This window comes from Glossina fuscipes, unplaced genomic scaffold (genome assembly GCF_014805625.2).
Source record: "Glossina fuscipes isolate IAEA_lab_2018 unplaced genomic scaffold, Yale_Gfus_2 116, whole genome shotgun sequence".
NCBI classification, from domain to species: domain Eukaryota; kingdom Metazoa; phylum Arthropoda; class Insecta; order Diptera; family Glossinidae; genus Glossina; species Glossina fuscipes.
In genome coordinates, this window is record NW_023998459.1 from 2,930,998 (window position 1) to 3,075,176 (window position 144,179).

General features: G+C 34.5%; 3 protein-coding genes across 18 annotated transcripts in view; all 3 read left to right on the forward strand.

The window, feature by feature from the left end:
- Positions 1–1,214: 1,214 nt before the first annotated feature.
- Positions 1,215–70,573, forward strand: LOC119640228 (serine/threonine-protein kinase MARK2). Of its 16 annotated transcripts, none has more exons than XM_038038109.1 (17): positions 1,215–1,327; positions 6,526–6,849; positions 6,949–7,827; positions 21,571–21,786; positions 26,285–26,505; positions 26,575–26,856; positions 26,915–27,108; positions 27,817–27,929; positions 28,008–28,191; positions 28,250–28,367; positions 28,432–28,559; positions 29,315–29,474; positions 31,081–31,169; positions 42,549–42,672; positions 60,552–60,704; positions 60,877–60,995; positions 70,234–70,573. In XM_038038109.1, exons 3-17 carry the CDS (start codon positions 7,087–7,089, stop codon positions 70,290–70,292), a joined length of 2,901 nt encoding a protein of 966 aa, XP_037894037.1. In that variant the 5' UTR covers positions 1,215–1,327; positions 6,526–6,849; positions 6,949–7,086; the 3' UTR covers positions 70,293–70,573. The 16 variants fall into 16 exon arrangements, with proteins under 16 accessions (XP_037894037.1, XP_037894038.1, XP_037894036.1 ...); XM_038038110.1 differs by having other exon boundaries at positions 6,953–7,827; XM_038038108.1 differs by having other exon boundaries at positions 6,526–7,827.
- Positions 5,250–6,515, forward strand: LOC119640201 (meiotic recombination protein W68; the record flags this gene model as incomplete). Its single annotated transcript, XM_038038042.1, has 2 exons — positions 5,250–5,550; positions 5,606–6,515. Coding segments are annotated over 2 exons (933 nt in total), but the record flags the coding sequence as incomplete, so codon positions are not given.
- A 68,086-nt stretch (positions 70,574–138,659) lies between the features above and the next one.
- LOC119640245 (benign gonial cell neoplasm protein) overlaps positions 138,660–144,179 on the forward strand; it is a 7,857-nt gene continuing 2,337 nt past the window's right edge. Inside the window, exons 1-3 of the mRNA XM_038038138.1 lie at positions 138,660–140,247; positions 140,303–140,659; positions 140,717–141,700. Coding sequence (XP_037894066.1) covers positions 138,732–140,247; positions 140,303–140,659; positions 140,717–141,700 — 2,857 coding nt within the window. The 5' untranslated portion in view covers positions 138,660–138,731. The remainder of the gene's footprint in view (positions 140,248–140,302; positions 140,660–140,716; positions 141,701–144,179) is intronic.

The window sequence follows — 144,179 nt, forward strand, 5'->3', positions numbered from 1 at the left end:
TCCTGTACCGGTTGTAAGTGTGCTCCTAAGCTGATAGTGTACATGCTTTTTTTTCTTTTTCTTTTTTTTCTTCTTCTTATTTGTTTTATTATGCTTATACTCAATTTCATTGTTAATTAATATAAGTTTTGCATTAAGAGCCAATTGAACTCGACTGTTATCTGTTTAGTTGTGTTCCTAGTATAAGTGGAATAAATAAAATAAATAAATAAAATAAATAAATATATTGTTTTGGAAAATCTGTAAAAAAGAATATATAATAATTGAGTTTTCTGCAATAAGGGCCACTGGATTTAACTTAACTGTTTTTTTCATTTCTCTAATTCTACACAATTTTCTATTCGTTTGAATGCTTAAATTTTTTACCGTATGTAGTTAGTTCACACAAAACAAATAAACGTCAGTGTGACTTTCATTTCTTACGCCTCCCTCAGTTATTAGTACGTTGTAATGGAAAACCTTAGGACACGTATTGAAACGTTCGCGACAATGGTACATGATTAACCTCTTGGCGATAATCAATTATTCTCCCCAAAAAAAAGGCGATAACCGTGGCGACAGTCGCCTTATATTATTATATTACCCCACAGGTTAAATTCTCGGCCACTATTGAAAAGTATAGTTTCTTTCACTACGTGCTTTAAAATTTGAAAATTACGTCTTAAAGTAATACAATATAATAATGAAATTTAAGGAATAGCGTTTAAATTTGCAGAAGATCATTTATATTCTTTCTTCTGGACCTTGTATAAAATAATACTTTCAAATTTTAAATCACGTGATATATCAATATAAAAGTACATTTAACACAAAGAAAAATAATAGAATTTAAAAACGAAAATTGAAATATAACCCTTAAACATGAAAAAAATGGTCTTTATTTCTTTTTCCCTTATTTTTCTGTCTGTAAACTATGTGATAAACCCGGCAAATTTTGAACAATTATTCAGGCCTTAAATACCTAAAAATTTGTGTATGATCGTATTCAATGCTATCGATGTATTCATCCTCGATTTTAATACCTGATACGTAAGTACGACTTCATTGCCTCTTCTTTCATTCAATAATACAAAATCTTTGCAACGCTAATAAAATTTGCTACTGTCATTTTAGTACAACAACTCTTTATTTGCTTTTAAAAGATACGGCAACACCCTTTTCTAACAATACCTACTTTTTTAACGAACATAAGAAATCGAATATGGCGGACGTCTTTCTGTATAAGTGAACAGATTTTCAGTGTGTCTAAAAAAGGTCGTGATTATAAAATAAAATAGTTAAATTACTTAAGAACGTTTAACATTTTGTTTTGTGCTGACGTTTTGTCGTAAGTGTAGTGGGCCAAATTAAAAACTTTGGAAGATAGAGAAACAGTAAATATAAATGAGAAAGAGAGTTATCAGAACTTTGCGACAACCAAGGTTTTTTATACACATACTATTGGAAAAGGGATACATATAGCTGCTGTGGCTGATTTCTCTAGGCGTCAAATAAATTATATGTATTATATTATACTGGACTATAACCATTACCTATAAGAATAAAATAAGAATTCGACAAGTGTTGTAATAAAACATATTAAAAAACCCGTACAATTTTAGCCAAAGCAAAAAAAAGGCTTGTGTGTGAAGTGTCACAACGGAATTATAATGTGATGTTAAGTTAATGTGTTTAATCGATTTTTTTTAGTACGAATTAACTATTTCTAAATGTAAAGAAGCTGTTCTTGTCTTTGTACCTTCCTGTTTACATACATGTCTTTGAGCTATTTTACTCCATCTTTTGTGGATTACTATCAAAAACTACGCCTCATTTTCTTCTTCTACGTCAACGTTGAAAGATTTTATGGTTATGTGGCCGTTTGTGTGTGTATGACGACCAAACGTTGTTCGAAAAACTTTACTTAAATTTTAGTAGAAAAAGTAAAAAAGTGAATATATAATAGCAAAAACTTCAGTACAATAAAAAATCGGGTAACAAAAAACCAGATATTAGCTTAATAAAGTTTTATTTATTTCAAATGGGAAAAGGAAGATGTTAGAAAGGTGTTTGAAACGAGAAAATCCAGGAGAAAAATATTTTGTGATGGTATATTAATTGATCGTTTTCATTTTATTTGTTACCAGGATTTTTTAGATCGATCATTTTTCTTTAAATTGTCAAACAATACGTCATGAAGTATAAATTTAAATCTGATATTTACATCATATGTTTGGCAGGAAACAACAAAATTCCTGAATCCAGTTACAGTTAATGGTTATAAAGCGTTTTTTTTTTTTAAATTTATCTTGCATTGGTTCAATCCTACATTCAAAAACTGTTGGGATAACATCTGACACCATTATTATGTGTAATTTATTGTTACCGACTTTAATCAATGCAATTGATTATTCGCAAGCCCCAATTAAAAATGGAGTATAGACGTTAGGCTCAATGATGACGGGATTATTAAAAGCATAACTTTTCTGGGGCGCAGAATAATGTCAGATTGTGCGTTAAATTGTGCTGGTTTTAGAACAAGGGATAAAAGCTCCTTTAGAATTCCGTGAATTATCTGCACTGCTCCACTTCGGAAAAGCTGCAAACAACATAAAATAACCATTTTACGCCTCTTTGCTTGTTTCTCGTTTGCTTTTGATATGTTCGAAATAGTTTTTTTAGAAATTGAAATGGTGCATCACGCCCGCTTACAATGACTGACTGAAAATTCGAAGATCTTCAAAGAACTGACGTTTGTAAGAAGTAAATGTGTACGAATTGCTTACCATTTACTTCTTGCGCAAAGGTAGAAGAGCGTTTTTTTATCAGCCTGAAAATTTTTTTGCCACCTTATTTAGAAGTAAATTATATTTTCCGTGCCTATAACTGGTTTATATGAAGAAAATTTTTATGTAAATATATGTGGACATGAAAATGAATGTATCAAGTAATTTTCCCGTGCACCGCAAACTAGTTCCAAACCTTTGTTTCTGCCTTTTTAGTACATTTAAGAAAAACAAGTAAGAAGTCATTTCGCCTATTAGAGTTTTTCGTTTGTTTTGGTACTAATACACCAAATATTACACATTATTTTCATGCAAAGCCTGAATATTAAAGAATTTAGAAAATTTAATTAACTTCCTAAAAATTTTATTATAGTGGCCTGCTTTCCATGATAATCCCTATACATCTTAGGCCTTAAAAAACAGGCCTAGTTGACCCAAATTCCCCACCAGCAAAAATTTTTGCGTTAAAATGCTACGGATCGATTTTCAACCTATGTGGTTCGTATTTGTTCTATTCAATTTGTATGTAAGATCATTACCATGAACAAAATTTCATCAAAAGAGATTGACAATTAGTTCTTTTTTGCATATCCCGGGAGTATGTATAAGCGATGATATCCAAAAATGGACTTATGTGGTCCAAATTCGGTAAGGTTGATTTCTATGTCAATTTACTATTATGAACTAATTTCCACAGTTAAGAATTATACAGCTTTACCTTATATTTCGCTTTCGTAGGACCGGTTGTATAAGAGGGGGAACAAAAAACGGCCCTTGCCGAATCAAATTTTTTAATACCAATTCAAAACGTCGAAGTAGTATTGCTCAGCGACTTTGGACTACCCTTTTTCAACGAATGTGATCAAAATATCTTCAAAATTGCGATCTGTGGGTTGAACACAAAAATACATGGGCTGACATTGCACGGACATACAAGTTTAGATCGATGTAGAAAATGACATAACATAACCTTAAGCCCCTCTGAGTGTTACGCGCGCCCGCATAAACTTGATATGCCCTATACCACAGGTGGTGTAGAACATAACAGTTATCGATTCTGATTTAGATCCTGACTAAAAATTTTTTCAATTATGTCATATTCGATATTAACTATCTTTTATTTACCTTCGCAACTGTATTTCATATTAACAATCTTCGCGATATTCAGAAATTTATGGATATCTGTATAGTTATAGGCTTTGACTACGTACTCTTGAGACATTGCAAATATTTGTTTTCCATCCCTTTCATACATAGAGAGCATGTGTTATGGGAGTTCTAAAGAAAGTTCGAATAAACCTGACAAAAGTTGTTATTACTATTTGTATATTATTTTGAATCTATTCTTAGACCAAAGAAAAAACAGGCACTATAGGAAAACTTAATTAATATAACAGATGGAGAGTAAGAAAGCTGAGTTCACATACAAGGCTATTCCAAAATATTTAAATAATGAGCAATCTAAAATATGTGCAAAATTTTTAGTGCATGTTAATCATATAAAAATATAACATTGAAATTTGTCACTGATATTTTGATGCCTCGATCGCTTAAAGAGTTATGGGGAAAAAATGTTATTTACCTTCTCAAAACAATGCTTATGAGTACATGAAATAGGTTCTGGCGAATATCTATACACATCCTTCTCGACAATGTCTTGACGGAACTAAAACTTGCAAACAAAAATATAAAAAAACTGCCGTTTTTACGAGGTTTTCTCAGTTGCTAATATGCGGTAGGCCCATAGACAGGTCACAATTGTTTTTTAACCTTAGTTTCTTGTCCCAAGCAACGCCTGGGTCAAATGTTAGTTTGCTGCCTTGAATTTTGCGGTTGTTGCTATTGTACAAAGATGCAAAACTGACCCATCTTTTACATATGAATGTTGTGCTTTCATTAAATATAACAGTCTTCAACTTATTTTTTCGTCTTTATATATATGTATTACGATGCATTTGGCAATTTTTTAGTTTCTCTATACTTACAGCGATTACTCAATTTCGAAAGTTAAGCTCGACATAGATGAAATTGATTTTTTGTGAATGGGTTTCAGAGTGATAATCAGTCATCACGCTCTAGTGGGATTAACTTCAAAGCCAAAAAATCCCGATAGCATTCTACTAGACAATTACTGCTTTACCTTTTTTTTTATGTTTAATCATCGTTGGTTTAAGAACTAACGGGCTTAGTCTTTAGTGTCACACATTTAGAACTAAAGTCTGACCTACTTAGTACACACATTTGCTTAAAACAAGTCTGTCAGTGTCAAATAATATAAGCATAAAGCGAAGAAATTTCCGTTTCCTCACCGTTCATGGTTAACGCATTGCTATTAACATTTTACTAAATTTGATTTTTTACCGAATAAACGTCATGCTCAATCGTTTGGAGAAAATAATAATCAATGCTTTAAACGATTTTTTGGTTTTTGGTGGTTATACAAAAATATACTTAAAAAGAAATCCATCGTGGTATAAAATATATGTTGATCTTGAACTAGTCCTGCGTAACGACTTGATTTTCACGAATAGCGAAATTCAGATTATTTCTTACCGATGTGCAGCCAGTCGCGAAAGGTTTACACTCTTTATTTGTATTCTGGCGGAAATACATAATCTTTTGTTGGCCCATTCTTATTGCACATATCGTGAACTTTTCTACAGGAATTCTGAATTAGCTGATAGTCAATCGAAGATTCAACGAGCGGTGAATGATTTGTGTTACGTACTTAACACAACGTTTTGGAATTTGGGTGTGTTTGCCAGCAGTAAAGGACTAATGGCAGGTTAATTTTTCTTTCAACTTCTGTTTGCGAGACTTTTTACAATGTATTTCAATAGGTTCTCTTCTTATTTATATGAGTAATGGCGATGTTATTAACTACAAAGCACCCTCCTTTGTGCCAACAAATTTTACCTATATTGATCGCCTTCAAACTACAGCGTCTTATATACTGTTAGTGGAAAAAGATACAGTATTTGAAAAAATGCTATCAACACGAATTTTTTCACTAATACACGAAAATATCATATTAGTAACCGGTCGTGGTTATCCCGATATTGCAAGCCGATGGATATTGCAACGTCTGCATACGGAACATAGATTAGCCATCTATATGTTAGCTGATGCTGATCCATGCGGCATTGAAATCATGCTTATCTATCGTCACGGTTCTCTGACGCAAGCTGCAAATGCGCTGCAATTAACCTGCCCTCATTTAAAATGGCTGGGCATTCATCCATCAGATCTTAAACATTTACGAATACCTACCGAACCTTTAGTATTAAACGATTGCAGGAAAATTGAGTTTCTCTTACGTAGAGAATATGTAGACAATGGCGTTCGTCAGGAATTGAATATTCTTAAATACTTTTGTCGTAAGGCAAAACTAGATAACATGTCTATTAACAAATTTCAAATGTTCGTGTGCGACTACATCATTAATAAAATCAAAAGGCAGATTGTAATATAATTAGGAGTAAAAGAATTAAGCTACTAAAACTAAGCGATTTTAAGTATGCTTACAGTGAATAAATAGCAAAACAATAACTTATTTATAGCTTTCATGTTGATATGAAGTGTCCTTCCATGTTCCCTTTCCATTTGTTTATTTCATTGCTACATTTTACATTTTACGTCTTTTATGGTGCCCTAAACACCGCAATGGAGTAGTTTATTCTCATTTCGGCGCAAACTTTATTGATGTTTCACTTCATATATATGTAAGTCTATGTACTCATCGCCACTTTTTCTTTTGCAGATAAGTTTTCGTTTTATTTGGCTTTTGTATATTTTTGGGGATGTCTACCTATTTATGGTGATGCGAATTTAACATGACAGGATAACAAACAGAAGAATAAGCAAAATTGAAATGCATACATGACCACTTAAACTACGAGGAAAATCAACAAAAACAACAGAGTTGTAAGCGTACCGATCTGGACTAAATCAGCATTACCATTGCAATCATTAGTTGAATGATTAAAAACAATATAAATATAACACAGATGTGTTTTTTGAACGAAAAAGTAGTTATTAACCTCTCCAAAAAATTTAATGAGGGTAATAGTAATAATCAGAAATTGTAAGTGGAACTTAACGTGTTAAGAGCCAATCATAACGCACATTTTAATTAACAATACCCCCGATTTCACTTTTATCCATTCGCGGCATTATTAAAAAGCCAGTAAATTCTTGAGACATACATCTTACGTACTTGAAGAAAGCATACTAAAATCCATCTTTAATATTTAACGCAATTTTTACAACGAAGTTGTGTGATACTGAAAAAGATAAGTTGTAAACGAATGCGTTAAAAATTATGTCAACAACAATGCGTACGACATTGCAAACAGTTCCTGAGTCCTTACCCTCCGACACTGTATCCAATGATGGTAATGCCACGTCAAAGCATACGTCTTCAGTCACTTTATCTGGACAGCACAGTACGGCGACAACTGTTACAAATGGCGCCTTAACTTCTACAACAACGAATGTTGTCTCTGCACAGCAGCAAATTATACAGCAGCAGGGTATGACAGCTTCACAAACCGCTCAGCAACAGCTTCTTCTTCATCAACACAATGTGAACAGCTCAGTACAGTCGGTACAGGATACACACCAGCAGCAGCAGCAACAACAACACGACTCTGCTAACGCTAACACCATTGTACTGCCTTCGTCTACTACCATTGTTAACACGGTAACCACAACCAATAATGCGACCAGCTGCATTTCGGCAATTCCCACTTCGTTAGCTAATGCCAACCAAACAACAGCAAATAATAGTCCGTCGTATTCACATCAACTTGCGATAGCAGCACCGCACCAACTTCAAGCTCAGTCGCATCACTGTCATGTTACTGGTAATTCCACAACAGATGTTCCGCGACCATCTGCTGTCAGTAATTCCAGTTCGGCCTCGTCAAATCATCACCATCATCATCATCACGGCGGTGGCGTTGTTGGTGCTCCAATTATTGGTAAAAATCTTGTTACTGGCCACACGAATTCGTCCACGGCGACAGCGGCTTTGAAGCAAAGAACTTCATCGTCAACTAAGGTATGTAAAATGGATTTATAATTTGCAATTATGATGATTGTATTCGAAAAACTAAAAAGACAGAGTTTGAATTTTTGTTATAATTTAGCGAGCGTATTCTTACACGTTAGTAGATGTAAATGTTAAAGGTATGTGCATAATGAATTTCTACACTTTAAAATTTGATATATTTTCTTGCTATTTCAAAAAGAAAAAAAGAAATTTTTCTGCGATTAGAAGACCTGTTTAAAGTCTATAATCTTTTTCCTGGTGGGCATATTCATCTTAATAATGTACAATTTGAATCCTCCTTTATTTCGTTTTCTTCGTGATAAAAGCGGTATTGGAAATTTCTTTCTTGTCTGGCAATAGCTTTGACAAATAATTTATTATACCCAAATAATAAATGATGATGGCTACACCATCCTTTTGCTGCATCAGCCTAAGAATATTTTAAGCGGATTTAACCAAATTTTTGTCTTTTTATAATATTTAAAACGCTATTGTCTTACCTATCACCGACCAGAGACCCCATAAAGTATACATATATTATATTTCTTTTGACTGCTGTAAAACTGAAACTATGTGCTCAAGTTTGACAGAAGCATTGGAAGTTCTTTCACTCAGGTGGCACAAGCATTGAGAATAGACTAAATCGGCGTAAGGTACCATGTAAGCTGAAAACACCTGTCTTCCGTAGGGGAAAAATTGGATTTTTACTCACTTCTCATAATCTATAGTAGATAAATCTATTAATGTGTTATTCTATCGGCGATGCTATCTTGCACAAAAATGAAAAAAGTCGACCTGGTCTATCTAAAATTTTTTTTTATTTGCGAAAATCTTTGGAGTGCCCAGTAGCAGAAAAGTAGATACATTTTTGACCGCTGTTAAGTTAGGGATGCTACCAAACATTTCAGTCTGTTCGTTTGCCCATTTATGTAGTATCTGTGTTAAATATTGTTACATTCGCAAAAATGAAAATATAACCTTCAAATTTGCATAGGAAGTTGAAAACTAAACCGGACATGTAGGATATTTCTACAATGCAACAAAAACTGGGAACAGTTTTGCTCTGCGTGCTTTTTGCTTCACAAAACTAGAAAAAAGCAGTTATGAACATCCAAAATTATAGAACATTGATTTTTTCGTCTGTTTGGTTTCTTTTTTTAGGATAAGGGCGATGGGTATTAAAGATTCGGCCATAGCAAACCACAATTTTCTTACTTCTAATAAGGGCTCCTTCAAAATATCACATTATTGTTTGTTTCCACGCTAAACTTTTTCGTTTGTAAACTCTTATTCGTGTTTGCAAATCCTACCAATTGTGGTACAGCACTTGTTAAGTTTACATGGCTGTAACGTTTAGAAAAACTTAAGACAAATTCGCCTTTTATTATACCGATGGAGTCGAGACGAATGGAGACGAATTATATTTTAACCCACTTTAAACCCATACAGCCATCCGTCCATGTATCTTTTTGCAACTTGCAGGTTGCTATTTGTCAGATATTTTGATAAAGTTCGCAACATTAACCTATTTTGGTTCATGGACGATCCTACCTAGTTTCCATTAAAACTAAGTTGGATCAACCCATTTTTACCATCACTCTCTAAATGAGGCATTCTTACTAAAAACAAGCGTTTTTATTGCTCTGTATAAGTAATTTGATACGAAAGTTAACTGTACTAAACTTGAAACATTATTTAAGGTTTTCTTGAAAACCGTATTTTTATATGGCAACGAAGTCAGGTTGTTAATACTTTACGACGAAAATAGTAGGGGAATAGGGCCAAAGGCTTCAATGAATATTATGCCTTCACATTGTCATAATTTTAATAATCGGCTTTGTCGGGCCATATCGCCTGCTTGCTTTTTTGATTAACGTTTTAACGCTATTTTTTGAAGCAAAAGGTAGCTTTGTTGCAAAGACTTAAAATAATCGTCCATATTTACTCTAACTTTTTTATTCTCACTACATATCTATGTATTGATAATGCACATGGTCTCTGTCTGTCCTCTGCTCCTCTACTTAAACTAACTTAAAAATGCAGAAATCAAATAAATGGAGACTACAGTTGCCATAATTGCAAAAAGGAAGTAATGAAATAAGTGGCGTTATCCGCAATGGGTAGTTTTAAAAACGTTTAACTTCCGCAATTCTAATTGCGTCAGAACATACTCTATATATATGTCACATTCGACACTCCATAACTTAGACAAAACTACTTGATAAAGAGTCATCATTCAAAAGGAAATGAAGTTTAGTTTGCATCATAAGACCCTTTCTTTATATGCATATAAAATCCAGCTCCAATAAAAGAAAGAAGCATAAAGAATGCGTTTTACTGGTGATTTTTTTTTAGATGGAAACAAAGGCAATAGAACAATAATATTCTAGGACGTTACTAAATATATAATTGCGGCGTTAAAAAAATCAGCTAATTTATGTTTTTGTGGAATTTGAGCGTAAAAAGTTCAAATTTTGACCAAAAAAATCTTAGTGGTAAAAATATTTTAAATTAACTTATCGAAAATTCCATGCGTATTGCGTTAAATTCTAATGATGTTGTTTAAGATTCGAATGGAAAGTATGGAAATTATAAGGGGTTGTGTTGCAGGCCACACTCGAATACTTTTCTCCTAATGAATCTTTGAAAAAACTTTCAAATGGACGCAAATATTTTCTAAAAAATTATTTTAGTATAGTAAAATAAAATTGGAGAAACAATAAACAAGTAAGAAAGTTATATTCGACAGGGGCCAAGTCTTATATACCCACTAACCTTTTATTACCTTTCAATGAGTGATGGGCGTGTTCGTTTATTTCCATTATCCGGATAACAAATCGTTACGGTGTGTAATAATGCTTTTTTGCTTAGAACAATAGAGTTGGCGTGCTCTTTGCCAACTTGGCCCATTTTTAATACCAACAACAAGAAATTCCAATGTTTCTGTCAAATTTTAAATCAATAGCTGTCGCGACCGGAGCTAGGAAAACATAGCAAAGAGACAGATAGGTATGGTTGGATCTATTCAGAATTTGACGCGGATCGCGAACATTACAGGGCCTCTGAAGCTTGGTTTTGGATGTTGGAAAAATGATGATAAAGTAAATTTACTTCCATTTCTCGCAATTAGGTATAAAAAGACAAAACTATATAGAAACTGACAAGAGGACAAAAGGAAAGAAAATCATGTGCCTAATACAGAGGCACATTTGCAACCGACGTGGATTCTGCCTAGGAGTGTACCACTAAACCAATGCAAACATACGGCAAGTTAGGAACCGAAACGAATACACTTTTTTTATGGGAATCATTGAGATACTCAATAGTAAATGAGTTCTACATTGAGATTGAGAACTTCTTGCATTTTTGAAGGTTCAACAACACAAGATTATATGAGCATCCTGTGATCAAGTTATGCCAATCCAACGTAATGAAGGCGAACAATAACATCCTAAGCCCAAAAGAGATCGCTGATGATTGTGTTACATAATGGAAATATCGGCTGATTTGGTAGATTTAAAAAAAAAAGTTAATTATCTATTACATAGGAAAACTCTGTAACTTGTGATTCATTGAGTCAAAAGCCTTAGTAATATCAGTGCAGACATGCTGTAGAATGAACAAGGCTAGGGGATTTTGAATTAAGGAATGTGCAAATGTAGTACCTCTGTTTGGATATGTAACTCGGAGATATTTTAGTTTCTTGGCGATTTGGGCGGAATATATCCAATAGCAGCAGCAGCATAGCGATGACCACTCTGGACATTGGCTAACAAGCCAACGAGAAAAACAAGGGTAGGCAAGAGTTTCATGTGAAGCCAGATGAGAAGGACTGCAAGTAGTCACCCGTCAAGTGTTTTATATTTTTCAAGTTTACAAGTTACTCATGAACATCTTGTTTGTCTCCGAAGAAACTCTTTTCGCCTTTGCAGTCTATGTAAAAGAGTATGTGCCGTTTTCTGCAGTCATAACATGACTAACGTAAATCCAATCGCAGGCGTTAATACCAGCGAATTTCGGGCAGCAGCATTGCTCACATAACCAACTAGTTGTGAAGCCAGTACAACGTTGAGCTGTCAGCTGTACCTTAGCAGGTGGACAAAAAGGAATCAAATGAATCAAAATGACTGCGGTATCGACAAATAAAGATAAGTTAATTCAAAAGCTATAACTGGGAACGTAAAAATTAGCGCTTGTAAACTATAAGTAAAGAGATAACTAACTAAGAACAAGAACAGAGTAGAGTGAACGTAGGGTATACGTGGGTCACTATGTGTATTTTATCTTTAATAACGGAAAAACAGCTATTTATCATCAAAAATTGATGTATTGTTTTACGAAACATTTTCCTTTTTGACTTATACAGTTTTGCTTACACTCGAACAAGTTTTCAAAGCATTTTTTGATTTCCTTTGATATTTTATTTTTCTTAATACGGTAAAAGTTTCTTATTCGCGGAGGATACGTTCCATAAAAGTGCCGCGAATACAGAAACCGTGAATATGGAATGGTAATTTATAGGGGATACGTTCCTAGGTGACAAAATAAAAAAAAAAATCAATTTAATTGAAGTTTTTTAACATTTTGATTAATTATCTTAAGGCTTAGGCAATGGTTTGAAGAATTTTGTAAGTTTCTTTTGCTTTGCAGTTTTTAAAAGCTCCTTCAATTCAGACTGATACGCAGCACTCGCATTAGCAATTTGCAAATGAATGAATGAAAAAATCCCCATTAAAAGAATGAAAATTGTAACAGTTGCGATACAAGCCTTTTTGAAAAATTGTATTTCGGCGTTAAATGATATTACAAAAAATTTATCATTAATTTTTAGCATTAGCTTACAATTCCAGAACGGCGAAAATACGTATATCGTTATTCTTGCCAAATATTCTTCTCAGCCCTCTGCTCCGAGATTTTACATTGGAATAAGCCCCTTTTGGGCCACCCCTTAAATGCGGGGTTGCGTTTTCACACTTTACATATTACGAATTACAAAAAAAATTTCGAAAACGTATAACACTATTAGTCAATTTATAATCAATTCGAAAGCTTTTATTTCTTGGCTGGAGTGTTGATACTTCTAAAGCCATTTCTTAGTGTATTGGAGAGACTAGAAATCTACTCGTCAGACATTAGGCTCTAACTTCCTAGACAACATTCACTAAAATTTTCAAAGAAAATTAGTTGCCTGAAAAATTTGCAACGTAATTACCTCTGAAATATTGTTTCCAAGCCCAAGTTACCTATAAAAGTTCCCTCCCAAAGTCACGTTGAGAGGGATTGACTGTTGCAGAACAGCAAGCTTGAAAATAATAGACAACCACAAATATTTATTTAATATGGCGTCATGAATGTCCATGAACATTTAGGTGTTGACATTACCAAGGTTGGATAGAGTTATGGAAGTGCTGATTTCTCAACCCGTGTTTCATAACTTTCCATTTCTGTTCACAGCAATAGAAATAAAAATTTAAAACACATCAACAATACCGCGAAGAAGCAAGTTTATCGGGCTAAATAAACTACCCGCGCTTGCTTGAGTAGGATTATTTTTAGAGAGTATTGCAGCTCCTTTCCCAACTGCTCTAATCGCTCACAACAACATCAATTTTCTCCTAATTAAATGAACATCGTTTTTCATTTACGCTAAAACCACTTCAGACTAGACTTGTATCAAACCGTTAGAAAGCGAACATGAAAAATATGGATATACCTTGGTAATGTATTATTAGCTTTTTTTTCTTGTTTCTTATATGATTTATCTCCTTGATGGCTGCCGTTCAACATCTCTTGCTTGAAGAGTAAACGATTTGACTCTTCGAGTCTTCTTGTAGTTACTCTTCTCTTCTTTTTTTTGCAAACAACTTTACGCCCCTCGCTTTCTTCATAAAACACACACACATAAAAAGCATATAAAAAGTACTGGCAACCTTTTTTGTTATGTATTTAAATATCTTACTTCATTTTTTATTTTTCTTCTTTCTTACTCAAAAGAAAATTGTTCCTCTTTTTTTAAAACAAAAATTTTCTGCTTCCTTTTCTCAATTTCAAATCCCGAATATCGTCTTTCTTTTTTTCCCGGCATCTCCAAGAGTGCCATTGTTTCGTTTTTTTATTTCTTATTTCACTATTGTTTTTAAAACGTGGGGAATTCCCAAAATACTAAAAAATTGAACTTTCTTCATTATCAAATGTATTATTCCATCGGTTAACTTAATCTCTTTGAGCATCTAAATGTTTTAAATAACTTGGATGTGATGTGAAAGTTAACCAATATACCAGTGTTTCTTCAAGCGCAGCAAGATGAACACCTGCAAAGCAGGTGTAAATGTCAGGCATTGATTATATGTATGGAACAGCATTCCGTCGTGGTGAAAGGTTCGGAGCTTTTAATAATAATAACGACAACAGCCCTAAGTTTGTCATGTCAAATGCTTTGGAGAGTCGTGGCCGATTCTTAGTGCAAATTCATACCCTATTTTATAACCCTCGGCTCTATTCTCTACTCTATTTTCTTACCCTCAGCACGACTCTAAACAGGCTGTACAGTGCGTTCAACATCCTTATAAAGTCTTTTAGCCTGCAGGCTAACGGAAACCCATCATTCTAACTTGGTATAGCATTTTGAATGCAATGAATGACATTGTACACAATTTCATTTGAACGCGTGGAGTTCCAAGAAAATTCGGTATTACTCACAACGGGTGCGCTCGTTAATAGCGACATTTGCAAGCATCATATTGAAACAGAAAACTAAAACCTCCCACAAATGACGAGGGCTTGGCTCGCAAACTTACTTTTTCCATTGCTATTAACTTTGCTATGCGGATACAAATCATTTAATATCTCCACCAATGCCCAAAATTATTATACGAGGTCCACATAGGCCTTTTGCAATACCATATAATATCTATTGGAAAACGGCGAAAGCAAAATTATGGACCGATTAAAACAATGCCGACCGCGACAAGATATATCGCAAGGAGGAAAACTTTCAGGCATGTATTTTCGAGCGTTTTCACAAACTTCCACACAGCTTTTTAATCCCAATGTCAATGGAAATTTTTTTTCGCTTTTGTATATTAAAAATGGCAGTCCTTACAAAGTGGTTGATTATCTTTTTTTCTTCTGATACGGATATCAAATAAGACGGTGTAAAAAGCAGAATCCGTTAAGTGTCGTCATTTTCACATTAAAAGTGGCGGATTATCATTTTATAAAATAAAAAGACTGCAACTAAGAATGTTAATTTCGCATCGAGTAAAATGACACAATATTGCAAATTAACCCTTTGTTAACAATCCTCTTAACAAGGATATCGAACAAAAGGGCTGAGAGGCTAAAATGTGTGATATGAATTTATAAATTTTGCTTTAAGAGTGCCGAACTAGAAAAGTAGAATATTTGGATTAAAAAAAAAATTAAAAAAGTATTCTAAAAAACCAAATAAAGAATCGCCTTAGTTGTCTAGGTATATTAAGCTTATAAAAAGCAAATTACGTACATGAGATAATGGGGACGATACATTCATTGATATTTTAAATGCAGTGGGCAGGACAATTGAAAGAGATCGTCACTATTAACAAATCTATGCAATTTTTATAACCTACACTATTTGTGGTGCAAGCGTACATTAAGTCTTTGCAAATGTGGACGATACCCAGAAAGACTTGGGATAGACCCATCTTTTATTATACCGGCCGATTCCGAATCACTTTTGGAATCAATCTAAGATTGCTCTTATGTTCGATCTATAGGTGACAATTTTTGGTATATATTGATGATTCGGTATACGGACATGCTTTGGCCTCAAGGCGAAAGGTTTGGACTACGTTCTTTGATCAGTTTCCATATAAAACACTATTTTAAAAAGTCGTTATAAGACCAACCGCAGGATGACCTAAAGTAATTAATGGTGAGCCATGGGCCACTATAGTGTTTTTATTTGTTTATTAGTACCAACCTTCAAACGAATTGCTTAAAAGTTGTGGGACTTTCTGACCATTAGTTTAGAAGATACAGCAGTAGAGGTGACGTTACTTTTGTTTTTGTAAAACAAGGGAAGCACGTGAATTTCTTTTGTAGCATCAATAAACTAATTGTGACGTCACAATGCCATAAAATTTTAACAAGCTGCTTGATAGTGTCTACAAATTATAGGGATTCCTCAATAGTCATCCTGCATCTTTATGTCGTCCTACGAACTTATTGAGTGATGTGTTATATATCGTGGTCTTAATGAATCTGAATTGAAAGGTATGCTGATGAATTCTTCTTTTCTGGTTATATATCCAACAAATGAACAAATATTTTCACAAAATCGTAGGAAACTAGATCACTTCAGATTCAAATGAATGTTTGTACAAGATATATGCAAAATTTGCAATGACGCTACGATCTACCACACTCCACGCTTGTTTAATCACATAAGTAAGCATAGACTTCCCTTAAGATGATATCGATATAATAAATACCGTTTGAAGGCGATTATTAGTAAAAACCAAGTAGGGTGCGGCGAAGCGCGGACTATCATGAAGCGTATTGTTTTGGGGTCTATAGCGCACATTATGCAAGGCAATGCGCCAGGTCATGGCGCAATGTGCCTAGGACCCAAGATATTTACAAGCGGTCGAGGCTATGTCGCGCTGAGTCAAGTAAGGTTATTAAAAGGCTTACAAATACTAGAATTGCGCTTTACAATGTTAAATGAGCACGTAGAAATCAAAAGAATGAGACTCTTAGAAGAGAAATAAGTTGAATTGTAATAGATTAAAATGGTAAAAATAAATTATATAAAAAACTCTTTTAAATAAGCTTTTACTTAAGTGAGCAGTTACTGCTCTTATGTGAACATATATGAAACAACTTGTGGCGGTTAGAGAAGGTGCAATTTTTTACACATTAAAATCTTCAGCAGCCAAGGTTTTACCTATAGCCGCATAAAAAAGAAATCGGGATACACAATGAATAAATCGAAACGTACGAGCCAAGCTTTTTGAATTTTTACCCAGCAGTTAAAAATGTGGTGGGTGTGGCATTTTCGTGATGAAAGATTTACGCTTATCCCATTGATCAGTCTAGGATGCCTTATTTTAAGCCAGTGCTTTGTGTTAATCCATCATTTGCGCAGCTTGATCCTTCTTAAACAATGAGTTTTTACGCAGGTTATTTTAGAACGTGCCCAATGCTCACTGCCCATTTCCGATTCCGTCAATTGCTCGTTTTCCGTTAATGTGAACTTCAAATACTGAAATTCTTTTTGTAACGCCATTATGCTTTTGCTTCTTCTTTTTTTATATATATCCGCAAGTCGTCAAGATTGCGTTTTGTCAATTTTTATTGCTACGATGATGATGTCACACGATGGAACGTGCAGGCCTTCAACTTTTTGACGAGTTAAACCGATTTCGTCAACTAAATTTGTAGAACAGAGCGCGATGTATTTTTGATGGAAAAATTTTTATACGCTTTCTGTTAATTTCGATAAAGACTTTCACTGGTCAGTTTCGTCATCGCGTTACTAAAAGTAATAATGCAGAATAGACAATTTTTCAAAGTTTTGATTTATTTGCTTTCTTCTTTTGCTTTACTTTCAACTGAGTTGGCAAATGTCACAAAGTTCTTTTCTTTTAATTAGTTATGGATCTTCAGTTTCTACATGCTCTAGAGTTGATAGATTTATTATTACCAAAATTTCGCGGTTGCAAAATCTTTTATTAGCAAAAATGTCACTGAGCTTCTCTTACCCAATATTCATGTTAGCTGAAGTTGTATTCCAATTAAATAGATCACATTTCTAAAACCTTGATGTTTTGTATAGAATTATAAGTAAAGAGAAAAACAATTGCTTCAATATTAAGACATGAAAATATTTCAAATGAGCACTGTTGAAAAGATTCTTTTTAATTTCTGACTGCAGATGTATACACATTCGTATTCTCTCCGAATTCCTGATTCGGTGAGTGAGTAGCTAACTGCCTGGCATGTGTAAATGACTTGTTTTTATTAGTCAGGCAATACGAAAACTTACTGCTGCACACCTCAACTGAATGTAGAGAATTAAGCTATGCCCTCATCGAACGCACACTACATTATGGAAAGCTTAAGAGTTTGTGAGTTCATTGTCACACATATTTAAATACGCACACATAAACAGTATATTTATATCTACATTTATAAATGTACATATCTATGTACATGCAAATGTTTATATGTGTGACTATGTTTTTTATAAGTGTAAACAAAGTTTAGCGCTCTGTGCTGCTGCTGTCACTGCTGCTGAAACACTTGACTGGTTTCGCGGATTGGGACATGTTTTCAACAATTGAAATTTTTTTAAATGTTTCAGTGCAAGCTTAACAATTTCCGAAACACTATCATCAGCGGTAATTGCGAAAATAATTCATTGGCAATTGTTGTCAGATCATCTCATTACATATCTCATTTTGCGAAAATCGTAATTTCTTACAAACACAGAAAAATGTGAATTACTGTTGATCTCTAAATAAAGAAAACACAATTTTAAGTCACTGTGTGAAATGATATCGCCAAGTGTTGATTTTACTAGTTTTCTTTGTAATATTGCCTCGTTTATACGTATCTTCCAAGTGTGTGTTTATGTATAATTTACATCGTAAAAAAAGGGAAACATGTCACAGTTATGTAGTGCGTGTGCAAAAATTCAAATGCGTTTTCATACTTGCAGTTTGATTTTATTCGCTTATGCATAGATTATACATCACATAATAGGAAAATCTACCTATTGCAATGGAAAATACCTATTTGCAAAAGAATGTTTACGCGTTGTTGCTTTTAGTGCTGCAATCGTTATTGTTGTACATTATATATATAAATTTTAAGCTCATTTCTTGATAATGTTAGATAACAAGTAGAGACAAATGAGAAAAACACAAGAAAATAAGATAAAAGCAGAGAAAAGAAAAGGAAAGAAAAAAACGTAATCGACAATAATAGGTATATATCGTTGTGACTGCTTTTGCTTTTTACTATTCAGCTAATTCAATACCTAATCGTGAAAAAGCGCGCATTCTCCGCGATATCATTTAAAATAATTTCCGACGCCGAAAAGTTCTTAATACACTTCAAAGGCCAATGATGAAATTTTTTTTCCATCAAAAAGCAGGGTTTTTAATCAACACACGAAATTCACATTTCCCCATTGGTGTGGAACCAGCTAAAATAACGTCGTTAAAACCATGTAGCTCGTAAACGAATTATCAAATTTGCGTGGAATTGTGACAACCATTGTTTCCAACATTTTGTTTGACATTTATTCAGTCCAATGAATTATTGATAGATGGATTCAAAATTTATCTTTCGGATGACTGAGTTCGTATATCAATTTAACTCTGATTTTGTTTATTATTTGGGGAATTTTCTGAGCGTTTTTACATGTTACAAATGGAATGACAAAACTCACCCATCAATATTCCCTACTGTCGGATTTGTTATAAAACGTTTGCTGCATTTTGAATCAAAATAAACACCAGCCGCACGATAAATTTTCTTATGAGAAGAGAGAGAAGAGAGAGAAAGAGCAAAAATGCAAAAAAAAACTGTATAATGTTATTTAAGCTCGAATTTATGTTTGTTTAAGCTTTAGCTTAAAATACTCTAATAAGATGATAAAAATAAATTATTATTTTTCATCGGCTTGGCCTTTTAGTATGAAAAGTTTGGTTCTTTCCTCACATTAAACTGTATGAATTGAATGAATTTAGAGCGTGATAAAAAGTACTGTAAAATGAAATCCAAGCTAACTAGAAAATTGCCTAAAAGATATCGAATTTTTTTGACCTTTATGAAAAGAGTTTTCATATTTAACTATTTTTCTTCGAATTGCTTTGTTACGTAAACATTAATGATGTCGTTGTTTATATCTGCTATTGGAATAGAGGAGAATGGAATGTATTAAGTTCATCACATCAGGGATTTTATAACCTACTCTTCATACCTTACTTTTGTTTGCTTGCCAACAAAATTTTTCTTAATAGTCTTTATCTATTCATTTTTAGTGTCAAATTTCAAATTACTTTAAAAAAATTGCATAATTTTTTGACTTTTCCTATGTAATAAGATTCTCAATTATGAGTAATTTTTATTGAGGACATTTCATGTGTTCTTAAACATAATTAATGTTGAGCGTGTGGTATAAAATTGCCCCATTTTTAATTCCTTCTCATCCTTTTTAGTACGGTGAAATTTTTCAAGTTATTTTCGACGTGTATCGAAAATAAGATTTAAGAAAACGACAATTATCTATTTTTCCCACAATATTAGGAATGGTAGCCCGAATCATAAAAGAGGGATTAAAATTGTAGCGCCTTTTAAATATTATAACCCAGCGTAATCTTAACCTATCCAGGAACATCACATTCCTTTTATTTTCTTTGTTGTACAATATATAGGAATGTCAATATATTTACTACACATGTGTTTAAGTTAATAGCCAAGAACACGAAAATAATTGAAAAAGGATAATTAAAATAACCAGCGCTAAAAATATAAAACTGTAAAAAAAAAACACAGATGAACCTAATATGCATTTAGAAGATGTTTAAGGGAGTGAGTGAATCTTACAGTGAATTAGTTCATTTTACAAATCATAAAGCAAATAAACGGAAATAGTCATAAGAATATGGGACAGACGACAAGTATTGCAGCTCCTTGTCAACCGATAAGTAGTAATAAAAACAGTAACTATAATAACAAACGCTACAATGATAATTTAGATGGAAATGCTAACGATAACAACCATTTAGTAATTTGTGACGAAAGCCAGAATACCATATTCTCACCTAAAGCAACAATTCCCGCAATTGAGGCATACGAATGTAAATGCCATGACAGCAGTAGCAAACGTCCAAGCGATTGCAAAGGAACAACATCGTCGAAAGGCAGTCGTTCCCGTCCTATTACTTTAGGAACTTTTAACGCTGAGCGCGAACTAAAACGTTTAGAGATAGTTGCCAAAAATGAAAAGCAACATCAAAATACATCAGCGATTGAGAATGGATATCATAAAACCGACTATTGTTATTACCGCACCCCGCAAGGTAACTTTCACAAACTGCCTTTTGATTCATACCACAAAATGTCTGAAGGCTGCTATGTAAGATTAGGTGACGGCAACTTTCGTCGTTTACAACTCAATAATAACAACGGATGCAATATCATGGGTGCCAAAAAGTCTGAGGAACGTACACCTTTGGTTATTGACACCATAATGAATAGTACTAATAGTAGTGTTAACAATTGCAATAACGACAAGCCAGCCAAAACGAAAAATTCTATTATACGCTTTTTAAAGAGATCAAAGAGTCATACACCTGCTACCATCAAACAATTTCAAAATTGTAAAGATTGCCTTTATTTAGAGAAAAAACAACCGTTGCTAAATATGAACACAAATTCGAATCATGATACAAGGACATTGCCAATAGCCAAAGAGGTGCAAGGGCCGATCAGTGCTAACAATAAAGTAGTAGTGACAATGATAGAGAATGGTGGTTTGCCAATTGTGGCTACTAGTAAAGCAGATAGACTTCGTCACAAAGAAATCGAAAGCAATTATAAATCAAAATCAAAAAAGGTAATTATTAATTTAAAGAAATTATGCAACCATAGCAAGAACGAAACTTCTAAACTCTGTCTCTTTTGTGTTGTATCTATATATATATAATCTTTCTTGTCTTGAAATATGTTAATTAATTTTACTGTATACGGCTAAAGGGATCTCCTAATATGGCATTGCGCAGCAGTGCGCCTATGAGATGGCGTGCCACAGAGGAACACATAGGCAAATATAAACTTATTAAAACGATTGGCAAGGGAAATTTTGCTAAAGTTAAATTGGCTAAACATTTGCCCACTGGCAAGGAAGTTGCTATTAAAATTATTGACAAAACTCAATTGAATCCGGGTTCGCTCCAAAAACTCTTCAGAGAAGTAAGTATATAAGCATACATATTTATATCATATACAATGTATTTAAAATTCAACTAAAAATTTAAAATTGAGCCATTTGAAATTTTTCCTACGCTAGCGACTAAAAAAAGGTTGATGAGTTTAAACGTGGGAGATCCAGGTGGGACATAAGGTTTACGTTAAGGCAATAGTGTCGTTTGTAATGAAATGCCTAATATTTACGTTTCTGGTTTATATAATTTTACAGCACTGTAAAGTTCCCAATTTCTCAGAGTCACCACCAATTAGTATGAGAAATTGAAACTTAGCGTCGTTCCATATTTATTATCCAAAATTTTATCTGTCTCTAATTCGGTGCATTATATCTCCACAAATTACTCACTGAGGACTTCTTCATAAGTACTTATTGATATGTTACTCGTACAGGAATTTAGGTTTTTTATGTATATTCGGCGCAAAAAACATTGTCTTATTATTTATGAAAGCATAACTTTTACGTAATGTATGTATCGCAGTACACACACTCATGAATCGAATCAGTGAATTCCTATTCTTAATTAATCTTATTTTGCGAGATAATTAATTACAATGATTTTAACGGTCAGATGGTTGTGGGTAACCAAATTTCGGAATTTAGATGTGCGTTTTGTGATTAAGTTTAATTAGAATCGTGCAATGCTTTAAAGGTTAAAAGTCAATGTAAGTACGACATAAGCAACATGTGCATATTAAAAACGATCGTTTTAATGTCTAAAGAGTCAGACATTTTGGAAAAAACTCTAACCGAGTTCTGTTTTGTTTACCTCCCTCAATACAACCGGTAAGCCAATAACACCATTTACTAGCTCAAAAAGGCGATAGGTTACACATTCGTTTCTCTGGCGGAGATAAGGATACAATCTATCTTCGTAGAATGACAAAGAGACTAACGTCACCAACCCTATTCCCTAAGCGTATAGCTTTTTTGGAGCATATGAATCATCAAACTATCTGATCTAGCCTTGATCGAGTAAAACCCGGAAATCAATAAACAAATCTTCATTTTCCAATATATGTGAATCAATGAAATACTTACGAATAAACCCATCCCCTTGAGAATTAAAGTTTCTCGTAGTTTTGTAAGTTTAAGAACATCAGCTTATAGGAGCATCATATAATTATCTAAATTAGATTTTAAATTGAAGGCTAAAAACATTTTAACATAATGCGAATAAAATTTATCAAAATATATATAATAAGTAATTTAAATAAAAATAAATTAATCCTACAACTTCTTCATAAAATATTAATATTCGAGCCGTTTTCTTTGAAAGTGGTGTAAGTGCATTTTATTTTATATGCAGACATTTAAGGTTTTCCACTTGACTAATTTGAAAAATATGCATATATGTTGTTACACCAGTTTTGTATTTTTTAAATATTAAATTGATTTATATTTATCATGCAATCAATTTTTAAATGTGATTAACAAAAATTTATACTTTTAATGACTTCAAAAGGACTTAAACCTCTTTCAAAGTTAGCGAAAAGTAGAAATCTTACATTTACAAAAGGTTAACTACGGGATCTCAATTTAAGCAAACATGTTTCTTTTTATGAAATTTTTATTAAATATTTTTAAAATTTTTGGCTAGAACTATGTTACTTATATTTGTGTAATATTTTTGTCGGCTATTGTGCTTCATTTTTCTGTTCTTTTGCGTGTTAATATTATTGTTCGTTTTCGTAGAATATTCACAATAATAAAAATGCACTAAAGAAATAATGTTCAATTTTGAACTAAATAGTAGCGTGTCTTTGGGGGAAATGGACATACCCAATTTTCAAAGTAATTATATTTGTAACTTCATTAACTATGATTTTGAAGGATAAAAATGTATTCATTTTTATCATGAAATAATTTTTTGTCAAAATAGACTTACACCGCTTTCAAAGAAAACGGCTCATTTATTGAAACAGTTGACGAACACGAAATTTAGAATTCTTCAATATAAAGTAAACGGTGATATTTATTTTCATCGTTTATTCTTTCCACTTTTTTGAATTTTTCGTACATACACACTTACATCTAGCCTATATTCACTTAAAAATAGAGAAATCCATTTGCATTTGGTATGTAAACTTTTGAAACAATGTAACAGTCTAACAGTTCGCACCCACACAAATAGGGGCAATGAAGAGAGCAAGCAGTTAAATCGCTGCTACCGTTATTGATAATTACTACTGCTAATTTTGTGCAAAGTGTTGCGATATCTTGTCATTTAGCTGTTTCTACTGATGCGTATATGAAAATAAAATGAAATCATATGGTTGATATTTTCAGCAATATTTTGCGCTTTGTTAATGTTTTTGTATAAAAATGTAATCTTGCGGCGTTTTTTTCAAGCCATACTCTTTTGCGGTGTACGAAAAGATAAATTTAGACGGAAACCACACCTTGGACGCATATTCCAATTAAGCTGTTACTGAAGTTGTTTAGCCTTTGGGATCATCAATTGCTCGAGATCGGACAATCGGAGATTGCTTCGTTTAGGGAAAATCCAATATGCCAAATCGTGTGTTGTCCAATTTATTTGTGTCTATAAGGTGTTCCGTTAAGAATGTGTTCCTTTTCGAAAAAATAATTTCTTACATTTTTTCAAGCTAACTATTAAAAAACTAATTGAACTAAATAACTATCTAAACAGATACCATCGGCGTAAGCAACAGAAGAATTGGAATTAGCACTAGAGAAATTCTTATTGTAAATATTTTCATTAACAACAAACGAATGGAATGGAAACTTCAAAGATGAAGAATAACATTCGCCATAGAATGAGATAAATATATTTCTTTGAAAATATTTCAGCTCACTTGCTTTTTATACCCGTCCGAAAACGTGTATATGATTTTCTTAATGTTTTTAGATATTCCCATGGAATATTCCATAAAGCATATGGCAGAGATGGGCAGAAATTATGTCGACAGGAGTAAGATATATATTCTATGAATCTTGTAAGAACCAAAAATTGTTTAAAACTAGGGAAATGTTGTGAAATGTAACCTGATCGGAGATGCGTTTATACAGAGAGGAGCGATCTTATATATATTGTCTTGCTCGTCGTAGAAAGAGGGACCAATTTTAACAGGTCTGTCTTTGATTTCTCGATTTGGTAAAATCACCATAACGATCTGAAAACAGCAGAACGAAGTTTGGCTTTTATTCACTTTTGTGTCACAGTATCTCGCTCAAATTTTTAAAAAAACTACCGTCTAAAAATTATAACGCTGTTTTTTTGTTATTAAAATTCTGTCACGAAAAAGGGTTTTTGCTTAATTTTTTAATCAATGCTTCGCTCATAGTTATCAGAAAACTATAAATACATGTGACTGAATATATGGTATGGTATTAGCTTGAGTGGTTACCCATGAGACGCTGGCAAATTGTACAAATGTACGTGATCACAAAATATATTGAATCAAGCGCATGGTGGACATTAAGAAATCCAATTGGGTACCGTTTCTATCTTTTTTCAGGAATTAATAAAATAAAAATTAAATTTAGTTGAATTATGAACTCATTCGTTATCGACAGCTAGACATACAACAAGTTATAATCGAACGTTGGTTATATAACTGCGCAGTCATAATTCTCATTTTAAAAGATGCTATACAGAGGAAGGATAAGTTTTTATATTAACAACGTATTTGCAAAAAGTTTGTTTGAAATTTAATATTCTATTCGCAATTATCGTTATTGAAAGAACAATCTAATTATTATTTATTATTATTATGCAAGTATAGCCTCGGCTGTCTTTTAAAGCATTTAAAATGAGAGAGGAAAGCAAAACTAATATATCAAATGGACTACTTCTTGAAATTATTCATCTTTTTGTATATCCTATATTGTTTATTCTTAATTTTATTTCTTACAAATATAAAGTATTCATTATCTATACGATTATGAAAGGGAAACGTAAGTTGAGAACACAATGAAAGGGAAGAAGTACAGAAATTTATAAATGCCCATTAAGTAGAAATAAATGCAATGATTATGTAACTATAATCCTTTGAATGTTTACGTAAAAAGTCAAATGTAAATGGATTAGTGTGCGTCTTATAGTATTAAACAATGCAATTGTTATGGAAAAATTTTCATAAAAACCTAAAATTGTTATTCAGTATAAGCCGAAACTGTTATGAGTTTGTTAAAATGTCCACTTCTTAGATTAAGATATGGTATGAAGTGCGACTTTGAACTTTGTGGATACCATGGTGATTACGCTAAATTTTTGCTTTTTATCTAGGCTTTTCGATCATTAACATACCAGCAAAGCCCTACAGACAGATAAACCGACAGACATCGGACCACAAACTATATTGAATATACGTATCTATTATTGGCGGGAAAACGGAAATAGAGTGTCTAGTTGTCGGCAATCAGTATAGCAACGAAGGATTCTTTTATATAAATTATAGCTAAAATGATTAACTGTGATTACATGCATTCTATCAGAAACCAATGTTACTTCTTTTCTAGGTTAGAATAATGAAAATGCTTGATCATCCCAATATTGTGAAACTATTTCAAGTAATTGAAACAGAAAAGACCTTATATCTGGTAATGGAATATGCTTCCGGTGGTGAAGTATTCGATTATTTAGTATTACATGGTCGTATGAAAGAAAAGGAGGCAAGAGTTAAATTTCGCCAAATTGTTTCGGCGGTACAATATTGCCATCAAAAACGTATAATACACAGGTAAAGATAGATGAACGCTACACTTGTTAGAAATTTGATAACGTATTATTTCATTCTTTTGCCTTTTAGAGATCTAAAGGCGGAGAACCTGCTGCTAGACAGCGAATTGAACATAAAGATCGCAGACTTTGGTTTTTCAAATGAGTTCACTCCTGGCTCCAAGTTAGATACATTTTGTGGTAGTCCACCGTATGCTGCACCAGAATTGTTCCAGGGCAAAAAATATGATGGTCCTGAAGTCGACGTTTGGTCTCTGGGAGTGATTTTGTACACTCTGGTGAGCGGCTCCCTGCCATTCGATGGTTCAACGTTACGTGAACTGCGCGAACGTGTGCTAAGAGGCAAATATAGGTTAATACTTATTGTTTTATGCAGTTTGTTTTTCCTGTCTCAATTGCGTTTTTAACAGGATTCCCTTCTACATGTCTACTGACTGTGAAAATCTTTTGCGTAAATTTTTGGTATTAAATCCTGCAAAACGGGCCAGCCTGGAGACTATAATGAGTGATAAATGGATGAATATGGGGTTTGAAGATGACGAACTTAAACCGTATATGGAACCTAAACAAGATTTAGCTGATCCGAAACGGATAGGTAAGACGGGTACTGTATACCAAGCTCAATTGTATTAATCTGTCTATAACAAAACTCCTCTCTATTTTCGTGTATATACATGTGATGATGTCGCAAACTTTGATGCGCTATGTGTAGCTACAAATTTCATCATAATCACCATTCCTGCAGCGTGAAACACATGTAACAGATTAATATTTGACAATTAAACTTGAACAGGATGTACTGACTACCAAAAATAGATCAGTTAATTAAACGTCCAATCTTAGCATATGGTTCGCCAAACGTTAACTGAATTAATTTTCTCAACAAATTTCATTGCGCCACGCAATCTGTCTAGGCTACATATGTATTTTAACATAAAGTGTGAGCGAGTGTGGGTGCGTCCGTGTTTGGATTTTTTTTTATTTATGGGAAGCATTCGATTACATTGGGATTTTTTAATTTAAAAACGAAAAATAATAGCAAACCAAGTATATATGCCCTAGAAAAAAAATTTCGGACTGTCGGGTACATTTTTTCTAAATAAATATGGACTTCGCTATCACCTATTATTTAAATTTATCATAATTGTGAAGAAATTATGGTAATTTGTCTCAGTACCTAATTTAGAGTAGATTTAATAGCAAACTCTTATAAACATCATTTTTATCTTTTGAATGAAAAACTTCTAACTCGCATTTTTATTGCTTTCTTTTTTGATAATCTGCTAATTAAAAACTTAATAAAATAACGCAGAAGCTCTAGTGGCAATGGGCTACAATAGACAAGAAATTGAGGCCTCTTTAACACAAGTACGTTATGATGACGTATTTGCCACCTATTTGTTGTTAGGAAGGAAAAGTACTGATGTAAGCTATTGCGTCTGTAATTTTAAAATAAATTATAATACTAATAAATATTGACATTATCCTCTTACTGTTTTTCAGCCTGAAAGTGATGGCTCTCGTTCTGGCTCTTCTTTGTCCTTGCGCAATATTTCTGGAAACGATGGCACTACTATATCTACTAATACCACTTTACAAAGCCCGACGCATCGTGGTGTTCACAGAAGTATTTCAGCTTCTAGTACAAAACCAAGTCGTAGAGCGTCTTCCGGTGCTGATACGTTACGTAAGTCTCGATAGACAAACGAATAATGGGAAATTAAAATTTATTTCACCGAGAATAGGTTTGGCCCCGGGTAACACTGCTGTCCAAGTATCCACTATTGGAACAGCCAGCACCGTTCCGGCTAGCAATAATTATACTATTGCTGGTACTGCGTCTTCCGCTGAAAGGTCATCAATGTAAGAGTTTCTTTCGTGCCAATGCGCTTATTTGTATAACGTGTATTGAAATTTTCATTTACAGTAGCAGTAACTTTAAACGCCAAAATACAATTGACGCGGCCACTATCAAAGAAAATACGGCTCGATTATCAGCCCAAAGCCAAAGGCCTGCCTCTGCTACTCATAAGTTATTAACAACAGCAGATACATGTCAGTATTGGTCTTTATAAACGTAATTTGTGTTTTTTTAAGATCTTACAAGACTTGAGTAGAACTTCAGCTTCAACAATTATACAAATCTAAAACGAAAGTGCTTAAACACAGAAACATTCTTGGACAATTAAAGTTTGACAAGGAGTGGCAGGATAGTTGATATGGTTGTGTACCTTTGAAATTGTTTGAAATCGAATAGAGAATATTCAAGTTAGTGATTATATACAAGAAATATCATTTACTTCTGTTGTTATTGCATCGAGGAACGCAGTATATTTAATCTTTCACTCCGCCATTTTTGAAGATTTTCAAATCGAAAATTTTGTCAACTGTTGTCCGCAGATTAAGCTTCAAAATGTATTTCATCTACGACCATACACAAATACTTTTTTAGGTGTTTCTAAAAGGCCAATATAAAGACGTCTGGTCAACTAATACTCACAAGTTAATGAAATACTTCGCATTTTATATAGTAGCCAGGTGTTGGAAGATGAACTTCAAAACGAATGTAATTTTGCTACTTTTTATTTAAAATGCTAGTATGTTGTTTTAAATAATACGTAGTTAATCCGAAAAGAAAGTTAGTTTTTACGCGGTTAACACTTATATTCTTACAAGCTGTACATTTATGTGAAACTTTCTTTGACGAAATTGCACGAGTAACAAACTTAAGCCAGTGTTTTTTTTTTTTACTTCATTTTAATCAAAAGTAAAATAGGCTTATTTCCATTGCCTTTCATTTTTATCAACAGCTACTATAAGCAGCGCTAAACCACGCTCTACACCTAAATATGAAGCGCCGAATAGTAACCGAACTGCAGCTACTGTTAGCATGATGCCTCGACGTTCTACGACTCTGTATGAGAAGACATCTTCAACAGAAAAAACAAATGCTATTTCTACAGACTCAAAGTATGTACAATTCGTATGTGATTGTTGACATTTTTATATTTCAAATAATAGCTTACCCCAGAAAATTTTATACAGCCTTTTAAAAAAGTTTTTTACTAACATCAAAATCAATACCTTTTAATACATGTGTTGAGCAAACTAACAAAACAAAATCACCAAAAGAGTAAAGTTTTAAAACCGTGTCGATATAGTGAACTTGATCAGCATCAACTCCATGAACAGTTTTAGAGTAGAAACAAAATATAAATTAAAATCATTATAAGAATATTTTTGATTTCAATTAAGCTTTTTTGTCCGTTCATTTAACCTGAAAGTTGAACTTAATATTACAATTAAAATTAAGTCAATATTAAATAAAAAGCATTGTAAATGATATTAACCACGTTTTGTATATGTAAAAACTTACTTGCTTTTCTTAAAATCCTATCTCTAGCCATATAAAAAATAATTTTTTCAAATTCCATCAAAGCGCTAATTTCTTTTTATATTTTTTGTCTTACTTTCCTTTTTGAAACGAAATCGTTAAAATCTATTTGTATAAATATGTTCCAAAAAAAATTCTACAACTGGCAACCTAACACAAATACCATTGTATCTATCCTTCGCAAAAAATCAATAAATATTTAAAATATAAAATTAATGGTGAGTATCAAATAATAATTCCTAAGCTTAATAATAAAATTATGACATGTGCTAAGAATTGAATAATTAACTAAAACAAGGCATCGTGTAAGATAGGGTTGGTGATGATCAAGAGAAAAATTATCTCTTATTTTCAAAAAAGAAATAAAAATTTTTTTTTTAAATACAATAATTTCATGAATTCTCTTTCCAAAAATTGCTTACTCGTTCGTAATTCTTTCATTCTTCTGTACTTTGTACTGTTATTTATTTTTTTTTTTTTAATAAGATTTCGGGTTTTCATCAAATTTCTCTGAGCTTTGTGATCTTTGTGGTACGGTCTGTCACAAATATTTGAATCTTTTTTCCCCTATCAAAAAGACGAACCACTATTTTCTTTTAATAAGGGTTTCTATGTTTGTTTAGCAAATAAGAAGTATATAATTAATTTTCTTTATTTTTTGTTCCAAAATTTATTTCATTTTGTATTTTTCTCATATTTTTTGCATGTTACAACCACCGCCACCAACTATCACAAACTAATTAATCGACCAAACAATAAATTCAACAACCACCCGACCTCTGTTCAACAATGCGGAATATTTCAAATAAATCATTGTGCTTATTGGTTTACCGCTCTCTACTTGCATGAACATTCCTCTAATTCTACTTTTTGTTTGCCAATTTTGTGTACAACAATTCTAACAAAATATAAAAAAAAAAAAATTTAAATCAATTCAAACTCTTTCCTTCGACAAACGTGATTAAATAAATTCGGTTTTTTAAACATTACTTTTAAAAACGGTAAAAAACTGAACTGCTTACATTGTTTACACATGCGCCGATAACTAATTAATTCTTTTATGCCTGCCAATGTTTTGTACCAATTTTGAAACAATAACTCAATAACGAAAACTAATGCTTTCCAATGATCGAACGATTCCATGAATATGCACCACGCATTTCAATAAACGTACAAAAATAGTGTGTTCAACGATCTTAGAGTGACATCAGCTGTTAAGTCTGGCAGACATTTTCCGAGGAATGTTCCATCACGTTCAACTTTTCATTCGGGTGAGTTTTGTTTTTATGTAAGAAACTTTCTAAACCTAATATGTTCGTGTTCATAAATAACGATAGAAATTGAAAAAAGGCACGGAAACCACATTTATCTCCGCATACAGGAGGTGAGATTTTAATTTGGGGCGTGTTGTATGGCCCATCGAAACATTTTATATCGAAATATTTTAAAAAGATTTTATAAACAGTTTCGATAATATGTTTAAAGTTGATATGGTGGAATTCAACTAAAAACGCGTTTGCAAACTTAAGAATATGCGTAATTTGACTTAACATCATGTGTATATATATTATGTGAAATTTCTGTATTTGTGGATATTGCAAATGAGATAAAACAATTTGTGTTCTTCCCGTAATTATGACAGGACTTTGCAGCTCATATGTTCTTATAAACGTTAGTTTTGTTTCTATTTTAAGTTTGGTATATTTGTTCATCTTTGTAAATTATATCGATGCGTTCATATGTATACAAACAACATTGTAGGAATAAACAAGTAGATGATACAATAGAATATATCTCAACCTCTTCATTCCTTCGTCGTTACATTAAAAACTTGCACTAGTTACGCTGTTACATTGATTAGAACATTTATACATTATAATATATGGAATTCGTTTTTTAGTACCTATGACTATATATGTTTACCTTTTTGACGAGATCTCTTCTTCTTCAAAATTTACTCCGTATAAGAAATTTATCTGAAAGAAATTGTTAAATCATTTAAAGTTTTATATAAATGCATTCTAAAATTTTGAACACACTTCTGATCATTTTGTTTTCTATGCATATCATTTATATATATATTGTGTTTTAAGCCGCCTTTTTACTTTTTTTTTGGATTTTTTCATATATAATTACGTTTTATGTTTCATGTTAGGTATTTACACGTTGTCTGATGTTAGCAACAATTGCACTTTAATAATAATTGTGTTGGTATCACAATCGAATTACAATAATTACTTTTCCAATCTTGATATTTGTACCATTTAGAACTTGTGTGAAGCTTTTAAGAAACTTATGATCTAAAATATTTGTTTATTCAAAAGTAAGAACATTTCAACTGTACCACAAATATTTTCAGAACTCTCTATCGCCTGGATTTAGGAAAGGGTATAACTTATTTATATTAACGAATTTGCTTTGTTTATTGTTAAAATCATGAGGACTGCTCGGAGCTGTAACTTGGTAGATTAAGTTCGCGAACTAAAACTGAGAACTTTTCTTGCAAATTTATATTTTTCCCTTGAAAAAAAGATTAAAAAATGATGTATAGGATAACGGTAATGGATATGAAAGATTCGGTCGCAATCGAATAGATTTCTCCGGCTTGGTATAATTGATGCTGATTATTGTACCGTTCGGTTTAGCACGAACTTAGCTGTACGATAGTATCACATGCGCTAGTTCCTTTAGGAAGGAGGTTTTAAAATGTTCCACCATCGATAATTTGAAATTTTTCTTTTGTATATCTCACATTTTCATCGAAGTGTTAGGGATATCAAAGACAGCATCATTAGCAATTGCGATGGAACCATTTTCCGGCTAAGGCAGGTAGCGTCAAGGTGGACACATTCTATAATCTAGCAAGTAAGACAACTATATTCGGTCGTGACCAAATCTTTTATACCCATAGCACCCTGATTCCAAAAAAAAAAAAAAACGGAAATTATCATACTCTACTGTCTATATTCTACTCTATAATATCCGGCGCTCGCGTCTGGTTTTTTCTATTTTCAGAATGAAAGTGGAAATTTATATGGTTTATGTGTTGTATTTTACGAGTGACAAACAAATAAAACAGCGAAAGTGTTCTTTTGCAAGTTTGTAGGCGATATCTTTATTTTTACGAGCGGGGGAATGTTGATGGGCGTACGGACACAAGTTTGCTTCTGTGCGTTACAAATGTTTGGGAAAAAAACATGAAATTGTGAGATACTATAAAATAGGGTGAGAGCGACCGATTTTTTCCATTTTTGTAGAGGCAGTAGGATCACTCATACAATGCGGTCGTTGTTACTATGCTAGCTTATGAGTAATAAACAAACAACCGGACAGCAGAAGTGTTCTCAGTTTATGTTGTTTCGCAGGCGTGTGCTTTGATTAATTTAGTAAGTTCCTTGCAATCGGCAAAAAGTCACCAAGTTTTTGTCAAACTTGAAGGCGATATCTTAATTGTCGCATCCGGAAAATTGTCCACCACAAACAGTGCACGAAAGGCCAAGTGGACACACACAGGCGAACATGTCTAGATTTTATTTCGTACTAATTAAGAATACGTTTTTTCTGCTTTATAAACGTTGAAAATGTTTTGACAAAATTAATATAACACATCACTTAATAAGCCTTCGGTCTGAGGCTTGCATGGCAATACTGTTGACAAGCCCACTTGGTTTGTGGATAGTACCAAACGTCAAACGATATGTGTCAAAATTTGGTGACGTTCTGAAAATTATTTTACAGATACAGAGAAAAACTATTGTTGAAGCCAAGCAGTGGTTTGATAAGTGTTATGGAAATCTTGCACCAGCGAAATCAACTATTATTGATTGGTATGGTGATGTATTTTAATAGATCTTCTAGATCATGGTAGGTTTGCTCAAGCAATTAATAATGATGTTACGGTCGTATAAGCATCGATGACGCTGAACGATCTGGACGCCCGAAATCGACAGTTATTCCACAGCACACTAAAAAAAAAGCACAAAATTGTTTTGGAAGACCGCAAAAGAAGGTAGCTGACACTATAAGCATATCAAAAGACAGTGCATTTACTATTTTCTGTGAAAATTTGTCCATGAGAAAGCTCTTTTTGAAAGTGGTTGCGGCGTTTGCTCCCAACGAACCAAACACAACAACGGGTTAACCCTTCAGACCTCTGGTCGAGAGAATTTCATGTGTACATGAAAAGGGATCATACCTACATCCATTACCATACAAGTGATACAAAAATATCAGCAGCGGAATGGGAAACAACATATGAAATTCGTCTAAAGCGATTAAAAAAGTCGGTCTGCAAAGTGTGGCATCCGTATTTTGTGACGCACATGGTAAATTGTTAATCGACTATCTTGGAAAAGGACAACGGATCAATAGCGACCATTTCACGATTTTATTGGACCGATTAAGTGTGGGAATAAAGAAAAAATTGCCTTAGAGGGAGAAAGTACTGTTTCATCAATTCCCCGTGTTACAAGTCGATGAAAACCAGGGTGAATTGCTTTCCCACTCGCCGTATTCACTGCCGCCAGCGACTATTGGTTTTATGATATAGGTCGTCTTATTTTTTTTTGTTTTTATGTTCTTGTCATGATTTGAACATCGACCATTTCGGTCCATAACAAATCCCACCATTCTGGCAATCATCTCTTACGATCGGTGTGCATGGTGCGTATTGACCTACGCATGACTTTTCGCGCTCAAAATTCGCAAAGTAAATCCATTTTACTAACTGTCCTGCATTTCATATCTACATGTCCGGTAAATTATGGATATCATATAGATAATTGGAGGGACCTTAAACGGGCTGAATATATTGGCTGACTTCTATAAAAAGAACGTTCGTAGGAGAAAAGGCAGGAATATTGAAGTTTATACCATATATAATAATACAGTACTTTAAGTAAACAAGAAACATCTTGGATAAAACATCAACCTGTCAATATTTCATTACAAGTAAAAATATGGTAGCGTCGAAGAAAGCCCAAATAAAGTGCTTTATTAAAGGACTGTATGGCCTGAGTTATCGTTGAGATAGGAAGAGACGTTTCGGTAAATTAAAATCAACCGTCAGCACTATGGCGGAAGTCTTTCGGTTTAAAAGAATCGATAAAGTCGTCGATACGAGCAGGATGTGTCCTATAAATGGGAACATGAACGTTAGTGGTAGGGTTGCAAAAATTTTAAAATAAATTTTTTTATTGTCAACATCCACAGAATCATCCACAGTTCGATTTAATTTATCATGTCTAAAAACGAGACAAGTGCCTTCCTTGTGCTTGTGCTGGCTGAGAGGAAATTCTACTTTTCAATGAACGGTTATAAGCCATGTTGTATGCTGGTTTTTTTTTTTTTGAAACATATGCAAAAGAGATCACACATGATAAACAAATTATATGAAAACAAAAATCCATTCGCTCAGGCTAAAATTGGACAAAAAGACGGGAATTATTACAGATTTTTTATAGAGTATGGTTAAAATGTTCTGCTAAACAATTTTGTATAACCGCAAAATTTTGTTCTGCTCGGCCTGCGGATTAATTTTTCTCAAAGTTGGTTGAAACTATTTCCTTTAACGATAAAATAAGCATAAAAATTAATATCATATATCTGATTTTTTAGAATGATGTTGTGTCCAAACAGTGTTCTAATATTCGCAAATCCTGCGCTGCGTTGTGTCGGAACCGCGCATTATAGGTTCCGTGTTAAACAGCGGGCGCACATATCGAAAAGTTCATCACAAAATCCTTTTGGTCAGGCCTTTAGACCATGTGCAGATCGTCACTTAATTCACTATTTAGATAAGTCGTTATTCTACATCCACCTAATGCACGTATATGAGAGGTGGTTTAAAATCGTCCCAGCGCCCCCAAAATTTTCATACCAATTTAGAATTACGAAATACTACTACTTGGCTATTTTTGAAAAGAAATTTTGAAAATTACAATATTTTTCCATATTACGACTTTTCAGAATCGCACGTCATATGAGGAGGATCAAAATTGTGGACCGATACGAACCATTTCGACTAACGTTCGTCCTTGGGTCAAAACACGTCATTGTACCAAATTTCATCAAAATATTTCGGAAATTTGTACCTGCAGCGTGAACACAGTTTTACATGGACAGCCATCAGACGGACATGCGGACTTAGGTCAATTCAGATCCTGATTTTGAATCGAACGCTATAATAAAAGCTGAGTAGGTCTTAAGCCGTTCTGTATGTTACATACGTCCGCACTAACTTAATATACCCTGGTGTAGGGTATAACAATTGGTCAGGTGCCTGCGGGTATAACCTATTAAAATGGATTGTTGTTATTATTATTATTATTATAATGTAGACTATCCGCCTGAGTAGCCGAAGGCGACAAATCTCGACTAGCAAGTCAATGGTCGTGGGTTCGAATCTCAAGTGCGGTAGAGTTTTTAATAAAAGCCGATAGCCTTAGATGCTAGTGCTTTTAAGAGTTTAGTCTTAGAATTTATTTCTCTGCGAAATTAATAATAATAATAATAATATAATGTAGACTAATGACATAAATTCTTAGAATAAGAAAAAAAGACATTGAGCGCTAGCAACACAGGCCATCGGCTCTAATTTATATAAACGTACATTAGATATTGAGCCTAGTAATTTTAATAAAGTAATATATTGAATTGATATTCTGTTCTGAAGCTGATTTTAGATATTTATTGGGAAACGTGAACCCCGAGAATATGCAGCATCTGCACGTTTAATACTGGTAGATCATTAAGAAGTATCTGTAGATTTCCTGCACCGCATGTCTGCTTTCGAAAAATGTGCATTTTTTTAAATTTTTGATTGAAATTTTAGCTCCCGACGAGTTTGCCCTTGCGGAGATCTCTCCTCCAATAGATTCCAGGATGTTGATTGCCTTCGTTCTATCTTTTTCTTTTGTAAAAATGTAAACATCGTCCGCGTAAAGACAAGATTCGATTCTAGGTATTCGGCAAAGAATTTTGCCAACTTCGTTGAAGGCGATTTGAAAAAGCGCGGCAGAAAGAGGAGATCCTTGCGGAATGCTATTCATTAGCGGAAAGGAATCAGATAGATGATTGTTGATTCTAACTGGGAACCGCCGATGCGACATGAATGGTTTGATGCAGTTGAAGAATCTGTGTCCAACATTCCATAATATCAAGAGTCTTAAAATAACATGAAGACCAACTCTGTCAAATGCTTTTTCGAAATCAATTGAGAGAATTGTTACATGATTCCGTTCGGAAATGGCTTTGCTTGTAAAATAATCAATATGTAAAAGAGCGTCGACGCACCCTCTACCCCGCTTAAAACCAACTTGTTGCTTTGTTATCAGGTTCTTGGACTCCAGAAACCAGGATAATCTAGATGCCATAATCTTTTCCAATACCTTTGAGAGGCAAGATAAAAAAGAGATTGGCCGATAATCCGATGCGATGGAGACATTGTTTGACTTTGGAATTGGAACAACTCCTGCCAGTTTCCGCGTGTAGGGTATACGGTCAGTCAAAAATACCGCTTTATATAGATCCAGTAGTTTATTTTTACTTCAATTAGACAGAGCTCTGATCTGTTGCTAGGAGATGCGGTCAAGACCAGGTGTCCTCCCCTCCGATATGAAGAGACAACTTTCAAGTTCTAAGGTAGATATGCAATATTCCAGGAAGATGGCCCATCTGTCAATACCGTCAGTTAAAGTTCCATTGGGAGTGCAGATGGCAGAAATTTCGTTCAGATTTGAAGTCCCTTTGAGTCTGTTGATTTTGTTCCAGACAACTTTTATTGATGTATTTCTGTGAATTCTTTTCGAAAAAAGTTCAAAACTAAGTGGCTTTTGGGACTTTTTGTATAATTACAAATGATCATGATCAAGAAATTTCTTAAAGCCATAGATCCATTTTGTTTTTCCTCAATAACGAAAGGGTGTTGTTCCAGCAAGGAAGCCTAGCTCGTTTGAAAAAGCTGTTGGATTGTGGAATAGATGAGCAGCCGTGCGAATCGCTTTAGACATAATAGCAGCATCATGGTTGCAATTCAAAAATGACTCCACCTGTTTGGAGTAGTTGATCCTATCCGCTTTATTTAGGAGGAATTTGGCCTGTTTTACTGGAGTAACAGTGGACGTTGAAAGTTTAAGAACGATTATGATTGGAAAGTGATCGCTATTATCGCTATGATCAGAAATAGACCAGGAAATCAAAGGAAGAAGTGAGGGAGAGCAACAAGTTAAATCAATATGTGAAAATGTGTGACAAGTTGAGATTGCTTTGACTGAAGGCCTTTTCTAAAACAGTACCACGAGTATTGTTCGCTGTTGAGCCCCAGATGGTATTCCAACTATTAAAGTCGCCGCATATAATTATTTTGGGGGGAATACGGAGAACAAATTGTAGAGTTCTTACCGAGAAAACGATTGTGAAGGTGGGATGTAGAGCGAAAGCACTGTAAATTTTATGTTTAACATTATTTGTATCGCTACGGCTTGTATTTTTTAGCATAAATTTATGCGTTTGTGAGGTATATTTTACTGACTTTATAAAAACATCAACTGCTTATTTGGAATATAAATTTTGATCAGCATACGTGAAGTATCCAGTTTACGATTTGGGTGGAACAGGATTAAAAGAGCTTTTACAATGGGTCTCTTGAAGCGATATAAACGTTGGATTAAAATCACTTATGAGTATTCGGAGTTCAACAAAATTATTAATAAGTCCCTTAATGTTCCATTGTGAAATTTTAAAAACTTTATTGAATTGTGGTGACATGTAAACGGAGTGGTAGGTGGGTTAAGTTGACATGTCAGCGTGTCCGTCGAAAAGGTCGCTGTAGGAATTTTGCGTGAATGATTTAATTTTACCAGCAGAATAATCTGTACTTAGGTGGTTGCGTACATTTGAAGTGTCAGGAGTGGGCGCACGTCAATAATTTGAAATTGAAGGTTGATTAAGGGATGAAAGATTGGATTCATTACAACTTGTAATTTGTTTACTAGAGTTGATAGCTGGTGATTCTGGGGGATTTAGTTTATTAGATTTTAACATACTTGTTGTTGCTTTAATTTTTGCAATATTTGCTGTAGTTTTGATTTTTTCAATATTATCTTTGGCGGGTAATGCAAATGGTTTCGCAATGTAATTTTTGGTTGATGGAAGAGCAGGTCTTTGGAAGGAGTTGGAGTTAAAGGGTTATTAGGCTCGATTTCCACTGCGACAGCAGCGAAGGTATTACTTTTATTAACTCTTTGGGTTCCAGATAGATTGATTTCCCGCGTTTTCAATTTTTTATTTTCCTCTTTTGTTTTTTTTATATTTTTTTTTATTATATTTAGAGGAAGCAAAAGAACGTACGATATCCGCGATAATCAGAAAAAAACAATTAAAACTCGGCAGACGAAAAAGAAAAGACCACAACACAAAGACCAGAACACAAGTCGATAATGATAATGTGTTAAAATGTAATATTTTATTATAGAATAGAAAAGTGAACTACAATTGGATAAAGCGAGGACAATTGGTTCAAGGCTAACATAATTAATAATTTTTTCGCAAATCATAAATATAACTATTATTGTAGAGAGCCTGTGTTCTTTGTGTAGCACGTAGACAATCTAAAGTATGTAAATAAATAAGTAGGCTTGCTTGCAGCGCAAAGTTCACATTCAGATTGGTGAACTCCCGTTTGCTTCAGATTTTGTTCCCTTTAACCAGGCCAGATTACATTAATCCAAAAGCTTTTTGAACAATTTTAAAATGCGGTTATGGAGGAAACTCTGTCGACAAGCGATTTGGCTGGCTGATGTATCCGCCTTTAATTAATTCACGACATGATTATATGTTTGTGACATCCATCTCATAGGCACATTCTACGGCAATTGCGAGCAGCGTTCTCGCGGTTTCATGAGTAGGTTTAACAACTGGTGAAAATATTTCTGCCCCATATATTTAGGAGCATAGCTTAGCGACTAACCTTATTTTTCCAACGCTCTACATTTTCACCTTTTTTCCTCTTCAAAGCAAAGACGCACATGTAATGAACAAATCCTTGCTGTTAAAGAAGTTCCGACAGTTTGCAATTTTTCAGTAATATCTTGTATTCCTTTCGTAGGGCTTTCCAACATTGATCGCCAGATAAAAATTTTTCTACTGTGAAGTGTGTTGGGATATTTTTGATCACATCAAACTTACAATATTGTATTGTTTTTGATGCCTTCCAGTCCAATTTGAAGTGCCTGGGTCTCTTAATACTATTGTTACTTATCCTTTCGTTGGCTCGAATTCATTATCCAGCTCGTAGTAAATTAATCACCACTCGTTACCAATTTTATATTAATTTTCAATGTAAAATACGTTATTTACGTGTGATGACATTCTTCGCATATAATTATTATATATTTATATATATGTATTTATTATTTTATAATATAACTATATAGTTACTATTTTATAGTATATACAAGACATATAAATTATTAGAATATGCACAGTTTATTTTGAGTATGAATAGTATAATAGAATATACTTAGCATACATGTAAACATATTACCTTGGGTTCACCCTTAGGCCGATTCATTCGGTTAACAAATTTCATCAAAAAATCTCTTACGACCTGCCGGTTAAATACAAGAAAAAAAGACGAACGGTCAGACTTAGGTATGAGATGAGTTTATCTCAAGTTCTTCTGGTTGTTGCATATATCCGTACTAACTTAATAAATTCCTGTACCGCAGGGTATAATGAAAAAATTAAATATTTGATCGCTTATAACTCTATTAGGGCGTAGCCGAAATTTTCTATTTTTAAACATGGATGACAGGATTCCCCACGAAATAAGTTTAGAAAATTTCAAATTTCCATTTTTCACAAGTATGAGTAATAAGCAAGAACACACAAATTTTTACTTGGAGGAAAGGAGGAGGTGCTTTTATTTTACATTTTACTGTGGTATATGTTTTGGCAGATTTAGCACATTTTCAATATCAATCTGCGTGTAAAAACTTCCAATGTTTCTGCTAAATTTGAAACCGATATTTTAAAATGGCTAGATCGAGTTAGAATTTGACGCTGATGAAGAGATGTATTACATACGATCTCTGAGGCTTCCGTTTGGATGTTGTAAACATTATTTATATGTATATCTATGTCGATGTTTTCTTATATATGTATACACAAATGTTATATAACGACGAAGTTTATAAACGAGTTAGCACACACAGGTCTCCCTTGTGTATAATGGTAAATTCGTATCACGCTGTATCGAAACAGTGTTGCACGAAACTTCTTTATTTATTTAAGCCCAGAATATAATTTGACTTGAGTATAATATAAATCAGGCAATGTGCATTGGCTTGTATCGAAACATGTTTTTATTAAAACCGCCTTTGAAATAATCTAATTCAAGGCATCATGTACCGTGTTATATCGGGGCCCACGTTCAATGCGTAAAATTTTAGAATTGATAGCTTAAATTTCATTCCAAATATATACATATATTACAACGTACATCGGATTTTGTGAATTTTTCGTTTCTATTCAAGTCCATTTGGGATTAAGTTCGCCCTGGTGAATTGTGATTTTTGAGTAGTATAGGTTTTATTTACAATTCTTAGAACTATTTGCAAATTATTTTCAAGAATTTATACCTGTAGTGATTGTGGTTTCGTTCGCTTTGAATATTACAATTTAACTCTCTTGAGTCAATAAAATTTGCTCTCAGCAAATATCCTTCTTATATACCCTTTTACAACCAAGTTGCCAATACCTAACTTTATTTTATGTAATCACTCTTTCCACCAAATGTTTTACTGATCTCTGTGAATCAGTTCGACAGTCAGCAGCTGCATGAAGTTGGTGAAACGTTATGAATGTGTATTTTTTCATGAAAACTTAGATCAAAAAATGTTTTTCTAAACAAAAAAATATGAAATACAAGGGTTAAAAATGTATTCAAAAAATAGGAAACGATCGTAAAATAATTTTTTATTGAAATAAATTTTTATTGAAAATTATACTTGCATTTTTTTCTTCTCAAAGTTATTTGAAACTCCTCTTGTTGGCGATAATATAAAAATAAAGGCAAACAGCAATTGAAGAAAAATTCGATATATCGGCGTTTTGAGATCATGTTTTGTCAGAAGCGTGTTATGATATTCCCAAGTTTATGTTGTATTGTATCGAAATAGTGTTTGCTAAGTAACGCGTTATACGAAGAACGCCTTCATATATTCGAATATATATATTCATAATACCGATTCATTATATTTAAAAATTGTTTTGCTTTAATGCTCTAAAGTAAAAATTGTCTGTACTTCACCGTCCAATATATTGGCTTTTTGTGTTTAACACATTGGTGCACAGTTGAATTCAATTGTCAATTGTTTGTTGATGTCAATTGAATCGCCAAAGTTATACATATTCATAGATAGTTTTGTAGGTGTTTTCAATTAAATGACATAAGAAAGTGATTAACGTTTGATCTGCTTGTGATAGAAGTAAATGTAATTCATTATAAGAAAATTTAAAGAGTTGAGAATAGCTATGCATTGCCGCCCCTCAATTAATAATATACAAAATATACAAAAATTTCTGTTTATATCAATAATACGTCTTTTGGTGCTTTTTTTCTTTTTATTACATGCTTATGTTGAATCAAGGCCAAACTAGACCCCGCAACAATCCAGCTTTGGACTATTCGGCTACGGGTGGCGTATCAGGAGAGTCACCACATCCTGGCCGTATGAGCTTCTTTTCAAAATTGTCGTCAAGATTCAGTAAACGGTAAGTACGAAATATTTATAAGAAAAGAATGCAAAATGTTCTCCCCTTCCCTCACTGTAAAATTGCAAACCACTAAAACTTATTTAAACAACAGTAAGAAAAACACACATGTAGAGTATTATATAATTTTTTAGAGTAGGAACAAAAAAACTAAAATATGCGTATGGTACATTTTTTACATAGGAAGTTCCAAATAGAATATGTTTTAACCGTTTGTACGCTATATCTGAGCTGTCTTCAATTTCTAAATTAAAGCATATCACGTAGTTCGAAATATCCTTGTTTTGATATCAGATCTTGACCTAGAATATCTTTCGAACTATTATAAATATTGAATTTTAGACTACCCGAAAACACATAAATTCGTAAAAATATATAAAACGCTATAAACTTGGCAATAATCGTACACACGCTTTTTGGTTTTAACATCGATAATATCTGTATTAACTATGATCCAAATACTAGCTGTATTGAATTCTCTGGAGCGTGTCATGCGTTTGTCATGTGCAGTTTTCGACAGCACGAAAAAGGGGGCATCAACTACGTTCGTTAGTTTTTTAGTTTACCTGTATACAAATGATTTAATTAGCGTTTAGCTGTGGCAATCTTCAATTGCAATTTTCTATTTCTCTGCATTGAAATTGAGAATTATCTTATATACATGACCTAATGGAGGAAAGTAGGCTACTGCAAGCACCGAAATGATCTTATATCGCTGACAAACTTAGTGTTGTGTTTGCCACTTTAGAAGGCAAGTAAATGCTGAAAATTCATCTTAGCCTTCTGTTTAGTCGTTAACGCTTTCACAAAATTCTTCGTTGCTGAGCGTTGGGAAATTAATACTTCCAAAATCTATGTGATTTAAGAAGTCTTTTTGGTGACTGGGGGCCGAACATATGTATATTTTAGTTTCAAAACATTCTCCCAAGATATAATATCATTCACTTAATCAGTAATAGATTGACTAACATAGAGATTTCTCGAGTGTACTCTTCCTATTAGTCCATTCCACCTTTATGAGTTTTCTATGAAGTTTGCTATGAACTCTTTGCATGTTCTACGGTTTCTCTTGGAATAATTCGATTTATTCTCGCCGACTGGTTTCTTATTATAGACTATCAAAATATAGATAAGGATTCGTTTGCTTTTATTTAGGTTATTCTGTTTGATCTGTTTAATCTGGAAGCCGTCTAAAAGAGGCACGGTTGAAGAGTCCATAAGCTTTCAATAGGGACGATTTTGAATAACAGTCAATCTTTCCACGTGGTTTATTAAAGGATAATGTGCTACTTATGACTTTTTTCTTGTATTTTCTTACAATATCCACTTCTTATTCGCCTAGAACCGTATTATAGGCCTTTTCAATATAGGGGATAACATGCAAATGTCGAAAATCAAATGCTTTAAAACAACATACTTTAAATATGTGTTCGAGTCTTGAGCTAACTAAACTATTAACTCTTTCAATTACCATTGTATAGTCGTAGAATAAGATAAAATAAGATTCTCCGAAACGCTAACGACTAACGCTAAACGACTGACAACGCGATACGGTAAGAGGAACGAATCATAAAAAAATCACAGATTTCGATTTTTGTCTTGCTAGCAATACAATACCGTAATTTGCAAACTAACCAACCAAATAAACTTTAAAAAACTTCTGTCATATATTAATCACAGTTCCAGTAACGTAAAAATGTGGTCGTGTTTGACGTGCACATATTTTTAAAATGAAAATTCTCCTGATATTTTCTTAGACACATTATTATGTCGAAAATATGGAAAAATACTGATTCTTCGCAGCAGTTTTCTTCTCCAAAGCAAAGAAATCTTGACATAAAGTCAAATATAACTTCTCTCTTGCTCTTTTACAGTTGTAAATAAAAGAAACCGCTCTTATAGTTTAGGTTCTCTGCTTGTAATTTCCAAGCGTCTTTTAACAATATGGCTATAGTTTTATATCAACTGCATATAACAGGCATCATTTTGGAATTTTTGCATAGCATAAAGCGTTGATTCTAAATTTACTGGTGGCCTTTTTGAAACGGGTTAATTAATCGATCTTGTTTGGCCTCTGTGTGTGACTGCTAAAGTGAAAGGGAAACTTGGAAGTAATATGAATAAGTTTACTGACGTTTCAGATTTTTCGAAAAAAATACAAGAGACGCATAACTTTAAAAATAATGGTCGGAATGTCATAAAAGTTACATACATATATTTGATTTAAAAATTGGTGCTATGTAAAAACAATATGGATTCGTCAGCTAGTAGCAACACATTTGTATGCTATCCTACTAATTTATTAAGCGGTGTATTATATGCTAGAACTAATACAGTAGCTATTGGTATGGACCACGTGTAAATGGAAATAGTGCGCTTTAGCATTTTATCAGCGATTGTAGACAAAAAAATTTCGCTTGAAATCCAAATAATTCCGCGACATTTTCAATTATTTTACTCTTCACAAAATCGATATATCTGTTTTTCTTTCCTTTAAGGCGTGTAAATTTGTTACCAGTACTCTATTTACCTAAAAGGCGTACCGACAGTCGCCGCCTATTCCATTATCCATTCTATATAAAGTTGTACCGCAAATTCGATCTCTACTATCAATATAGCTCGTGCTTAGCAAGCAAACAATTTCGTTAATCGTTGAGCACATAAACGCTTTTTTTACATCGTCATTTTTTATGTACTTTATATGGAGTTTATAATTAATCAAGTGAAATGTAAATTTGCACTATATAAATATATGCATACGTATGTAAGCACACTTTTTTTTGCTCCTATTCCGTGCCAACTACACAAGTTGCGAAGGTAAGCCTATACTTTGTACTTTATGTATACGCGTCAACCTGTAATACCTGACCGAAAAAACTTTTCCTTATGGATTGTAGACCAAATACTACTTGGTAAATTAGATTTCGTGCAGCTGTTAAGTTACTTTGCTTTCCCTTTTTGTAATTGCAACTAATTTTCGTTTTACGTGTGTTTTTCCAAACTAATTAAGTGGTGGTCATGATTTTGATCGCTTTTACGAATATTATGGCAGTGCGACATAAAAACAAATAGAAACACATCACCTCGCATATGATCACTTTTGTTGCTCTCTCGCTCTTATACACATGAACATGCGGAATGATGGATAGACTTCTTGTAGATGAACTGATTTGCACTATTCCTCAAATTCGCCAATTATTGTGATATAGCGCGTGAAAGAAATATTTGTGGAAAGAAAAGAATTTACTTAAATGATGGATTATTTTGTTAACGTTGTATTATAAAAGATGTTTCTGCTTCTTGTACGCTTGTGGAATGGTGTAAATCAACGCTAATTTAATTGAAATTAATGAAATAAGGTTCTTTTTTTATATAACAGCTATCCACCCATTTTTTTCTTATACAATCTAGATTTCAAAAGCTCAAACATTAGGCAGGCAAAGCAAATAAAATCAATACAACTCTCCTTCTCTCTCAAACAAAATGATATAAATGAATGATGGAATATAGAAGATGTTATAAAACAGTAAGGACGACATGTGTAATGATTTGAACGCTTAATATCTTGGACGATTTGACTGCAATCAAGCTATGGCTTAGCTATTCGAAAGTGTATTTTAAAAAGTCAGATTAAGTAAACAAATAAGAGAATTCCAAAAAATAATTGAAAAATTGGAAAGTCGTTCGCTTTTGTTTATGCAAGTGTACACATACATATATATATGTATATATATCTATATATATCAGTTATATGTATATTAATTGTATATATATCTATATATAAGTGTATGTGTTTGCGCTTTTGCTTGCGTATACACGTAGTTATATGTAATAAAAATTTTATTTATCAGCAAATGATTATGATTCATATTTTGTGAAATCAAACAAAGCTACTAAAGGAAGATAAAATAAAAATTTCAATCACTAAGGTTAATTTAGTATTATGTATTGTTTCATTTTAAAATTCAAGTGGACGCATTTTTAATATTAAAATAGACGTTTTGAATAAGAGACTTCATGTTAGGACTTGAATAAAAAATTTCGAAGTTAACGGACGCGTTTTGCAAACATGAGTAATTGCTCTTATTTTAATTTCCTTTCTGATATTTGCAGTTAACGAGAAAATTGTTTGCATTCAGCATAGCTTTTACTTTAAGTAACTTTTACCTGTAAGTGCACTAGTGTTTACGGTTGTTCTGGTTTAGAAAAACAATAAAAGATAAGTATAACTATAATAACAGGCATTTTTGTTCTTTAAACAATGGGTCCGATTGTGGTAAGTAGAAATCTGCTGTCACTGTAACATGCAAGAAAATTTAATTAGTAGCAGATTTCGAATTTTGGAGAAAAGCACCGAAACTTGCAATTAAGAATAATCCTTGTTCTTCTTTAATAATTATGTACATTGTATATATAATTATATCATTTCTACTGCAATAAAAATTGAATGCAAGGTGATTCAATTTCAATTTCTTATATTTATTTCTTCGGTTAGGAACTACATTTGTAAGTCCATGCACGAACACGTGTATTAAGCGAACCTAATGCGAATTATACCCTACACCACATATCAAAACCCAGAAGGACTTGAGACAGACCCAACTTTTATTATACCGAAATATTTCTAAATCAACCTAAGCTCGTGCGCCCGTTTATCCCTCTAATGTCGAGTAGCGAAATAGCAAAGAATCACGACCAACAAGTGAGTGTTCGCGGGTTCAAATCTCAAGTCCGTTAGAGTTTTCTTTGGTCGTAGATATATTGAGTGCTCATTGCAATGGGCTGCGTCAAGCAAGTCCCTGTTTCTTTCTCTTTCCTCTCTTTTTTATGACAGAGACCGCGTAACACGAAAAGGTCACATCCCTAGAGTGATTGGTCATGTTTTAACTCGAGGGCGAGGGATATTGAAAAAGGGTTGGAATTACTTTGAAAAGCCTTTCTATAAATAATAATTGTATTAAGCAAACGGGTGTCCAATATTTAATGGCGGGACCGACTATAATGTTTTTATCCTTTCCGCTTTATAAAACTTTTACCTTATTAAACATAAATGTTATGCCTATCTTATATATATATAATGCAAATAAATATGGTGAAACAAAATGTATCCGATATATTGCTGGTTAAACGTTCCAACGAAAGCTTTGCTAATTATTGTCCTCCTAAGAGAAATCGGCTACAACTTCTTATTTATTTATTAATACTTCGTTATTTGAAAGATTTTATGCGTAATTTTTGGTAACATTATCCCTTAAAACAAGTTCCAAAATTACCACGTTTAATTACTTAACCTTAGTAGGATTTATTTATGTGGATAATTCAATAGTAGCAGCAGACAATCAAAATAGTATTTTATACGATTAACTAAGCTACATCAACACCTACTTAAAGGCGCATTGCATTTTCAAGCTCTACTCACAGAATTAAATCAAGAATATATATATATACATACGTACATATATATATATACGTCGCTTGACACATTACAAAAGTTGAGGCGCACAATTTTGAAAAGGATTGTTGACTCAAATTTAAAGTAATATGATAACTGATCTAGCTAGAATAAATTTCGATTTGTTGCCTTTATCAATCTTATCTATATTGTTTTTTACACAATGGTATAAAAAATGAAATTAAATGTTCATTATTTTACAAATCCAATAAAATTAATTTCTCTTTGATGATGATTTAATTACATTTGTTCATGCGTACTCGTAGGATTACGTAGGATTAATTTTGGTTTGCTTAATATTTTCGAAGTCTTGTAAAAAATATAGTTTACGAGCGGAGTGGGAAATGTCTTCTCTCCGTACACCTGTTTCGATAGGATATGATAAAGCGGGGAGCATTCCAGCTGTTTTATTCCATAAAAACAACTATTTTTCAGAAGTGTTTGTTTTATTAAAAGTGCAACGCTATATCTAGAGTAGAAATTTATTTGAAGAACAATAACCTTGCGTAATAGCTTCAGAGGAAATTGTTGATTCGACACTTAACATATTTGCAGAACCTTCAAAAATGCAAGATTATCTTGTGAAATCTTCCCTTATGTATACTTATATGGACCCCGAAATAATTGTTCTTCTCTTCACAAAAAAAGTATTTTCTCAGACCCAGCAACTATCATTCACCAAAATGTTGGGGTGCCTATATATTAAAAAATTTGTTCGGCCTACTTAAATTCAGAGAGCACGGAGTTTTTCTGTTTGGCTGAAGGCTAGTTAAACTGCATTCGTCGGAACATTTTCAGAATTCCTTTCCGGTTTTCAGAAAAGATTGACTGGATCGCGGTGTTTTAATAGCCACATCAGCTGCCTTTCCATCCTCATTTGAATTTGCTACCTCTCCCGACGTTGAATTTATTGCTACCCGGACGAAAATAGGTAGGAAAAGTTATTTATAACTTGTTGCTGTATTCCCCCAACGCGGATATTTCTAGGTATAAGAGACATGCTGCGATTATTTGTGTCGTGACCGGAGAGTGTAAAACTTTAGTTCATCACATGTCACTTTGGTGTTACAGTGATAATTCAGGCTGTGTGATCCACACTTCAACATCTGATAAAGTTATTGTGATCTGGAATGAGCTACTTGATCCAAACCTTCAATACAACCGTACTCCTAAGTGTAATAGGAAATTGCTAGACCTTTGCTTTCTCAATATCACCCAGGTAGTTGTAAATTATAGTCCAACTTTTTATTCACCGAAGGATGCGGATCATCCAGCAATTTGCATATCCTATCCCTTATAACAATCCTTACATAAGCTCAATCAGGCCAATACGATCAATTGAATATGTCTCTGTTGTGCGGCGTCCTTCCTTTAGGTGTTATGTAAATTCAACAGAATTCCTTCAAAAGCAATTCTTGCTGTTTGTCCTTAGAAATTTAAATTGAGGCCCGCCCCTGTCTTCCTGCCATACTAGTACTTGAGAAACGCAGATTTATTCCTATTGTTTATTAAGCTAATAAATGATGTTATCGATTCGCTTGGTGAGATAAAGTTTAATGTGCCGAAACGTTACTCTAGGAACTTAGGAACTATGTAAATTTTTTTACATAATCTCAATATCGGACTTCTCCTTAATCTCAATATTGGATTCTGTAAATCCTATCAAATCAACTCTTCTTACTAAGGCGCTTTGCTATGTCGTATTTAATTTAAGTTCAATCTTGGAATCTTAGTATGACTCGAAAATTAACAGAATGTTTTACTATTATCAGTGGGCAAGCTTTTGCACGTTTGTCTGTTCCAGACGTGTAGATGTTCTTTTTCTTGCCTGTTTTTTATACCCACAACTGTAAGAGGTAGGTGCATTCATTTTGTTTTTATCCATTATGTATGCAGCACCCAAAAGGAAGCTTTACAAACTCTATTAAGTATATTCTTGACTGGCGTGAAATTCTCAGTTGGTATTGTCATTTCTGTCCGCCTGTGCGTGCGTGTTGTTAACATTTATTTGGTCACAAAAATGAAGGTATCGACTTTTTCCACGCAGGTTTGTTTTGAAAATGGACCAAATCGGTCGAAGGACACGCCTACAGTACATTTTTGTTTCTCAAAAGGAATAAAAAATTTGTTTTTATTCATTACTTATAGACTACAACAGATAAAGCTACAAACATTTGGACGCATATTCTATGAGCAATGATGCAGTATCTCTAAAAAAACTGGTCAAAGTAGAAGCCCGCGGTTGTGCGTAAACCGAACGTAACTCGGTTTTTTTTAACAAAAATTTTTATATTTTCGCTCGTTATTACGAAATTATTAAAATTAGAAGGTTAACATTTTCCGCATTTACGAAATACTCTACTCTTTAGGTCCAAAAATGGAACTAATCGGCTATGCCAACACAAAGTTATTAGCAATTAAATTTTATTTTTTTCGTCCTTTTTTGAGGTTTTATGCTTATTTATCATATCCGCCTGAGTAACCGAAGGGGAGGAATCTCGACTAGCAAGTCAATGGTCGTGGGTTCGAATCTCAAGTGCGGTAGAGTTTTTAATAAAAAGCCGATAGTCTTAGATGCTAGTGCTTTTAAGAGTTTAGTCTTAGAATTTATTTCTCTGGCGAAATTAATAATAATAATAATAATCATAAGGTAAACAAAAGAGAATGGTTAAAATTATTTTGCACACTCCTCAAATGAAGATTAGCTGCCTAGAAATGTACTAATTTTAAAATGAATATGGTAGGCAGCGCGACTAATTTTTTCTTAGTAGTACCAGCGATATGGTAATCAAATAAAAGAACTTGGAGAGTAGAAAGCGAAAAACAACATAGTGGTGGGTATGCGAGACTCGGCACTGCCGAATATAACTTTCTAACTTGTTTTTCATTTATTTATTTATACATGAATTTTATTCTTTTTTTATTTCCGTCATTATTTTGTTTTTTACTTCTCTTTATATACTTCGAATTAGTTATTAATAATAATTAGCATAAGATTTACTTCTAAGAGTCAATTAAATTCGACTGTTAATTTACTTTAGCTGAATTTCATGTGTAAATAAATAAAAAAATTAAAAAGTAAATACATGGAAACCGAAAGAAGCTTAGGTGTTCAAAATTTTTAAAGCTCAAAGCTGCAGCTTTATACGATGCGTGTTTCAAATTTTATGCGACATATGTGGCTGTAATACTTGTTAACGTGGAAGAATGACCAACGATTTTGGAAAAAGGTGTCTTAAAAAAAGAAAACCATAAATCTTAAAAATTAATAATAATCGATAATTAAATAGTGAAGTCCCGATAGATAGACGAAAATTAAAGATACCAAAAAGCAGCCTTTTTACTACATTTCATGAAGATTTGAATCCCTTTTTAAGAGGTACCGGTATCATTTGCAGTAGAACAAAAATGATGCTGATGCCTGCAATGCAAAGATTGCATGAATTAAGAATCGACGGAAATACGAACCCTCCCCTTTCGCCAGATCTGATCCCTAGTGACTATTTTGCAAGTGTGAAAAGAATGCTCTACGGTTAAGATTTGAATGAAATGATGTCGTGCTTGCAAATCCGAAACATATTTTCATGATCTTGCCGAATCTGTAGGTTGCCGAATCAAAGGTTTCAAAGGAGAACTTGCTGATAAATAAAGTCGAATTCTGCACAAAATGTTCTCTCATATCTATGGGAGTTTTCCGGTTCCTGTTTTGACTTCAAAGATTTTAACGTCACTAAAATGACATTTAAAGTAAGAAAAAATTTAGACTAATATTCACATTTTCGCGTAGCGACCGATTACTAGTCATGAAAGAAAATATGCATAGTGTTTGAGACTTTGTACCAAGTAGTCGTGGCAAAACTGCCAAATATAAATTTTATTGTAACATCCCAGCAACAGACAAAAAATTAGAGCAATTTGGAGAAAGAACTGACAATTGTTTTTTATTTATTTTAGTCAGTTACTTACAATCCCGTGCACATACTTGCGAAAAGTCTGACAAGCATATTTGTTAGAACCATCCATTGCCCTGTCCAAGAAATGATTCCGATCGATTTGCTAACTGAGTTAGGTTTAGGTGCATTATTAATGACATATATACATTCTTTTCACTTTTATACCAAGTTATCCCAATTGACTGAGGAAAATGATTATAAATATAGTAAGAGCGAAGAGGAAGCAGATTCTAAACGATTGCTTGTTCCTCTGGAAAAACTAAACAGAAATTCTTGCGCAGAAAAGATTTGCAAACTCCATTGTGGAATGGATTGGAAATGGAGCATTTTACAATGGCAACAAATAGGAGAAATATGTTTGTGTACGTAACGCGCGCGTACTGGTACGTAACACATATGTTTTATTAGCAGAAAAAACAAATGAACGCTCTTTTCGTGTCCATCAAAAAACGACGTGGATATATTCGTTTTGTGAAAGAGTGTGTAATAACCAAAAGCAAGCTTTAAAGATTGTATAAAATGTAACCATTTCTGATCGCTATCAAGCTCTGAATAAATCTAGGCATGCCTGTACGTCCGCTTGCGTGGCTGTGCATGAGAAACTTTCTCTTGATCGCAAAAATAAAGATATTTCATCGTCAAATTTGGAAGCTCTTGCATACAGGTTGATAATAAAAATGAGCCAAATAAGTAAAAGAACACGCCAAAGGCGAGAACACCAAAAACAAAAGCTAGTTATAAAATTGTATTCGATTGGATTGAAGTCATATATTAGTTTGGGGAAAAAGAAATCCATTATTTTTTCGGTAGATGGCTGCACTGATAGATTTCTCGTAAAGTATCGATCAAACAATTTCATATTTATGCTCGTTGGAAAGGTGACATTTCGCAGTAAAAAAAATTCTTTTGCTGTTTTTTGTTTGGTGCATTCAGTTGTGAGTTACAGCGTGTTAAACATGGAAGTGAACAAAGAGAAAATTCGGTACATTTTACAGTTTTTCTTTGACAAAGGCGAAAATGCAAGCCAGGCGGCTAAAATTGTGAATGGTGTTTATGGTTCCGATACTGTAACAGCCAATTATGTGGTTTCGTAGATTCCGTTCAGGAATTTTTGATGTTAAAGATGCACCTCGCACAGGTAGGCCGGTCGTCGAAAATGTCGATAAAATCGGAGAAATGATCGAAGTTGCATGTTAGCAGTCGTAACATCGCCCAGGAGTTAAAAATCGACCATAAAAAAGTTTTAAACCATTTACACAAAGCTGGATTCAAAAAGAAGCTCGATGTTTGGGTGCCACACCAATTAACAGAAAAAAACATGATGGATCGAATTTCCATCTGCGAAGCCTTGGCCAAACGGAATGAGATAGACCCATTTCTTAAACGGATGGTGACTGGAGATAAGAAATGGATCACATACGATAACCCTGTGCGAAAATGATCGTGGTCAAAGAGCGGTGAAGCACCTCAAGCCGCCAGGAAGATTTTGCTATGCATTTGGTGGGACTGGAGGGGGATTATTTATTATGAGGTGCTTCCATATGGCCAAATGCTAAATTCTGATCTCTACTGTCAACAACTGGACCGTTTGAAGATAGCGATTGACCAGAAACGGCCAGAATTGGCCAACAGGAGAGATGTCGTGTTCGACTAGGACAACGCTAGGCCACACACATCACAGTGACTCGCCAGAAACTTCGGGAGCTTGGTTGGGAAGTTTTAATGCATCCGCCATACAGTCCGGACTTGGCACCAAGCGATTATCATCTTTTTCTTGCATTGCAAAATTTCTTTAATGATAAAAAATTGGAATCTAGGGAGAATTGTGAAAATCGACTACTAGAGTTTTTTGCAAATAGAGACCAGGACTTCTATGAGAGAGGCATTTTGAAGTTACCTTTAAAATGGCAACAAATCATAAAACAAAACGGTGCATATTTAACCCAAATCAGACAATCCGAAACATGTTAAATAAAGTCCTGAAGTTCATATAAAAATAACGGATTTCTTTTTCCCCAAACTAATATATTTTAATTTTTAATGCTATTTTGAAGATAAAAAATCCATACAATTAACAACGATTTGCGCGATCTAATTTGAAAATAATTAGTCAAAACACACGAAAACCTGGACCAACTAAGTTTTGACATTTTATAATAATGAATCGGCATGTTCAAGGTTTTTTAATTAAAAGCAGTGCACCTTCGTGTGAAGAATGTAGAAAATAATTTTCAACATTGTGCTTTGTTTGGATTATGAGTAATAAGTAGAAAATGCCAAAAAAGTGGAAAAACTTGTTTAAAGTAAAAGGCAAGGAGAAAATATATATTCGAGAGGGTCAGTAAGCGTAAATTTCAGTTCAAAGAAAAAAAATTACGTTTGAAAAATTTGAAAAGGTGGCCGCAACACCTGAGGTGTTTTCATGAGGCATTAGGGTGGATATGCGGCAAGAATCTCAAGAATAAAAAATAATTATGTAATCATAATGTCCTAGGTATGAGAAAATGTAGGAATTTTCAAAAATATTGGTATTCTATGGCTGGCGAGCGTTTGAATGTAAAATTCGAATTTTCGATCGGTTTTCGGTGTTCCGCTAAGGAATGAATTTCTGAAGACATTATGAAAAAGTTAATGAAAAAGAATGAAATTGAAAGTGCCGGCCGTTTCGAAATTTGTGCGAAAACGCGCATAAAGTTTTAAAATACGTTTTTAATAATATTCACATTATTAGCCTGCGAGCTACAAAGATGACGTGTCATGTTCAAATATTCTTCGCCCATTACCTTTCCACAAAGATTTTTTGGTAGAAATATAGACTTCCTACAAATCGCCCTCGGCTTCATATCTATTCAACGGTCATCTCGGTGAATCTAAACTAACCTATTTTCTTTTCGAAACGCTTCTAAACGAAAATGTGAATGAATTTTTTCCATTTTTTCTGGAAGACTCAAGACATAAGACATCATCATCAATAAAAAATTCTAAAAACTTTACCGGGTCCGTTCCTCTTAAATAGCGTTATTGATATTTGATGTTATTCATAACATAAAAGAACTCAAAAGAAAATGAAGGGAAAATAAAATCTCGCCTGGCTACAGTAACGGCTCTGGATTTGGAGCAATAACAAGACGATCCTTATTGATGCTACAGTGTGCATTTGGCAAAGAGATAATCAGCGAGGGATAGTTGCGGTTTCTGTATTAGGACAAAATCCTTAACAACCCAAAAACGAAGTTAAAATGGGAGATGTAGTAGTATGCGTGAGAGCCACAAGTTCCAAATAAGTTGCCACCAAAATTCTATAATAGTTTTCGATACGTAAAGTCATCTAAAGAGCGTACAGCACATTGCGAGGATATATATTCAAACTAGTATGTTTGGTTGGTTTAATTGTATAGAAAATTCGCAGAAAAAAACTGTCGGCAAACATTAAAGATCAAAAAAATTTGCCCATTTTAAGCGAATGAAGGATAGAATATAGGTTGGTGACAACAAAAACGATGGGAAACAAGTTAAAAGTATAAATAAGGAGAATAGTCGTAAGAGATGTGTTTATCTAAATGGTTAGATTAATAAAAGCGATTGTAGATTAGAGTTAACAACGTCAAGAAATAAGCTAAAATTATACATAAGAGGAATAGTCGTAAGAGATATGTTTATCTAAATGGTTAGATTAATAAAGGCTATCGTTAACTGAGTTAACTTATCTTTTTTCATTATGATATAATAGTACAAATAATGATATTGCTAAGTACCTTTGAAATATTTCACTATTTAGCGTCCGAAAGTGTTAACAAAAGTCGATTAGAGTTTTTGCAAATTAACGCTATTACATTCCGCATAAGCAAATGGGTCCGAATTATAAAAAGTAAACCATTACAAAGGCACAGCAGGGGTTATTGTCAAACATTTTAGACTGGATCGAGACTCGAGACGTATGTATTGCTGGGGGAACTGTTAAACATTTGCAAGGTATTAGCAACGATATTAGTTGACTAGACATTAAAATGCTTTTTGTTTATAATTGTTTTGGCCTCAACTTTTTGTTTAATTAGCAATTTTCACAATTCAGTAGATTTTTAATCCTCTTATGCTTTTCTTTTTCGAAATTTCCAATTCCGAAATTTTTAAAAATTTAATTTTATTTCTTATATTCTGGATTACCCTCCGACTCTCTTAACACTGTGTACGTATTTTATTGAACAAAGTATTTCTAAATATTTATTTCTCACTTAATTTTTTAACCTTCAAAAATGAAATGAAAAAAGTTGATGTACAAAATTTTATATACATGCGTATATACATATATACATATATAAATGGATTTAAATGTGTTTGTGTAAATATATATATATATATATGTACATACATATATATAAATAAATATATTGGCACATGTAAAAGCATATGTATAAATTAGGTACATAGTAATGTACGAAGTTGCATATGTTCATGTGTATGACTTGAATCCTGTACTTCTGATATTTATATAATTTTTTGCAAACAATGTGAATAATTTGTTTTTATAATTCCTTTTTTCTTTAATTTTAGGCCAAACCAGTAAATAAATACGTTACGTACGAATTTACGAATGAATGCTAGAAATGAAAAAAATTTTAAATGAAAAAAAACTGATTTAACTAAATGTTATGATATGTAATTGTCAGTAAAAATTAAATGACAGAAAGAGTAAAAGAGAGAAAGAAAGAAGAAAGAGAGAATGAGAGTGAGGATGAGAGACAAAATGAAGGGAGTGAAAGTGAGAGACAAAGGGAGACAAAAGAGGGACAAAACACAATATTACAAACATAATGAGCAGAGAGAGCAACATCGTTATGTATAAAATCAAAAACAAGAAATTATGTTTTCAATAATAGTTTAATCAATTAAAATAATGTAAAGTAAAATAGCAAAAACTAATTTATATACAAAGTATAGTAAAATAAATCATATACACAGCCGAAAATGAATAGTCCAAAAAAACATTATCAAATAGAAAAAGCAAAGTGAAAACATGCTAAGCTGCTCTTTTTGATAGTCTTTACATTGTTCTTTTCTCTGTTTACTACTTCTCTTAAGCTAATATTTTGTTTATTGTATTTTTTTTTTTTTTTTACATAAATATTAATATAATATTGTTACAACTGAACCGCGCACATTTGCTTTGTTTGAATAAACCAAAAAATAATCCAATATAAAAATAACTAATAATTCACTAAATATACAATTCCATTAACAATCTATTACTTTAAGTTAACGTGGCGCAATTTTCGCGGCAAATCTTGTAATATTTTTTATCTTTAGTGTTTAAGTAAATGACTTTGAGTTTTATCAGTAATATATATTTTCATAAGCAATGAAAAGGAAATGCGCTGATCTTTTCTTCTTTAACTTAATTTAGTAGTAATTACCATTTTCTAAATTAACTGATTCAAAATGAATAGGATTACTTTACTGAATTTGCTAAGGAAAATGAAAGCTAAGCTATGTTATTATTAACATAATAATTATTTATACATAAATGTTACAAAAACACAATTGCATGCAAAAAAACTTTCTGTCGCATCATTACTATTTTCAAAATTATCTTAACGTAAGGAAATGTTGTTTAAACAAAACAAAAACACCTTTGCACGTAATGAATGAAAATAAGTAGTTAATTACTTAATAATAAAAAAAATATTGGTTTAAGACTTGTATTACGTAAAATAAAATCAATCGTGAAAACTCAGAAAACTTTTACATACAAATGGCAAAAAAAGGAAAAATGCATAACACACCTGCAATATATGTATAAAAAGATGTCAGCACTAACAAAAAGTTGTAAATTTGTTTCATTATTAGTTTTAAGGGTCAGGTTTATCGTCGATAGATATACAGTGTCATAATCTGAAAAATTCTTATTTGACGTTTCTTCTTCTTGCTTGTCGTTCTTCTTTAAAATTCAGTGTTATTGCTGCCCATGACAGTGTGAGATTATTTCATATCGTTTCAATGTGTACTTTCATCGTAAAAAATCTTGCATTATAGAGTAAAAGACATCTGTTTAGGTATTCTACAATAATTGTTTAAGAGTTATAAAACTTATATAGAATACTTGGGGTACAATTTGCATTTTAAAGGAGAATTCTATTAATCATTTAAATGTCAGTTTAACCTTTTTTCTGCAAATTTTTTAAAACGACTTTCGTATTTTTAAGAAAAGTTTTCTTAAAAAGTGGAGATTGCTACATAAATTCATCAGAATTAAAATTCCTAATATTTAAGCGATACAAAAACAAACGAAAGTATTAAGAGTGTGGTGGGATGAGCTCAAAGCAGCTAATTGATTCTGTTCTTGCCTGATTTTGCTGTGCCTTTAATGAATCATTTTTTAACGATGACTAAAACTCTTTTTCTTTTAAAAATGCACGACAAAATGTTGCATCATTCACATTTTTCTTTAAAGAAGGTTCATATTATCCCTCAGTTAGCAATCCATTTGTCGAAGAAAGAAAAACCCGTTTAAGGTCATCTTCCTAATCATCTTGAGAAAAATCGTGCTTTCGAAATAAAAGCCCTGTCTAAAATCGCATTCAAAGCAACCATATTTTGCTGGATACTGGTTTATGTTATGTTCTTACGCCTTATAATATGCAGTGAAAGGAACAACCGTTCATTAGGATGGTGCTACTTTTTATCAAGTTTTGAACAAAAGCCCTTTTGGTGTTTTTTGTGATAATATTTCTTACATCCTTGTATAACAAAATGGCATATTTTCTTTGTAGCCAAATATTGCCCTTTCGACCCTCTAGTTCGGAATTAATACCGATCAAAACATGAAGGAAATCCACATTTATCTTTTGCGGAATGTTTCATTGTTTACAACTAGTTCGTATTCAAGTAGTGACTGATTGTTTTTGCTATCACATAACGTATCATCCCTATCGTGCGCGGTATATATTTCTGTTATCATTTTGCAGTTTTAAGGTGCACAAAAAAAGCGCATTTAAATTCATTGCGCTGTTCAAGCTGATCGAGAGGATAACAATGTACGGCATTCTTTTGAATTGTCGCATGTTAATATTATTCTCGTTTTGAATATCACAAGATTTATTCCCAACTCTTAATTAGCATTCACCAATTTTTAAGAATTGCGAATGTCATAATTAAGCTAACACAGTGTAGTCGTTTAATTATTAGATGCTTGCAAAAGTTTTGATCAGCAACTTCTACAGATAAAAATGATAAAGAGATGGAAAATACTAGTATAAATAACGATTAAATTCGATGGTTTTGACCTTCCTCTACATAAAATAATAGTTTTCATTTAATATTATTGATTTATTCAGTGGACGCCGACGCTAATCATTGGGCGCTCATAAGTTTTCTTCTTCCAATTTCCATACTTTTCCTGTTTATTTGAAGAAATCCGCTGGCGAAGCCCACCAAACACGTTCGAGGTTTATGGTGACGGTGCTCCACCATATTCCAATTGCCGGTTTTGGTTTCAACGGTTTAAAAGTGGTGAAACGAATTGACTGAAAATGCCATAGTTTGGCCACTGGTTGCAAGAGTTGTCCAGGACATACTATTGCAGCTCGAATGTGAAGTTCTGCCACACACAGCGTACTCACCAAACCTGGCGCCTTGTTCAGATCGGTGCAAAAAGGATTGGCTGGCATGCGGGTCCGCAATATTGAGGAAGTGCGAAATTGGGTCCGTGGGAGGATCGCTGCCAAAATTCTTTCGACATAATGACGGCATGTTCCCAAAAGTATTGCAAAATGTTGTAGTAAATGACGGAAATTATTTTAGTTAATATCTGTTGTACCAATTTTTCACAATAGATGCCTTTTCAAAATAAAAGAGTGATCAAAATATTTGCAAACACCTAATAGTATATATGTAAAATCTAAGGATAAGGTTATTTCATTGTAAAAGTTAGCAAAACAAAACCAACACAGTGGTTTGGGCTACTTCTCATAATTAGTTTAATAGGCGTATGGCTCAACGTCGAACAAGTCGAAGAAACATCATTAAACGCGAACATATGTGGTTGCAATGAATATTAATGAAAAGAAAATGGCAAATATACTAATTAAAGGCTTTTTCAGTGCTTTTCGATTACTATAGTTTCGTAAGGGCTTGCTAAATATATCAGATTAACATCTGCTATACTTTTGACACACTTGTTCAGATTTGTTCGATGTGTTTGAGATTGGATTATATTATAGAAACGGTAAGAGGTGTCCCTGAGTGTTAGCGATTTACTCTGAACTTTGGGTGGTAGCTTAAATATAATTAGTAAAGTTAGAAAAATTTTTTAGTTCGAAATTGTTAAATTATCTACATATGTGATCCTTTTAAGTTCTTAACGCTTTCATATTCACTACGACGGATTCTGGACGTCCTGCATTTTTGAATCCGCTAACGTTTTTATAATCTCTTTCTAGCTAAATATTTTCCATTGCATTATTTTTGTATTAATTTAGCAGCAATTCCAATACTGAAGAATCAGCTAAGCCAAGGGTTTTACGTTTCACTTGGTCCATGAAAACTACATCCCCGTTAATGCCTGATCAAATAATGCAGAAGATTCGAGAAGTGCTCGATCAAAATAATTGTGACTATGAGCAGCGCGAAAGGTATGCATAATAGAAAATTAGAAATACACACGCACATACGTATTTATACATACAGTTCCATTGTACACGCACACTTTATCATTTACCAAAATACACAAATATGTTTATATATTCTTTTGTGAAATTATTTTACAAATACAAACAAAAATATAAAAATTAACTTCCTTTAAAGGTTTGTTTTATGGTGTGTTCACGGTGATCCAAATACCGATTCATTGGTGCAATGGGAAATCGAGGTCTGCAAACTACCTCGTCTCTCCCTGAACGGAGTGAGATTCAAACGTATTTCCGGTAATTGAACGAGAAATCATGTGCAGTGTCCACACAAAAGTGTAGATTAAGAATTGTTTAAATAAGCAAGAGCTCATTCATATTTTTATGGTTTCTTAATTTAAAACTAGGTGGGGTATAAGCGACTATTGAGCAATAATGGCGAAGGAAAAATTTTACATACTCTGATCAAGGCAAACTATTCAATCTACATCACAATTATATACACCTTTGTATATATAATAAAATGTGTACTTTTATGCATATAATTGCATATATACGTTAATATATTACGTAATCGTAAGAACTTCTACTCTACCCTACTACTCAATGCGTTTACATTGAGGACGATTTGAAACCAACCAAAACAAGTCAAATCCAGTTTAACAGAACAGAAATATAAACTATATCTCGTCGATTTTGTGACAGTGTATATAATTGCATTGCTTAAAGATAGCTAGTTTGCTTCCTTATTAACAAAGAGAAAATGAAAGCGCTCATAGGAAACAGGGGCAAAGGAAGAAATTTTGCATCCTAAATGACCAGTAGTTTGTTTTCACATTTCAATTTTCATTATTTCCCATTAATCGCTGTATGTTTATATATAGACAAAAGTCGTAAGTTTGTAGTTTCAAGTTAGGATTTAACGATTGATTGCAATGCAGTGATTTCAAGTGAAATGTTTTGAATTGAATTGCATTAGTCTCTTGTATCCATTATCGTTTTCCCAAAAAACCACGACCATAACTATCGCTTTAATCATCAAAAGTTTCTGAAAATTTGATCGATTGCAGACCTCTTATTATATAATATGAAAATGCGAAAAAGTATTCCGAATGTCTCCTAGTATTTATAAATACTGATTTTTAAATGAAAAATTGTAATATTGTCACTTGAGTATTCTCTTAATAATTTGATATTTTCTTTAGGATTTTGTGACTTTGTGCGTTAAGAACTATTTTTCGAAGTATAATGAACTGAAAATTCAGGAAAATTAGTCCACTAACATTATAGGACATGACGAACTTTATGTTGTGGAAATGTTCGAGGAAAAATGTGTTTTCAGTTGAACAGGTGACAAAACGTAAAACGTTGCAATTGGGCGGCGTCCTCCGTTAAGTACCCTACACCACCTTTGATACAACTCTTCATCTAATTGCGCCATAAAATATCAAAAATTATATCATGTGTCTTTTAAAAGCTTAGATTTCATTAAAACGTGTACAATGCGTGTGATTCGAACAACAGACTCGTGTGGTTTAAGTATAAAGCAATACAATAAACTTATCTGTTAAATCGCTGTTTTGGATTAGTTCCATAAAGTATCAATGTACTGAAACCTTATTACCAAATGAATGCTTAATATTTGTCGCCTTCTTGTCTATACAGGAGAAATTTCAAAAATTTATCCCAACTCTTTCGCCATTTTTTTTTTTTTTTTTTTTTTTTGTGTAAGCCGATTATACATATTTTGTATCTTGAACGAAGCGAAATACTTGTTTAATCACATTCAGATTTTTTTTCGCATATTATTGAAGTTATGTAGAGTGACTGCAGACTTTAAGTTCCAGTCCTGTATTCTTCAGAAGAGACCTCATAACGTTTGAATTGATTTGCACCTTTGCGTGCCGTAATTTTTTTAGAGACTGTTAATCGAAATTTTGTTTAGATAGCAGGTTTTCGGAAATATCTCCACGAAATCGAAAATTGCAGACAAACATATGAAAAAAATTATGGTTTTTTTGGAGGTTGTTTGGTGGGCGAGTATCTAGGCAGAGCATGATAATGTTTTTAAATTGGATTCTTAATCGATCAAGGAATGCCCACGCCAAATTTCAGATCTCTATCTTCATTTTGCGACTGTGACGAGTCGACAAAAATAGGGGATCAAAGTGACCACTTTTGGTAAAAATATGTGTATGTATATATGTATATGTCATGAACATCTCGAAAACTAGGCTAGACTTCCAAAAATTGCGGAAAATTATATCTTTTATAAAAAAAAACCTTCTTTTAATAACATCCCTAAGGTTTTTAAAAAAGAATTGCCATAACTTTTAGCTGTAACTTAAAAAAACATGCGATGGTGAACAATTAATACTTTAATCAATAAAACTAAGAACTGCTCACACCCGACTTTAAATATATACCACGTTTTGGATTTCATATAGACGAATTTTTTTCGCAAATTTAACATCCAACGGTGTCGATATACATATGTTATGTGCAGCAAGTGATTTCTTTAGTTGTTGACAAATCCAAATACAATACCAGTACACCAAGAGAGACAAATGGGACCACACCGGGACAGACCCAGAAATAGTAATTTTATCACTCTTCACCCCACAAAAAACTCAGTTATCGGTCAGTGTCTATGATCTGTGAAGGTGTTAAGGGCCTAAAGTCTAAAAGTCGGTCTACTTACCTGAATTTAGTGAGATTTGGTAGCACAGAACTGGCTAAAATCTGATTTATACACGCATGAAATTTTTTCGACGGCTTCTACGCATTTCGATGGGATAAATGGGATCAAATCAGAGGTGACGTTCTAGCTGTATTCCTACATTCGCCTAAACGTTGGTATTTTTTGCTAGGTGAAACACATTGACCTTATTCCTAAATATCTTAAAGCTTCAGAATACTCTGATATAGTCGTTCTCAGACCTCAGATTTTTTTCAAGGCAGTCATTTAGGGGCCTTCTTATTGGTCTTGTATATCAATGATCTCCCACCGAGATAAATCTTGGCAAACGCTGATTATGTTTAGCTGTTTTATTCCTTTCGTTTAAGATCGCATTGTCTGCCTCTTTCGATTCGATTTGGACATGGTCTCCGTTTCATACTATAATGTTTAATCTAAAGACATATGCGAAGTTGTCAAGGTGTGTCTCGTTCGTGATGAATACAAGTTGGAGAATGTGAACTAGTTTCTCAATGTAAGCATTCTGTTTGGTCTTAAGCTTCGCTACAATTTACATCTGTAAAAATATTTGAAGCTAGATATGTGTCAAGTTTGATTTAAACAACGGTCCAAACAACTCGACGATTTATACCCCCTTCAAATATATATATGTGCAATGTACAATTTTGAGTACGAAAAGAATAGCCTTCTTCGGCATTTGTTTTGTATTTATTTATGTTCATATATATTTAACAAACATGCACTTCAAAGAAAACAATTATATCACATCTACGGGAAAGTTCTGTCTAGTTCTATGACAACAATTTTCGACACGTAAGCACATGTTTATTCGGCGCATGTTCGACTCTCTATTTTTACTTAATGTGTACATACCGACGTAGCAAATCAACTAAAGCGAAGTTGATTCACGTTAGTCTTATATGTAAAGCAATAGTGTGCCCATGGCTAGTGATCAAGTTCATCGACGCCACTGTATTTTATACGAACTGCAACAAGGAAGAAATGCTAAAGAAGTATGTAGAAATTTATTGAAAGTGTTTTTGATAGGACATGAGATGCGGAAGTTGATTTCGAAAATTTGAAAGAGTTGATTTCGACCTTTCTGATAAACCACTTTCTGAAAGAGAACGATATTGTTAAGCAAAGTCCTTTTCTAATACCATTGAAGATCGCAGAAAGGATCAGTTCAGTTCAGCAAACGATGTATATTCGGAAGAGAAGATTGGTGATCTGTATTTTGTTTTATTCTAAAAATGAACAGAACTTTCCAGTATCCTTATAAGTGCAAAAATGCATGACAGAAATCATCTCCCAGTCCGACAATATTTCAAACTATTGAAGAGTGAAGTTCCGCTTAGACTTAGAAAATAACCTGGCGGGAAGGGTCGGGACGTACGGATAACCACTCCAGCAACTGTCTATTGCTGATTGAAAAATTCCTTTGTAAGCTATGCAACATGGGTGCTAGGAGCGTTGTCTTGTTGGAACATGTAATTATCACCAAATAACTCTCAGTCACGGTCTATTAAATTCTCGCTGTCAGTTCGTTTTGCTGGGTACAAAGCATATTTTTTACCTTCCTCGTCTTTCAAACGCTCCCAATACCCTATCCACCATCCATTATAGCACTCGTAACTCGTTGGGCGAGATTATCGGACATTCCTTAAATATTTATGGTGGCAAATATAATATTTTCGAAGTCTTCCTCACAAAAATTGGTATTTGTCGGCAAACGCAATACGGGCACGCTTGATTAAGCGTTGTTCGACATTTTTGTGTTCATATCTAAGATATATGTCATCCTTAAAAAGTTGGTGCACACGCTGTCTCATTATATTTAGGTCTAACTCTTTTTTTATGCGCGCATCCAATGCATCTATCGCTTCATGCAACCATAAATGTTAATCTTTTCGATTATTTGTGACTGTATTGCGGTGCTGATTTATCTCAACTGCTATTACGACAATTTTCTTATCGGCTTTATCTCTTATCATCTTTATTATTTCTTATCAGGCCTCATTGCTCCAAGTTTCCTGCTTTTCTCATTCGAAAATTCACTTCCGCGTGGCAGTTTCAACTAGCAGCACAACTATGAACACAATTACTCCTTAAAATGTACTTAAAGCACCTTACTTATGAGATATTGTCTAGAAAACATAAAATAAAAATTTTAATGTTTACTTTTCAGCGGCAGAAATTCGAATGGTGGTCATTGTACATTATTTTCTATTGAATTACAAGCTTACTCCAATAATTTCGGTAATAAGGCTACAAGCAAAGGCGAAAGAAGATGAAAGCACCTGATAAGAGGAGCGTGTATATACAAAAAATATTTTGTAACGTCTTGTGTGAACTTAACGTTTTTATTCAACTTCTTTCGAGATTAGGTCCATACCGCTGAATTGCGATATTTGGATAGTAAAGGTTTTCTTCAAAAATTATTGCCAAGAATTATTACTTAAAATGGTTTCATTCGCTTGAATATTAAGATTCAACTCATCTTGACTTAATTGAATTTGACTACCGCAAATATTCTGCTTATATGTCCTTTTACAAGAAAGTTATAAATACCTAACTTCATAACGACATTTTTAGGTTAATCCCTTTTTCCGCTAAATGTTCTGTTAACTATTGTTAATCTTTCCGATAATCTTCAGCTGCATGGGGCGGGTGAAACGTTATGAATGTGTGTCTGGCTTTCCCTTTAAATTTTGATTTCCCAGAAAATCGTCTAAATTTCATGAAAACTCAAATCACCAAGTATAGCATTTTCGTACCAACATTGTAAACCTAAATATAAGTTCTCATTAATTTTTGGACGAAGTAAATAAAGCTAAATTTGAACGTGTAGTTACTCGTCAGAGGTAGTTTATATATAGGCTATATACCGACTTTGTAAGGTGAGTGTTTGACTATGTCCGTGTGGACTCAATAAAGTTCAGAATTTACGTTGAGATCCGCTCATTATTGTTTACACTTTATGAAAATAGATCGCTGCTTTTACGTCCAACTTTGTTAAAGAAATGTGGGCTTGTCCTAAGTGTCTCCTTCTTAATTAAAGCTAACAAATGTTATTATTAAGATAGGTCTTATTAGGAGAGATCAATTCCAATGTTCCTACCCGTTCTTCTAGGGACTTCATTTTCAATCTCAATGTAGATATGCTTTTTTCAAACCGTTGAGAACCGTTTGCGAACGTGTATAGGATGTCCCACAACTCAGGCAAGATTTGAGTTTGCTGCCATTTGTACGCTGTACGCTTGTACGTGTTGGCCACTCAAAAAAGACAATTTGACACCTGGCAGTTTAGGGTTAGGTAAAATAGAGCATTGTACAAGACAGCAAAGCGCTTTCATTATTGAACAGTATTTCAAAAATAACGAAAGTTTGTTCATATTTCTTCGAAAATGAGGCTGATCAAGCAGTGAGTGTTACCAGTGCTCGATATCGCGCTATCATAACCCAGTTCTTTCTGCATAGACTGGACGATGGTGATGTGAACGAGATATGGTTTCAAAAAGGCGTTGTCCAATACTATATATCCTGTGAAAAAATTCAATTGCTGCTTGAGACATTTTTTTGTCGTGTACCCCCTATCCTATACGTACCTTATATACGTTATGATTCAATAAAAAGATTGCAATTGAAAAAAAATACTCTGCTTTCTATTTAGTTCAAATCTTGGATACATTTTGGGATACCCTATAAATGGTATCTATACACACCGTAATCTTAAATTGGATTCTTCACACACTATCAAATAAATTCTCCTTATTTGCCCTTTTTTTTATTTCACACGTATAACCAATATACAAAACAATCCAATTCTAGTTCAAAAATTGTAACGTATTCTTGCTAAATCATTAATTTGGAATAAAGATGTTTACGTGCTTGCGGCAAAGTTCTTATTTGTGAATAAGTAACAGAATCGTGTAATCAGTAAAACTACCCACCCTGTCTCTTAAAGAAGTGTTGAGAAGACAACAACGGCCGTCTTCTTCAAGGGTTGTATACTGAAAGATGAAGGTGTTGTCAACGTTTTTTAATTTCTAATCTTTGGTGGATGTGCAATTTTCCGGTTAAATATCTCCAATAATTCTTTTGTTGGCCCGTGATTTCGAATGTGATAACGTGTGCATCTGGTCATTTCTATTAAGGTACGGCTGATACGCTCCGAGCGTGCGGGCACTTGAAAATGTTTCCTAAGTACGTTTATCTCTAAACTCAAATATCGACGTCAATTTCGTTTTTATTGGTCTCTAGGAGAAAATTGGGCCCACATTATTCACTGTTTTTATTATATTATATTTCAAAATCAAAACCCCCTTTACATTGAATCTTTATATATCGGTGACATAACCCATTCGAATCCCAGTTTTATTTTTAATAGCCATGCGTACTTGGAATACGACAGAGTGTTTTTTATTGCTATTGGCATATAAGCCGTGTTTAATATATTCCCCCTTTTGTTGGTCTAGTGAACATATGTTCAAATAAAATTCTATGCCTAGCTCAACCCATTCGTAAATAATTTTTATTGCCAGTGTTGTGATTCAATTTTATACGTTCAACAATTGCAATCCCTGCAGGATCATTTTACTTACTTCTTGTTATTCATTTTTAACGTACTTCTTTATCATTTGTTTGGCTGCACGCCAATATCGGTTAGAGCTCAAGTCTTTAAGTGATTACAAACTTGTACAAAACTCTTTCGCTGGTAAAATTTTCAGAATTGCTACATATTTACACACAAATATTATATTTACATGAAGAAAGATGAAATAGGACTTTTGCAGTCAACAACGGACGGCATTTTCTCTCTTGTCACATTTGTTACTGACCTCACCTGATCGATTATTTTCTCTTTACATTCTTTTGCTTTTTCTTCATTTTTTATTTTGTAAATGTCAATCCAAGCAATATTATAAGCTGCGGTTGTCCGATATTGTACTTTTAATGTTATGCAATGACAGTAGAAAACAGGCAAAAAGACAATGTGCGATACGCTGCGCATTTCAATAGGTGTTCTCTTAGCGCAGTCTGTAACTCTATTTTTTTGTGATGCGTACGTCATTATCAGTTGTCTTTTAGTGGAGCGTCGATCGATTGAGAAAATGACTCAGAGCTTATAAGCATGTCTGCCCATGTTTTTTGTGTTCTACTTAGAGGTCGCAACTTTGAATGGCGTCTTTTGACGCAAGGACGATCCCTATTGAAAACGGGTTGGATCGGACCATTGTTTTAACCTCTCCGTATAACATATTAATTTGAAGAATCTTTATATAAAAAACAATTGCAATTTTCAGGATGTTGTGGCATAAATCGTTCACAAATACTATTTAGAAAAGTTTTAATTTCCAATATTTCATGGTGAAAATTAGCTCATATTAATAACTTGCGTAAAAATGAATCTTACTAAATTTAGACTAAGTGGCTCTACTTTTTGTATTCGGTCCCATATAAGTTTTATAATAAAAGTAAGTCTTCATATGGCAAAAATCTGAAGTTTTCAATACTTCGCCATGAAGACCGATTCGTAAAGGTAATGTTATATAAAACTTAACTTAAATTTGAATCACACCGTTGACCGGCATCAACGCACATTACATATAAACCCTTCTTTGCCCACAATAGTGACTTGACGTAAAAATTAAGTGGACCAAATTAGAACTACATGGAACCATGCTTTCGAACGTTTTTCTTTGCAAGGGTTTTCATAAATAGTGAGCCTTTTAGCAAAAAGTTTTAACTTCGAATATTTTACGATGAAAATTGGTCTATAATAGCAACGCAGCACAAGACTCGAAGAGCATTTGGATCACATAAGTCTGCTTTTTAAACTCCATTATATATAAGAAAAAGCAAGGAAAAGCAAGTCCTTATGTAGCTGCAAAATCTTATTTGTAAAATCACAGAAAAGGAAATTAGGTTTGCTGATTTCGGCCCAAGTCAGATGACATTTTTCGCATCTTCCGATACAAGGGCTTTCATGAAAAGTATGCTTTTACATAAAAATAATGCGCAATTTTTGACGTATTACCACAAAGGAATAAATGACCATATAAGACGTGGTGATGTAGAGTATTGAATGTTCCGCCTTGCCCGACTATAATATTCTTACCTGGTCGCCATTATCAGCCATTTTCGAATTTATCAAGCATTTATAAAGCAATGAGCCTTTGCGTTTGTATCCAACCGCAACTTTCTTACATGGTCCGGAAAATCCTTTCTAATTCGTACAGTTCTGAATTTTAATTGTGCAGTATTTAGTATGTATAATTATGGTCAGCGTTTTTTTATTTGAGGTTGTTATTCCAACTTTTGCGCCGGCTTTTACGTATTGCCGCAGTTAATTTTGCCACAAAGTCCATTACAATTTCAAATGCTTTTCACTTGAATGAACCAGATGTAATATTTCTAATTGTCCAATTTCTCAATACGTATGAATGCCGATGAGGTACAATTTTTTCCTTTTTATTCTATACATATAAAAATCGAAGGCCTATAACTAACGCTGAGTTAAATACATTATAGGACTGAAACAAATAAAAAAAAATTATTGTTTACAATTACTTCGACGGAAGTTCGAAGAAAAATTGCAGTGTCCAAAAAAATATTTTTATTAAATATTTATTTTTTAAAAATATAACGTAAAGATATCTTTGGGTGAGTGTAATAAAAGCAATCACAGTGCTGACAATATACAAACCTTTTTACAAACTTACCGTGATATTATGCTTCTTTCTTTTGTTTGGCATTGCACATCGAATTTTTTTAACGAAATTGATTTAACCATGTAATTTTTTTCTTTTTTTTCTCTTTAAATTTTCATAAAAGGTACAAGTATAGGTTTCAAAAACATTGCATCACGTATTGCGTTCGATTTACGACTGTGATTCACTCAAGAAAATTTACAATCCTGTGAGGAACAACATGGACGGAGCACGGAGGAAAACAAAAGATCGAACAACCAGAAGATGGGAGCGAGCCAGAAATGAAGATGCCTAAGAAGAGCAACCCGACGTTCTTATTTAATAAGCAGAAAAGCCCAAAAAATAATTTGAAAAAATGCAGAACTGCTTAAAAAATCTATTTGAGTATTTTTTGCACTTTTCCATGAATCGAATTATTGGTTATTTCATTAATACTAAGAAATACATATATCTTCACATATAAATCTTTTGTCAAAGTATTGCGAAAAGCGTAAAATGTTTTCACTACCTTAAAATTTCCTTTAAAAATTTTTATTTCAAAAAACATCAGAAAGAAGGTAATGAATTCTTTTTACCTTCAGTTTACTGAACCGGGTCAGTTCATCGCTTATACAATTATTAGGAGCACTTAAATTCAAGACCTTCACCATATTTATCTAATTAAATGCATCTAGGAAGCAAACGTTAAGAAGATGCTTACAAAGCACAAGGTAGATGAATACAATTAGTCACACCAAAATTTTATGCCTCAAACCAACTCATGCCGGATGTTGACATTGAACTATTGTCAAAATAATTTGACTTTTGTAATAACCATGGTAAAAGATGATCTTAAAATTAAACAAGTAGTCGCAGCCTTCTTCGCACAAAAAACACTAAAGTTCTCAAAGATTCTCCTCACATCTACAATAGATTGTCTTTCTGTCGTGTTCATGTTTTACTTGTTTACTGAGCACAATGAATCATCTGTTGTTGATTTGCTTCGTTGGGACACTAAAACCTATCCTCAAAATAGCGGTTGTAAATTACATACAAATTCGTTTGCTGAGTTTTTAAAAATAGTCAATAGCCAAACATGCCCACAATGCTTCAAAATTTATTGGGAACGGTAGAACCAAAATTTGTAAATCGCATCAACAATAACTTGGAATGGGCTTTAAATAATAACAAAAAGTAAGAATATATAGTCGGGCAAGACCGACCATTAAATAGCCTACACCACATTGTCTAACAGAATTCTTATTTTTACACAAAAATTATGGCATATTTTTCAGATGCGTAGTTCAGTGCAAGCAGGCCCAAAACGCAACCCAATGTAGCACAAGTTTAGTCCTTACATCGGGCAGGGTCCAAAAATGGGCATAGAAGGCCGAAATTGTGTAGAGTTAATTTTTGATTGAAATCATTATAACATTATGGATCAATTTCCACCATCTCTTGTTAAAACTTTAATTTTTCCTCTCTACAAAGGATCAATTTTCGTGAAAATGATCATTAGGGTAGAAACGAAAAAATAGGGCGAGATCCAAGTTTGGCACAGTTCATTTTTTTATTATGATATAATTTTCATTTTTTGCTATTATGATATAATTTTCATCGTGAAACATTGAAAATTATACCTTCGTTGTGACCTTCGGTTTTCGCTATATGGGAGAAGTTTCATAAATTGCCCAACCGGCCCAAAGTTTTCATACCAATTTAAAATACTATTATTTAGCCACTTTTGCCGAGAGATTTTGAAAATTACAATTGTTTTCTATATAACGACTTTTCGCAATAGGCCGTTATATGGGGAGTGGTTGAAAAAATACCTCGATTCGAACTATTTTTAGTAACTTTCGTCCTTGGGCGAAACACGTCACTGTACCAAATTTCATCAAAACATTGAAAAATTGGGACTTGAAGCTTAATAAATGGTGGGTCCATCTTAACCCCTTCTGCATGTTACATACAACCGCACTAATTTCTATACTCTGTACCACAAGTGGTGTAGGGATTAGAAAGATGTGAAGTTATTGAGGTGGTTGGTAACCCTTTCACTATGATGTTTTTTTATTAATTAAACGCAACGCGAAAGTTGTATAGATCAAAGATTTTTGCAAGAAATATTAGCGAAAGTCAGATCGTGTGTTTTATTTGTGAATCAAATTATGAAATTTGTAAGGACTTGGAGATTACCATGTGTTAAGCAAAAGGGATTCAGAAACCATAATTAATTACTGTGAAATCCAAGGAACTTTCTACAACCTATGAGCGAATGCTATTACTACCCACAAACATAAGAGTTAAACTGTTCCCTAACGTTTAATCAAAGCTGTTATATAATTTTCCATTAGCTATTTAAAAACACTTCTGCGAAGTATTAACTCGTTTTGCTGACATAAACGTGTTATAAACTGAACACCGAAACACATGAAATTCCATAATATCATCCAACAATATTGAACACAGCAGTGGAGGCCAGTGGAATTTTCAGTGAAACAATGACTACATTTATCCATAAACAAGCAGAACTGTACATATATTCAACGTATGTATTCAAATATATATAAGCGAAACGATAGAAATTCATAAAATGAAACACGAAAGAAAAGTATGCAAGTTCGATTGCGTTATGTGCGTTTGGACCGTCTGGAAACTGTTCTGAAATGTATGGTATTTACAAATATCTCAAATGGATCGTTAAAAACATGCCTTGACGTCATTCGCTAAGCAAATTGTTTAAACAAAAGACGCTATAAAAAAAAAATGTTTAATAGTATACGATGAAAATTAACCTACTTCTTTAATGCGCGTTACTTATAGTTAGTCTTGGAATAGGTATTGAAGGCTAAATGTGTGAAATTTATCTCTATAATTTACATGTATGGTGGTGATCAAAATGAACGAATTATTTTAATAAACGTTACTTGTGCTTGATTTTGAAATAGATATTAGTCCAGATGTCCAAAAATTGTACTTATGATTTACAAGCTTGATTATGAGTAGTTGCCATCAGTTAACCGAATATTAAGAAATCTGAAAATTGAATAGAAAATATACTTCAAACCTTTGCACTGCAAACATTTAACAACTTATGCTTCAGTGGTAAAATATCTCATAATTCGAAATCATTAGTCTATTAACTCACATTATCTTGGGAAAAGTTTGTCGTAAGTAATAGCTCAGCAGTCTCGATTTAATGCGCATTTAATGCATAAAATAATTGAGCATAAATAGATAAAAATTTATATAGCCGCTGCAGTTATAAAGGTATTAAACCTAGATCGGCACAGGTCCGAACGTAACAAATTGGCGCCAGGTTATAAAAAGTGAAACGTGTCTAGTGTTTGCAAGTCGATATCTTTTATGAGTATCTTTGAATTTTTCCTCAAATCATCTGATTAATTTTAAGCTCGTTAAATTGATTTCCATTGGTAATTAAGTTTTCTGAATTGGAACGATTCGTGTGTTTGTCAAATATTGAATTAGTAGTCCGTTCTTGTATACAAGTTATCACAAGGAAAAGTAATAAGCTAGCATAACCAAAGCTCGAATTTGAAGGTTAATTCCATATTGTTACTTAACATTTTATCAAAAAGGCAAAAATTACAATAACCTTTTATTTTAGTGTCGGATGGGTTGGTGTTGATGTATGCCAAGTTGCAGCGTCAACAAATCGAAGTTTTTACCCAGTCTTTAGCGCCGAAAAAGACTAAAGAACTAGACGATTACTAGTCCAAAGTAAAACTGGTCTTCGAAGAATTAATGAATAACCCTGACTCAGTTGCTTAATCTGCTTTAAAAATATCAGGTGATCACAAATTCGATCAATGCAGTAATCATTATTGCGAAATCAATGTTCGGCTACAATTAGGGATTGTTGTTTACACGTAGTGTATAGTGCATCAATATTCTGGACGATACTCTTACTCAAAAGTATACCTTAATGCCACAATCTACTGGATCACAAGGAGTACATATAGTGATACCTCCAAGTTTTTTGTCGAAAATCAAATATGTATTCTCTTCAATACTGAGGCAGAACATAAACTTTATAAATCGTATATGCAGTATACTTTAAATATTACAATACGTTATAATTAGAAGTTAAGTGTTGGAATAGCATGCTTATGCAAGCGAATCTTTCGATTGGTGGTTGAAATGATGGCTGCAAATTCTCCACGAAGGCTTAAGTGATTCCGCTATAATCCCAAAATTTTCAAACCACTTCGTTTTATGCCATACGCAATGCATTTTTGGATTATGCGCGCTTGTCGCTTTGGCATTTTGCATTTGTATATATTTTTGCACTTTTTATAATATTTCTTTAGAAAGTGTCGTTTGTATCAAGCCGTTCGAGTTGTGCTGTACGACAAAAAAGTTATAATAGTAAAAATACCTTTGCTTTATTATCAAATTTGCATTTCTACGATCAAACTGTTACATAAAGTTGAGGAGAAATTACTTTGCTGATCAGACGTCAGGTCTCATTTTTCCACGGGAATTTGTAAGTGTGCACATATATGCGTTGAAAATTGCACATTAAACAGAGGCATAATTTCAATTAAACAAAATAACAGTGCATATGAACCGTAAATTCAACCACAAGACACTTATCACCGCGCTGGTGCGGTGGAATCGTGAGTTCACTTGTAGTGCTAAGTTCGATTTCGCGCTCTAACATGCTCAAGTTATTTTTGTGTAAATTACATTTAGCAAATTTGAATATTGATGAATAATTGGAAATAATTATAATAATATTTTTCTTTTAATAACAGTAATAGGAAATATATTACAGTAGAAATCAGTAAGAATAATTGTAATAAGATGTTTTTGGCAATAAAGATATAGAAAAACAATGGTAACTACCCAAAAAAGCCAAATTTATTTATAGAAAGATGTTCACATGCGAACAATACAATTACTATTATTATTATAATTTTAGACTAATGAAATAAATTCGTAGACTAAAAAAAGACATTGACCGCTAGCAACAGGGGCTATCTATTCTAATTTATAAAAGTACATTAGATATTGAGCTTAGTAGTTTTGATAGAGTAATATATTGAATTGATATTCTGTTCTGAAGCTGATTTTGGAATGTCCAAAGGATTAATCGTTCCAAATACAATACTTCTAGCCAAGATAAAGTTAAGGCAGTCACAGAGAATGTGCTTTATAGCGCGAATTAGTCCACAATTGCAGATAGGGGAAGAGGACTTCTTTGAGATCCATTGTGTGACCAAGGCGAATTCTCGAAGATGTTTGGATCTTGATTTTCTCAAAATTTGTTGACTATAAGGGTGGAGCTAACTGGGGGTTAATGGAAGAGTAGTGTTGATGATGGAATTGTAGGTTTCCTTCTGTAATTTTCTCTTTAACTTTTCTTCCAATGTATCTTTGAACATCCAACTTTTCCGTGACATCGTCCATAATTAGAGGAGCAGAAGTAACATATCTCGCAGCTTGATCAGACTGCCCATTTTCCAATAAACCGATGTGACTCGAAGATGTTTGGATATTGATTTTCTCAAAATTTGTTGGCTATAAGGATGGAGGTAATTGGGGGTTAATGAAAGAGTAGTGTTGATGATGGAATTGTAGGTTTAGGCAAGGTTCACAGCGTGAAGGATAGCTCTGGCTTCAGTTGTGAAAGTTGAAGTACTTTCGTGAAATATGTGATTGAAAAGAACCTATCCTGAAGCATCTACCACGGCACAAGCAGGTGGCAGACCAGAAGATTTCGAGCCATCTGTGTATAAAAGATTCCAACCGTTACTCTTCTGTACTTGGTTTTTTTTAGCTATTAGATTCCCGAAGACGTAATTTGGGGTATCTTCTTTTTGTGCATAGACAGCGAGATGTCAAAAGAGCAGTCTTCCAAAATCCATGGAGGTTTAAAACCAAAAGAGCGGAAATTTTTTAAGGGAATATTTAATTCCTTTGCGACGTACAAACAATGGTCAATTGCAGATGGTGAGTTTGGAATTTTTTTCGCAATAATAATCTCTTTCACGTCATCACCGAGAATAGATTTGTTTGAATTAAGAAGCCTGGGGACTATTTTACCTTTTAACTCATAAAGTCTATTCTCTAAAGCTGGGAGACCAGTTTCAATTATAACGTTATTTATGTGCGTCGTCTGAAAAGGTTTGAGGATGTTGATATTAGATTTGCAGCTATTGCCATAAATGATCAAAGCATAGTCAATCTTGCTTAACACATGCATTTTGGTAAGATAAGCAATAGTGTTAACGTGCGCACGGCTTCTCCAAGCAACGTACTGTATGAAATTCACCCTTGTTAAAAGAGAGTTTTTTAACCGAAGACAGTGTGTTTTATACTCGATACTCGTTGGAAAACGTGAGTCCGAAAACATGGAGCGCCTGCACCTTTAGTACTGGTAAGTCATTAACATGCAGCAGTAGATTTCCTGCATCGCACATTTGTTTTCGACAGAGCGGTATCCCGGTATTTGCGTCGCGCTTGTTACTTTGGAAAACGTGTAGATTATTCGTTAAAAAGTAGGGAAACCAATTTGTGAATCGGTAAATTTAATTTTGCAAGGCTACAATTTAATGTTCAGGGCTTTTGATGTTATTCTTTTCTTAAGTTGATGATGTGCGTTGATTTTCTCTATGGGATCACAATTCGCAATACTTCTTCAGGAAATTGTTTACCAGTGACAGAAACTGGCACATATTGCACCAAATTGATTGTTGGCTGACTAAAAAGTTCAGACGTGCGCGAAAAGGATGAGTATGCCTTAACAGAGACATTTGATTCGGCTACAAACGTTTTAGTATTGGTTTGTTCCAATTCAACTTTGGAATTAGGGAGGTAGTTAATCACACACATTCACACTCCCATTGTCTCTTTTGCCAGTTTTTTAACTGAGATCACTGACTTCAAATTACAAAAATTCAACGCGTTTACGAGCTTCAATTTGTCTTCCATGATAGGTAGGCTTTTCTTTCGTGTGAATTTTACCATCTTCTGTGGCAGCTGAGATTTCATCTAATACCATGACTTCAGTACTTTTCTGGTATATTCCCTTATCTACACTCTTTTCGTTTGATTATGCTCATAGTCCTCACGATCGACCGGGACGTTGTTTTCGTTGCTTTTCATAAGGACATGAGTCCCAAACCCTTGTATGCGTTGTATTTGCTTTTTATGGTCTTGCCTCGGTTTGAAAATTTTTTAATTTGTATTTCTACAACGTTTTCCATAACTCTTAGTAAAAAGTTGGACTCATAAATTGAACAATTGACGTGTTCGCTACGCCAGAAGATGTGTTTTCGGTCTAAGTGAGCTGTTTTTCGACGTTGATTGATGTGACGCAGCTATTACTTCTGTTGATCAAATCGTAGTGAAGTACGCCCGATTACTTAAGATATAGTTGGCCTAAATTCTGGATAATTAATGTTTTCGCTTTCAACGTTTCGCGAAACAGCTAAACGATGCTTTGTTGCAAATTGTTGCGTAAATTCTAGCAGACGTCATGGCAAAAAGGTTGCGGATATATAACACATGAGAATAATATATGCGGATATATTAAATCTATCAAGCCTAAGTCGTTATGATCATTACGATGTGCTTTAAATTTAGCGGAAAATTATTGTAAAAATGCCATAACTGCCTGAAGCAAGCTTGTGATGCTTCTTGCTGCACTTTTTTCATGTGCGTTATTAGAAACCGTGTAACACGCACACATTACTAACCGTTAACAAGACTGTTTCCCGTTTTACGCGAAGTAACTTTATTCATTATTGTCTGTTTAATAGTGTTAATTGTGACACGTATATTTGTTTAAAATTTCTTTTAGTCAACTTTTTTGTGTTAACCACTCGAACCTGGTTCTACAATTCTGTTCGCATGTGTTTTTTAGCATGGAGTGTTTCGGACTTTAAGCACCGAGCTGTGTTTTCATGTATGCGTTTTATTATTATTATACACTCCATCACTTCTGGTACAGGGTTATTAAGTTTGTGCGGACGTATGTATCACAAAGAAGGATTTAAGATGGATCCATTTTTTATTATACCGATCGATTTTATAAATCTTGAACTGATCTTGTCCGTCCGCTTGTCCATCTGATCTCAGTCCTTTTTCGTTTCCATTCAACCTATAAACGGCAATTTTTGATTAAATTTGGTTTTTGGCCCAAGTTCTGCCAGGTTTCAATTTCCAAGCTCTCTAGTTTTCTTCATTTAGGACAAGACCAACATAGCAATTACACTTTCCATTTTTCCGAATTTTTTTCATTTCTATGAGCGTTATTTCTGTTGCTTTAAACCTGTTGTTAATTTTGCTATTGTTATCAACTTTTTAGTTGTTATTGATGGTATTGGTGGTGTAGATACTTAGCCGTTGTTACTATTGTTATCGTTTTTGCTAATACGCATTGTGTGCGTTACGTTTGCAAGGACCACAAGGAAAGTTCAGACACACCACAAAGTATATACATTCTTGATCAGCATCAAATTTTGAATCGATCTAAGCATGTCCATTTATCTCTCTGGCTGTCCGTTCGTTTGAGTAGCGCCTGCTGTAAACATCCTCCTGGCCGCAAAATTCAAGCTTTGGACTTCAAAGTTGGCAGAGACAGGTGGGTATTGGTAAACGGGCCAGGTCGGTCAAAGTGCATGCCTACAGTACATCGTAAAATAAAACCATCTGTTTTTCAAAAAGAATAAAGCATTGGTTTTTCGTTCATTACTTATGAACTACAGCAGATAAAACGAGCAATAATGCAGTACCTTTAAAAAACAGAAAAAATTATCATCAATTTTATGGCATAATTTCATTTTTTCTTTCAAAATATAACGCAGAGAAGCAAACTTCGGAAATCGCATACGGTATAAAAATCCTTGGCCAGGTTCAAATTTGTAATTCACCTAAACATGCCCAAATATGTAGTATCTGTGATAAAGATTCCCTATTCGCAAAAATGAAGATGTCGCCTACAAACTTTCAAGAGAAATTGGAAAAGCGCCAAACTTTTGAAAGAACACGCCCACACGGTTCAGCCGTGGCTATCCAATATTTTGGAGTATAAAAATGTAATTCCTCCCTTTTTTTAGGATCATAGTGATGGGTGTAAAAGATTCGGTTACAATCGATAATAACTTTTACTTATTATATCGCAAAAACCGGTTTTGTTTTTTAAGACACATACCTTTTTCACCTATTATCCGACTCCATTGACCCCCATACTAAAACAGTCATTGCCAATCTCGCCGTAAGCCGTTAGTCCAAGAACCTGGTATGAACCTGGGACTAGAATTTGCGAGTAAACGCCTCATTCGTAGTGGAGCGACGTTATATTTGGTCTCACCAGCAAACATTACGAAAAGAATGAGCTTAGAAACATGTTCGTGTTGATGGCGATAAACGAAAGTCTTTCCTCTTCATTTTTTGGTATTTCTTATTCTTTTATCTTAAGTTAAGGCATATTTTTTTTTTTATTATTCCGTGTATTGTTCCAACATTAACTTTTTTCTCAATGCTGAAATACACTTTATAATTCTAATAATAACTTGAAAGTGTACATGCATTTTTGTGTTTTTTCGCTATTAATTATTTACAACAACTCAAACTTTTTCAATTTACTACAAATGCAGCGAATTATTTTAATGAGAAAAAAGTAAGTTTAGCGGTCTGAGGACTCAACTTCGGGATTTCCCACAAGAATTTGTGGGCCGAAAGAGACTCTACGCAGGGCAGGGTGTAGAAGAGGTCAGTCAAAACATTAGTCAGCCCGGGAAGAAAGTTCCGGTCGTGCCTTTGTGGAATATTTGTTGGATAAAAAGTGAAACCTACTATTACTGCCGAACTAGCTTTACCGTACATGCGTCTTTATCCATTACAATTTTCGACCGTCTGATCTTTTGACAGCATTAATATAATATGTTATTGTGTAGTATTAAAGTTTCTTGCTTTGACTAAATGATTAAAAATATTAATTATTTTCTGTCATGTACGCCTATCGAGAATACATATGAAGGAAATAAATGTATCCAAGATAAGGCAAAATGATTCGTGAGTTCACCATATCAATATACTGGTTTTTTATCCTCACGGAACAAATTAACAATCGTAATTTCACTAGTTGTAAACCTGTATTAGAACTATAGAAGTAATAAAAAATATGTGGCTAAAAGTACGAAGATCCATGTATTTTTACTTTGTTTATAAATTTCTTGGGAAGGGATCTTCCGCAAAGCCCTGAGTTATATCCCGGCTAAGAAGTACCATCACGCTACAATTGAAACGGCTAACAGGTTAAACAGGTGAAGTGTGACGTAATTTTTATTTTCTTTTAGCAAAAGAATTATGCTGAATTTGCATAATTCTGTCACACTTCAAAGTGGATGCATATGACGATAGGCGATCACTCTACAATTTCTTCACTTTATCTTATAATTAACACACGACTTACCGAGGGTCTACTCTGGACTCTAAAACGCGACTAACTTAATAAAAGCTAAAACTAGCGTATTCTGCCCTATTCTATTCTTATGCTATTCGTATCCTATCTTATTCTATCCTTATTCTATTCCTTTCCTATATTAAACTATTCTTATTCTTGATCGCAGAGCCTGATATTTCGGCTTTCCGACATCGGGGTGCCGGATCGTTGGCCGTTAGTCCCATCAGCTCTCTTGAACCTCTGGCTTTCCGACGTTGAAATGCTGGGCCGTTGGCCAGGGAGGTACGGGTTGTGTCAACATTGGCCACTATGGGCGCACATTTGGTTGACAGACCCTTGGCTGTTGGTGACTTATTGTTGCTATTTTGTTTGTATAATGCTGACGATATTAATATGATCTGCTCGTAGCAGTTGATATGAGCGTAGTTAGTTGTAGCTATGACTGTTGTGGCGTTGAATATATCGTAGTTGGTGTGATGCTGTTGTTATGATTGTTTAACGTTGTTGCTGAAATGGTAAGGTGGTGGTAGTTGTAGTATATGGTCGCTGTTATTGATGATTTCGTTGTTGTTATAAGGCCGTCGTTTGAGGTTGCTGATGATCCTATTATGATGTGATCGTAGCAGTCGATGTGAGCGTACTTCGTTATGGCTGTGATTGTTGTTTTGTTGAGTTTGTTGTAGTTGTTGTGATGCCATTGCTATAGTTGTTTAACGCTGTAGTTGACACGGCGGTGATAATTGTTGGGGTTTGCAGTGGATACTATTGATGATTTTTGTAAAGGTTGATGATGTTGTGTATGCAGGTGGGTGTTGTCTTGGTATTTGGCATGGCCCCATCAGGGCTGATGCGATTTTATTGCCTGGGCATTTATAAACGTGGACGTTGTTGTCGTAATGATTGATGTTGTTCATGTAAGTGAGGGCGATGTTATTTTGATGACTGTTGGTTCGCCTTCTAAAGTGGCCTGTTTTGCGGAGGAGGCTTCGGCGGATCGGGTACTTAGCGCCTATAGGTGCAGCCAAGGCCGTCTTGTTTAACTGCCCATTCCCCTCGGGGGCTGACGATGATGACGTACAGTTCCTTTCTTGTCCACTGGTTCGCCGTCAGCCACATGTCTCGCGTGAGATGCTGGCGAAAGCGACGCTGCCTTGTGAGCACCCCCAGCTCGGTCTGTAGCTCTAACAGCCGTGTGACGACCTCGGGCCTGTGGTCTTGATTGATGGATTGGGCCCAACGCCTTCTAATCTCTTGGACGGTGCCCGTCATGTCCAGGTCGAACTCCTCTAAGCAGGCTTGGAGTTCATCCCGGCGCAGGGAGTTCCCCGAGGTGACGCGCAGCGGCGATGTCATGCTAGCGATGAGACGGCTTACACTAGCTAAGTTACAGTTAGTAATACACGGGTTTGTGAATTCCCTAGGCTTTGAGTATATGTTTTTTTTTGTTTATTTTCTTCTTTTCGCTTTATTTATTATCTTTTTTTTGTGAATGTTTTTCTTCTTTCTGCTTTATTTATTTTGTTTTCTTCTATTTATTTATTTTTTTTTCTCTTCATTTAGCCCGTACAATTTTCTATTGGATGGTGGCTGAGGCCTAACTATTTTAAAATGTCTTACCAATTGAAATTTTCAAGGCTTGAGACGAATACGGAAATAAGAAATAGACTGGTGGTCTATAATTATTTATTTATTACTATTCGTCACGTAAAGAATTGAAATTAATAATAGATTCATTAAGGTTTTTTTTCAATCACCACGGTAGTGATATGGGCATGGTGTACACGCTTTCATTTAGCCGTAGTTGCCCCCAACTTACAACAAATAGTTACGAGCAATAGTTTATCTCTTTTTTTTATGATACTATGACACATTAATCTGATAATCAGAAGAAATGAGCAAAGTATTGGTACGTGCTATAGAAAAGTGACACGAATGTAATAAAATCTTGTGTAATGCAATTGGGTGATTTTCCAATTCCTTAATTTTCAATTTTTTTTTTTTTTTGATATTTGGTTTCGAAGGTTTTATAAATAGCTACCGGACTTGTTGTGGTTTCGGTTTATCACAACTGGGCTTTCAAAGTAGACAGCGGATTCTCGAAGATGATCAATATTTCATTTTAAGAGGAGTAAGATCGGTTACTCCTAGCACAGGGATGAGTGAAACCTACGGCCTACAAGAGACCTTCTAACTTAGGAAAATAGGCCAATCGCCCGTTGCATTCCCTACAGTTCGCCAATTCTTTCAGAGTTTTATGAGAAGTTATATTTTCGAATTTTCCTCTTTATTCCCCTTTAGAACGGAGAAGCATTTATATTTTGAGGTATGTATTATTTAATCTTTATTAAAGGGAAGGAGACTTCGCTGTCCTTGTAATTTGTTTTGTTTTTCTTTGCGAACGGAAATGTTTTCAAGTGATCTTCCTTAATGTTTTGCTTTAACTTATATCTTTCAGAATTTTAGTTGGGTAGTTTTACGAAAGTTTAGAGTTTGTGATTTTCCTTCTTTAAATTAAAATTTTGTTATAAATTGATGCTATTTCTCGTTTAGCCTGCTATTTATCGTTGAATGGTTGCCCCTATCTATTTTCCCATAGCATTACTAGTATCTTTCTCTATTTATATTATATCTCAGTGCTGCTAGCTAAATTTTGGTTAGATTTTTGGAATTTAAATTTTTCACTATAAGTGAGAATTGTGCTGTTTGATCGTTAATATTCAGTTTCTTCCAACTGAATCGACCATTCAGAAATTGGTTGCAATGGCAAAGCCTATATGTTGCGCCCATGAGCACTCATACATATTACGTACGAAAATAAATGCAACATAATAAAGACAAAATTTATATTTTCATAATGAATTTCAATTTTAGCAATCATTATTTGCTCTTTGTTTCACGGATTTCGCAATTAAAAATTTTTTTTAAACAGAAAATGCAAACGCTTCGATATCTCAAAGCCGTTGCAGAGTGAGTATAAATTATTATATTTATAAGATACTGTCGAAATTGAGGAAAGATAAAGCATACGGTTTTATTTTTCTTTAAAAAAAAATTGCATGTTTTGGAAAAGCAAATGCGTACTATTTTTCGATTAGATTTTAAGTTGTATTAACTTGATTATTATCGACCAATAAGGGAACTGTTGAGAACGAACAAAAAGGGAAAAAATCATAGCATTTTGATAAGATTTTAAGACCAAGGTGTGGAAGACTTTCACAACTAAATCTGAAATATAGGAAATGCGAAATATTTTCTCTGCTTATTTATTTTGTTGCTTTTTTTTGAGAATGTAAAAGTCAAAGTTGGCGTCGTCGTCGTAAATGAAATAAACGAGAACGGATCCGCGAAATTAATTATAAAATCAGTTAGCTCATGGATAAATGCTTCAAATTGATAATAGTATAAATGCCTACGGCAATTTATGATAATACTAATAATTTGAATATATTTAAACAGTGTCATATACCCTTACCCAAAAGCTGGTATTCTTGGATGGAAATTAAGTTGGCAGATGTTGTTATGAAAAATGCATTTGATTACGATATGTGTACAACTGAGCGTGTACCGGTATGCTATTGAAGTACTGTTGCTGTTTTGTTGTTGATGATGTTGTTGTTGTCTGTTGTTGCTATGGGTGAGGGTGGAAATACGTTGAAGGTTGGTTGGCAGTTGCCTGGTGGCTTAAGTGCACCGAACCTGTTGTTCTGTGTGTGTTGCTCTTGTGGCTGTTGTTAATCAGCAGAATGACGGTGGGACTGATGATGGTGTTGTGTTTATGCATGTTGAAGTTGTCTTGGACGTATTCTCTTCCTTTTGATTTTGTGCGCCAAAAAGAAAAAGAACGTTAATGGTGTTCTCCCGTTTTGTTTTTTTTTTTAGAGAACCTTTTTTTTTTTTGGTTTTAGATTCTTCATGTTTTTCCATTTGTTTTGGTTGATGTTACTGCTGGGTGGTCGTTGTCTTCTCGCACAAAAAGCTTGGTTCGAGCTTCTGGAATGTTTAATTGTTGCTATCTCTATCGTTATTGCTGCTGCTGTAGTTATTGCTGTTGTAGTCGTTATTAGATTGGTTGTAATCCTCTTGTGTGTGTGTACGGGTGTGTACTTGTTAACGTGAGATAGATGTTAACGTTCTTTCTAAAACTGTTAACCTTCTTTTCTTAACCACATTTATTTTTTTTTGTATTTTGCAATGCTTCATTTCTTGCAAAATCTAATTCCGTACATCAAATGTTTCGTCAATCGCATAGATGCTTTTCATTCTCATTATGTATCTCAAAAATTACTCTTTTCTTCAAACCTTCAATGTCTTCCTATTATTTGTGCTTTAAACGAATTTTTCTCGATTTTATTTTTACACAGTAACTTTTGTTAAAAAATAAGATCTCGTTGCTCTCACTTTTGTTTTTGTGGTCTGGTTTGACCTTGATTTGTCCCTTGTTTCTTCGCGTTTTTGCTTTCTTCCGTTGTTTTCTTTTGCTTGCTTTAGAGGTCATTCAAATGTGATTGTCTGGATTCTTTGATGTTGTAATAGTAGTTGTTGATAGGAATATTTCTGATTTTCATAGGTCCTATTTAATTTCTGCTATGTTTTGTAAACTTTTCCTCTTTCTTTTTTGTAATTTTATTATTTTTTTTCTTGTAGTTCAATTTACTTCGATCGCGTCTAATGTTTAAGTATTTTTCTTTAGAAGTCACAATTTGTTATCTCAACATCCTTTTTGTGAAATTCACGTTTAACAGACTTATGCTGTAAGCAATTTCAATTGTTTCGTCCGTTTTGATATTTTATTTTTTTTGTACATATTAGTAAAATCACTGAAGTAGTTCCAATTTTCTTTTTTTTTTGTTTTCTTTGATATATTTTTTCCTTTTTTTTTGGAACAACACGCGAATTTTGTTTAATTAAATTTTGTTCCGGTTTTGATATTTTCTTGGCCGTGGTCCATATCTCCTTCGCATTTTTACGGCAACTTCTTTCTCTTCATTCGCCGTATTCGGCGTAACGGTTTTCTCCGCGGCGAGCACTTTGCTGTATTTGATTTAGCACAGGCCTTTATGGGCCGTTGAATGCCCGGCATTGTTGTTGCGTGCTCGTTTTTAGTATGTTTTTCAGCTTCTGCGCTTGTTTGCTTGTTCTTACCGATGTTGTGTGAGTGTATACCTTTGCATGCAATTTGTCCGAAGTAAAACAGGGCTAACTTAACTAAAACTAGCGTATTCTACCCTATTCTATTCTTACTCTATTCCTATGCTATCTTATTCTATTCTTATTCTATTCTGTCCTACCTTAATCTATTCTTATTCTATTCCTATCCTATCTTAACTTAGCACTCCCTTCCCCTCACGAGAGACGGAGAATCCGTGTGGACAAAACGAAGGACGACTTTGGGTCCTCACAGTACATATTCACATAATATATAAAAATTTGAACAGAATATTTGCTAGAGAAAAATTATAGTTTCAACATTAGCAAAAATTGCGCCGAGAGTATTATAATGACACCGGCAATGAAAAAGAAATATAATAACAACAACATTACAATTACAAACAGAACAAAAACAACAGCCCAACCAGAGCATCAGCAGTAGACGTAACATTGTGAATGCTTACAACATCGCAAACGTAATAATAGCAATGACGACAGAACCATCATTAACAGAGTTACCGAAAACAATAACATTAGCACTAGTAGCAGCAGAGCAAGCACGGCAACAATTACCATCAATAGCAACAGTAGCAACAATAATAAAAATCCCAGCATATTGATACGACAACAGTAACGGCAACACCAGCTGAAACAAAGATAATAGTAAGACAATGTCAATAACAATAATAACACCAACAACAATGTGTACAAGTACATTGTAACAATGACCAAAATAGCGACGACAGTAGCAACAACAGATATCAGAACCAAACAAGGACAACAAGAAGGCCAGTGAAATTATTACTGGGAACTTTAGAAACTCCAAACTCAGAAAGCATAATTTTACGAATGCAATAACTGATGGAGAACAAATCACCAACCAAATATTCAGGTCTCATATTATGCTAATAACATAGTCTTGCTCATAATCGTAGCTATTTTCGTACTTACCACTACTGCATTGATAAATACGCAATGATCTAATTTTATTCTATTTTATTATATATTTATTTTATATTTGTCTATTATGTACTATCAAATAAAGCTGAAGATGTCCCGTCTTTATTCTTTGCAAATTATTTCCAAGAATACATTTACATTTGCAATGTTGCATTTGCTTAGACTCTGTCCTTGACTTTTTATAATACTCTTTTATAATACCACTACCCTAGTTAACAGTGCAGCAACACTGCAAAAAACACTAACAATAACAACAAGAACAGCAGCAACACCAACAGCTGTAACCACAAAATAAAATGAATAAAGTGCAACCACTAATACCTAAAAAATCATAATAGCAACATTCTAAAAATAAAGTAATGTAAAAAGCCATCTAGGATTTTTATAGTACACACCTTACCAGTAATGCTCACTTAATATATACTCTAACTTCGTTAAACGTCAATTCCGCGGCTCGACCAGTGAAGGAATAACACTTGCCGGTCTAGCACGCGCGTGCTGCTACATCAATACTACTTTCGAAACACAAAGCATCCGTTATCATTACAATACCCACGAGTTGCGAAAGAACTTTTCCGGAATATATGGTCATACTCACACATTTTTGATACGTCTCTCCTTGTAGAGCACACGTGGATGACAAGAGTGATCCACACGCTTTTCGTTTGTTTGACTACAACATAATTTTAAATTTCATATCGGAGGCTTAGCGATGTATATACGCAAGGGCAATTTGTTTAAGCAATAATGTGGCATTCAAGACCCCAAATTTTACTTCTATATGGGTAAAATTCGCCATGGGCACACAAATGAACTTCGGATTTGTTTGCAGATACCGATACGTGGACAGGGCGATTACCGCAAATGGCTTCGACACCCTGCCGAACTCAACATCGTTTACACTCTGCAACCCTCTTGATAATGAAATCATTATTGCGTGCAGTTGAATGTACATAGTAACTTCTGGCTTCGACATTCGACCCGCAAAACCTTGAAGCGAGGAGAAACTGAAATTATATTTATGCAGCTCGTAAATTAGCCAATGTTTACTCCTCGCGTCAATGCGTGGTATCAATGTACACGAGGTTTCTGTTTTTATTTTGAATTCAGAAGTAGAGATCTCAGTAACTTGCACAATTTCTGTACGATTTTTGCGTCCTTATCATATATTAACTTTCACAAAGTTTCTTCCTAAAGCCAAAAAACTAAAATTTTCAAATACAACAATGTAAATTGGGCAGAGGTCAATAACTTCTTCACGCGTTTTAATTCGAAATTCACCATAAAAACCATAACGTTAATGTCACATTTAAACAAACTACGTTTAAACCCAAAGCCAATTCTCGGTTTAATCAGATTTTTAAAGATAGAGTCAAGTCCAGAGAAAGAGAATACTCCTAGTCACACACTTAAAAAAATTTGCAGCCACACTTGTCAGTCCGTTGCGAAATTTTTTTACCAAGTTCTACCACTTGTACCCACCTGTTGGAAGATTGCCAATGTTCCGTTCCTGGGAAAGGTAACCCTATCAATCTGGCACACTACTGTTCAACTGATACCTTGTCCTCTTTATCCAAAATCATACAACCCATGGTAAATTACTATTTCGCGAGTTATCTAGCGTCTAACGATGTAATTAGCGGTAGCCAACGTGAGTTCGACAAAAATTTGTCCCCTGCTGACTTAATGTCCTATTTCGCCAAAAAGTCGAACCGAGCCATTCGCTACAGGAAAGTCCTCCCAAGTCGTCCCAAATAGCAATTCTTGATGTACTAGGCATGAGAGTACACGACGGTCTTCGTTGGAGGGAACATGCGTTCAAAGTGTCAAAAAATGCTATCAGCGGTGTAAGTTATTTTAAGCGGTGTAAAAAAAATTCATTTACACCGCATATATTGTCAAGGGGCCGCTCGACTGTCTTAGCGTTCTCATTCATTCATATTCCAAGTACCTGCAATTCTCACGATGCACTACTGCAACTCATCGTTCTTCAACTGCACTGCCCGCCTTTGCAATAACCCACCTGCCGTGGTCGTACTCACTGATTCGGATGTGTCAACGGCACGTCAGCTCGAAAGTACATTAATACTCTTCCCCTCTTTCCTCTCTCTTTCTCTACATATAATCCTCTCTGACCACCACAGTGCCCACACTTAGGAGACCTCCCCTAAATGGCTAGTCATTGAAAAAAAAAACTAGCTGGCAGTATACATCACGCTTTTTCTTAACGTAATTAAGTTGATGTGATCTTTCCTGATTGTTCCAAAGCCTTTTGATAGAGTCGGGCACTTTCTGGTAATTAATAAGTTGAATAGCAATGGTTTTTCAAGAAGGAAGGTTTGAGAAGACCGAAGTCGAAAAGCATTTCTTAACTCACCTTTTTCTCGTGATGCTTCGTAACGTCCATAGTTTTCTGGTAATCTTTCCGTTTCATCTTATCTTGTCCATAGGAAACATTTACATCTCCTTTTGTTTGTTTAATTTACTAATATTTCTTCTAATGGTGTTCATGACGCAAGAGCTCTCATGTATTCGGCCAAAGGCGTGTTGTTAAATTATCAGAAATTTGAAGAATTTTTTTTTCATAGCGCGAAGATTCGCCAACGGAAACAATCTCTTCTCCTTCCGGAATGTGAGTGAAAATACTTTTGTAATGCTATTTGCAAAATCACGTCGACCTGGGTTGGTGTCAAGAGAATACCCACCGCAGTTTTCAGTTTGTCCTTTCCTTAAACATCAAACTGTTTATTACGTGTCATTAACGATACTAATTGGCTCTAAATTTCTTGAGAGGCTGAGAGGTTGGAAATAGCTCGAATAATATCCGTTTCTAGCACTTATCTTTCGCAAATAATAATCTTCGGTTGATTAGCATACTACCCTGTCTTACTAAAGTAACTGGACACATCATAAAAAAACGGATGCACGTAGTTAGGGAGATGCCTTACGTGATGTCCAGTATGACTTTCGTGCTAAATGCACGTCGCAAAGCAAGAAATAATAGGAATGGCAAGAATCTTCAAATACTCTCACCTAAATGTGCAGCTCGAAGATTTACTTCCAAAAGGCCGTTTTACGTTTTAAATCCAGCGTTAAGTCTTCAACAGATGAAGTCCTTAGAATTATTCCTTAACCAAAAGGTTCATAAAGAACATTTAATAGTTATTACACTTGGTTATGGATTCAATCTAAGCCAGGTGTAGCGTTAGTAAAACAAAAAAAAAACAAAGTTTTACCAGTACACGAAGGACAATATATAAAATAGTCTTTTTAACGGATGTCGAATTTTGCTTTATCTAGTTGACCCAGCGAAAATGTCAGTTGTAATGATCATAATATAGTTTAATATAAAGCGTAACACGTTGTCGTGTAGCGTAATCGCAAATGTTATAATTACGCGTGCACCTCCGGAGAGTGAAATATTTTTGGACAGGTTAGAAACGACATTATATAGCAGTCGGTAAGCATGCAAGGTTTTTATTTTAATCTACGTAGACACACGTCCACGGCTTTGTTACCCTTACGTTGCCGAAAAAAACAAATGGAAGAAATTAAACACTAGTGCTCTAAAGGTTACATGATTCACTTATAATGCCGAGGAAATGTATTTTTATTATAAACTAGGTATAGACAGTAGTTTTGTTAACAGATGTAACCCTTAAAGAGCGGAAGAATGAAAAACAAAGTACACCAGAAGAATTGCAATTACATAAAGAATGGATGGATAAAGACTGCAATGACGTTAATTAGGCCACCATTTATAAATTAGAAATCACTAAGGAATGGCTTCACTTCTGAGTCAGCCCAAACAAGCTTAAGTACACTTGTTTAACAAAAAAAAGAAGCATGAAAAAAAACATATAATGAAACCCACTTAATTACAAAAGCTTATAGCTGAAATGAAAAGATACCTTGTAATGTACATAGGAAAACCATAAAATTATTAAATAAAATAAAAATATTAACCAAAGGCAATAAAGTAAAATATTCAAGAAATATACTACTCAGCAATAATCAAACACTAATAATGACCCAGTTGAAAATAATTTAATATTTTGACACACATTTTTGCAATGAAATGCAATTTTTCTTGTTTATTTATTTAGGTTAATCGTTATTTATGCATTATGTGACTATTCAATTAATGAATTATGTGTGAAAGTGCTTCCTTGAAATTATTAGCTACTGTTGTTGCGTCACTGAAAAACAGACGCACAACAAAACATTCTTTTCCTTTTAAAACCCTCAAGTCCAAATCATATACAATTTAAGCCCCAACACTTTTTTTCCACAAACTACTAGCAGCGAAGCTCTTAAAGACCATATCAAAGCTTAGTAGTTTTATAATATCGATTTTCAATTGTGTTAATCGGCTGTTACCTACGGAAAAGGTAATAAAAACGGACAAGAACAAAGACTGCAATTAAAGTTTTATGAAAACTTGTATCGCATCGGTGAGCAGCTGGGATGCGAAACGTGTTTGAAGTATCTTACACTGGAAAAAGAAGCCTTTTGTAAAGCGGAGAGCGGTGGAAAACTTGCGGTGAATAAGGAAGACAATTTGATCCTCTTCTCGAAACATGTTGAGCCGGCGTTCCCAACGAGGTCCAGGAAGCATTTAACAGCGCCTACAACATGTTCTACAGCGCATATGGTGGTGCGGGACATAGGCAAGCGCGTGCAGGCGACTATAGTGGCATAGATTGCCTTCTTCCACACAGCAGGATACTGCGGTAGCGGCGTGATGCACAAAACTAATTTACTGGGATTCGTGTTGTTTAAGCTGCTATCTGGGAAAAACCTCAGAGAGCGCAGGGACATCAACATAACGTCCTTCTAAGGTAAATGTATAAAGATATTAAGATATATTTCAAAATCAAAGATATATAAATTTCTTTTTATTATTCTATTTTAGATTAGGATAAAAATAAAGTCCTCAAAGTGATTCGCCCTCCTCCGATGGAAAGTTTTTTTCTATCGTATTTGGGTTAATTTATCCTTGTTTGTATTTAATTTTAGATAAGAAGTATAAGCCGCTCAAATTTTGTAAGTTTTGTTTTTATGCAGCTCAAGGTATATTCATGGAAGTATATTCAAGAAGTGATATTCAAGAAGTGATAGGCATGGTAAAAGAAGATGCACAAGCAAAATTGAGCAAAAATGAGTAAAAAGAGGGTTGGCGCACCGGGTATTATGCGGATAAAGAGGTCGTGGGAGTGCGCGCAATAGTTTTAATAATAGAAATACAAGTGTTGCTACCGGAAATGCCGCTTTATGACCACCAGCTAATAATGACAGGTTGTGGGCACAAATAAATGTGGTTGATTATTTTTTTTTATATTTTTTTTTAATATTTTATATTAAGAAGTACTTCTTTTTTCTAGCTGCCATTTTCATTTTTGAGGACGGCTTTTCCAGTCAATGGTTGCTTTCTTTTACTCAAAAGATTTTCATGTTCAGATGTTCAAGTCTTTTCTTTTTGAATAAATTGTCACGGTACTAGCCCCTTTGTTGCCGGTAGAGCGTACTTATTGAATGGGGTTTGGCTCTCAGAGCCTCATGACAAAGAATACTAAAAAAAACAGGAATAGTCTATCGTACGTCTGTCCACGGTGAGTCCGTCTGTCATCGTCTGAAGTCCTCCCTACGGTGCCATCATATGCACACCCCCCTTTTCATCAGCTACAGCGGGGGCGGCTCGCGCTTAGCCACACATCGTGAACAACAGAAGAAAGGAATTAAAAGAACTAGTTAACTTACAATACTTGGTGCAATTGGTGTCGTCGTTTGTTCCGATGAACTTCTTAATGATGATTTTCTCCACGGATAGTAGGATTTTTAGTCGGCGTTACCTGACTTAGTAGCAAATATTTGTGGGTATCGTTGATCGCAAATAACAGCTTCCATCCAAACGCCACAGTTGTTATTGTCCCCACCGACAGAAGTAATCTTGGAAAAGGACAGTGATGATTTTGCAGCATAACTTCTCCGTTATTGTTACACAACACCAATGTTCTTAGTTTCACCTTTATTATTGTTTAATAGCTCCAAAATTCATCTTGATTGAAGTAAACACATTGATTTGTTTTTTTTTTTCGTTTTTTTTTTTTCTATTTTATTTTTTTTCTTTCAACAAGTAATGATGTCAACTAAAAAGCTTCAAGTTTACAATAACAATGTTTAAGAAATTTTTGCACGACTTTTGCTTTTAGCAGCCTTTTTATATAGGAAGGTATTTTTCTTTTACACATGACAAAATGATTCATTGACGCTTTGGAATTTTCTGAGATTTTTTTTTCCATCAATCTTTTGACGCGATATTTTTATCAACTTTTTCTTTTTGACATTTAATGTTTACCGTTGAACTTTTATTCTGGTAAGAATCTCTTATGGAAATCAACAATTTAAAAATTAAGCAAATTAATAAAGAATTACACGACCATTTGTTTATAAATGTCCTCTTTTACCAATAATTTCTTTACATTATTCACTTGACAAAAACAATAAATTCTTCTTGCTTCTTGTTTAACTAAAAATTTCGTATTGAGAAAAAAACGGTGCAGCAATTATTGTTGACTTGCTTCTTCTTCCTCCTCCTGTGCTTCTCTTAATTGTTCCACCCTTTCTTTTTCTTTGTTTTCTTCTTGTTACCTTTTTTTCTTTTTTGTTCTTTAATAAAACTTTTACAAAGCACTTATATTAAAATTATGTTTAAACCATTTTCTTTTTCTTATTTCTTTCATTTGAAACAAAAAAGAAGGTTTCTTTATTCCTCTGTATTTCGCTTCTTTTTCGTTTTACGAGCAAAATGGCTATCATAGAACTTTCCTTTAGATTCTTTCTTTCTGTTTTTTTTTTTTTTTTTTTTTGATATTCAGATAAAAGAAATCATTGAATTAATTATCAAAAAGTGACAAGTCCACAACTTTTATTGCTATTATCCGATCCAGAATTTGGATGAATTTTTCTGTTAAATCTCACTCAATATAAATTTAGGATATTTTCTTCTTTAAAGTGGAGCATTTTTTTTTTCCTTTTGGTTCACAAAAAACGTTTAAATTTCTATTTATTAAAAACTGAAGTCAATAATAACTTTCACAACTCGCGGACACGTCCGCACTCCACCAGAGACCAAGTTGTTCTCCCCTCTATCCTCAAATTAAAAAAACAGACAGACTTTTCATTCCTACTCAATTTCCCTCTTCTTCTTCCTGTTGCTCTCTTATAGCGGCTTGCCGGTACTCTCACAAAAGCAAGCAAAGGTCCCGCAAAATCATACGATTTTTGCCTACTCTTGCAAAAGCAAAGGAAAAAAAGGGAATACCGCAAAATCAGACGATTCTGCCGGTGCTTGGAAAAGCAAAAGGAAAAAAAAAAAAGGAATACCGCAAAACATACGATTTTGCCTGTACTTGTAAACAAGGAAAACAGAAAAGAATAAAACAAACATATCCCGCAAGATCATGTGATTTATAAGCAGTACCACAAAATCGCATGATTTTGTCTAACGGCATGCCGTTATTCCGCTAGTTGCGGTTGATACAGACCGACCGACACCCTACCCAAGGCTTGTTCGCGGTCGTTACAAAATAAAAGAAATTAAATTATCACAATATGATAAAAAGGCGTAATTGTGCATGTGCTATGTATGGTACATTCCATTAAGTTTAAAAAAATTTTTTTGTATACGCCACAAGAAAAGCTGTTTGAGCCACAAGAATAACGCTTCATGAGTTTGAGGTGAATGTCGAGTGGCCGCTACGATTTTCGGATCCATTTGGTCTACAAAAACTTGAGTAAAACTCTTTTCAGTTAAGTGATGGTGAAGGTTGTTTAATGCCCGTTTAGCTGCTACAATCGCTGTATTCAAATCCCCTTTTTTATCCCTCGATTGGTAAGTGCGTTTTTCGTCCAAGATGTGAATCTAACAAATTAGTAGGAAGTAAGTATGTTAAACACAAACTATCTCCCAACACTGTTTACATGATGAGGAACCCATTCGTCATAAGCGCGCCTACCACCAATCGCACAACAAGCCATAACAGCAAAAGCCGATGATGGCAAAAGATCATATGCTGATCTTTTTTCGAATCGAAAACAAAAAAAGGCGTGAAAAAGTCGCAAAATTATTTTTTACTCTATATATAAAAGAAAGTTTCGTACAAATAAGAACATGAACTAGTAATTGATATAAAATCTCACTAATTGTCTTTGTACTCAGATATAGAGGCGAGTATCAAGCGTATTCTTGCGTCATTGTCAGTCAGTAGTCACAGGAGCAAGCAATGGGTTTTCTTGCAATAGCTCTTATGACTTCTTATAAAATTCGGTATTATGAAACAAGGGATGTAAAAAAAAACTCCTTAATTTTATTGCAAACGAAAGTTTTTAAGTCGCGAAGTCCACCCAGAAAAAACGAAAAAATTCTTTACGAATTCTAGGTCATCCATTTCGAGAAAGACAAATCCGCCACGACGGTTTTTTGGTATACGAACTCTACGTACTGACCCTATTTTGCTAGTGTTCCAATAAATCTGTTCTACTTTTGTCAAAGTCCAAATACACTACATACAATAGATATTCATTCAAAAAGACATTTTCTTCCTCTATCCTTGCATCTTCTTCTGCATCACTTGATAATTGACTTTTACTTTTTTCACTATATTCATCAAATATATTTTCATCAAGATCACTATTTTCTCTGCTGTCATAGACACCACATGTGGGATATCTATTGTATTGACTTAAGTGAACAAGAGATTTTGAGACAGACGATAATTAATGTACGATGACAAAAGTGATTGGGCATTGTCGGTATGAGTGTATCAAATAAGAACAAAAAGGCGGTATTATTCAAAAATTATGTTAGATAAGTGGCGGAAAAACAAAAAACGGGCAAGTCTAAGTAGGCTACAGCACTATACAATTTTTCACACCGTTATTCACTAGTTTCATTCATTTTCATTATAACCCGCTTAAAATGAAACCTGGTTTCCATCTAAAGATGAACTTTTTGTGCAATTCGTTACGTTACAGGGTCAAATACGTCAATACGTCAAATTTAGCAAAATCAGATTTCTTTTCAAAGGTGTAGTTGCTTTTCCCCTGTGTTCGTTATAAAAACTTCTATTTTTTCTAATTAAACAATTAACATTATTTGGGGCAATACTTCACAATGAATGAAGTGTTAGCTACCCTAGTATGCAAATTAAATCTTTAGTTAAGTAGTTTTATTTGGAAATAGGGAAAATAAGGGGCAAAATTAGTGTTCGTTGGTTTGCAAGCAAACAAGATGATGCAATCAATAAGAAAATCAGATGAACGTAAATAAAAGCAAAATTATATAAAATTTTATTATAAATGATTTAAATTCTAATGACTTATGAGTAATAAAATGCAGGCAATTTTGATTATTATAGATAATCTTTTTGACTTTTTTGTCAGGTAATGCCACAAGAAAAATATTCCACAAGTGAAACATTTCCTTGACGGGTAACTGGCCTTTCGCTTTTCCATTAAAATATGCCATCGACCCTGAAAAATGAATACGTTTAGTTTATATTTTTAAATTGGATGCTGTCATGGGCATAGCTCAGGTTTCGGTAGAGCGTTTGCAAAATATTCGGGCTGCTGTGCCGTAAGATTTTCACTTGAAATATTACAAAACAAATAAAAAGGAAAAATTTCAATTAAACCTTTCAATGAGCTCATACTGTCGATGTCCGTTTGTGAGGGTTGTTGTCCGTCCTGTACGCCGTTCGTTGGCCCCTTCTTAGTCCGTCAGTAAACGTTCCCGGTCCCAATTCCTTCACTCGTGCATACACTCACCCATACTCCGACTCAGCGACGGAGTATGCCGCTTAGCCACACATTTTTAGCCAAGCACTTTCGATTTTAATTTTTATTCTTTTTGTGTTTTCAACGACTTAAACACCGATCATGGCTTTGAGAAAATATATGAAAATATTCAATTTGGAATCATTCTATTTATACGTTTATTTATAAGTTTATGATCGATTTGCAAATGACAAAAAAAGTTCTCTTCTTTTCTTTTCTTTTTGGTTTTTCTTTTTCTGTTTACAAAAGTTTCGGTGGATATCCCAAGCTACGTTCTTAAATTTACCATTTATATCGATTTATGTCAGGAATGAACTCGATGCCTTCCTTACACACGGCTTGCTGTTGTGATCCGGTGTTGCTTCTAAACTGAAGTTGACGATTAGACGTCCACGGATGTTGCCTCCTGTTCACAGCAAAGGGGTTTATGCGTTTGTTGATTAATGGACCACGGAATGATTTTCAAGGAATAATCGTACCAAGGAACGAATCGTACGCTGATATATCTCCAGCCGGTTGCTACGCAGTAGATTTCATTAAATTTTCTTCTTTATAGAACTTTTTTTTTTTTTCTTATTTATGCAATTATATTAAATTATATTTAATTATATTCTAATATTTATAGTTTGTTAATAAAAAAACAGGCTACCTTAAAAATGTAAACATGGAATAAATCTTTTTTTTTTTTTTTGAGAGCGAGGTGGGTTAAGGATCATAAGACCCAACTTCGGGATCTCCCATTAGAAATCATGAGCCGAAGGAGACCATAGGTACGGTGTGTGTAGAATGGGTTAGGGTTTAAAACCTGCTATAATATAACTAATGATTCCAGCTAGTTGAAAATCTCCAAAAGTGGGTTTTGGCAGCGTGCAAATTTTTAAAATAATTTTGTTTAGAAGAAATTATTATAGAAGACATCGTTTTGTTCGCGGAGGAAAAGTTTGAAAAGACGCACAATTAAATATTAAACGTGGACAAGAATTTTTATAACTACGATAGTTCATTAAATACCAGAAGCAATACGGATGATAAAAGTCATCGATGTTGCAAAAGAGCAAAATATTATTATTATTATTATTGCAACTAAGAATGTAACCTACTTTTACCTAGGCGGTAAACTGATGCAACGATCTTCCAGGTATAGTGAACGCTGTCTTTTTACGTGAACTTTTCTCCAACGCAGAATGCGCCTTTTAAATGAATAGCTGAAATGTAACGCGTATTTTTTAACCTTTTAAATAAACCGTCAGTACGAAGCAACGGATGAGTATCTTTATATTTCGATCACATGCCTTACGAGCATCTAAAAATAAACTATTCATTCGTAGTAAAATCTTATCTCCACAGTAGGCTTTTGATAGGTTGGAGATATATGAGGTGTTAAAAAAGTTTACTTTCCGATCTTTGTACGATTTTCAATGGCGAAATCCCGGCTGTAAACCCGATTACAGCGATTTTCTTTTAGGGTTATATTTGGATATTTGGGAAAATAATCTTCTGGCATACCACGAACAAAGCCTACGTGAAAAGTTGAGAAACAAAAAAATCCATTTGATGTTAGAGTTGGCGCACTTATAAATAGTTGTACCGGATTAGTGTTCATTTGTGTTCATTACCCTGCCCAGCCTTTCAAAACCTCGTCTTTGACAATCCATGTAACAAGAAAGGAAAGAAATACAACAAGATTGACATACCAATCTTGCATGTATAACTTGAAAATGCAAAGTCATCAAAAAATAAGGAAAACGAAATAAGGATATCCTAATTTCAATATGTGCTGATATATAATCCTTGTTAACAGCAGTAGATACCAACTAAGTTTCTACCACAAGCAAGAAAAGAGAAATATGGTTTAGTTGATCGCCATTCATAACAATAAGCAAGTACAATCATAAAGCCAAGTACACAAACATATAAAAGGACTGATAACCCTTTAATTTCTTTCGGTATTGAACACTAGCAAAAAAAAAAGAATTTAATTAACCGCCAATTAAAACTATCACATAAAAATTAGAAAAATAAGCAAAAACAAAACAGACCTTTTTGTATTAACATTTACTGCATCTAAGAAACAATACACGATTAGTTGGTATATTATATAGTAAACAACCTAAGTACAGAGCAAATATTCATCCATCTGTACTAAACAACAAGTTATTGATTGCGTCTCTGTCGGAATTCAAAGGCTTGTGTTTCGTTAGCCTCAATTTTTATTTTCTAAAGAGGGAGATGCATGCAAATTTGCTGTCGATTATCACCAAGTGCGCTCAGATAAGTAAACTCTGACGACAATCAAATGGCAGTCGCTGAGAACAAATTTGAATTAGAATTGAGTATAAATCAAGCAATGTTACCAATTACCACAGATCACTCTTTTGGATTTGCGTTTGTAAAAAAGCAGTTCCAAAAGAAAAATATAAACAGCTGTTAGAAAATAAATTATTAATACAATAAAATTCAAAAAAAAATTAAAAAAAAATAATGTGTGTTCGAAACTACATTTGGGAATTGTGAGGAAAAAGAAAAACAAAATTTGGTAAAAGTAAGCACATTTTTTTTAAAACATCGGGCTAAATATAGCTTAAAACAAATTTTAGATAATTTTCTATTCACTTCACTTTGCATGCTTGTTATTGTATACCATATGTGGTTTATTTCTACAAAAAAAACAAACGTCAATTTGATTCTCATTCTTTACGGTTCTCTCAGTTATTAATGCATTGTGATGGAAAGTTTGCGGAGAAGTATTGGAAAGCTGGCGACGATGGTTCCTGATAAGCTTCTTGGCGGTAACCAATTGTCTCCTGAAAAAAAACAGTCGATAATCACGGAGATGAGTTGATTGCTGCTTAGCTATCCGAATTCTTTAGTTAACATTTTTGGATTGCAGTTATCTTCCCTCCTCATTTCGCAATAGTAAATGATTGACCAGTACGGTGGTTAGCAGCAGACATATGCATATATATGGCGAACCTCTCCTTTTCAAGTTCTATCGAGTTTTGAATATGTTTTATTAAACAATGGATCCTTAAACACAAATTTGCAGTCTTAGCTGACTTTTAACTAGCAAGGGGTTTTTATACGCCTTTTAAACTAATTTTTAGGTTCTCCGTAATAAATTGTCCAAGTTTTCTTATAAGATCCGTAAAGTTTCTGTACGTTATAAAGGTTTTATAAAAAACCAATTAAATTGTGACACACTATTCGCAAAAGCATTACAGCATGGCCCGTAAAATATACGGTCAATTTTTTGAAGGTTTACCTGCTGTAATTTATGAGTAATGCGTAAAAAACCAATTCTTTATTCCTTTTGAAAAGCAAAGATATTCTCACTCTCGTTGAACCGATCTAATCCATTTTAAATAAGAAACTGCGCGTAAGAACGTCCAATATTTCTGCCAAAGTTATAGTCAATGCCTTCTTTTCGGTGGCTAAGAAAATGTTTACAACCGACATTACATAGACGAACAGATGGACAAACGGGCATACAGCATGCTTAAATTGTAGCATACTTTAAGGGCTCGAAAAGAAATTTTACACTAGCTCGCCGAAAAGGGGGGTCAACAACGAAATTTGTTCTATAGAACTTTTATAAAATTTTTGAGTGTGAATGTGATATTTTGAAAATTTGGAGTGTCAATATGTTTTCTTGATACATATAGATATTTTACTGTTCAGTTAAACGTGCGTGCTAATCGAGCATGGTAACATGTTTCCTGCACCAGCATGCTTTATTTTTATTGACATATGCTTTCTTTGCAATAAATAGAAAGAGGCTTCAGAGACGCCACAAAGCTTATGTGTTCCCAATCAGTGTCAAATTCGGAATCGAGGTAAGCATGTCCGTCTGTCCGTTTGCGTAATGTCTGAAAGTGCAACAGCAACTGTAGCGACTGCAATATGTATTGCTTTGTTTGCAGGTAAGTACTGAGTAATTTGAGTATCTCTTAAAAAAGACAATAAACTTTCTTTAGAAGGATTTTCGAGCTGACTACAGCTAATAGATAAATTCACACATTTTTAGGTATGTTACGCAATTTGTTAAGTTATGTTTATCTACTGATTGGACTCACGTGTTGGCGAATATTTCATCCTTTTTGAAAAGTTAATATAAAGTGTGAACAAAACATTCACTTCGATTTATTTTTCAACAACATCAACTTTATTCGGTAAATTTCAATTATTTCTGCGTCAAATAATCCAACAGCCGATTGCATTCCGGATTAAAGCTTTTAATTTAAAATGCAGTGGGTAAGCGAATATTTTTCTCGTCAACGACGCTTTTAAGTAACACTTATAATACCATGAATGTTACTAAGTAATAGTAAGTTTATTAAAGCAGAGGTAAGCGTACAGTAACACGGATTAAAAAGTTACGGCATAAGATTTGGTGATCATTGAGTTATAGGATAGGTCCCATTTCAGCGTCAGCTGTTGTCAGGGGTCACGTGTCGACCTTATTTTTTATTCCCTTAATCTTTAAGGCTCGGCATTTAATCTTAGGGTTGTTTTAAACTGATTTTTTCAATTGGAATGGCAACAGAGTAGTTTATTTCATAAGTGCTTCCAATTGAAATTTAAGTATGCTCTCCTTAGTTGCTCAACTTTCTTCGCCTAGAAAATTTTAACACCAATCTGCCTTATCGGAAGTCAGTTAAAGTAAATTAGTTCTTAAATTACTATACCCCTCAAGGAAGGATGTCCCATACCAGAAGGAAGCTTTACAGACCCCACAAAATTTTTATATTCTTGATTAGTATCATATTCTGAACCGTTGTCTTTCTGGTTGTCTCTCTGCCCATCTAATTAATGTTTGTTATAAGCGTGCTCCTGGCCGCAAATATTAACTTATCGACTTCAAGTTTTGCAGAAATGTTGGAAGTTCTTGACGGAGAGAATAAAAAATCGGTTTTTTATTCATTAAACTATATCAGGTTAATCTACAAAAATTTTGTAGTATATTCTAGGGACGACGCTATAGTACTGCCATAAAGTGTATAAATTCTTGGTCAGATTTAAATTCGAAGTGCACTTAACCATGTCCGTCCAGTTATCTATGTCCGCCTGCCCAAAAGTGAAACATCTATGATAGACATCCTCTCCTCCGCAAAGGTGATGATATGGCTTATAAACTTGCAAACGAAATTGATAAGAACCCAAACTTTCCAAAAAACACGCTTGCAACGTCCACACGTCCGTGTAAGAAAAGCTCCGAACATTTTCGTTTTCCGTGTTTTTTGCTCGTTACCCATGAAATACAACACATACACAATATAGATTTCCGCTTTTATTCTAAAAATATAAAAAGTTAACCGCGCCCACCCTCTATTCTAGAGTATTAATATGTGGTTCTTTTGCTCTTTTCCAGGATCACTGCGATAGGTTCAAAAAATTCCGTCACGACCGAATATAATATTCTTACTTATTTAAATTTATTTTCATTCCTCACAATCCTTCCAAAAAAAATTGTCTAAACATTTAAATTAAACATATTATTCTCTTCAAGTTGTTCATTTGACTCAGATTTTTGTTTCAATATATCAAGCGAGGGCTCATTAGGATAACAACGGAAACCAAAATATCAGTTTTATTTTTTATGGGAGCTACGTATTGAACTCAATTTGTGATATATTCCTGTCCAACCAGCAGGAGGCATATCGAGGTGTTTATATGACTTCCTTATGTTGAGTTTGCAAAATTCGCCACTAAGAGGGCATTCCTAATTCTCATTCAGGTGGAAAGTAATTTTTAAGAGCCCGACAATTCTGTAAGCACAAGGCGCAATGTGTCAGTGAAATGTTTGCTGACTTTGACTGATTGATAGGGTCTCTTAAGCCTGATGCTATACATATTATTTAAAATTGCATGCAGCAATTAAAAATGAATTAACAACGAATCAAATACGTCAGTGAGATGATATAAAAAAAATTGGCAATTAAACTAGACTATATAGCGATATATACGATCATTGAATATGTTAACTTCCTAATATAATACACATCAGATATAATATATAGCTATTTATAACACAAAAAATATATGTTATGAAAATTTTATTAGTAAATAACAAAAGGAAATGAGAAACATAATATTAATAAATTCAAAAATATATAATAATACAGCGTAATTGAAAATAATTTAAATATAAAATTATCGAGAGCAAAAAAGGCTTTTAGGGTCCTCCGATTTTTTGTCGGTAAGATAGAAATTAGCGTTCGTCCAAAATTATGTTTCTTTTCTCGATGGACATAAGTTAACATTAACTACTTGAGCCTAAGACACAACAACACTGCCATAGTTTCAAAGCTGTTTACGGATGAACTCGTCGATGTTAAATATTACACTATATCAGACATCCTAAATTTAATTTCCATTCAGCTATGCGCAATACAAAAAGGAGTAAATAAGCTGAGAAAAAGGCTGGTTTGGCAATGTCAATATGCTGGAAGACCAACAATTCCAATTTACTCAATAGTCAAACTCAGCGGTCTACACCAAAAATAAAAGACAAGTCATAGATTTATACTCAAAAAGAAAAAGAAATGATAGAATACACAATTAATTAATAACATTAACAGATGAAATGGTAAAAAAAGAAGATTATGCACTTCTATTGAGATGGGCCACACGTTAATAGAAAGCCATCTAAACCTACGTTCGACGCTACTTTTGGGTATAACGCTTTGGTGTCTTTATGATCTACCACTTTTATGTAATGGTAAAGCTTTAAAAAGTATGCGTTTCACTGTGTGTCTGAATATGAACTTTGAACTTTATTGTTTTTAGAGCTACTCTTAAGTGCCATTTTAAGAGAATTGGAGGCTGTAAGAAACGTGCGTTCATGTCATTGGTGCGCTAGCTAGTTAAGCAGATATAGGGGTTTCACATTTTTTTCCCACGGACAATTCAAAGATGAAACTAAAAGAAATACGGTAACAATAAAAGCGTAAGCTTTATCCTTCTAAGAAAAAGCGGGCGGACAAAATTTACCTTGGACCATTGTATACCCTATCCTAACTGAAGCCTTCTTCGTCCCCGGATTTTAGTAAGAGACTCCGAAATCGAGGCTACTTTACTTTTAAAAAATATCTTAACACATTTTTTTTTAGCTTAAGAACACATAAAAAAAAGCGAGTATTTATTAATAATGTAAAAGAAAATTCTTATCTGCCTATCATTTAAACCAAAGTAAAAAAAATTATAAATAAAAGATATTAATGTCCTATTATCACGTACAGAGCTGGGGTCTTTTTTATTGCTATGCCTGACCAACCCAGTTAACGTGTACAAAAAAAAGAAAAAAATATATATTTATAGATAAAAAACGAAAATGACTTATAGCTCGCTCCCGCACGGATATCGTATATACTGATTTTACTAAAGTGTTTGACTGAGGTGAAGTGGATAAGCTCTTATCTGCGTAATAAATCATTCAGAATTGCATTGTAGGGTGTCACATTTATCTTTTTGCTTTGATTTTTAATTTTCAATATAATTAAAGTTGTTATTACCGCCTGAACTCCAGTTTTCCGAGTTACGAATTTCCATGTATTATCGAAGACATCAAATAGCAGCACCTCAAGTCTATATCACCCGGTTGATCAAAAAAGGTATGCCGTTGATCACAAACGCATGTATATGGTTATTTATACATGCATGAAGTATTAAAAGCATTTAGCACGTTTATAACTGTTTTCAAACACGTCAATGATAAAGATGTTGAAGATGATAATTTCTTATTTTCTAAATTCCCTTATCGTCGTTTTTATATATATTTTAAACGACAATTTAGAATTTCTTTTATACATAATTCGTAACAATAAGTTTTTAATAATGACTATTTTTACATGAATTCTTCAGTCATATTTTTGTTAGGGTGCTAATTACATATGTGCTTATGTGAATTTTTAATGTTTTAGAATAAAAAAAGAAAAAATTTTTGATTATATTCGTTCCTGATTTAATTTGTATATGCACTTTATTAGTATTTAAATGAAACATATAAATATAATTATTAAGCACTGTATTTATATTGTATATTTGCCGTTCTCATTTATTTGCTCTAGAAAACATTTCTTATCTTCACACTTGCACAACCATTTGTTTTCTATCTTTTTATACCATAAACAATTTTATTACTATTGTTGCGAAAATGCCATTTTCGATAACTTGAGTTTTCATGAAAATTAGTGGGTTTTCTAAAAAAGTAAATTTTAAACAAAGGTAAAACCAAGTACTCATGAATGGCATGTTACCTGCGTCGAGCAGCTGCAGATAGCCAAAAAGATTAACAAGAACTGGCAGAAATTTAACGGAAAACGGCTTAAAAATGTCACGATAAATTTAAGTAATGATAACTTGCTTGTAAACGGATATATAAGAAGAAAATTTGCGGAAAGCAAGGTTAGCCGTAAGCCAACCGAAAAGTCAGTTGAAAAGTGAGCAGCCAGAGTCGAGTCAAGGGATTTGCATTGCAATATTCGAACGGACAAGACCGGACCGCAGGTTAAAGGGTTGTAAAATGTCAGTTCCTATAAATAATTTGTAAACAGATATCCTAATTTTGTAAATAAAAACTACAATATCACAAGAATCACAATCTGTCTTTCAAAAAAAGTTGAATACGACAGAATTTAAAATTTAACTAATATTTTTATGTGAACGAAAATCTGTTGTTTTTTTATTTTTTTGAATCTAAACCGACTTATAGTTGTTTGGATGGTAACAAAATGTAAAAAAAAGCCAATAAAGTCCATTTTTATTCGTTTCTTAACATCACTATTTAAACATTTCACCATTGATGAAAGTATTACTTCAGAACATATTTTTTAAAAAAAAGGATAATATTTTTTATGGGTATCTAAAGCCGTAATTAGTTGAAAAAAGGAGATTGTTTGGAGTGACGGAGAGAGGCGTTCTTTTTCACTCATTTTCAGAAACAACATTTTTATTAATCTTGTTGGTATCCTTATATTCCGGTCAATCATTTTTACTTTTTGATAACCGCGATTTTTCCTACCACTTTTTTTTACGCTTTCTTTACTTGTTTTAAGGATGTCAATTTCTCACGACTGCCAATTATTTTGTTCGTCGTCCTTTTTTTGCCACTACAATTAGTAACCCGGCATTCTACAGGGTTGTATAGGTAACTAAATTAATAAAAGAAACTATTTTGTGGCCTATAAGAGATCTGACTTGCCGGTATGTGATACACTTACCCTTTGTACAGGGACATTTTGCGCATAAAGCCTTCGCCGAAGTCGAAAAACGTCTTACCGCATGAGGAATGAAATTCGCTTCTTAAGGCGCCAAACGTCGAAATGATATATGATGATACTCTTCAAGAACATGAAATTCTCAATCATATCGATAAATATGGATAAGCTTCCACCTGAGGGTTTTGTTAACGATGACGTTAAATATTATTTACCCCATTATGTTGTGTTTAATCCTGGTAGCGTAAACACCAAATTACGATTGGTGTTTAATGCATCAAACCCAGCTTCGAATGGAGGCACCCTCAACGATATGGCCTTCGTTCATCAATTTTACAAAGTAATTTAATTTAACTAAATTATATTAATATGGCGGATGTTTCATTATGTATTTGACGCTGATATTGAAAACATTTGAGAACAAATACACTTTCACCCATCACATACAAAATGCAAACGCATAAGCTTCCGAAGAAAGTCCCGAAACTGAAATTTAAGATTTTGAATTGTTAACTAAGACTTTGGAAGGTAACGATGCCTCCTACGTTGCTATCCGAGATTTGTTGACTTTGAAACAACGCAAGGAAAAACGATACCCACAAAAGTTGCAAGTGCTAGAATTAAACCATGTATAATGTCTTAGCTGATGCTCATGATTTGCAATCTCCCCTTGCGATATTAACCGAAATCAAGTGTGTATTAAAATCCCTGTTCTTTAAGAAAATGGATTGCAAGCGATCTCACATTTCTTAAGGATATTCCCCAAAACCATCTTCTCGATAAGCAATTTCTTTCGCTGAACGACAATAATATGACAAATATACTGGGAGTACAATGGAATGATGTTAATGACTATTTTTGTAAAAATCTACCCTGTATGACATACATGGCAACAACCATATATCTGAGATTGCAAAGATATTCGACATACTCGATTTAAATAGAATAGGGAAATGCCTAATTTTATATCAGTTCAAGTTTTTTTGGAAGATTATAAAACCATAGAGCACTGTAATATTCGTTGCAAACGCATTTCTGCAACGTGTAGTGTTGTTAAATTCAACAAATATGGATGATAGTCTGGAAGAGAAGTTGGTAGGCTTGAATGAGTATTAGACCCGAGGGAACAAAGGCGGTCGTGGAGAAAGAGTGTGCATTTTAACGTGGATAAAATCAAAAAACTTGAAAAAGAAAAACAGAGAAAATAGTGAAAAACGACGTAAACGACGCCCTGTTAAGCGTACTCATAAGTTGTAAAGAATTTGTTGTTATTTTTTTCTTGTAAAGCTGAATTTTTATTAATGCAAATTTGGCAACATTAGGAAAAAAATTTCACGTGCAATGAAATTGAAAGCCGTACATGAAAGTGGAGGACTAACTAGTGAACTTTTGTAGTGAAATACTTTCTTAACACTAAACGTACCATGCGCGGTCAAATAACCGTTTTTAAAATTTTGTTTAAAATTTCTCGCATTTAACATTATTGTATCATCATGTAGCTTATTGACTTTTCGTAAAATATACATACATCGAAAAGCGGGGAACAAGTTTTTATTGTAGCATCAGAAAAATATTTTGTTTATTATCTACTTTACTAAGATACATACGTTTTTTTGAAGCGGTCATTTGACCGCTCATAAGGATGAAATGTCGGTACGTTTAGTGTTAACCATTTTTTGTAGATGTTTCTAATTACAATTATCAGGAACATATAATAATAACACGCAAACCTAAGTGGAAAAGAAAGTTTTATTAAAAATATCTCAGGTTATTAGATAATCATTTTGTATTTTCTTGATTAAAATCAGGACAATAACAATAAACGTTGAAAAGATATTAAATGACAAAGTTACATACCAACGCAATATAGAGAAAAATGCCTTTAAAACGATTGTGCATAGCACCAGAAATGTGTATTTTTAGGTGTAAAGCCAAAGTTACTCCGATTAACATTATAACATTATCCCGAAAACAGCTTTGCGGACCAGAAGTAACATGGTTGAATCAATAAAGACACAGAACGTCCCCTACGAATGCGGACAGATTCCTCTATTACCCTAGCGTGGTTCCAGAAAGCCCGTTCCCTTTAGACTGTGTTCATAGCAAATGCAATGTCATCTGGTATCGAGCTTTGAGGCTTTTGTCTTACATCTTTCTGACATCTTAGACACTGGGAAGACGGAACAAAAACTGGAAAGGTCCATTTCGAAAATAATTAATAACGGAAAAACTTTTACTTTAAAAGAGTTTTCTAGTCTGTTAGTTACGTTACCCGCATTTAAGATCCCTCTGGTCTATGGCGGACGATCACAATATTTTAATAGGTATCGGTATTCTGTCACCACCCAAACTCGACTTGGCTGAGTTTTCATTAAGTTATGTCAACCGACGGCAAAAACTTAAGGCTTTTCACCAAGTATTCGCAATTAGATGGAAGGAAAAACATTTAAAGGAACTCCATAAACGGTTTCGATGACAATATCCTCGATGCAAGATCTATCAGAAAATTATTTCCCTCATCTATTTCTACTGAATATTTACATTAGCACTTCTTTCATTCTATCGTAACTTTAATACTCGCATTTCTCTTATCGCAGCGATGTCGACCGTACGACAATTAAATAAGAAACGATGTCCGCGCTCCGAAATGGGATACCGTTTTTTGAAACATCATCCTAACATAATGAACGTCGTCAACCACGTTCAAGTCGCTCATCGTGGTCAAAGCCACGGTATGAAAAGACATGCCGTCTTTGCAATTAAACTCGCCTATTACAAATCTGTCAGCTTTTTATGCAGATGAGCCCGCAAGTAAGATTCGTTGTGTACGACGTTGTTCGTCGACGTATTCGGCTAATTTTCAAAAGGCAAATCGTTGTCAGAGCTGTTTCAGATGCAGTCACTGCAACAAAAGCCGTCACACCCTTTCGCATATCGAGAATTCTCCTTCTGGACAGCAATACCAGTATCTATCCAACAATCAAAACCACCAGCTTGCCACATATAAGCAGCCACATCGATCGCCGGAAATGCCGAAGCTACCGAAACCCACAATCCGAAATTGTATTGTAATCTATCAAAATGGATATCGATTCTTTACTACTTACACTTATTTTTTTTGAATTTAGTTGCTGCACAACGCTTTTGTTAATGTTATTTTATTAATAATATCTATGTTGCGTGAAATTACAGTTATTCATATTCTCTTCATTGACAATACCCTTTTTAATGTTATTTTTATGAATACTATTTTATTAATATCATTGGTATTATCGTTAATACATATCCGTCAACTCCATATGCTTTGCTACTTGCAACACTAGTGCGGCTTGTTTATATGAGGCGGCTCATTCAATAAATTTCCATTATCCCCCCTCATAAATAAATTATTTAAACTTGATAACTTCTATTTGTGCTAATTGGCAGTCAGTTGATTTTTTCCTCTTGAAAAGATATGTTTTATAACATTGTTCATGTAGTTACATAAATTGTAGGATATTGTCATTACTTAATAAACCGTATAAAAAAGTGGAAAAATGCATAAAAAATTGGAAAGAAGCATATGAAAACCAAATGAAATGATTTCTTCTGAGGGAATTATTTTAAGCGATGCTAATGTGGGAAAACTTCTATTGATAAAAAATCGTTGTTATAAACAGGAGAATAAAAGATGAGAATCAATATCTAAGGAACAAATATAATTTACTTTTCTACATTCAAATATGACAATATAAAATACACAATGGTATGTGTACTTAAAATATGATAAAAGTTGGCGAAACTGGTAATGCTGGAAACAAGCAAACAAGAAAGTTTTCACGGGCAATATATCATAGCATAACAAGAAATGAAATAACTAAAATTCTGCTTACAGGCAAATAGAACAGGAAATTTCTAGCGGTGCGTCCATGGTTAATGGACTTACTTACGCAATTTATATAAATAACTTTAGAGTAATTCCCGGGGTAAAACATAATTATGTCCAGTAAAAATTCGATATGATGCATTAGTCCATTCCAATATTAATTCTTGCGATATTAATAATGCTGTTTTTGGGCCTTTGCAACATCGATCACTTTACTTAGAATTCCATATGATATTTGCATCAATTTATGAATTACTAAGGCTCTAACAATTAATGTTTAATTGCTCACCTCTCTTCTCTTCTTCACGTTCACTTAAATAAAGGCCTGTTGCACGTTTATATGCTGACAAAACACAATAGATGAGAAAGCTATATCGTCAGATAATTAGTATATCGGTATAATCTCATATATGTTGTTCTCTGCATCTCTTTTATTTATTAGAAGTAGAACTGACCTGCTGTCAGAAAAAATAACAAACCTTCTCATACCATCGGAAATAGCAACCTTAATAGCATGTCGAATGGCGAGTAGGTCAACAACAGTTGAGGAAAGTTCCTCCGCCACTTTGACTCGATGTACTGTTTTAGATAGATGTTTCACGACCGAGAAGCCAGATACATTACGTCCGACGGAACCGTCGGTGGCATATATATCGTAGCCGTTGTTGTAATAAAAAAGGACCTTTCTTGGCATAACATCCTCATACAAGAGAAGTTGACATTTTGTTTTGAGGCAGAGATCGATTCGAGAATATTCATGAAGACTGCATTTGCTGGTAATGGAAAAGTATAGCTGCAATTGACAGTATCACTAAAAGATATAATTTCTTGAAAAAAGGAAGGATTTATCATCTTGACTTTAATCAACTCTTTGGCAGTGCAAAAAAGGGCTCTTTCGGAAACGGGCCACTCACCAGATATGACATCGAGAATATGTTGAGGAGTTGAGGGGGTCAGTCCAGTACAACGCTTCAACATTCGGTTTTCAAATGCTTGTATACGTTTCTCAATATATTTTGAGAAATTGCAACATGTGGAATGTCCAAATTCAATTTTGGACCTGACTGGAGATTTGTAAATGGTCGAAGCATTTTTGGGAGGCAAGCCTGCCTGATTGTTTATCATGAGTTTGATGATGTTGCATACAGATTGACAGTCTTTGAACGCCTTTTCATAATGCCCACGAATGGTTAAGCTGTCATTTAAAATTCTCCCAAGAAATCGAAGGGATTTTACCTGATTAACTTGGGTACCTTAGATAAGAAGTCTGATTTCACGTTTAGAACCTTTGACAAAATAAATAGCATTTGTTTTGCTGGGGTTAAAATATAAATTAAGATCAGCACAAGCGTCGAAAAACAAGTTCGCTTTCATCGAGAGGTTATTGACAGCAGCTGAAAAAGACGAGTCCGCAGATACAATTAGGAAATCATCTGCATATTAAAAAATATGAGTTTTGTCGTCTTGAAGATCATGCAAAGAAGCTGCGTATAGATTGAAGAGTATGGAGTTTAAACAACATCCTTGTGGTATACCACCGTACATTTCAACTTTTTCAGCACTCATTACCAACACACGCTTGGATAAAAAATTAAGTATCCGTAGCCGCATTTGAAGAGGAATCGAAAAGTTTAAGAGAATTCTACAAAGCTTAATCAAGTTGACACAGTCATAGGCTTTGCTGATGCCCAGGGAAGGCATGACAACCATTTTCCCAGCTTTTTTTAAGCTAGATATGAGAAAACATAGTTCATTAACGCACATATTCGTAGATTTGCGTTGTTGATAGGCGTAAGAACGAGCTGGAATAATGTTCTCAGTTTTCAGGAAACCAGTTAGTCTCTCCTTAAGCATGAGGTTGATAGTCTTTATGAATACAAATATCAGTGAAATTGGTCTGAAGCTACTTAAATCATTTAAGTCTTTACCTGGCTTAGGAATGGGAACTATTTTGATGCATCGCAAATCAGAGGGTATAAAGTTGGTGGACCAGCCAAACAGTGCTCTGATCATGTCATACTTGACTCCATCAAAACCTGCAGCAGTAGCTCTCTTTCTGGAATATAAAACATACATTAGCTCATGCAATGAAAAGGATGTGTTGCTGAGACTACTAAAAAGAATTGAAGGTATTGTAATCGGATTGACACTTGGAATGTAGCTCTTAAGCATATCTAAGTATTTTTTATTATCATGGTCATTCCATACAGCACAACCGCTTAACTTTCGACTAGAGTGTCGATGACCATTGATATAATTCCAGAAAGAACGTAGGTTACCGTTACCACATAAATCTTTAGCCGCGATAGCTCTATGTGTCCTTTTCACCTTTCTAACTGCAGACCTCCATTCTTTCAGTGGTTTCATGTATTCAATGTAGTTGGCTGGATTGGCATATTTACTTATTTTTTCCTTGCAGCTTGGTACTTGCGAAAAAGTGTCGACAGGGAAGAGTTCCACCAAGGTTTAGGTGAGAAGGACTCAATGTCAGGAAAGTTGGTTCTAGCACACTTGATCACAGACTGAAAGGCACTTTGAATTGACGATAAATCAGAAGGAAGATCAATTTTAGACAGACGGTCCATAAGGAAGTTGCGTGAAATAAAATTTTCTATTTTCTTAACAGAATTGTTACAACTGGAATAAAATGGGAGAGTGATGACTTTTGCCAATATAAACGTCGGACGTGTTCCAGTTGAAAGATAAAATAGTTAAATTCGAGAAAGTTAGATCCAAGACACTGCTTCCGAGCGACCACTCCGGTTACAGTGAAAGGTAGTATTGCCATTATTTAAGACATTGAAACTGCTGGAAGTGATTGCATTTACAAGGATCTTGCCTTTGTTGGTCGAGACTTGATCGCCATACAAGCAATTGCGTGCATTGAAATCTCCAGCTAGAATCACATTTTGTTCACCGTCAAGAAAGTCACATAATCTCTGAATCTCATCACTAAAAGTTTGTACATCGAGACTGGGTAGAAAGTAGCACGATGCTATGAAAAGATTCGGTTTCAGGTCCATGGTTTTGGTGATGATAATGTCAACAGCAGAGTTGTAGGCAATACGTCTGATATTGACACCTTTCTTAACTAATATACTAACACCGCCATAGCTATCATTTCGGCATTTGGTGGCTGAGGAATAATTCGAAATTTTAACTTCAAAACAATTTTCATCTTTCCGAAAAACTTCATTTAAGACGCAGAAATCAACCTTGTTTGAGTTTAAGTAAATATCCATAGGTTACGTCGGTTGAATATAATATTGTAAAAAGGACATCATATTTAAACTTGAGAAGAAACCCGGGCGGATTTCCTCTTTTCAAATTCTTCAATAAGATTATGAGGAATCAACGGACGGATACTTTCTTGAATCGCGAGAATTAATCTTTCAAGTTCTGAGGACCGAAGACTTGTTCCAGACGGCTTGGGTGGTGAATTGAGAGAAGGCTTGGTGGGTGAACTGAGAGGAGATTTGGAAGAAACCAATTTCCTTTTGACGACAGCATTATATTTATTTTTGGTTAAAATTTTGTTGGCGTTTTGATTATCATCCTTGGTCGAAATTGCAGACGTGTTCCCCAGTGAAGGGAAATTGTCGTCATAGATGATGTCATCGAGACATTTGAAATAATTTTCGGAAAAATTCTCTTTTACCTCTTTATACGGAAGATTTTTAATTGCCATGATCCTGTTGATATTTGATTCAAGTTTTCTGTTAGGGCAACACTTATTGAGAGTGTTGTGCTCACCTGAACCATAGCACAAGCACTTCATCGTCTCACAGTTCACATACTTCGGAGACTTCCCACAGTTATGGCACCTGCTCTCTTTAGCTTTGCAGAATTTTGACACGTGACCGTATCTACCGCACTTAAAGCACTGCTTTAAAGTGGGTACAAAGTACTCAACCGGCAGATAACAATAATTAAATTTTATTGACTTAGGGAAGGCTCTCCCTTTGAAGCTAATTTTGATGTTGGTTGTGGGAATCCACTCATCTTGGTTGTTGGGATTTCTTCTTTGAAAACGGATAGCGGACTTAATCGGAATATCGGATACGGCCTTTTTAATTATATCATCGGCACTGTATGGGCATGGAATGTTTCGAATGACTCCAAACCTCTCAGTGAAAGACCTCGGTATATACGCCTTTAAATTCTTTTGAGTAAATTCATTATTCGTAACAAAATTGTTGGCATTGGCAGCAGAGCTGAAAAGCAGTTTGGCTCTGACCCTACTAACAACTCTTAATTCTTGTAAGCCGTATATGTTGAAATCCTTCAAGTAATCATAAAAATAGAGGTTGGAGTTAATATTGATACGATTTCCTTGTGCGTCTGCGCACGTTTCGACAAAAACGACGAAATTGCACTTCGAAAGGCAGTTGTACAAATTGATCTCGAGATTTGGGGCGGCTGTGGCACCCAAATCAGAGGGCTTGTCTTGGTATGCCCAGTGGCGTTCATGTAAAAATCTTCAAAACAGTCTCTATCAGCAGTTATAAGATCAGACCCAGCCTCCGTAGGGAGACGGGCTGATGTTGTTTTGGTTGTTATCACGAGGAACATCAAAAAAAAAAAAAAAAAATGGCCGAAAAAACAAAAAATTTACTATATATATTGCTTTTTAATTTTTCTCTCACGAGAGATTCCTCTTCCTTACCTCATTTCCTCCCTTATAATTGTTTTGTTTGGTTATTTTATTACTTTATTAAACCTCTTTCTCTTTTTTTCAAATATTTAAATTCTTCTTTTTTTTTTTTTCTTACTAACACCGGTAAAACAAAAAAAATAATGCCATACGTGAACTCTTTTACTTTCGCATAATTTGACATATATGAGAAAGTGAAAATGCTGTGCTAGTGTAGGGAGGGGGTCGGTCTGTCTGCTTTTACCACGAATGTCGTATAACGGCATGCCGTTACGGGATGCCTTTACTACGACATCGCATGATTTTTCTGATCTTTTGCAAAGTAACGGCTAGCCGTTAGTTATGCAAAAGAAAAAGGAGAAAGAAAAACGATGCTAGAATTTTTGGTGGTGGTTTCTCTTTTTTTTGTTTAGCTCGCCAAAAAGATTTCTGAGAGAGTGAGATAAGCAGTAAGTGAGCGACAAGATTTGGGTTAGGTGTTTTAAGAGGTTTTGCATATACCAACTCTAAAGAGAATAAAAAGAAAAAAAAATACGCGGCTAATAATTTTTAATTCGAGCTTTATTGGCAATATCACGCGCAATGACTTCATGTGTCATTGAACAAGGGCAAACGAAGGAGAGAGAAGAAGGTAGTGGAAGTGTGAAGGTCAGAAGTACGAAAAAAAAAGTAGAGTTCTGTTTTCCAACTGAGGTTCGGAAGAGCTCAGAAATAGAAAGAAAAAGAGTTGCTTCCTTCCACGCTTGTGAACGGTTCGACATATAATAGAAATTTAATAATATTTCTATAGTTTCAATGAATCAGTTTTTCATTGGATTCGACAGCGACTTTTGTTCTGAGTAGTGCGTGTTTTGTTTTTCGTCTGTGATTTTTTAATTATTTTCGGTGTTTTTCGGTGTCTTTTTGTGTTTAACTCGTGTGTTTTCTGTGCTTTTGCTAAAACTGATTGTCGCAGATACGATATTTGCTTTCGTTTTCTGTAAAAATAATAAAAAAATCAAAAAAACAAAAAACATAAAAGCAAAATAAAATATTGAAAACAATTGTCATTATCCTCAGCAGTTCCCAAACCTTTTCAAGTGAGTGGTTATTTACTGATTTATTAAATAATAGACATAAGGCATAATGGCCCCGGGGCCGCCTGGTAAAAACTCAAATATATTTCATCTATTAGCAGACGTATGCCCTCAAAGAAAAAAAATTAAAAATTCCAAATTTCCGGTGTTGCCAACCAGTAGCATCGTTCCTATCGACAAAAAATATTTTGTGATTTCTCAAACTGATCCCTCCATAACAATTTCACAAATCAGCCAAAGTATATAGACTCTATATCGATTTTACGCGATGGGAATTTACTTGCCCTTGCTGGGAACCCGAGCGCAACCGAAAAGCTCATAAAGTCGAAATCATTAGCTAATTTATGTGCTATATCCGCTAAACTGCATGACACACTGAACTCGTTTAAAGGCGTAGCTTATGCCCCATGCTTCAACCATGTGCCGGAAGATGAAATTGTGCGCGAAATGGACAGTCAAGGAGTGACTGAAGTTCACAAATTCACTAAATTAAATGACGACGGAAGAACCCTTTCTCCTACAGGAAGAATTATTTTGACTTCTGACCGCTATCGGCTATCGGCAACGGTTGATGTAGCTTGTACAAATGTAAAGTAGAACTCTACATTCCAAATCCCATGAGGTATAAAAACTGCCACCGCCTGGGTCATACGGCAAAAAGATGCACCAGTCCATAATCCTGCGCTAACTGTGGTCTTCCCCCACATCCTGAAAACTGTACGCGTAGCTTTTGCTTAAATTGCAACGATCAACACTCAGCGTTAGACAAACAATGCACACATTTTTTACAAATGCGTGAAATTCTAAAAATCAAAACAGAAATCTATAATAGCATGGGTGAAAAGCGACGCAAATACCGGGAAATTAATCCTTCTGGAACCCAAAGAATTAGCAAGAGCAATACCTACGCTGTTATCGCCTCGCAAATCGTGCTTAATAAGCCTTTAACTCCAACTCCGTCCTATGAAAAACCTGCTCTACCATCAACCAAAAATTACATTGTCAAATCAGTTCCATTACCAATGTCCTCTGCTACTCCAGCAAAACAGGCCAAATTTCTCCTATATAAAGCGGATTGGATTAATTACTCCAAACAGGCCGAGTCATTTCTGAATTCAAATTTAACGGGGACTGCAACCATAATGCTGCTATTATGACTAAATCGATTCGCAAGGCTGCTCATCTTTCTATTCCTCAATCCAACAGCTCTTTTAATCGAGCTAGGGTTCCTTGGTGGAACAACACGCTTTCGTTTTTGAGGAAAAATAAAATGGATCTATGGCACCGCTTTAAGAGATGTCCTGATCAGAATCACTTGTTATTATACAAAAAGGCCAATGCTCTATTCAGGAAGGAATTGAGGAAATCAAAGGCACTTAGTTTCGAACTTTTCTCGAGACGAATTCACAGAAATACATCAATGAAAGTTGTCTGGAACAAAATCAACAGACTTAATGGGACTTCAAACCTGAACCAAATTTCTGCCATCTGCACTCCCAATGGAACTTTAACTGACGCAGATGAGATTTCTAATTACTTCGTACAAATGTGGTGCGCGTACTCCTCTGACAGCAACTTTTCCAGTGCTTTCATCGAACATAAAAGGAACTCCAATTACTCTTTCAAATTGTACTGACAGATGTGCCATGTTCCTGGAAAATTGCATATCCACCTTAGAACTTATAAGTTGTCTCTCCAATTTGAAGGGTAAGACACCGAGCCTAGACCGCATCTCCTACCAAATGGTCAGTGCACTGTCTAATTCAAGTAAAAAGAAATTGCTGGACCTATATGATACGGTATTTTTCACTGACCATATACCCTACATGTGGAAACTGGCAACAGTTGTTCCAATTTCAAAGTCTAAAAATGTGTCCATCTTCTTGAGACCAAGAAACTGATTACAAAGCAACAAGTTGGTTTCCAGCAGGATGGTGGGTGCATCGACGCTCTTTTACATATTGATTATTTTGCAGGCAAAGCTATTTCCGAATGGAATCATATAACAATTCTCTTAATTGATTTCGAAAAAGCATTTGACAGAGTTGGTCTCCATGTTATTTTAAGACTCTTGAAATCGTGGAATGTTGGACCCAAATTCTTCAACTACATCAAATCATTCATTTCGCATCGGCGGTTTAAAGTTAGAATTAACAATTATCTCTCTTATTCATTTCCGCAAGGATTTCCTCTTTCTGTCACGCTTTTCCAGATCGCTTCCAACGACAGTAGAAAAATTCTTTGCCGTGTACGGATAATGGTATATTGTCTCCACGCGGACGATGTGTACACTTTTACAAAATAAAAAGATAGCACGAAGGCAATCAACATCCTCGAATCTATTGGAGGAGAGATCTCCGCATGAGCAAACTCGCCAGGGGCTAAAATTATCGTACAAAACTCAAAAAAAATGCAAATTTGAAGAAAGATATACAGATATGCGATGCAGGGAATTTAATGATTTACCAACACTAAACGGGCATACGCTCCATATTCTCGGGCCCACTTTTTCCAACAAACATCGTTGAAAAGCACACTGTCTTCGGTTAAAAAATTTGATTTTAACAAGGGTGAATTTGAAACAGTACGTTGCTTGGAGAAGCCATGCTCATATTAACATTATTGCTTATCTTACCAAAATGCTTGTGTTACGCAAGATTGACTATGCTTTAAAAGCCAAAATAGTCCCCAAGCTTCTTAATACAAACACATCAATTCTCGGTGATGACGTGAGAAAGATTATTATTGTGAAGAAAATTCCAAAGTCACCACCTGCAATTGACTATTGTTTGTACGTCGCAAAGGAATTGGACATTCCCTTAAAAATTTTCTGCTCTTTTGATGTTAACCCTCGATGAATTTTGAAAGAATGCTCTTTTGACATCTCGCTGTTTATGCACAAGAAAGAAGACACTCCAAATTACGTCTTCAGGAATCTAATAGCTGAAAAAACCTAAATATTGGAAAGTACTGGTTGGAATCTTTTATACACAGACGGCTCAAAATCTTTTGGCCTGCCTCCTGCTTGTGCCGTGGTAGATGCTACAGGACAGGTTCTTCTCAATCACACTTTTCACGAAAGTACCTCAACGTTCACAACCGTAGCCAGCGCTATCATTCACGCTGCGAACCTTGCCCATAAGAGCAAACTCAAAACCGTCATTGTTACCGACAATTTGTCTGTATTACAAGCTTTTCGGAACCCTTCAACTTCGAGATGGAGCACCATCAACAAATTAAGGAATATAATTACAACACCCGACGGAAAAATTAAAATGTTATGGGTACCAAGTCACATCGATTTATTGGGAAATGAGCAGGCTGATCGAGCAGCAAGGTATGCTGCTTCTGCTCCTCTATTTATGGATGATGTCATGGAAAAGTTGGAAAGATATATTGGGAGAAAACTTACAATAACATCATCAACACTACTCTTCCATTAACCCTCAATTAATTCCACCTTTATATCCAACAAACGTTGAGAAAACCAAGATCCAAACATTTTCGAGAATTCGCCTTGGTCATACTATCGCAACTCACCAATGGATCTTGAAGAAGTCTTCCTCCCCAATTTGTGGACAAACTCTAACTATAAAGCACATTCTCTGCGACTGCCTTAAGTTTTCCTTGGCTAGAAGTATTGCATTTGGAGCGAGTAACTCTTTGGACACTCTAAAATCAGCTTCAGAACCGAATATCAATTCTATATATTACTTTATTAATACTACTAAGCTCATTATCTAATGTACATTTACTTATATTAGAGCCGATAGCCTGTACTACTAGTGCTCAATGTCTTTTTTTCTTTAGTCTAAGAATTTATTTCATTAGTATAAAATTATAATAATAATAATAGTTTTTCACTTTTTTACTATGCTAAAAAGAGGGTTGCTTCTCTGCCACGAGAAACTAATGCTGTTGTTTAGTACAAAGAAAAAAAAACAAAAGCAAAGGCACTTCCTTACGGCAATAATATTAATTAATATCCTGAAAAAAGGAAAGAAATGTGAGACTGTGGGAAGGAAAGGAGCAAAATAGCAAGAAAAAGGAGAGTGCGAGATGTGTCCGTTTAACGCAATGTCCAGTTTCATAACTAAGATAAATAAGTAGAAAGAGAATCTAAAATAAGAAAAAAATTAAGTGTAATTTCGATGAAAATTCCTTGATTCTTTGTCAGTTTCCTAGTGGTCAATAACTTTAGAGGAACAATATATTGCCTCAAGAAAGTGTCACAGTTCTTTTGACAGTTATCAACTACAGTCGAACAGGCATCACTCGCTTTCTGTTGGAAACCTATATAACTGCAGTCATTACGTACAAAAATGCCAGCAACAATGAGTAATAAGCTAATCGGAAACGAGATAACGAAAATTTTAAAAGCAAATCAAGTGCTATCTCCTTGCGAATAGTTTCAGGAAGTTGCAATAAAGTGGTGTTTAACATTTATTATGAACAGTGAACATTCTGAAAGGAATCTTCAATTTGCAATTCGAGATTAACAGGAAATCAATGAATTTTTGTCGGAACCAGTGAAAATATAAAGAAAACCCTTCACTCTAGTGAAAATTCTTATTCTGTAATGATGTAGTGATAAGAGAATTACCGCAATGCCTAATTAATTAACAATGATAATTTATAACAACAAAAAAAAGGGAAGTTATGTCGTAGAAGGAGTATATTTGGCAAAGGTAAAAAAAAAAATAATAATACATTGAAGAGCAAAGGAATTAAGGTACAAAAAAAAGGAGCAATCAGTTAACAATAGCGAATCACTAATTGCAAAGTAAAGTAAAAACAAAAAAAAACCACATGTGATTCTGTTAACCGCTTTTTTTTATTATTGCAAAATTGAATTTATTTCCTTAAAATTGCTCTGGTGACTATGTAAAAGTCGAGGTTTGCTTTCTTTTATCTATGTGCAATTCTGAGATTGGATTATATTGAGACTAACCCAAACGAAACAAATAAAGTGTTTTATTAAAGCCTTCCAAAAATCATCTATCAATTAACTTGAAAACTGAAAGTTTGTATTGTGGTGAAATTGCCCATGAAGTGACGCGAGGAGTGCAAGAAGTGAAGTATTCCGAAGGATATAGTTTACTTAAGCTTAATTAAAGAATCGCCTTAGGAGGAAGGTTTGGAGGAGATTTAGAAAAAAAAAAAGCAGCAAAGCCATCTATTAGTCAACGTGGGGTGCAGCTTCGAGTACAGAGGTGTTGCACATACACCAGATCCAGCTCAGAGGACCTGGTACCACTTTGTTTCATCTTGTTTTGTGTTTTTTTTTTTTAACTAAAATGGTTGGCTAAGTAGGCATACTCCACCGCCGAGGAGCGTTATGGTGTGGTGCGTGCATGAGGGAGAGCAGGGAGACCTTCGACAGATACCGACGGACAAAGGACAGCCCAACGGACGACGTACCGGACAGACATCATGAGATAAAGTACAGTATTACCTAGCATAAATAAAGACAATATATTGTTATGAAATTCGCTTTTATGAGATACAGTCCGTACCACTAGATCGTAGATATTTTGATCAAGAGAAATACACTTCAAAGTTCTTTTTCTTTACAATTATATTTCTTTTAATGTAGGATTATTTACAAATTATTTTTGACAATACTTTCGACTGCTTAACTCAAATACTCTTTTTCTACTCTTTTTGTCTTTCACAAATATTCTATTTATATACATTTTTGCCATCCTATTACTAGCACCTAATTTTATGACTTGATATTTAATTCGTTAACCTTCTTTTGTTGGTAACCGTTTTCATCGGCATGCAGCTGCATGAGGCGCCTGCGAATGTGCACTCTGCTTTTACCTATCTGTTTTTCCACTAATCGCTTTCATCGATCTGCAACTGCATGACGCCTAGTGAATGTAAATTTGGTTGTAGAAAATGACTACATTTGGGATTTCCGTAACAATATGTATCTTTTTGTTTTTATTCTTCAGGCATTTATTTAATTCATTAATCCATCATTAAAGAAAAAAAATGTTTTTTTTTTTATGTTATAATGCGGCGCGGCGGGCAGGAGAAAAAAAGAAATGAGTATCACAAACCGCTCTACCGCGAGCGCGCATGTCGCATTTCACATGACAAATTATTAGCGAAAGTATATAGCGATTGCTCAATGTTCTTTTACCGTTGAGTATTGGATATATTTTCTTTTCGTGGTTTTGTAAAAATTAATTTCCGACGCAACGCACCTGTTATAAATACACAGACTTAAAAATTTTGTCGGCCTACACTAATGAATTAACTAATTCTAATCGGTTGGGGTTCAGTACAAAATCAGTCATCAAAATATAACGATGACTATGTAATTACGTTAGTTGCCCGAGCAAAAATAAAAACCAAATAATTCTACAATGTTGCGAGAGGAAGAACTTATTTGTTGATTCCACTTTTGAAAAAAGATATGGTCTTGAATTATCCACCTATGGTTGCATTTAAAGCGAATTAAGGCGAAAAAGTCCTCGAGACTTTAATTCAAAATTTACGCATGTATGGTTCTAAGGTAGGATATGTTCCTAGCCCGTGAACGCAATTTCAACATTCCGACATTTCGTTATAAACTTTTTTGTACAGGGTTTTGAAAAGAATTGGGGAAATTTGAAAATCGTACAAGCACTGAGCGTATTATATGAATTTCTAGGATTGTTTATTCCTCGTCGGGGAATTCTTTATAAAAAAAAGCTTGAGTCGAAGTTTTTGGAGTAGACAGTTGCCACAGGGTTGAATACAATCTTGTGGTGGTCAAAGGCCGCACTAATTTTCCGCTGTCTACTACATGTTTAACAGAAAAGCACAAAATGGCAATACTTAATTTTTCTTTCCTTTTTTAGGAATCAAAAATTTATAGTAAACCAATTGTTCAGATTAACGAAATTACATTACTAAATCAACCTTCCATATAAAATAAATAGCATCTAAAAATTATCAAACCCTTTCATTCGACAAAATCGATGAGTTCATCAACACGTTAAAATATGGCAATTAAAATCAATTCAACAATGTCAACATAACTTTAATAAAGTTAATGTAATGTAATAATATTATTAATAAATATTAACTACACAATTAGCAAATAAGTTAACTGGCAAATAACGCCAGTAACAATAAGCAGTTTGTAAAAATTCTATATTGAATTAACTTTCAAATAAACCTTTTAAAGAGAAAAATATAATAAATCTTTATTTTTAATATAATCGAAGATCGATTATTTAATTCGCGCGTACTTTTTACTTTGTGTGTAGAAATTTTGTAATTCTTTTTTTATTTTATTCCTTTATACGGTTTTAAAGCCTAATTAATTATAAAAGTGTTAAAAATTATTGAAATATGTTGAACTTTTGTGTTAATATCATTTTGAATTTTGCGATCAGCACTTAGTGCTCTCGTCAAATAGTGTCGTTGTTGCTTTTTGCATGCATATGTCTTGGTTTGCGGCGTCCACAGTTCCTCTCTTCGTTTGCAGTGTTTTTATTAGTGTGAAGTTTGCGTACTAATTTAAGAGATTACTTTTGAGTAAGTGACAAACTTTTTTGTTTTTTCTTCCTTCACAAGCTCTATTTCGTCTGTTGCTCTCTTATATGGGGCGTGTATTTACATCATGTCAAACCAAAATATGCCCTAATTCTGATCGATTCATTACTTTGGCTTTGCGAACGTTATTGTCATTCGAAGTTTGCAGGTATTACTGGCCGTACTGCAGACGCAGTCCTAGATCCTTCGAATCGATTACGTTGGTCATGTCCCAAGTATAGGAAGCGGGACATTGAACTGTATAAACTTTTCATGGAGACAAGGAATGGTTTTTCTGAATTAAGTAAAAATGTCGTGACATTCTGCGGAAAGCTCGAAAAAGTGAAAACAATGTTTGATGAGTGTCGCTATCTAGAGCATTTGCCTTCTCCTCCAGCTTATAAAAGAACAACTTGTAGTGCAGCGTGCGGTACGTCACATATGTTTTCGCCTAAATCTTGTACGTCGACTCATGTTGCTCGTCACAATTCCTCTTCGTCTCCCTCGCAAACGATGAAACTTTTGAATCTACCATTGGCAAATCCGGTTAAGGTTTCGAGAGTTCCATCTTTGCCTACAAAGCCCATTAGCATTTCTTCTGTAACAAACTCAGCTGGTAATACAGAGGTTACAAATAACGCTCCTCCTGTCAGCTATTCTTAGGTGGCAAGAGCATCTTCTGAAACTCAGACTGCCCTGCCTATATCTCCAAAGAATATTGATAAAAATAAATACGCCTTTTCCCCGAGCTGTGTTTCCATTTTTACCGCATACTTCAGTTTTTATCACTTTGGCATAGCGTACAGTTAATAAAATATCAATGCCAAAAGCAAAATAGAGAGGCGTAGAGCGTACTTCATTCGCAAGATATCTTAGCTTCGTTAACAAGAACTCCGAACCAAAAACGGCTAATATTAAATGTATACCAATGGCCCTTAATTGAGCTTCAGTTGCAATCAATTTTTCTAAAACGTAACGTGTCAGAAACATAAGTTTGCCAATGGACATAATCAAACAACCAAATAGCATACAAATAGGGTAAAGCCCTAATTGGTGGGTTATGCAGGCCAATAAAGCAATAAACACAGTGATTATGGAATAGCAACCATGATCGAAAAGCTCACCTAACGAAGACGTCTTTGTTAGTCGGGCTTCTTTTCCGCCTACTGACCTTGATAAACAAAGCACAGGAGAAAAGTCCATCGCGGGAGAGGAGCTATTCCGCCTGGGACTTGATCTAGCCAAGCGTGCAACAGACTTGCATTATTACATTGATATTTCTGTTCCGGAAGTTTTTTCAACTTTTGTGTTGTTAATATGCGATCCCCTCTTTTCAACGTTATCTTATGCCTTAATAGATTACTTATGGGTAATAATGTTATGATATTTACTTATATTTATGTACTATTACAGATTCGCCGGATATAAAATTTTTCTATAAATATTTCATTTGTATTACTTTCAATTATTTTTTCAGATTATTTGAAAAAACATTCTGTATTATTTTCGCATAAACTACATTGAATGGAAGGGGTAGGTGTCCTTTTCTTAATTTCTTGGATATACCCACATTCTTTTAATTAGATTTCTCTTCCTTTATCGTTTACCTTTTTTTTAGCCATTACCGTCAATTATATTTAAGTACAATTGTTAACTTTTGTTTAAAATTCGAAGACAATTTCTACATTTAATTGATTAATTCGTCTATCCTTTCTTTTTGTTTTTCTTTGTTTCTCAAATCATCCCAAAACAAGCAAAGTCGTCCATACTTTTTTCTTCCGCGCAAAGCCCAAAAAACTAAAAAAACTACGGCGAAACACTATCCCTCGCTATCAATTCTCTCCGTACGCGAACTTAACAAACTAAGTAATGCCGGCAATTACTTTTTAGCAAAAGTAATTTGCTAAGTCAAATCAACACATATAATTGTTTAAGTAAACGTATGCACAGCTCACAACTATTTCTGCTTTAGCGCGAATACACTCACACACAGGTCTACTGAAAGCGTCTTAGTATAGCATATATGCGTTCATAGTGTAATTTTACGCATACAAGTTGCACAAGTTTCATTCTCATATTCTCATTTGAGTTCTTTCGCTCCCTCTTACAGTATTTAATACCGTTTGTTGTTAACGGATGCCTTTGGCTAATACTTAATAATTTTGCTGCGCAAATGTTATTGGCCAAATGGCGTATCTTATATATATAAAACTTTTGCTAATATTCATATTATTTAATATATTTTGTTTTTTTATTATATGTTTATGTAGACATTGTTATACGTCTTCATCCTTTTATAGTCAAGTATTGTGTATTTATATTGATCGCAAAAGCTGAAATTATCAAATAAGATAGTTCTTTTCACCTTTGTTTATTGCACACTAGAAGCCCGTTTTGCACATACTTGTACACACAAGGCATGAAGAGTCGCGTTCTACCGTTGACGTCGTACAAATTTTCCTAGGTACAGTTGACAGGAGTAAAATACAGATGTGGAGAAATCTACTGAACATTAAATTCTATTCTCATTATAATGGGACTTTCTCCAAAATCACAAATTAATTCAGCCAACAAATAATTCTCTCAGATAAGTGTCATTGTATTAGTAATTCGTCAGCTTCGGAGCAAGTGTTGTGAGCCGACGTGGGCGACCAAAGATTTTTTTTTAATTTTTCAGCGACAGTCAGGCATAAACTTATACAATGAACATGTGCTCAATAAATGATGTATTATTTCGTTAATGTTAACAGTTCAACAGTATCAAGAAGGGTGTATTATACGGTCAACCTAACGGTTTCAAAAATATTTAGGTATAGAAGTATCAATTGAACCGCCGCATGCGACACACTTGCTTTGCTAGTTTTCTTCCCTACTAGCTTCTTTTATTTTGCTATGGGAGAAATTTTCCTATTGATAATCTTATATTGTATTATAAAACGCTACCTGGAGGAAAAAGAAGAAGTCACTCTTCCTGGACGAAAAAGTAAAGGAAACGAATTTAATAAATAAATTGATGATTCAGTTGTATAATAATAAATTTCTTGGAACTAACTCTCGGAATTAACCGTGAGAAATCCAATCTCGATCTCCAACAGGGATCCAACATACCCTACCTGGGACTTACTGGCGTACCTTCTACATCAACTGCAATGACCACCATCCACATTACACAAAGACTGCCTTCGATCCTTACAAAGGTGGAAAATATTAAATATCAAAACTGAAAACTTGTATAAAATGAGTGAACCTCGCCCTAGACACCAAGGACCAGACCCCTCAGTCAGAAGCAGAATCGATACATTGGATGCGTTTGCGTCGCAATCTTCGAGCACACAGCAATGAACATCAAGTGACCGCAAACTGAACAACAATGCTGAAAAAACCAGCTCAAACTTATCCTTAATGACTTCATGTACCAATCGACCAAACAATTTATATACCAAAGAAACGGCTCCTTTCAGCACAAACCTTTTCGTCGAACCTTAAATAAAACCAAGTCGCTTATCAAATCACCAATTTTAAAATATAATTTTTCTCTGTCCAATCGAAGTTGATGTTGGACAGTTAAAGTATCAAGACGTGTTTGCGCAAGTGAACGATAGTTGACGGTTGATAATTCATAAATGATTGATTAGTGTGGTGTAATCAGTGCGGTTTGAAGAGAAACACAAATAAATACCGAAATAAAGACGTGCTTAGTGCATAAATAATTAAAAATCGATTGAAAAGTGTTTTTCTTTCCATAGCAATGGTTTATGTGTATGTATTATGTATGTGCACATGAAACTATAGTTAAACCCATAAGTGAAGCCAACGTGCACGCAATAAGTGGAAATAATTTGTGTCTTTTTCATTCATTGTGCGCAATACAAGACAGGACATTCAGTGTTATTACACCTCGACTATCTGGAACGAAGTGGATTTGGAACATTTTTAAGAGCAATAAGAAAAAAAGAGCAAAAAAATAAATAAATCTACAGTTAAAATAAAGGTGCTCCCTTAGTCTGTCTATCAATCTAGTCAGATATACATTTGGAAAAGACGAAGCAGAAGTAGTCGAGTAGGGAGCGTTGTGTTTCTGTGCTTCTACATTGGTGGCATACCTGCACCCAACTTTTTACCGCTTGGTGGCGTTGGTGTGCGGCTGTACTTCTGTCCAGTTGGTGGCGTGAATCTCGTTTTCTTATATATTTTATTATATATATATTGAAATCTAACACTTCGCCTTATTTACTGTACTAGTGCACTAAAAGGGATATTTGAATATATCTCTGTAGATTAGTGCACAGTGGGGAAGGGTAAGAAAAGGAACCCTGGCAGGAAGAGTGTTGCGGGGGGACTGTCCTAAGAAATGACGCCTTCCGATGATGAGTTTATGAGGGCGAAGGGAGGCCAGACGGTTTGACCACAAAAAGAGGGAGGTGCAAAACGCAACCACAGTCCGTCTGATGTGTCGGTTAGCGACCACGTGGTTGAAGGGAACATGCACCGTAGTGGCTCAATGCCTACAGTTTAAGATTCCCGGTTGGTAAAGACCCGTAAGACGAAAACCGACATTATGGCTGCACCCGCTGCTTCCGCTACCCTAGCGGGCGCGGCAGCTTGCGTGGCTAGCAGGCCAGCGCGTGCGGAAGAGTGGAATGCTGCTGCATAGTCGTTGGGCAAGGTAAAGGCGATCACTACTCGCCTTCTCGCTGGATAATGTTTCGCTGGAGGCTACCAGTGAGGTTTTGGGGTTTGGTGGCGAATACGAGGCGATTTTCTTCGTATTGGTGGCTGAAAATGCGCACCTTAGAGGCCGCATTGAGGAGCTTGAGAGAGGCGATTGGTGCTTTAAACCCACCCCAACAACTTCGGTTCCTCTCCCCGTTGTTTAGGCTGCACGGACTGTCGTACCGCCAAGGCCACTGCAAACACTTAAGGAGGTAGTCAAGAAGGTAGTGGGACAGTTAGGACCGACGTTGGGGCTTAGGGTGCACGGCATTAAACCAATCCGCGGGGGTGGAGCCGCAGTTCGTACACCATCTGTTGCGGAGAGGAAGAAGGCTGTGGCCAACGCAAAGTTTCGGGAAGTCGAGCTTGACGTTTCCTTTGTAAACGAGAGTTTCAGTTCAGTCCGTCCATGAGAAGTTGAGTCCGTCCGCTTTTATGGATAAACTGTACAAGATGAACTTTAAAGGTTTATTCTGTAGTCGGATGTAGTTTGACGTCGAGACCGGGCGCAGATTCTGACAGCAAGGCAAACGTTATTCTGGAAGGCTGTAGCAGTGCCATGGATTACCTTTTCCGCGCTGGCAGGGTGTGCGCCGAGTGGATGTCGTTCCCGGTACGACCGTATAATGAGGTGCTACCGCTGCCACAGCTTTAATCATATGGTTAAAGATTGCAGGCTGAGGACAATAATTTGCCGACACTGATACCACAGATAGAGTGTGTGCGCGAATGCCACACACGGCAGAAATTACGAATTTAGGGGCTTCAGGCGGGTCATCTTATGATGTCCTCCGCCTGTCCTGAATACCATAGGATGGTTGTGCGGGTGGCAGCTCGTCATTAAAATGGCCTTGCTCATACTCCAATATAACTGCAATCGCAGTTATAAGGCGCTGTGTGGGTTCGGTCAGTGTACGCGTGAGTTAGGCATTGGGGTGGCGTTAGTGCGAGAGCCTTACGTGCCCGGTTGTAGGCTCAAGGGCTTGGCTGCGGATATACGCGGGTTCCTTGACCACAACAGCCACTCTGCTGTCATTGTGTATGATGTGAACGTGGAAGCAACACTTGCTCTAGCAAGTAGTTATGGTGTCTGTGTGTTTGTTGAAGGCCCGTTTGGAAGGTTGTTTTGTGCAAGCCTTCATTGTAAGTTCAATTAAGAACTGGATGGCTATTTTAGGTATATGGATTCGGTGTTGCTGCTTGTTGGCGACACCCAATTGATCCTGGCGTGGATGCTAACGCTTGCTCACCCTTATGCTTTAGCAAAATGCCGGAACGAGTTTCTGGCTTACGCTACCAAATAAGGGATGAAGTGTTGTTCGAGTGGTGTATAACCAGATGTGTCCAGGTGTTAAATTAGCAGAGTGTATGGTTCACTTTTCAAGGTCTAGTTGGGGGTAGTGACGTTGATGTCACTATTGCCAATAGGGCGGCAATGGCATTGGTTGATTTCTCATGGGGGGTGAAAGGTAAGTGGGGCGTTAGCGATCGCCATATTATTAAAGTTGTGATAAGCTACACCCCGGCCACGTCTGAAGTTGACGTCAAACGTTGACGCACTTCTGGAGTAAATTGGGACATCTACGGCGTCCTTATTCAGGAGGCAGTCAATGCGGTGCTGCTTGCGACTTCCAGAGGAGACCCTTAGATGAGCAGGTAGATCACATAACTGAATCGGTTTGGAGTGTCAAAGTGGTGGACACGTCGTCTGTCCGAAAACCGAAAGGCTGTCCGCCGCCTTAGAAAGCAGTTCGAGCGGGCGAGAAGGTCTAACGCTCCGAATGCCGTTTAAATACGAGTCGAATTGAGGCAATGCCTCAATGACTACATACCCATGCTTACTTAGACTAAAGAGGACAACTGGAGAAATTTTATCTCCCGAAACAGTGATGATCCTTGGGGTCAGGTTCACTGCGTTCTCAAGGGGAGAAAATCCTTGGAGATAAGCAGTATTCGCACTTCAAATGGAGTGCTATCTAATTGGAGGCAGTGCCTGGATACATTACTGGAAACATTTTTCCCTGGGCAGGAACGGGAGGTGGTTCTTAGTATCCGGTTTGAGCCCCTTACTCCTCCCTTGGAAAAGAATGAAATTGCGTATGCAATGTCTAAAGTCAGATCAAAAAGATCCCCAGGCATTGACGGAATTACCGGGGAGATGACTAAGGCCATTTTGGAGGTTATTTCTGATTATCTATATCGAGTTATTGCCTGTAGTTCCATATTATTGCAGCTTCCTCTGCAGATTCTATCCCATATCCAGTTTTCAGGTCGTATGGGACCTGATGCTAAGTTTGACTGGAGGTTTTCTTATTCTTCTTTCATTACTTATTTTTCTTCTTTATATCCGGTACGACGGGTGTCGGGAGCCTCCTAAGCAATCTTCCAGCTTCGGCCTGTCAGCGACAACGGCCCTTTGCGGGAGTTTCATGGTGGCTGTGGTTGGACCAAACCGCGGGAAGAGCCTCGGCTCAGTGTGAGCTTGCATAGCAACCGGGTATCTGACCCAATGACAATTGGAACGCAGTCTGAGGTTGTAAAGGAAACCATTCTCATGGCATCGTAATGGAAAATGCATTCATTTAAAGTGATCTTCATGCTTTAGGACCAACACACTTATCAACCCATCATTCATTTTCTCACATTGACTTGTTGGGACGTTGACAAGCTGCGCTGCATTACTTGTTTTTTATTTCGTGGGGCATCTCCAAAGAACTTCATACGAGTGACCACTTTTCAACCGTTATCAATGGGAAGTTCCGAAACTGATATTTCACCAAAACAAAGAAGAGTTCTACTGCAAAATGCGGATTGGAGTAGCTACTCTAGACTGGCTGAAGAAACTCTATATATTTAACGGTAACTGCAGCCAAGCTACTACTATTATGACTAAAGTTGCCCGCAGTGCTGCATATTACTTCATACTTCAATTCAAGGTTCATACTTAACGTGTATGCTTTCCTTGGTGAAAGCACAAACTGACATTGTCATGGGAAACCTATATGGAGTTAACAAATATAATACCTGTAGAATTATGTATAAATGGCCGGGTAAAAACTTAAGAAAGCAATTGTTTTAACACAATTCATTATAAGGGTATCAACCCGCTGCATTAAAAAAAGGCGTTCCATCCGCCTACATTTTATAGGGACCGAGAAGCGTAGGGAAATGGTGTACACAACATTACACCAATAACACTTGGTCACACTTGGAAAGATTCACACGCAATAAAATATTTTTACACACATACAAAATAATTGTACGTTGTAGGAAATGCCTACGTAATGCGGAGAGTTGCCTTGTCCAAATAACTTACAAAATATGCAAAAACTTAATAATTTAAAGTTCAAATTTTTAATTAAGTGCCATTAAAAGCCAAACTGACTTCAGTTAAAAAATTTCATTCAAACTAGGTTGAACTTCATACATTGCATAGCTTGGAAAGTTTTTGTTCACGTAAACGCCATTGCTTATTTTAGCGAAATGGGCGTTTTCAATAAAGTCGACTATGGTTTGAATCTAATCTAAATATCGTCATAGTGCTTTGTCACCATGTGATGAAAGCCTGCACATACGCTTTCCAAACGACACCTGTCAATAACAATATTTTCGAAGCAAGTCCTCCAAAATTATCCCGAAACTGCTAAACTCTAACAATACTACAGTGGAAAAAGATGTTAAAAAAGCCACTAGTATCGAAAAAATATACATAAAGAGATTACTTGTATACATGTTGCTTAAGAAACAATTATTCCTATAAACATCTCCCGGAATTCTAGATATTGTAATGAATTGCGGAGAGACATATGGTAGCGTAGTTTCAAATGAGAAAAAATCGCCCGTGTAATAAAGTATAGAGAAAGTTTTAGCTGAATAATTGATCTAAAGTATAGATAAGTGTGAAATCTGCTGCAATAGAGATTTCGTGGTCGCCTCCTTTCTTAGTGTAACTTTCATTGTTGTTTAATGGTTGAAAAGAGTAATGCCGTTCCGTAGAATTATTTTTTTGGACTTTACCTACTCTGCTCGGTTTCAGCCTATCAAGATTTCTTTCCTCTTGTAACGCCAATATGACTCGGCTAAAAGAGACGCTATCGAAATGTTTGCGAACGAAACGCAGTATTTGTGAGGTTGAATTATAGATTAGAATGAATGTCTTTCTTTATTCAGTTTCATTTGGTTTTTATACTTTTTTCAAACAGAGATTTTGTTTGAAAGTAGGAATAAAAATAAACAAATTGCTTATTACTAAAGTCAGCATATATAATGGATAATATGGTCAGATTACAATACAAACGACGTGGGCTTTAAGCATCAACTCTTGTGAAATATCCTTTTCAACATGTTTGTACCAATAGCCAAATTTCGTCTTCGGGAACTTAATCGCAGAAAAAACTTAGTAATCGGAAAATTATGCTTGGCATCTTCCATCTTGGTTGTCGCCTGTTCTAGGACCTGGCCCCTGTGTATGCAACAGAAAGTGACGCTGGACAATTTGTATCTAAGTCTGTTAGTGAGTAAGTGTTATAGTAGGTGGGTAAGAAGTTTAGGAGCGCTATCTCATGGGTCATTGCCTTTCATCTAATCCACGTTCAAAAAAAAGTCTTGATTACTAGCTCTCATCATACTTTTTCAGTTTATAACTCTCTAGATAAGTTATAATAATTATAATAAAATATCTATATATATAAATGATCTTGCGAAAAGCTGAGACGTCCACTCTTAATGAAAACGGTTGATAATGTATACCACCACCGTGGGCTAATTATCTAAGAAAGAATAATGGACATTTAACGCATTAAACGTATTAAATGCGACCGTGATATGCGTAGTATCGAAATATATATAGAAGTGTAAGAAAAACCCTATATTTAGTCAAAATATTCATGTCGTTTTTATTACAAATCAAAAAAAAAGAAATTTCTGGATTAATTTTCACATTAATTTAGGATTTTTCATCGTCGTCAAGATATGTTCAAACATTGCTACACATATTTGAATTGGTAATGAACACAAAGAAGGAGATAGAGAGTATGTATGTATGAAAATAAAACAAAATCTTGCTTCCAGCAACGTTTTACGTTTTGTTGATGTAGGCCATTTTCTCAAATCACAATATTTTACTGCATATTGCCATTGCAGCTGTTGTTTTTAACTGTATGTATTGCTGCACGTTGTAGTAGCGATGTGTTTGCGCGTTATCTAATATCTTCACTTGTTATTCTTACGTTTAAGCATTTTTTTTGTTTTGCTTACCTCTATCAGTGAAGTTCTCACACACAAGTATATAAGCACTACCATGTTACGTTTTTTAAATTATCTTATAGTTAAACAGTTCTCATTTGAAAGGTATACCTTGAGAAACATTTTACTGACGTGTCTTCTCTGTGTTAGCGAAAAAAAAAGTTAGAAAGGAAAAGAATTTTGTGAAAGTGCAATAACAAATAAATTGATATAAATTTTTAGTTAATTCATTTTCGAATGAAAAATTATTCTTTTTTTTGCAATTTTGTAAACTTTTTTTTAAAAATATATATATTAAATTTTTCATCCCAATTTTTGGTAATTGCTACCCGGAATAACAGCTAAAATAACATCAGCCTCCGATCCGATTATTGCAGGCATAGATGATTCTGAAGATTTTTACATGAATGACACTAACAATAATAAGAGATCGATAGTGGTTGGGGATGAAGTAACCACTAACCAGGTAGCTTTCTGAGTTGGGTGCCAAAACCACTCCAAATCATGAAATTAGTTTGTATGGCTGTATTTCGCAACGCAATTTCTTCGTTGTTGTGGAAACTTGTGAAAGTAACGAAGGCATGCGTACGAATATCAATTCGGATCTTTCCTTTTATGATTATCTCAAATGTTTCAATATTAATGGTTTAAAAGAACTAAAGATGGTTGGCAATGGTAGAGAAAAATTACTGTTCAGTTCTGCGGTTAACGCCTAGTACTACGAGTAAACTCGTGGGTTTCCGTTTTCATTTAAAATATGATTTCCTTTTTTACAATACAATATTCAAAGTGTTCGGTGTAAATTATCATTTGCAAGAAAAAAAATTAGTAAATATGCCAATTTCACAAATAACTAAATAACAGACAAACATAAGGCATAATGGCCCCGGGGCCGCCAGATAAAAACACAAATAGATTTCATCTATTAGCGGACGTATCCCCCCAAAGCAAAAAAATTAAAAATTCGGATTTTCCGGTGTTGCCAACTAGTAACATCATTCCTATTGTATGTTGTGATTTCTTCAACTGATCCTACCATAACAATTTCTCAAATCAGCCCTTTTGCTATTAAAAAGACAGCATTACAACATATATAGACTCTATTTCGATTCTACGCGATGGCGTACTTGTCCGCGCCCAACCGAAACCCTCATAAAATCTAAATCATTAGCTAATCTATGTGCTATTTCCGCTAAACTGCATGACAAACTGAACTCGGTTAAAGACGTAGTTTATGCCCCATGCTTAAAGCATGTGTAGGAAGATGAAATTGTTCGCGAAATGGACAGTCAAGGAGTGACTGAAGTCTATAAATTCACCAAATTGAATGACGATGGAAAAACCCGCTCGCCTACGGGAAGAATTATTTTGACTTTTTACCGCTATCGGCTACCGCCAACTGTTGATGTAACTTGGTACAAATGTAAAGTAGATCTCTACATACCAAATCCAATGAGATGTAAAAACTGCCAACGCCTGGATCACACGGCAAAAAGGTGAAAAGCAGCAGGTTGAAAAGCACACTGTCTTCGGTTAAAAAATTCTATTTTAACAAGGGTGAATTTCATACAGTACGTTGCTTGGAGAACCCATGCGCATATTAACATTATTGCTTATCTTACCAAAATGCTTATGTTACGCAAGATTGAATATGCTTTAAAAGCCAAAATATTCCCCAAGCTTCTTAATACAAACACATCTATTCTCGGTGATGACGTGAGAAAGATTATTATTGTGAAGAAAATTCCAAAGTCACCACCTGCAATTGACTATTGTTTGTACGTCGCAAAGGACTTGGACATTCCCTTAAAAATTTTCTGCTCTTTTGATGTTAAACCTCGATGGATTTTGAAAGAATGCTCTTTTGACATCTCGCTGTTTATGCACAAGAAAGAAGATACTCCAAATTACGTCTTCAGGAATCTAATAGCTGAAAAAACCTAAATATTGGAAAGTACTGGTTGGAATCTTTTATACACAGACGGCTCAAAATCTTTTGGCCTGCCTCCTACAGGACAGGTTCTTCTCAATCACACTTTTCACGAAAGTACCTCAACGTTCACAACCGTAGCCAGCGCTATCATTCACGCTGCGAACCTTGCCCATAAAAGCAAACTCAAAACCGTCATTGTTACCGACAATTTGTCTGTATTATAAGCTTTTCGGAACCCTTCGAGATGGAGCACCATCAAAAAATTAAGGAATATCATTACAACACCCGGCGAAAAAATAAGAACGTTATGGGTACCTAGTCACATCGATTTATTGGGAAATGAGCAGGCTGATCGAGCGGCAAAGTATGCTGCTTCTGCTCCTCTAATTATGGATGATGTCATGGAAAAGTTGGATCTTCAAAAATACATTGGAAGAAAAGTTAAAGAGAAAATTGCAGAAGGAAATTTACAATACCTTCATCAACACTACCCTTCCATTAATCCTCAATTAACTCCACCTTTATATCCAACAAATGTTAAGAAAACCAAAACCCAAAAATCTTCGAGTATTCGCCTTGGTCATACAATTGAAACTCACCAATGGATCTTGAAGAAGTCTTCCTCCCCAATCTGCAGTTGTGGACAAACTCTCACTGTAAAGCACACACATAGAAGTATTGCATTTGGCACGATTAACCCTTTGGACATTCCTAAATCAGTTTCAGAACATAATATCAATTCAATATATTACTTTATTAAAACTACTAGACCCAATATCTAATGTACATTTACATAAATTAGAGCCGATAGCCTATGTTGCTAGTGCTCAATATTTTTTTTTAATCTAAGAATTTATTTCATTAGTCTAAAATTATAACAAAAATAATAATTTATATTGTAAACTCAATAAAACAAATACTATTTATTGTACCAAAGGTTCTAAATGCGAAATTAGGCTCTTTATCAAAGAAACTAAAATTAATCAGGTGAAGTCCTTCGATTTCTTGGTAGGATTTTAAATAATAGCCTAACTCTTCGTGGGCTTTATGAGAAGACCTTCAAAGATTGTAAATCTGGATATAATATCATCAAACTCGTGACTAACAATCAATCAGACTTGCCGCCCAAAAAGCCTTACTTGCGTACAAAGCTTAAGTCAGGTCCAAGATTGAATTTGCACACTCTACATCTTGTAGTTTTCCAAAGTATGTTGGGAAACTTATACAAACATTTGAAAATAGAATGTTAAAACGTTGTACTGGACTGACACCCTCAACTCATCAATGTCATGTCTGGTGAATAGTCCGCTTCCGAAAGAGCTCGTTTATGTATTGCTAAGGAGTTAATTAAGGTCAAGATAACGAATCCTTCTTTTTTTCTTTCTTAATACTGTCTCTTGCAGCTACACATTTTATTATATAAACTGCGTCATATTTTTGACACGATAAATTCCATCCTTCTCTGGAATTTTGTTATCAATAAATGTGGAGTCTTCATGAACATTCTTGAATCGAGCTCTACCTCGAAACAAAATGTGAACCGCCCTTGTATGAGCATCTTATGTCAAGAAAAGCTTTTTCTTTATAACAACAACGACTGTGACATATATGTCACTGACGGGTCCACTGGACATAATAAATCTAGCTTCTCGGTGGAGAAGCATCTGTCTAAAATTGTACATAAAGTTAAAGTTTCGGAGGAATTTTCCTCGACTTTTATAGAATTGCTGGTCATCAGACTATTAAAGTGGCTATTTTTGGTGGCATCAACAAGTTTGTCGTTTTTTCTGCTAGTAAGTCAGCACTGCTCCCAAAAAAAAAAAAAAAATGCAGATAATCAATATGTGTTTGACATACACTGGATGTTACGTGAATCTCAAGTGGATGGCTGTCACCTTGTTTAGACACCTGGTCACTGCGTTTTTTTAAGCGAAAAAACTGACTTTCGTGCAAAAAGGGCTCAAGTTCGAAGAATTGCGCACATACTTCCAACGAAGCAATAAGGACAATTCTAACCACATCTTCCAACAACTAAGTGATGGATTTAAAGAAATTGCGGGTGTTAAATCCTTTTCAAGTTAAAGCCTTTTGTATTACATAAAACCCGTATTTCGGTTTAAACCTTTATCACAGGCTTTCTTCAATTCCTGGGAAATCTAAATTCTTTATACACTCATGAGTGATCAAACTTATTATAAAGTATATTTAAAAGGATTCGTGCTATATCATTTAATGTTTCTGAAGTTTGCAATATTAGCAAGTCTGCTGAGCATCTAAATTTTAGATGTCACAGACTTGATGGTAATAGAAGTTCTTTTGGCTTCTTTCTTGTTGTTTTTTATATACATTTTTTGCTAATAGTTACTCTTTATTATCTGGTCATAGAAGCCACAAATTTATTAGCTTGGTTCATCTTAACTCAACATCCGAAAAAAAATAAAAATTAAATGACATGGAATATTAAGCCCTTCTAACAGAACAAACGAAAAAAAAAAAACCAATTAAAAATTACAACTAATGAGTCGCTTTGGTGACCGATGGCATATGGAATTGCCTGAAATTCCAATGAGCTATGAATAATAAAGTACAGGCAAATTTAAAATTTTTATTTTGATTCAGCTTGTTGTCAGCAAACTATTTTGATCGCAATTTATTTTATTTGCAATTTACAGCTGCTTTCTCATGTAAATGCACGTCTACACAATCAATATTAACTCAGATGAACCAATTCCAACGCAAGGCGCGTGCAATTTTGCTTACGGCTGTTTTACAATATTGGGAGAACGTTTTTCGCATATGTTGCACCTGACTAAAAAGGTCGAACCACGAAAATAAGACCTAGTTAACACCATACATAAACAGTGCCCAATTTTTCTCGTATTGTTATATTCACCACAGAAGAATGACTGTGCGTTCATTTATTTAAAATATTTCTAATGCTTAAAAAAAGACTTCAAAGATCCTGAAGAGTATATATATTCTTAAGCAGCATTAAATTTTGAATTTATTTAAGAATGTTTGATTGAACGTTTGCGTGATGTTTGTGGTAAACATTTTTCCGTTTCGGAAGATGTCGGCTTCACATATAACGAAAAGATTGGAGGTCTTGCGGGAAGATTTTAAAATGGGACAGGAGTCAAATTGCACCAAGGAAGTCTACCTTCTGGCTCGAAACACCTTCTGCGTTTTTATTCACCCACAACTTCAACAAATAATGGATAAAAATTACCGGGTTTACATTTTTACAATTACAAAAATGGAATAAACCTGACCCGACCCCATGTTGTATTACATCAAAGTTTTGTCTATTCCGTTATTTTAAGCTTGTTAGATTAAAGGTGATGACTTTAAATGATATAGGCACAGCCGAATAAAATTAGTGTGCTTCATATTAAATTTGTTAGTTTTTATACATTTCTTATTTACACGTAGATTAATCGTTTAATATCATATGTCGTTTGCTGATATTTACATCAGTTTTTACATTTTGCTCTTCGGAGGGTATGGTAAGCCCGATGAACGCGATTTTTATGCCTGTCAGTGAAGTTTGGAAAGCCTACAGGGCGAGAAATTTCTTTTATGATTAGGATAATTTGAAACATAAATTTTAAATTTGCAATAATCGTTCTTTGTTCTTCTGCTTCCTTTTGTAACATATAGCAAACCCATTTTTATTTGTTGGCTAACATAAAAAACCATACGAATTGCGAAGCCTTGAAAACAGGTTAAGTAACTTTTTATGATAATATTGCCCGGAAATTCCTATATGTTTATGTATTCATTGCTTCAATGTATTTAATTTAATTTTCAAGCTTGATAACCCGAAAGTTTATTGTGTTGTCGACATTAGTTTTCTACTTTAAACCATATTTTTACTTTCACTACATACGGCAACACCTTCATTCAGCTAAGTTTGCAAAATTCGATAGCAGATAACGGTTCTTGATTATTTGATCGTGATTGTGGCGTTTTAGTCTGTTGGCCCTCTAAAAAATAAAGTGTGTTCTCAAAAAGTAAGCTTTCTGTTATGTCAAACAAAATTATTCAGGTTTACATGTCAGAACAACTAAAAAAATTATATTATGGAGACAAATGCTGTAAAAAGTTTTATAGCTTCATTTATGCTGTTGATCGGACTTCCTTTATGAAAACCATAAATGACTTACATTTGCGAATGCGACTATGTACACACGACGGTCAGGAATTCATACTGGTGTTCAAAGACGGATGCCAACATATTACTGAAAATATGACGTCTTTACACCTCATCCGTGATTCAGTGAAGGACATGTATATTCTACAAAGTGGTTCAAATTTTGCAGGTAACCAGGTTGACATGCATATGTCCCCTGAATTCCTATGTCCTAGCAATTCTACGCCTTCAGTTCCACCGCATCGGTTTTCGTTTCCTCTTAAACAGTCAATTACTCGTTTAAACCCAACAGCGCAGCTTAGCTATCAAAAGGATTGTGCGATGCAGTCATATAAAGAAATGATATTGGACGGCTTACAATGTAACAGAGTTATGGTAATAAATGGTGCTTCTAATCTAGACAAATCATGCGCCATACCCATGTATATCATAGAAAAATGTGCCCATGAAAAATTGCCTTGCAAAATTGTTTGTGTGGAAAGGGAGCAGTTAACAGCCATATACAATAGTAGACGGTTAGCTGAACATTTTCGTGAAAGAATTGGCGAGACGGTGGCCTTTCAAGTTCAATTACAAAGTCGAATCAGTGATTCATCTAATCTAATATATACTACGTCCAACTTCTTCCTCAGAGTATTGATGGGCCAATCGATACCCGATAGTTTTCGGCACATATCTCATGTTGTTATTGTGGATGCTCATTTACATGAAGCGTTTGCCGACCTCTTACTTCGAGAACTGAAAGAAGCTTTAAAATATCATGCACATTTGAAAGTATTATTGTTATCGAATTTCCAATTTAATGATGAGTTTATAAACTATTTTGGGGAGGGGGAGCGACTAAACCTGCCAGATATTAATGATTCGGAAGGACAGCAACCTCAAATTTTATATATAGAAAATATACATCAAATTTTGCCTAAACGACGTCTTTATAAGACTGCTTTAAAAGCTTCCAAATTGTTTCCGCCCGAGACGAACAAAACCATAAATAGTGCTTACTTAGATAGTTGCTTGGAAATCTATCAGCAATTACCAAATGAAAAATCCTTCCAATCAATTTTATATATGGTTCATGGCGAAAGCGTTTCCATTAATTATCGTCATACCATTACTGGTAGAACAGTTCTTTTATTAGCTTCCCTACTTGGAAAAATTGATCATGTTAAGACATTAATATTTCTTAATGCTGACCCTAATATCTGTGATCAACAAGAAATGAACGCCTTTAACGCTGCGCTTTCTATGGGCCATCTGGATTGTGCAGATGCACTGAAAGAGAATTACGTTCAGAAAAATATTATTTTATCAAATGATAAGGAATATATTGATCACTACTTGATTATTGATATAATACATATGATATGCACCACTGAACAATGGAAAGTTGGTAAGTTTTCGAAATCGAAAAACATTCTGCAACCAACGTTCTTCTTGATACGCAGGTGACGTTATAGTTTTCTTACCTTCATATGAACATATATTGCGTGCAAATTATAACATACTAAAGCAGAAGATATTGGGAAACTTACCAGACAATCTTGCAGTATATTTATTGCATAAAAATACTGAAAAATGTCAACTAGACATAATTACTGAGCATTCGAGTAATTTCGTAAAAATTATTCTGGCAACAGACATCGCCGAAACATTGTCTTGCTGGAAGAATGTGCATTATGTCATCGACACTGGGCGTATGCGCAGGATTACTTACTACAATAACTCACTTCATAAAGAAAATGCATATGATTGGACCTCAAAACAAAGTATGGAAAGTCGTAAGCTTTTACTTATTAACAAAGGCAAGTGTTGTAAAACAGCGTAGCATTAATTTTTAACATATTTATTCGTTTTTTTAGGCTTTTGTTTTCGCTTAATTCCATTTTGTATTTTCGAATGTTTGCCTGAGGCAATCACACCCGAATTGCTGACTATACCTTTAGATCGCGTTTGTTTGTCTGTTAAACTTTTATCGCCCCACAGAATGGTAGCCGAGTATTTACAAGAAACCATTGTAAAGCCACCATTCCCGCAAGTATTTCGATGTGTGGAGCATTTAAAGAAAATCGATGTTTTTTCTGAAACGGAAGACATTACTTGGCTGGGGTGTCGATTAGTCGATGTACCTGTCGATTGTCTTCTAGGAAAACTTTTGGTTTTCGCAGTACTCTTGCAATGTATAGATCCTGTTCTCACTATAGTCAGTTTCATGTCTACTTTAGATCCTTTTGAATTAAATAATTACCTTGACGACCTTACTGAACCATTTAAAGACGCCATACGGACGAAAATGAAAAAAGAACGTTCACGTTTGTCTGAAGGGATAGCGTCTGATCATTTTGTGTACTTACGTTTATATCAAGAGTGGCAAAATGATGTGCATGATGAAAATAATGGCCCTCTACCTAATGAATACGATTTCATATTGAACGGTCTGCTTGAGCAGATTTGCGATATACGCACCCAATTGGTGGGAGCCTTACGATCTTGTCAGCTTATACACAGTAAAGGAGTCTTAAGTATGCACTATATTAATATGAAATCTCATAGTTGGCCAATCATTAAAGCCGTGCTGGTTGGAGGCCTCTATCCCAACATATGTTTAGTGGACTCAAAAATAAATTGTGTTAAGTCTCCACAAACACGCGAACTAGTTTTACATCCTGATTCAGTGTTAAGGAGTCTTGAATTCTTTGGCAATGGTTACGCAAATTCCTCGACAATGGTTGCGAGAAAAATTAATTCTGATTGGATCGTTTATGGCAAACGAGCAAATAGCGGAAGATGCAATAGCATTAATTACGGCACAGTAGTGTCTCCAATATGTATTGCCTTGTTTACAGGTAAGTGCTGAGTAATTGGAATATCTCTTAAAAATGACTATAAACTGTGAGTAATAAATGGCTGCTATTCATAACAAAATTTTTTTAAACGGCGGTAATCATTAAATGATTTAAACATATTTTAATGTCCATTTTATTCAGAAATATTTTCGAGCTGACAGATAAATTCACACATTTTTATGTGCGTTAAAAAACTTGTTAAGTTATATTCATCTACTCATTAGATCCCCATGTTCGCCCATATCTCGTTCTTTTAATAAGTTATAGTTTGGACATAAATTGGAAATAGATAAAGTTTTTAATTCAAGATGCTGTGGCACAGCGAATATATCTTTCGTCAAAGCCGCTTTTAAGTGATGTTTATAATACCATCGATGTTACTAAGTAATACTACGTTTATTAAAGCAAAGATAAGAAGTGATCACTGAGTTATAAGTCTCACTTTCGCGTCAGTTGCTATCACGAACTTCGTGTCGACTGTTACGATGTAAATATTTGTAAGATCACACTACCTATAATAGGATGAAACCCATTTCAAAATTATGTATGCGTATTAAGAAGAATTGCCATCGATATGGTGACATATTGTGAGACGCTATGTTCGAAATCAAATGAACGGAATGTAAGTGAACCTAAGTTTCGAAGACTTAATTAACACCGAATCTATTAACGGAATCTCTTTTCCGCTATTACATTTTTAATTTCTCAAGGTAAATCATTTAACATAAAAGGCCTTTCCTGCCTTCGTATGCGCAATACGTCCGACCATATTTTCATGAATTCAGCTACCGTGAAGTGGTTTTGGGCGTCCTATTTCACCGATTGTGTTAAGCTGATTTTTTCCATACGAACGGCAACAGAGTATTTTATTTTATAAGTGCCTCAAACTGAAATTTAGTAACGTTCTCTTTAGTTTCTTAACATTCTTTGCCTAGAAATTTTTCCACCAATCTGCGTTATCGGAAGTCGGTTAAACTAAATTAATTCTTAGTTCTTACATTATTATACGCATCGCCGAAGGACGCTTCAGAGACCCCACAAAATGTATATATTCTTAATCACCAACAAATTCTGAACTGATGTAAGCTATGCCCCTCCACCTGTGTAATGTCTGTTATAAGCATTCTCCTGGCCGCAAATATTAAACTATCGACTTGCAGAAACATTGGATGTTTTTATACGCAAGTTGATATCCAAATTTTCTCCCAAACGCAAAGTTCTCTACCCGTTATTTCTAACGTTCCTAATAAGAACGCTTACTCTTTTCAAGACTAGTGCGTGACAGCTGTGGATAGCACAAAAAGTTATCTTCCTGCGAACGTCACATCCGCCAATTTGAAGCGTGTTAGTTCCGACTGCAAACATGCAAATTTTATTAAATAAACTATTTTAGGCGGTTCGATTCTTAATAAAGGAATTCATCCCTCGCGATCGACCCCGTGATACTAATTCAGCAGCCTTCCCACCCCCAAAAAATTAAAAGTTTTTACAGCCCCAGTAACTTTCAACTCAAAAATTCGTTTTGCTTACGTAAATGCAATGAGCAAGGAGCTTCCCTTTTGAGTTTCTCTGAAATCTGGTTATAGTCACATTTTTCCTCAATTCTTTTCAGGTTTCCAGAAAGGATTAATTGGATCGCACTGGTGGTGGTATTTTAATTACCATATCTGTTGCTATCTGTTCCTATTCGTTTGAATTTCCGATTCGTCCTGATGGTGAATTTATTGCTATATGGGCGAAAATTGGCAGCAAACAGTTATATGTAACTTGCTCCTATATTCCGCCAAACGCGGATATCTGTATTTATAAGGAACACGCTGCCCTCATTTGTGACGTAGCCGAAAAGTTTAGACCTGCTGATATAGCCACAGAGTTGGACGACTTTAATTTGCCACAAGTAACTTGGTGTTTACAGTGATAATTGTGACTATATGATCCCCACTTCAACCACAATGAATTATTTGACATCCACATCAGTACAACCGTATTCCTGACTATAATGGCAGACTGTTAGATCTTTGCTTTGCCAATTTCCCGGGGATATCGGTTACTCGCTGCCCACCTTTTAGTTTACCTGAGGATCCCTATAATCCAGTAATCTGCATTTCATTTCAGTATAGGCATGATGGACCGTTGAATCGTTCTGCTGCAAGGCATAGATTTAATTACCTCAACCACCAATGTTATTTCAGATGACTTCAGTTTATAAAATCCTCAATTCTTATTAATCCTAAATATTTTTATAAGTTTGTCAACTCCAAAAGAAAAATCTCCGTATATATATCGCCGGATGGGTGTAGGCCGGATGGCCCATTTATTTTTTCATACTTATTCAGTCCTTGAAATCAGGCGTTATCTCTTTGCGTTGGAAGGGCAGCTTCCTTATTCACTTCATGAAAGTGGAAACAGAACAGAACTTTAACTTTATCATTTCAGATAAATTTTCCGTGTCGTCTAGCCTCCCTCAACACAGCCACTT

Excerpts from the sequence above, each read along its gene's own strand:
- LOC119640228 (XM_038038100.1), top strand. The coding sequence starts at position 20,477 with ATGGGACAGACGACAAGTATTGCAGCTCCTTGTCAACCGATAAGTAGT. Across the intron at positions 27,930-28,007 it reads TAGGAAGGAAAAGTACTGAT|CCTGAAAGTGATGGCTCTCG; the intron begins GTAAGCTATTGC and ends ACTGTTTTTCAG. Across the intron at positions 60,996-70,233 it reads GAGATTCAAACGTATTTCCG|GTACAAGTATAGGTTTCAAA; the intron begins GTAATTGAACGA and ends TTTTCATAAAAG.